The sequence below is a fragment of the Clinocottus analis genome, unplaced genomic scaffold, assembly GCF_023055335.1.
Source record: "Clinocottus analis isolate CAN_PGR_092001 unplaced genomic scaffold, fCliAna1.0.p SCAF_13, whole genome shotgun sequence".
Classification (NCBI taxonomy): Eukaryota; Metazoa; Chordata; class Actinopteri; order Perciformes; family Cottidae; genus Clinocottus; species Clinocottus analis.
This window is the reverse complement of record NW_027175854.1, coordinates 7,038,979-7,183,157: the sequence shown is the minus strand read 5'-3', so window position 1 is coordinate 7,183,157 and position 144,179 is coordinate 7,038,979. Positions and strand designations below refer to the sequence as shown.

At 40.5% G+C, this 144,179-nt stretch overlaps 6 protein-coding genes across 8 annotated transcripts; 2 read left to right on the top strand and 4 right to left on the bottom strand.

Moving 5' to 3' along the window:
- Window positions 1–70,960: 70,960 nt before the first annotated feature.
- Window positions 70,961–93,402, bottom strand: galt (galactose-1-phosphate uridylyltransferase). Its single transcript, XM_068574659.1, has 11 exons — window positions 93,259–93,402; window positions 92,365–92,534; window positions 91,996–92,071; window positions 91,743–91,791; window positions 89,239–89,368; window positions 88,632–88,688; window positions 84,116–84,238; window positions 79,354–79,486; window positions 77,830–77,913; window positions 71,812–71,966; window positions 70,961–71,533 (listed from the first exon to the last, which is right to left on the bottom strand). The coding sequence occupies exons 1-11, from the start codon at window positions 93,293–93,295 to the stop codon at window positions 71,444–71,446; spliced, it is 1,104 nt and encodes a 367-aa protein (XP_068430760.1). The 5' UTR covers window positions 93,296–93,402; the 3' UTR covers window positions 70,961–71,443.
- A 372-nt stretch (window positions 93,403–93,774) lies between these two features.
- Window positions 93,775–95,525, top strand: sigmar1 (sigma non-opioid intracellular receptor 1). The gene is made up of 5 exons (XM_068573344.1): window positions 93,775–94,028; window positions 94,182–94,233; window positions 94,580–94,728; window positions 94,929–95,021; window positions 95,177–95,525. Exons 1-5 carry the CDS (start codon window positions 93,884–93,886, stop codon window positions 95,404–95,406), a joined length of 669 nt encoding a protein of 222 aa, XP_068429445.1. The 5' UTR covers window positions 93,775–93,883; the 3' UTR covers window positions 95,407–95,525.
- A 3,346-nt stretch (window positions 95,526–98,871) lies between these two features.
- Window positions 98,872–106,416, top strand: katnal2 (katanin p60 subunit A-like 2). 2 transcript variants are annotated; one of them, XR_011077363.1, is made up of 17 exons: window positions 98,872–99,030; window positions 99,688–99,758; window positions 100,231–100,397; window positions 100,547–100,583; window positions 100,850–100,952; window positions 101,035–101,133; window positions 101,521–101,559; window positions 101,716–101,793; window positions 102,252–102,350; window positions 103,167–103,230; window positions 103,404–103,522; window positions 103,669–103,760; window positions 104,227–104,337; window positions 104,703–104,865; window positions 105,011–105,113; window positions 105,244–105,446; window positions 106,230–106,416. XR_011077363.1 is itself a non-coding variant. In XM_068574015.1 (16 exons), the coding sequence occupies exons 1-16, from the start codon at window positions 98,980–98,982 to the stop codon at window positions 105,381–105,383; spliced, it is 1,536 nt and encodes a 511-aa protein (XP_068430116.1). In that variant the 5' UTR covers window positions 98,872–98,979; the 3' UTR covers window positions 105,384–105,487. The 2 variants fall into 2 exon arrangements, 1 of the variants encoding a protein (XP_068430116.1); XM_068574015.1 differs by lacking the exon at window positions 106,230–106,416 and having other exon boundaries at window positions 105,244–105,487.
- hdhd2 (haloacid dehalogenase-like hydrolase domain containing 2) lies at window positions 105,490–111,247 on the bottom strand. Of its 2 annotated transcripts, none has more exons than XM_068574017.1 (9): window positions 111,175–111,247; window positions 109,446–109,555; window positions 109,177–109,279; window positions 108,983–109,088; window positions 108,369–108,453; window positions 107,895–108,060; window positions 107,637–107,687; window positions 107,176–107,239; window positions 105,490–106,920 (listed from the first exon to the last, which is right to left on the bottom strand). In XM_068574017.1, the coding sequence occupies exons 2-9, from the start codon at window positions 109,544–109,546 to the stop codon at window positions 106,817–106,819; spliced, it is 780 nt and encodes a 259-aa protein (XP_068430118.1). In that variant the 5' UTR covers window positions 109,547–109,555; window positions 111,175–111,247; the 3' UTR covers window positions 105,490–106,816. The 2 variants fall into 2 exon arrangements, with proteins under 2 accessions (XP_068430118.1, XP_068430117.1); XM_068574016.1 differs by lacking the exon at window positions 111,175–111,247 and adding an exon at window positions 109,690–110,252.
- Window positions 111,248–113,444: 2,197 nt separating this feature from the next.
- ier3ip1 (immediate early response 3 interacting protein 1) lies at window positions 113,445–115,046 on the bottom strand. The gene is made up of 3 exons (XM_068574018.1): window positions 114,925–115,046; window positions 114,499–114,600; window positions 113,445–114,170 (listed from the first exon to the last, which is right to left on the bottom strand). Exons 1-3 carry the CDS (start codon window positions 115,013–115,015, stop codon window positions 114,115–114,117), a joined length of 249 nt encoding a protein of 82 aa, XP_068430119.1. The 5' UTR covers window positions 115,016–115,046; the 3' UTR covers window positions 113,445–114,114.
- Window positions 115,047–115,592: 546 nt separating this feature from the next.
- On the bottom strand, window positions 115,593–127,793 carry skor2 (SKI family transcriptional corepressor 2). Its single transcript, XM_068573316.1, has 9 exons — window positions 127,551–127,793; window positions 123,501–125,494; window positions 122,743–122,806; window positions 121,905–121,982; window positions 119,343–119,408; window positions 119,087–119,185; window positions 118,814–118,881; window positions 117,710–117,773; window positions 115,593–117,218 (listed from the first exon to the last, which is right to left on the bottom strand). The coding sequence occupies exons 2-8, from the start codon at window positions 125,463–125,465 to the stop codon at window positions 117,717–117,719; spliced, it is 2,397 nt and encodes a 798-aa protein (XP_068429417.1). The 5' UTR covers window positions 125,466–125,494; window positions 127,551–127,793; the 3' UTR covers window positions 115,593–117,218; window positions 117,710–117,716.
- Window positions 127,794–144,179: the final 16,386 nt, after the last annotated feature.

Below are 144,179 nucleotides of genomic sequence, written 5' to 3'. Positions count from 1 at the left end.
GAAAATCTGTGATGCTGCATGCGATCCAACGGGACGGCAGATCAGATGCTCGAAGAATTTTGAGGAGGAATTGGAACCGTAACTTTGTAGCAGCGTCGGGAGAAAAGATCATGTTGAGACTATAAATCGTAATGCACAGCATCTCATGACAATAAATGCAGACAAGATCGTAACAACTGAATAACACTAAAAAAGAAAGCATGAATACTGCAGTCAGAGAGCGTTGAGGGGAAAATTAGATCAACAAAAAATCAGGCACAGATTTCAACAGGTTTTTGATTTAATGAAGTGATACCACTTGCCTACATTATTCCACAAGTTGCCGTTTCTGTCTGTGATAAAGCCAGATTGCAAATCATTAAAATTCAACATAAAATTCTATTTTTCATTCAGACACATGGGTGTTTTATACATTTCTAATGCTGCAATAGCCTTCAGCTTTACACTTGAGTCTGAGCCGAATGCAGCGAGCAGACTGAGAGAGCGATGGCTCTGGTGATGAAGTGCCGTGATTGTGAATGCCTGTGGATCAAGACTGCTTTAGATAGTCATTTGGAAGAGTATTAACAAGTCATCATAATCACACAATCCTGTGGAGAAAGCACTATTTGTGCAAATTGTTCATCAGGTTTTTTTGTTGTTGTTTGAATTAAATGTATCTGAAACCAAAAACTGAGACCATTTTTAAAAGTGATGTTTGTCTTAACAGTTGTCTTGCTTGCTTAACTAGTGTATAAGGTATAATCACTCACTAGACAAAGCCTCACTACACTTCTTTACCCACATTAAAACCATGCAGTCCCTAAATCTGATCATCACCCAAACATAAACATGATTCGAACTCGACCTATAGCCCGAGCAGGAATGTTTCCACTGCCTGAAGACACCCTCATTCTCAAGGTCTAAAATGCATCCTCACATCGATGGAAGATTCCACACAGGCAGACACACAAACATGTGAAGACCCGGCTTCTTTAACTCTTCCTGATCCTTGTCAGCTCTGCCAATTACAGCCGGCACATCCTCCATAAGGGCCTGTCAGGAGCTCCAGGAGCCATCGAGAAATGTCACCAGTCAGATTCACTGTGCTCTCACTTTGGGTGAATTTCTGTTACTGTGTTGGCCGGCTTCAGCGGCTGAGTAATCCCAAACCTTGGCCTGGTGGTTACGATGCATACCGCATCCTCTGATCCCAACATATGTGGTTTAAGTCTGGCACGTCATGAGTTCCTGCACTTGTTATTGTTGATTCCAACTGAAGAGACATTGCACATATTGTTTGGAGCCTGTTCACCACTGATTATGACATTGTTGCAATAATAATATGAGATGCAATGGCAAGAGCTTGAAAAGATTTGCACTCCCAAGTGTGGAATGAAAGAAACATCCCTGATCAACTTCAAGAGAAGATCTTTCACTGTTTCCTCATTTTAATTTCCTGCAAGAAATTATAAAGTTTTGTAGAAATAGACAGACTTTTGTTTATCTTTTTTTTTTTTTTTTTTACATATCTCTTTATTCATTTCGATAAAGCAATCGCTTTTGATTCACACAGGTCATGATTATTTATGTCGCCTTGTTGCACGTCTACCCCTGAGTAATAGACTGGACTCAAACTGCTTCTATTTCCATTCACGTTGTTTATGAGGCAGTTAGTCATGAAGCTCAAGCTCGGGGCAAATATGATTGGGTGAAGTGAGTGATAGCGCTTATTCACATACAGGCTGACTGTGAGGGAGCTCTCGTTTGCCGTTGAATCATTGCTCACACGAGACAACTTTTCATATTCCACAGACATAAAGTTCACTCGTGTTAAGGATTGTTACCATTGCTCTAATCCATTTCTTCCAAGAGATTTGGACAGAAAGTGGACGTTGGGTAATGTGAGAAGGAAGTTCATTTCCAATGGAAAACTAGTAAAAAAAAAAAAAAAAAAAGTTTAAAAAAGGAAATGTCATTAAAAACTTTTAAGACTGAGGTTTGCTTGGATTTGAAATAAATAGAGTGCTCCGCCGTTTGAAGTTTGGAGTTTAAATCATTTGTTGACTCCGACTTGTTGTGTGGACTGGTGGTGGAAGAAAATAAAAGCAAATAAAGAATGAAAGAGAGAGAGAGAGCCGAACCAATAAAGAATAATGGCAACGGAGAGTCGATGAATGGGTGAAAGATGGCTGGGAAAATAATTGTACATGAGAGACAGATGAACAATGTCTCTCATAAAAACAAACAGAAGGAGGGAGGACGAGTGAAATTACCTGTATTACCGGTATACATAAGAAGCTCTAAAGTATCATGAGGATATCACGGTTACTGTCGATACCGTTATATGACCACACCAATAATCTTTACTACTCCCGCCTTTATTTTTCTTCCTTTTTTTTAATGTATATTTTCATTTTTCTCATCATCTACTTACCTTCACCTCAGCAGTGGCCAGGGAGCATTTGAGTGCAGTTGATAATTCCAGTACTCAAGTCGTGGCACTGTAAACTGTTTTAAACAGCCTCATTCAGAATGGATGGAGTGGATCTGGTCGATGCTGCCCACGTTGAGGTGAAAAGGAGCTATGAACCTTTCCAGTTCGGACTACGGAGACTCCGTGTTGTTGATTCATAAATGTAGGTGAATCGTTTCACATGATTGTTCGATGGCTTTGTTCCCAAAAAAAAATCCACCTTTTAGCCATGTTGGACGTGCAATGGTTGAGGGAAAATGTTACAAATTAATCACATGAAAATACGCCCCTGTTGCGCCTTTAGAGTATCTGCTTGTGTGTCTTATGTCAGCTAAATCCTCAGTACGCCTCTGCTTAAAATGTATGTGTGTAATGAATGACACCATTTTTTAATTACTCAAATTGATAAAAAAAAAAAAAAAAACACCCACAGAGGGCATGTTTCAGTAGTTTTTTACCTGGCAGCAATTTGACACGTGTCGTGTGTGTGTGTGTGTGTGTGTGTGTATGCGTGCATGCAAGCCACAGCCACTAAAATGCTTTGTGGGTGTCAAAATGTCATATTGGTCTTCCTCTTTCCAGAGACTCTGTCTGCTTCCATTAAAGTAATGCTCTGAAGCACAACATGTGTATTTTGAATAAAGTGCCAATTTATTATCAAACCTACTCTTTTACAGTAAAAATTCCCCTGCTCAGTGGAAGAAAACAACTTGTCAGATACTAGTTAGAATCGTTTTTTCTCTTATTCGTGGGCTTAGATTCACAGAACTTCTAACCAGGAGAGGGATGCAGAGAGCAGTGGAATTTTAACAGGAAACAGGTGATGGAAAGTAAGCTTTCAAATGTTGTCTGTGTTATTAATCATGAGCATTACTTGTAATTCACATGATTGTCAATAAGTTAAATGGAAGATAAGTCACATACCATGACCTATACTGTCAATGTATGCTTAATATGTATAATATGTTTAATACAGAGACATATAAGTACATTACAGAAAATAATGAGTCCTGAGGTTATTCCAACCTAACTTGCAATGTATTAAAATATCCACTCTCAAACAACAATGAAACATATTAACCTCATTATATAATGCTATTTGAGCCCAACAAGTGGATTCAGGATATCATCTTGACAACTGAGGTCTGAAGAACTGATTCTATTTTCACTGAGTAACATCTACTGCACCAAGATGCTGCTCATCCAACAAGCTGTGACGAGTGAAATGTCTCATTTAAATGTATAATTCTGGTATTTCCAACAGGTACCTGAAGGCAGCACATATTAAAATTGTACTTTTTCTTGTGAATTAATTGCATACCAAAGGAATCATTTTGTCCTCATGAGCTCAGTCTGTGAAATGTGAAATGAACATAAAGTCTGAAAGGGATGAAGTCGAACTCAAAAGGTTTGTTTACCTCACAGACACAAACGCCTCAGAGAGGCTGGTGAGGGATGATTCATGGCATCAGTGTTACCGCCAGCCCACAGGTCAGCCAGCTCATTGAGAACACTCGAGATGACCAGTCCGCTCCTGCTGGGGAAACAACCCTGGACAAGAGAAGCATTGTTTTTGACCCACCATAGAACAACCTAGATAAAAGTAGTTTACTCATAAAGATACAGAACTCAATCCTAAAGTTTTTTATACCTGTGAAATGGTTCTGCAAACAATGATGATTGTATATATCCATAACACTTCATGGGAAACTAATTATAACATCTACAACCAGGTGAGCTTTAATTTGATCCCAGCTCGAATACAATGTTTTATTTCACAAAGACAGGAAGTACAATGTTGAACAGAGCAAATATAAGTCTTTCCTCACCAGTCCAGAATCAGAGATAAAAAGAAAGAAAGAAAAAGTGATGGGAAGAGGAACAGGCATTTGTCATATAGAGACGCCAAGTGCTGATATGAGCAGATGTGCAGACTCACAGTCGGAGCAGAGACGAGCTGTGAGGAGCATAGAGGGAACACAGAAGAGATGCAGGCAGAGGAACTGATACGGAGACGAAGAGAAGAGAAACCAGACAGGGGAAAAACTTTAAAGGAATGAGCTTATGACTCTGACTCTTTCTCGGTTGTGTGTGTGTGTGTGTGTGTGTGTGTGTGTAGGTGTGTGTGTGTGTGCGTGAGATGGCGAGGGAGAGACAACGCATAGCATTAAGGTTTGAAGAAGAACGGCGCAGAGAAGTCAGATCCCCCAAGACTTCTGTTCAGGGGAACCGACCTTTACAGGATCAGAGTTGAAGTAAGAGAGAGTGTGTGTGTGTGTGTGTGTGTGTGTGTGTGTGTGTGTGTGTGTGTGTGTGTGTGTGTGTGTGTGTGAGAGAGAGAGAGAGAGAGTTTTACCTATCTTGTGTGGACATAGATCTGTTAACACAGTCATATTCCTTTTAGGAACAAAAGTATCATAACGTGAATCATTGCATTTTAGGATGAAGGTTGTGCCAAGGTTAAGGAACAGGTTAAGACTTGGCTGGTAGTTACTTCGTATGAGGCCAGTACAGTCTCAATGATGGTAAATGCGCAGAGAAAGATTCACAAATGCGCAGAAAGATTCAAAAATGAGCATAAAGATTTACAAATGTGCAAAGAAGGATTCACAAACACATTCAAATGATTTATATTAATGTAAAAAAATCACAAATATATTTCTGCATTTGTATGTATTTATTTTGAATTGCACTGTATTTTATTTATTGTGGATCTTTGTGCGCATTTGTGAATCTTTCTGTGATTTCTGTGATCATGGTTAAATATTGATGACGCAGCATTTGCTTCATCAATCTTGACTTGAAATAATATTGTGAAAACCTCAACCAAAATGATGTTGTGGCCAAAACCTAAGCACATGGAAGTCGGGATCCAAACCCTAGTCTGCAATATTAAAGTCCAGCATGTTGTATCGACCACACAACTGTTGTACACTCCAACAAATTGGTACTTCTTTCACTGGAAAAATATTTGTTACCAGTGAACACACGCCCCGGCAGCAATTATATTTCCTGCTTACTTTTCTTTGTCCTCCAACAAGACCGTCTTTTAGAAACTGTGTTTCACACATCCCCAAACCTGCATGTGGACGGTGAGTCGCCTGCTCACACTGGAAATAAGTCAATAATGTCATTACATGTTCAATAGAAAAATGGACACATGTGTGTACATCACACATATCTATTTAACATCCAGCTGGAGATGCCAGAAGGGAAAGTATAGTAAAGTATAAAAGAACATAATATTTTTGGTACCTATCTGCACGTTGCATTCAACAGAGGTGTCGTGTGTTGAAACAATGCTCCTTGTCTGTTCCTGTTTGTGACATGTTTTCCATTTGTACACTTCAATAAGTCTGAAACAGTTCTGCTTGTGTGTGTGTGTGTGAGTGTGTGTGTGTGTGTGCGCGCGCAACAGATCGAGAGCATGTACCAGCATGTCTCGTCTGCGTGCTGTGTTGTATCATTTAATTCTTGTGTTGACTCTCTTACTGGCCGGAGGCGAGGACAGTAAATTGGCACAGCGCAGTGTTTGGACGAGTCTGAATTGAGGTGAGGCCCCTACGAGAGAAGACTCTCCACTTTCAAACAAAAACTTTCCAAGCTAATTGAATAACACTCCAACCAACGGTCGAGGGACTTACAGGCTGATATTTACACTGAAAAATACATTATTTAGAGGTGTTTGAAGGCAGTCTAGTTGTCACGAAACTCTGCAGTCGTATAATAAAGTGGTTATTTGCCATCGGACATTGCACATACTGAAAGATGAAAACCAGGAGCATAAGCGTTCTTCCCTTATTTCTGTGCGGGCGGTATTTATAACCATCCTCAAGTCAGACCGACTCCAGAGAACTTGTTTGCTCAAATAGCTCACACACTATTTACAAATTACCTGTTTTCCTCTCATTTGCATGGCTTTGGAGTGCATGTGAATACATATTGTGTCTGACTATCGCTTGTGGGGAAGTACCGACCCCCTTGTGTTGTTTCTCTGCCCTCTGCCCTGTGCGTCCTACGAAAGCCTCCAGCACCCCCCTCAGGCAAATAACAACAGAGTCGAGAGGCTTGACAGCAAAAACCAAAGGCTGACAGACATCAGGGCGTGGAAGTTGTTTACTGCCCCTTCTTCTTGAAAAAAATGTAAATAAACTGTAAAAAAAAAATAGCGTAGATTGTGAAGTTGGTCACTCCTGAGATAATTTGATTTGAGCAAAAGAAGATATAGTGAACGTAAAATAAAATTGAGCAGTGAAGGTAAGAGAAGAGTGGAGAAATGAATAAAAATCAAAGAGTTGTGAGACCAACAATCTATCAATCAAAAGACAAAAAGCATCATCCAATAAACTCCAATGTTGCTTGATCTCTTAATTGAGTACCTGTTTGCCTTATCTGGTCACATCGTTTAAAGCCTCTGTCACTTTTCATGAAACTGAGGAAGTGACTATTTTTCACCCTAACAAGAAAAACAGCTTCACTATTGTTTGTTTGCCTGTATTGCTTTCGGAATTGCTTAGACAATTAGGATTAGTGTCTTCAAACCACCCAGAATTGTCCTTGGTAGGTCAACTTGCTCCTCGCTCTTACTCTGTGATTCTCTTATCATCATTCCTGTTGTCCTTTCCCATAATCTAAAATTACACCAAATACATAGATAGTTTAGGCAGGAAACCCCTCATGGCTGGCCGTATTGCATACAGAGTTATTGAACACAGTGTTGTGTCAATTGTATGTCAGTTGGTAAGAGTGAGCTGAATATTTTACCAATAATGACAATAAGTACACACACACACGCACGCACACGCACGCACACATAAAAATAGAGACAAAGCACAAGTGCAGACAGGCAATAGGTTTCAGTGTTTTAACCTTTTATTGTGGGCTGACTTTTTCAAAGCAATTACAAAGACACACACACACACACACACACACACACACACACACACCGACACACACACACGAACACACACACAGTCTGGAGATAATCTATTTCTGACAGATTGTAATGTTGAGGTCAGGTCATGTCTGTGCCTCCTCATCCGCTTGTTAAATCTCACTCTGGAACACATTCAACATTTAAACAACTTCTGATAATTATGCTTTCCCGCTGCAAACGACCAATCCTGACTGACATTATGACAATTCTAAACTCACTTAGTTGCAAACGGAGAGCACATGTAACACTTAATGTGTCATTTGAAAGGTTCATTTGACACAACAGCAATTTAAAAAGAGTTGCTTCCAATGCAAAAAAATAAATAAAAATACAATTGGGATGATACGTTTTGTGGATAAACAGTGTTATTCAAGCATTAAAAGCCAGACAATCTGTTAAAGCACAATTAACTACCATTGGCTGTCAAAGGAGGATATTTAATATGACAACAAACTCACATCTTCAAAATCACAGATTTTCGTTGGCAGAAGGGAATCGCATGCCAGTGGCAGACATGCAGCCGGTCGAGATCTGCAGCTGCACATGAAGAAGGAGAAACACGAATGACTTTGCACATAAAATATGGAAGTATGTATTCACAAGTCGAAAGTTTCTGTTCAGTGAGTTAGGAACTTTCAAAAAAGTAGGAGCTAGCTGAATAGGATTTAACAGCCATGAACCTAATATAAGGATATGTGGTGAAGTAGCTCATTATCATTCATCTCTTGTGTTGTTTCTTGTGCACACTGCTCTACTTGCTTGTGTTCATTTCTGTGTTTTGCACTGTATGCATATCAAGACACCAAAATACTGTTGTGAAATAAAAGATCTTTTTTTTTTTTTGGTATGTGGGTTGTGTTTGCAGACAGTGGTGGCAGAATAATCTTTTCTCCTCTGATCATACGGATAAAATACTTTGAAATCGTTCAGAAATGCCCCGGCCCGCAGCATGCATATTCATATATTCTCAGGGGAACAGAGAGCAGTCGAGAGCGTCATCTTATTATGGCCAAAGGATGACTTGTCCTTACGTGCTCTGAAGGGCTGAAAAGTACTGAATGAGTGAGAGTATAAGAGAGTTGTACATTTTCTTCGGTCAGCTCTGCTTAACCTGGCTGGGGCAGAATTGATTTGGTTTGATTTGACATTTCTTCTCCATCGATCAGACGACTAGACAAAGAACAGCAGGAGTTCACACACAAACCCGTAGCCGACATTTAATACTTGCAGCAGAGAGAGAAAGGTGCAAAGGAAAATATATAACTCAGCGATAAAACAAGACATTAGGGCCCGCTTAATTTTCAACATTGACTATTTCTACCTAAAATACATTGCTGTGCAAAATCCATAAATAGTCACACACCGTAGCCTTACATTATTTATATTAAAGCTGCAACATTGTGCCTTTCATTACATGCATTTCTTTTACTGCACCAAGCCTATAAAAAGAGATTTAGATACTTATCTCACATGCATCCTTCTCAAAAGAAGTACAATCGATAACATGCTTATCCTGCCAAATGCATGCATTTACATACACGCAAGCACACACCCCCCGATGCACAACCCGAGCCCAAGATTGTGTTGTGCTCGATCTTTGTCCTGGTTTCGTCTTTCTACCTCGTGTGTCCCTCCTGTTCTGTGAGCCACCGCTAAGCAGGACAAACATGTGTGAAAACTTAACAAAGTGCTGCGGGCTGCATGCCTTGGCTGTGATTGAATGAATAACGTTGACCGTGTTCACCGCTGTGGTTTCGTGTGTTAGCATGCCAACATTTGATAATTAGCTCTAAACACACAGTGCAGCTGATGGCTGATGGCACTGTCATTAGTCTTGCAGGTGTTTGGTCATGAACCAAGTCCTGGATGAATTAACATTTTTGCCAGATGATGGTACTCGATAAAACACCAAGGGTTTACCGAGGTTAACAATTACTTCTGAAGGCAACTCAGCCAACGCGTTTTGAGATATTTAATTCAGAGCCAAAATGTGAATCCCTTTAAGCTTCAAGAGTAAATTTGTGCGGCTAATTTAACCGCAGACCTGTGGAAGCATGTTTTTGAGGGACCAAGCAAGACTGACTCTAGAAAACCATAACCAATACACCAATTTTCATTCCCACCCCAACTTCATCAGACTTGTCATTTTTAGCCCTCAAAACAAAGTTTTGCCTCGAGAATAGAATGGTACTTTATCTTTTGCCTCAAGATGGGAGGAGACTCCCCACGATGCCCCAATGTGAGTGTGTCCACATAAACACACACTCCAGTAGACACAAACAGACACACAGGGATCGTCCCTGTCAGCAGCTCTGGCCTTCACACTGAGAACTTCATTCCACATTTGAATATGTCGGCTGCATTTTGCCAATCACTGTCAACAGTGATGATATGTGTGGTTATTAGTATGCCACTGAGTGGTTGAGTGTGTGTGTGTGTGTGTGTGTGTGTGTGTGTGTGTGTTGGGGGCCAGATTTGTTTGTTAATAGACCTGTGTGAGCATGTGTGCTTGTTGCGTAATGCTTTGAATCAGATAATTACATATTTTAATTGGTGCGCTTAGCACGTAATTGTTAGAACTCACAAATTACCAATTTTATGTTATGTGATAAACAATAAATGTCAGTCGTAAGGAGGACATTGGACTGTTTTTAATGTGTACCTTACAATAAGATGCAGTGTGAAAAGCAAATTCAAGTTCAATGCCGGTTCACCTCGTTCCAAACTTATGTTCTCCTGACTTTACCTCAGTTCATCGCAATGTGTGTCAGAGCACCGATATTGAGCCACAGCTGTTGGTAAGAGCAAGCTGTTTTTCTGAGTACACATTTGTGTTTGTGTGTTGGCTGTGTTTGTGTGCGTTTGCACATGGATGGTTGAGAGTGCTCATCCCCCTCACTCCAAGCATGATGGCGTTTTAACGATTCTGGCAGATGTTGTTGTTGTTTTTGTTGAGAATGAGAATAGAGAATGAACTCACTTAAGTGTGAGATGGTGATCTGGCAAAATGACCTACCTTTTACCCTTCAAGGGCAAATTTGAACGGTGCGGTAAATCAGCAACGGGCTCCTTGGTGAGAATTATCTCTCTGCTGACAGGGAGAGCGCCGACAGGTCAGGCTATTAATTTATCCGCTGTCCAGAAAGTTTGTTATGAATCATTAAATACGTAACATTTGTATATCAAATGGATTGAATGTATCTTTATTTCCGTTTTTTGAACTGGTGAGGTGTTACATTAAAACAATCTTTCCCGTTCAGCCTCGGGTCAACACTGTTGTCTGTGTCAGCACTTTTACCATTGGTAGCTGCTAGCCACCGGCTCAGGTATCTCCCATGCTGATGACCAAATAGAAGCAATATATATGCCCTGAATTCCAAATTGAATATCTTTAAATCATTCAGTCACATGCTGTTCACCATGACTGCAGAAAACCATTTCAGTTTAGCATCTTGACCTTGGAATTAACCACCAGAGGGAAGTGAACACACTTGTCTACTGTATAATGTAAACTTGCTAACTTGCCTCCAGGAAAACTCGCATTTAAATGTATTACAGGCCAGCCGGGTGAAATGATGAAGCGATAGATGATGAGACAGAAACTGACTGTAAGAGAAAGACACAGATTTGCCAAGGGATTTGGAGGGAAGTAGAGAGGAATGGACTCTAAATGCTGCGACACTATGAAACACAGCAGAAGGGTGGGATGGAGGAATAAAACAGGGAAAGATGGGTTGACTGACAGACTATGCTCCAACTATGACTACCACTTAAAGGTTTTTCCTGGATGTGTTGGCCTTGTGAGACAAACAGTAAATAAAAGATACAACATAAAAAAAAAGCATTTTCATTGTGATATGTGAGATGCTGATTTTTTAACTGAAGGAACGTAATTTATAGACCAAAGCTATCATTATTATTTATGTTGACAAATTGGAAAAAGGGAAATATTAATGACTTGAACAATAATATATTACTCAAGTTCAATGAGTTTCATCTACTCTCAGATAATCAATGTCCTTTTTGAGAGTTATATTGAAGCTGAGTTGCTTTGTTTTGGGTTTATGGATTGGGTCATAGTTTTCATTAACCTGTTGGCAGAATGTCTGATCTATTATTTTAGCTGCTGGATCTCTTCCTCAAGCATCCATCAATCCCCAGACTGTTTAGTCAGTTGCTTACTCCATACTATTCTCTGATTAGCCCATTTGTTTTACTTTAAACAATATTTTGCTCTCATGGAGCCCGTATAAAACGTGAATAGACACAAAATGTGATTCAGTAGAAAGTCGTAGTTGTATTGCCACTGTCAGAAAATGGCATTATTTAATATTGCATCCCACATTGAAGACTTTATACCAAATCTGTCTCAATATTATTCTGTCAACTATACTGCATATTGTGTTTGAAGCTGGTTTATGGGAATCATTTTTACCATAATAGTGAATCAAATGGCTTTCACAATGTTTTATTATTCAGCCAGAGTAGTTTTCTGGGGAAAATCTTTAAGCTCACACTTGAAGTTGCCCAGTATGACCATCTGATCTATTGACAATTGAGGAGCTAAGGCCAGTGTCCTTGTATTGGATGATTCCAATACTAGCCCAGTCTCATTCCCAGGATGTCGAATGTCAAAGTTGTGTCACAGCAGTCGGCATCTGATACCAACGCACACGGCACCCTTTGGCCTCTGAAAAACCCATTGGGCTTTCATTAAACTCCAATAGTGCACATCTCCAGAACTGGTGGCGTAGTATAAAGACTGGTAAGCTTATGGGAGTTGTGGGTGGAGGACGGACTGTCAAATAAAGGACTTGAAGCAGCTCCAATTGATGAGTTTGGAGGTAATACTTACAAGACAGGGTAACTGGCACATTCACTTTACCCATCCAAATTCATCTTTACCTCTGCAAGCCACGTCTGTCCCTCATGCAGCTCACACAAATAAAGACAGTACTTCAAAGCAAACATGAAAAATTGTATTTGAGTTCCGGTGTGGTCTATTCCCTTTCTAAATATTTGTAGTTCTGATCGCTCCATTCCTCCAGCAGTTCTCTATTCCGTGTTGGACAGTAACTGTTCAACCAGTTTGTGTGTACTAGTGTGAGAGAAGCTACAGATTTTCACTGGTATTGTATTGGTAATTGTTTCCCCTGTTGGTGAATGAATGGATTAATGCATCCACCACAACATCCACCTCTGCACCATGACTCCATAGTCAACGTCTTGGTCATACCGACAAGCTTTCAACTAAATCTCTTCACATCTGGCACACTTCACTACAGCTGGCAGGGGATTAGGGTTTGCCGCTGCCTCTGAAAGAAAGTTCCAAATGTGACAACGCAGGTCTCGGTCATATGGCTCACGCCCGTAGTGTTTCTTACGGGGGAATAAAACTGGTCTGCCATAAAATGTTTGTGCACCTTTTTCCAATAGAATTGTAAATTAGATTGTTTTCTTTGTCAGTGTCAGGTCATTACTATTTAGGTGGAATAATGATAGGTACTAGGATTGACTTCATAGTAAAAAACTGCAGTGGGAGAGTTTTTAAAGAACATTTTAAGAGTTCATAAAACACTTTCAACGAGTTTTCCACTGGAGGTAAAAGAACACGTTACTCCCAGTATAATAGTGTTATTTTAGCCTCATCAAGGGGGATTAAGGGACTAGAGCCTGCTGAGATTTCCAAGGAGAGATTATAATGGATGTACTGGTGCACTAACACAGTACAGTCTCTACAGCTTCCACACCACACTCTGTGTGCTTGTGGATGTATGTGTGTTACCACTTCAATTGATCACACACACACACACACACACACACACACACACACACACGCACACATGCACACACAGGACTGGCTGGCATAACAGGATGCAATACCTTCCCAACTGTGTTTGTGCTTTATTTTAGTTCATTATACAGCAGCCAGCTTTTACACAGGGCAGTGGCACTGTGGAGATGGAAGTGGCTGGGTGGTGGAATGAATTCATTTAAAAGGAAAAGCATGTCAGGAATCACCTGGGAAATCATAAATTAGATAAAGCTACCTGCTTATTCCTCCTGGGGGAATTCAGGTAAAACATTACAGACAGTATTAACGGGCTGGATGAAGGGATTGGACACAGCGAAAGAAACATAGCGAGTCAGAGAGACATGTCGGGATGCAGACAGGGTACCCTTCTAAAAACACCACAAATCAAAGCATGAACAAATCTCACAGGCTATTCCTCTGGGATGAAACTCATATACACATTATAGGGAACAATAACAAGCTTGTTGGCAGTGACGAGTGACAGTGAGACAATGAAAACAGAAAGCTGAATCATGGACTAGATGAAGCTATGTTTGATGCAGGTTCTCCCTCATGTATTAGCATACAGGAAATAATGTGGGAAAAGAGGTAGGTGATTTAAAGTGACCTATAGGGCTTTAAAACATCACTGGTTGATTGTCTTTTTTTTTTAAAGAAACCACTAATCACCTCTGTGACCCGCCTGGTTGCTAACGAGAGGAGCAAAGTGAAGCTCCCTTTTCTGTTTTTTCATGCACAGAAAGTCTGGCCAATCCCAAAAATATTTTTGGGGGATGTGTGAGCCAGACATAGAAAGCTTGCTCATGTGCTGCTTCCCTCAGGTAGTCGCTGGTTGTTGGTCTTCGCCCTCAGCTGGGAGGGTTCGAGGATTGGCAAACGGTCCATCCTTTCCTCTGTAAAGCACTGAGGTCTGCAGATGGGTCGGGATGCAGCTGGGTTTTCGTGGCCAGGTGGGGCGATGATGAAAGGATCAGACTACAGATGGCAGACGTCACCCAGAGATCCTTCATAGTCAGACAGCATGGCGGGGGCAGGCAGAGGACAATGGTGATAAGATAAGAATGACTGCTCTATCAAGACGGAATGGGAAACACACTGCAATTCCAGCAAAGACGCGACCTGTAATGTCTCAAATAAGTAAGGAAATGGCTAAAAGACGAGGCGAAGAGGGAAACCAAACCATAGGGGATGGGTCTGTCCTCCTTTAACCCAGGCTGAGCGTCGCAGTATTAGTCAGAAGGTTTGATTATCGACACAGAAGCACACAGGAGATAGAGAATAGGGAACAATTTTGTAAAGACAGTCAATAGTTCATGGGCACAAAATTGGGACATGTTGACTTGGTGATTAAATTCAGCGTCACACAGGTTTAGAATGCATCGATTCAAAGTCTTGAAAGGACTGATCTCTCTTCATGCACTCCCCCTTTGTTTACATATGGATCGGTGCCAGATTAGTTCACAGCTCTTAAAAAGATACACCATCTGCAGTGGGATTATAAGGCCTGGTTTAAAGTGAGCGCCCAGAGAACACATCACAATAATGAGTTTGCACAAGGGCACATATTTCTCTTCAGCTGTGTGTATTCAGGTAAATGATGCACACTAAGATACAGTTTTATAATTTTCCTGAATTTGGAATGAAAGAGTAAAGTTTTATAAATGAGGGAATGTCCTTTAAGGAGATGTTTAGTTACGTTACAGGTGAATAGGGTCAAAACATTAACTCATAGATATCACCATGAAACTTCACCACTTCATCACTGACATTAAGAGGAGGATTTATTGTATTATAAGTTTACATATGCAAATGATGCATTATGTAATGGAAACATTTGAGGTTTTTGTTATTCAAAACATTAACAATTTACTTTTTCTGTTTCATTTTTTTTCAACTCTAGCTTGCACTGGTGTCAGTATTACTTTTTTCTGTTGTAATCTATGATTTATTTCCTTTAGTGACAAATAAAGTTTCATCTTATCTTATTTCATGTCTCAGGCTGTCGGTTCACGTTTCAAAACAAATGTCTTAATACTGAAGAAACTCACACACATACAAAAAAAAATCCCCAATGTCAGACACACACACACACACACACACATTCAGATGCTGTTGATCCTGATGGCAAGCGATGTGGACTTTCTGAGAAGGAAAACATTTGTTTTCCATTTCTCTCTTCAATCACAGCTGAAACCTGAGGAGCCAGAAACTCCAGAAACTCCTCTGTTGAGAAACTGGAGACGTTTTCTGAAGAATTTCTATTCGGAGGTGAGTGACTCATGATATTGATTCCTGTAAATCAGTGGTTCTCAAACTGTGGGGCGTGACCCTCTAGTGGGGTGCGGAGGTAATCTTTTTTTGCCAAATATGAGCTCTTTTTTGCACATGTGTAACTTTATTTTCATTGTTTTAACAAGGTGATTGCACATGTTATTAGTTTTTGTCAGATGCAATCTGGTTTACTTGGGATTTCAATTTTGTTTCATCTAATAATTAAAAAAAGCACGGATGGAGAAGTCTCAAAAAGTTGGACCATTTTGTTCCAATGTTGTTGGGGCGGTGGGGCTGTAAATAAACATTTAGGATGAAATGAAACATGCTCATGTTTTTTGTTTGTCAGTGCTTAAAAAACAGCATTGAGTCACGTGACTTTGGAGACCAGTGTAACGTCATAGCATCCAGAAAAGTCGGACATCAAACATGTGAACAAACATACATGTGCATTTAGTGTATTTTCATGCATTTTCCAAATCATATGCTGTAAGGAAAGGTTGCAAATGTGCTGCTTTGGTGTCATTTTAACAGCTTTGAACACAGAGAAAGACAAAAGAATGCTGCATTCATTGTTCCTATTTTTAAAGATGCAAACACACATTTGTAAAATTGCCTTATTTCCCAAAAATGCATTCACATTCATGCAGAGTCTTCAAATTCTTTTATTAATTGCCTACGGGTAAGGAACACTGTTTTATGGAAATACATGTACAGTTTTTTTTTTCTGCAGACTGGGCTTAAAGTACATTGTGTATAATGAGGAGAAATGAATGACAAATGCATACCATTCATGTTCCTTCTTCAAAATTAGACTTTAATTGCCCATTAGGTGTGACAGCACTTTGTCACACACTCCAAATCTGCTCATTGTGCTAAATGGCTTCTGTGCCAAATGGTTTCACCCCTTAAATGAGAAAACGCAGTGCCCGAATGTGACTCATCAGATCCCTGTCTAAAGCCAGATCTGAACTTCTCCACACATACAGCATGTATGTTCACTCATCCACACACACACACATACATACACACACACACACATGCATCACAGTGACACAATTCAATATAGGGCCTTCGATTAACTATAATATAGGTCCTTTGAAAAATTAAGACTTGATGCTTTGTGAAGGCTCATCACTTAAAGAGTATATAGGAATGCAGGAGAGAAAAGAAGAGAGAAGGAAAGATGGAAATTAAACTGGAGACTAAAGTTAAAGTTGTGAAGCTGTAATTAGCTTGCTTTCTATTGTTTTGTTTTTTGTAAAGAAAATTGCTATGAAAGAAACTTTTCTCCCACATTAAAAGTAGAAAGTACACTTCAGACAGTGGCAACTTTGGTGTCCATCTATGTGACACCCATAATTACATCAAAAGAGCTGCCTCGTGCAACTGTTTTATAAAATGGGACATTGTTCTCTCACATTGCTCCCTCTAGCTCGATCTCTTTATCTCCCTTTTTCTCCTTAATTCACCCCTTCTTGTGTAATGACTGATAATTCTGGATAATTACATCTGTTTTGTACAGTCAGCACACACAGCTGGACACAGACGACAAAGCCATCATTTTGTGCTTTCTGGCTCACTCTCTTGCTCTTCTCATCCTCATCCCATTTCTTCTAAACGGGGTCCGGCGGAGCAACAAATCAAAGTTCTGCTCCTGGCCAGAGAGGCCACTCCACATCCACCTCCCGATAGACCTCTGACTGCAGGTCAAAAGGCGTTAGCGAAGCCGGATCTCATGGCTCATTGCTGACGGAGGCCCTGCTGGAAGAGTCGCTGGTGGACCTGTAGGTCATATATTGTTTTTTTTCTGATTTTGAAGGAAAAAAGACCCTGCAAAAGCATATGACTGGCTATAGCTACAAAGTTATTCTTTATACCCATCGCCTTGCTGATGTTCTTGTTTGCTTATGTAGGTCATAAAGAGGCATCTGTAATTAATTGAGACGGTTCAATGCCCCTTTCTTCTAAGGCAGGGCAGTGTGGGGCACCAAGGGGTAAGAATGTCTCCAACACATGAGCAGGAGGCACATCCACACCCACTTCCTATAGTAACTAAAGGAGAAAGGAAGAGAGAGCGACAGGAGGAAACAGGACAGACAGACAGGCAGGACGGGGATGAGGAGAAAGAGACTCTTATAGAGGAGACTCTGCAGATCAAGCTGAAGCCTTGAATATGTAATGGGTTCATGATGGATGGATGGCCTACAACCACATCAACTTTGTGTTACTTATGCATGTCATTAAGTCACTCCACAGAGAGGAGTCAAACTGTGGAGCAAAGCATAAACACTTATGATGAACGATAGATGGACACTCTGGCAGGTAAATAGGCAGGCAGGGAGACAGACACATAAATATGCTGGCAGACAGAAAAGCGGTCACATAATGAGGCAGATAGGGAAATTAAGTCAGGCCAGTATAGTGCAGAGTTGCACGGATCAACCATTTACAAACAGGCAGAGACTTTATATCATGCATTAAAAAGGTGCAATGTGTAAGAGTCCACCACATGCTCCAAACAAATAGTGGGCAGCATTTCACCTCTGTACTGGGTCCATGCAATCTAAATTCATGGTCATCAAATGTAATACAAAAAAGAGCAAACTGCTAACTAACAGCAGGGCAAGGCTGCAAGGATGCTGAAGCTCAGAGCCCATCTTGTTGTATTTCTGAGGGCGTCAAGTCTGATACTGATGCACAAGGCACCCTTTATGTTCCGTATGCGACCCACCGGGCTTTCAAACTACTACAATGTGAAAGTATGCACTAATCCCCCTTTTTCTCCGACCAAGTACAACTACAAGTACTTACATTTCAATAAGTTCCCATTCCGAGTACCGATATGCGTGCTTAGTAATACCATTACAGTTCTAACAATGACTTGAACTGTATTTTTTATATAGAAAATACTGCTGCCTTTGATACCTTCAGAGCCCAGTAATTACTCTCAACTATAAGAGGACACCGAAACCTGAAACAATCTGTCACTTTTCTGGCCAGGACAGCGTCTGATGTAAACTTGCAGGGAAGTCTACATACAGTAATACGATCAAAAAAAAACAGATGGACAATTAACATACACAGAGAAAGAAAAAGACAGATTAAAGGAATTTAACAGCAGGTGCAGCCCTAGTTGACCTCTGCAAAATCAGTCAGTGTGAATAAAAACAAATAAAATAATGTCTTTTAGTCATCAGTAAGCTGACAGCTGTTTCAGGATTTCATTGCCGTGTGTGGGTGCGTGAGAGAGAACGTATGTCAGAGATTCAGGTCTAGCTTGACATGCTTTATAGGATAAAGCTGGTATTCACTATGCAGCCTGACATCTTACCCCTCAGGCTGAGCAGAATCCAGATATGCATCTCGTTGCACTTCCAAACTGTATTTAAACTATAAGCAATTGCATTTACATTATTTTCCTACAAATCAATGCCCTGTGACATATTGGATATCCTATTCTTATGGTTTTATTGTTTGTTTGTTTTCTTCTGGGGAGCCTGGAATTAACATAATATAAGACAAACTGGGTGATATATACAAAACAGATATACTAGATCTCTTTTATTTAGTCAGCCAACTTTTATTTGATTACAAATATTACTTTTTACACCCTCACAATATCCTGAACACAACATTGAACGAGTGATGACATTTGATACACCATAATACAAACAGGTAGGATGTGTGTGAGGAATGCAGCAAGAGGAAAGGACCACCACACACACACCCTGCGTGGCACATCATTAAACCCCAACTATATAAAGCAAAAGTTGACATTTCTAACTTCTTGGGGAGTCAGAAAAGAAAACACATGACCAAAACATGATGAACGTACGAATGAGTACTTCTGCATAAACAGGAAGTAACTGACACAGAAACATTAAGTAATGACACAGAATGCACATGATTAGCCAAAGAACCATGTGGTTCAACTCTCAACTCAACGCCATCTTGCTGAGCTTATCACCAAAATAGTCATTTCTAGCAATGCTGCAAAATGCAATCAACACTAGCAAGTCAATGTGTTTGAATGCTCTGAGAAAAACAGGCTGTCACGTCTCACTGTTATTTACAGCTGTGTGTCTGTGTGGTATTGTCGTAACTTCTCAGTGTTCCATCATCAGCTTGATGGCGTTTTGGGTTCCCTTTCTCTTAACTACACAAAGAGACGCCTTAAGGCTCATTCTAACGACATTGACGGGTGGGGAGTTTACTTTCTGGTAAAAACTTCCCCTCGTCCTTTTCATTTCTGATGTACCTATAAATCAGTATGTGGAAAGGGAGCTGCAGCGTTGTACTTCACTTGATAACGGAACAGCTTCAGGCGAACAATCGCTGCTCTTCAGCTGGCTTTTGAGAAAATTGCAGCCGCAGTTATCTTTGCAACGACAGGCATCAGCAGTGTTTCAGCCAAATATCTGGTTTGTGCCACTACCTTATAACAAAGAGAGATGGAGGTGAGCGTGGAGCCAGTAACTAGAGAGGAAAGAGAGCTACCGGGAAAAACATAGCACAAATCTATATGACAATAAATTGTCACATTAACCGTGATCGTGCTATGTAACAATAGATGTGTTTTAGGTTGGCACAGCCTTTTAAAAATTCTAAAGCTAATAAATTAGCTCATCGGTATTACTAAGAAGATATTGCTTGTGAAAGTTGTTTGGGGTCTCTTATGGTCTATGTATCCTCTAGTCAATTTCAATTTGGGTCCAAAGATCTCTCCTGCAGCCTTTCATCAATTCTCATACATCTGCCATCCCGTCCTCACGCGTGCTAACTCTAACTAATTTCCTCGCTCGGGGCTGTCAATCACATTATCGGCTGTTTAGATCAGCTGGTCTGCTCTATCCAATTAAACATACTTAACAATGACATTAGCCCTATCATCTACCTTCAGTACGTACACATCGCCCAGTCTTCAGCGCATTGATCTGCTTTATTAACTCATCATTCTATCAGCCTCATCAGCCAACAAAAGTGTTTGGACTCCACGGGGGGATTTATCATGCTGCTGCTCGGAGCAGACGTCCCTCAATTCCAAATATCCCTTAGAGTCCAAGCGCCAAAGGCTCTGTCAAGACTTCATTGTCACATAGCATCAGTTAATAATAAACAATTATCTTTTCTTCATCTGACTTGCCTCTCGATGATTGAACTGTTGCCAGCACATTTTTTTCAGATCTTTTTTCTTCCATGATATTGCTAGAATACTTGATGCTTCCACAGCTCTCTCGTACTGGTGGTAAAAGCACACTGTCTTGTTGTTGAGATTTGGCATTTTGAGGAAATCTGTTACGGAGACAGTTGGGTAAGGTGTAAATAATGTGGTTTTTTTTACGGTGGAGCCACAAACTGGTCATCCTATTATCTTACAATCAACGCTACATTGACAAATTCAGCAGGAGTGCATCGATAAGTCTAATTTATGGAGTCCACTGATTAGCCCGGTGTGTCGACTCCTCAGTTATAGAGACAGTGTAGGATTTAGTACCATCTGAAGAGTGGTTGCAGATTACAACCAACTGACTACCCCTCCACTCACTCCTCCCTTTACGAGACGCTGGCAACACTGTGCTCCTCACCCAGAGGCCAGCCTGACCATTTTAACGCTTCTTTAGGGCCAAAGGAAGTGAGATTGCTGAAGGCGGTACCATGGTTTTGCACGTTATCACATTTGAACAATTAGCTCTAACAAGAAATACAGTGGCCTTCATCTAACGTCTTGCGTATCAAGACTTGTGTTATCTTGTCTGCGTCGGTTGACATTGTTTATGTGTTTCACTTGCTGGTAACGTGCCTTGCTTTGGTGGTTGCAAGTTGTTTTATAGTGTAATTTCCCTTTTGGATGATCTCTGAATTAAAGGGCAATGGCTTCATACAGGCAGAACCGAGCTGGCAAAACGTAGTTTCCCCAGTGACAGCATCTTCAATAAATCAAAATGCAATGCATCCGTCATATTTTGGAAGGGAGATAGACGATGTTAGTGTTAATATTCCTGATGTATGTCCCAGGGGTCAACTGTTTAGATTGGGCCTGCAGTAAGCACTGGGGCCTTCATTTTGCACCATTGACCGGCTGATGTAGCAGCCATTCATCACCAGTAGAGCGCAATGGCATAAGCAGCTAATGAGGGCTTTCGCAAACACTGAACAATGGAGACTTTTAATAAGGAAATACGGATACGGATGGAGAGATGTGGTAGCTGAAGGATTGTGCTGAGGGAGCAGAAGATCACCCAGTCATCTATTTCATGAAACACTTTAGGAAAAATTGTCCCTCAGTTCTGCTTCTACCATTCTGTGTGACTATGTTCAGAGCTGTTTTTAAAAGCATTCACAAGATAAAATATGGATTTATGCAGATGAAGCAATGCATCATATTTTACAGTCATATTCAGCAAGAATATTTGGATATGCATCTTGATTACAGTACAGCCACTTAATATTGCATAGGCTTGCACTCAAACCTTTTGTCTTACACTGAATTCTTCATGCAAAGTAGGCCCCATTTTTTGCTTATTGTCTGATATCCAGCATGTTTTTAATAGTATGTGGTATTTGTACATTCCATGTCTCTGTGCTTTGATCAAATGTATGGGCTTGAGAAGATTGTGTGGCAATGTTCCTATTTTTAATGCACCATGCATGACATTTATCACAGAAGCAAACCAAGCCAAAGCTTTGACGGTGTCCTGTAAAACGTAGGCTCTTTGGAAACGAAATACTTAAGATGCAAACAGTGTTCAAACCGCTCTGCCAGTATATATATTTTTTAGTGCCGAGTGATGAACGGTTTACCGAACTGACAACAAATCTGTTCACTTTTTCTCAATATCCCTGGAAATGAAAGTGCCTGAAATATAAATATAAAATGCTAATGAAAGCAACTCCATATGCCTGTAAATTTATACGGAGTGAAACTGTGAATTAAGGGGATAAAATGTGCTGAGCTTTTAGCCGCTGTTGACAAGTTGGGAGTTGTTTTATGAGCTGATCAACAACCCTTTTGTGCGAGATCCGGAGATGCGTGTTGAAATCCCTTCAGTGCTGTTAATCGTGTTTGTGAAAATGCAGACATCATGTCTCGTGCATACAAAATGATATCACACGTTCAAGACAAAATATGCAAACTATCACAAAACGAGTTTTAGACTACACACTCTTTTTTTTCCCCATCTTATCGCTCTGCTATTTAGAATGCAATACCATCTTGAAGCCAATTTCATGAATTGTGAGTTTATAAAGTGTGTTACCTAAACTGTGGCAGATACGGGAAATTCTATTGGTGTTGAGTGTATTAAACTATATTGTATTTGTATGTAATGCAGTTAATCTTTTGGACACACATGGTCCACCTCCCTCAAGGCCTGATTAGATCTCTGTGGTCATGTTCAAACTGCCCCTGCTGGACATCCATCTCACTTGTCCCTAATTCAGCCTAAGCAGAAGTTAATCCAACCAGAGGAAACACTTGTGACAGAATGCAGCGCCGCTATACATATAACTGCTTATTGATCAGTTACCTCCATTATTAAAGACATGGATCGTGGCTTACTCAGCTGGACCCGTAAATGCCACTTTGCTCATTGTGTTATAACTGCTGAGGTGATCAGCATTTTAATGTTTGATATTCAGACATGTCCCAGTAGGAAAAGCACAGGTGTAAATAATATAATGAATGATGGCCTAATACCATTTAACTGCTTTTGTTTCAGGGTCCTGTCATTGTGTGCAATGTCACACTGGCGTGGCTCGCTGGGGCACTTTAATAGAATGGAGCAAGTTTCAAATAGACTGAAATTTTCTATTTTTTACGTTTCCCCTGGCTCCTTTCCTGCAAGAACAAGATAAAATGTCAATTTGGTAGGCAAAAAAATACTCTCTTTTGACTGGAATTCCTTCGCACCTCAGCGGTTTGTCCCTGGTTGTAGCTTTTGATTTTCAAACTGATAAAACATGATTTAATAACATGTCAAATTACTCAATTTAGTTTTTCTTTTTCACTTTCAGCGGCCTTTATGTGGATGTCAAACCGATACTAAGTTAGAATAATCACAATGTCAAAAAAAGGACATGTTCTTTCACCTAAACCGAAAAAAATCCAACTGTACACCTTTACATTCAAGTTTCTGTCATACACTGAACCAAGACAGGCCTCATTGTTAACTCATTGTAACACACACTGCCTTCAAACTGGACAGAATCAAAAGAAAACTCACTAAAACCATTAGTGTGTTGGACTTTGAACTGTGCCAACAATCAGCAACTCTGCTTTGGTGAAAATGAATCATTAATTCACAGGGTAAGACTTTAAAACATGTTGGCTGTACATGTTGTGAGTGAGGGGGAAAACTTGAATTGCATCGTCAGCAACAAAATTGCCCCAAACTGACGTTCAGTTCAGCGGTATGACTCCATTACTGTTGGCGTTTGCCCTCAGGAGTTCAGGTTGTGGAGGGTCACCGCCAGCCATATCCTCCAGATATGGCCTCGCTCCGGCTGAATATCTGGCACAAAAGCTTAAGCAGTTATTCCTTGTGGGAAGAACAACCACTTTTGTAGATACTCTTCAGAGACACAAATGAGATCGGCAATAACTAGAGGAGCTTTTAAAACTACATCCCAACCTTATAGTTTGAAAATCTGCAAGTTTTCCCCCTGTCCTGATAAGTCCTTACTCCATCACACCCAACACAAATAAAGACAACGATTGATGTGAAGAAAACAACGTGCATGGTTTTATTTCAGCGGATACAAAATGTTACTTCATTACATTGGCGGTCTCTCTCTCTCTCTCTCTCTCTCTCTCTCTCTCTCTCTCTCTCTCTCTCTCTCTCTCTCTCTCTCATATACAAACACAGATGTCATTAAAGGCTGCTGGCGGGGGTTCTAGACAGTCCAAACACATTGTGTGATATTGGAGAGGAGAGGCGAGGCTTACACGTGGCTGACAAGACCTCTCGTTTTTAGGGATGGAGGGGACAGTGGAGAGGAGGAAGAGAAGAGAAAGGCAGGGGTTGAAACGGGGTGACAGGAGGATGACAAACACAGGCACAGCTTCACAGAGAAACTTGGCCCCCTTAGGGAAAGAAGGGAGAGAGAAGAGGGGAGAAAAGTAGGGACAAAAAAAAGAGGAGGATTAAAGGAGGACAAACACACAGCTTCATAGTTGACAAGACCTCCTGCTGTGGCCCCCGGGGGGGAAGAGGAGATGTCTGGTGACTAGAGAACAGAGAAGAGGAGAAGACAGATAGAAATGCACTCGAGTTTGGGGAGACAAAAGCGAACCAAGGAGATGAAAGATGAGGGGGAAAAGGAGGCTGTGGACCACGTACGTTTGGTGTTTTTTTTGTCGCTGCTGGCTTTTTACAAAGTCAATCAATTTTAATGAGCCAAACACGGAAAGAGTAAGAAAAGAGAGTAAATACCACTATCAGGATCAATAAATCTATCACCACAGATACCTTCTGCAACCAGCTCTCGCCACCTGTGTATCAGGTGCACGTCTTCCTGTCTCCATCCCCTGTGCCTCTGCACACAAGAAGCAAATATAAACTGCGGGACTGTGCGTTTGCAGGCTGTAAATCCGTCTCCAAGCCAGTTTTTGCCCTCTGAGTGGGTGTGTTAATGAGAGGTCAGTTACCGACAGATTGAGCGAGAATAGTGTGTTCACCAAATTTACTTAGCTAGTGCCTGGTGAACAAATGAATAAATGAATATGTCAGATAATGAGCTACAGATGGTTTAGAGCGTCGCACACACACACACACACACACACACACACACACACACACACACACACACACACACACACACAGAGGCTAACACACTTTTAACTGGGTTATTTGAGTATAGCGCACACACACACACACACACACACATGCCTATATTAATACAAGCCCCAAATGTGTCACTGTGCTTAATTCACATTCTCAGTGCTCAGAGGAAACGTGAAGCCAATCTAGAACAGCAGGTCATTATTTGAGAAGTTGGATTTAAAGGTGCCGGCAGACGGTTCAGTCTTGGGGCTGTTGACTCCTTATCGCTCCTCTCTTTAAAATGGACAGCAACAGAGATTCGGCTTCAGCCACTAAATTGCTTCAATGTTCAAAAAAAGGCCAGAGCTCGGCATCCTAATCTGTATGTCAATGAAGGTGTTTTTATATTTCATCCTAAATTGCGTTCCTTGCTGCTCTCTGATGGCAACAGAAACTATATTGCTGTGATCAGGACAACCAGGCAGCATAAATGGAAGTAGAACATCTCTCTTGTAAAATAACAAGAGTTTATGGGGTCATAAAATCTGCAAAACTGAACCAAAAAACTAATTTACTTCCCTATGGCCTTAGTTTCATTCTTTAGAAGCGCTTTCCAGACAGAGGAGTCTTATGAGAATCAACAACTGGGACGATGTGAAGCCGACATAATGGTAACTAAAGGTTGGTGAGAGAGAAGAAAAGGAACAATAAAAAGGCTTTGGTATTGTGAAAAGAGGGACACACTTATTAGAAGACTATTGCATACTACATTCCACTAATTGTGTATCAGCACTGTCTGTTTGCATCTTTTTATGAGTGAAAGCAAGACCCATTTACATCACCTGTCCGCGTTAACACTCAGTATGTGCAAATACGCTGCATAAATATTGACATCACCTCGTATCGGGCTACGCCCATATTCATAGAATCTGGAGTCACAATACGTAACTTTTGGTTTCCATTTGATCCCAATTTTTGTGTTTTCCTGACTTAGTCCAAAAAAGAAAACAAGATGTGAGAGTCCGGCATCGTGTACACAGGAAATGTAAACATGTTATGTTATCTTACGTTAACATGTTATGTTATTTTTATTCACATTATCAAATATTTGGCCAGAGAATTTGAGTGAATATTTTCGAACAAACTGTATTTGTCACAAAAAGAGTTGTATACCTGGATAGATAGCAGCGGGAGAAAGAGGGAGTACTGTCTATGTCCATAACAACAAATATGTTTTAATCATCATGATTATGAGTATGATATGATTATGTTTTAATCATACAACAAAAGCACTGGGAATCACTAATCCCATGACGTAAATTATACTGGTGTGATCATCCACAGTAACTGTGTCCAATGATGTTGAACAGTGTGCCAACAGTTTGCAGAGTTATAATCCAACCAAATGCTCCAGCTGCAGACTACACGGATTAGCACCTTCAACTAGAAAGAGGGAAATAAACAGTGAAATCACCTGCTGCTGCGTTTGGTTGGATGAAATGAAATCCTGCCTGCTCTTGGCCCTCCCCGGCATATGGCAGCAAACGACTTGGTTGTGGGCGCATTCACTTTTCTATGTTCTTAACTAACTTTAAAAAAAAACTACAGTTTGCAGACTCGAGGGTATGCATTGGGATGGTGCATTAAACTTTTAAGCACAAGGCAGGTTGTGCAGGCTTAAAATAAAGAAACTAATATACATGTTTATGACTTTTATGCTGTCGTTACGGATGGCCAATAACATATTATTAGATACCAGCAGCATCGTATGTTTGGAACTTTTGACACATTGATTTTGATCCTATTATCTGATTGACTTTAAGCCAGGGATATACATATAAGTAAAGCACACTCAGTTGATCTTCTAATGTGTGTATAGCTGGTAGATGATGAGTGTTTGCAACTGCTGGTTAGAAGAGAATTCTTCATCATGACTAATTTGAGGTAGACGACAACAGCGGGGCGAGAAGGTGTTTGTTATTCTCGTCTTAGACGGATGTTACCGCTCACGGCGGAGGGTGGCGTACGCATCCCTCGGTTGACCTGTTTTATTTATTTAATCCCGACCCGTTTTAGGTTTCAAATGCATAAAAGAAGCACGTACAATGTGTTTATTGCATCAAGGCCTTTTGACTTTGTCAGGAACCTATATTTCAACAAAATAAAAAATGTCTCACTGAATTATAAAACGCTCTGGTTTCAAATGATGACCTTTGTGTTGTTAGGGTCGGTTTCGACCCAGTTATAAATAAAAGATTTGTTTGTTTGGTTATTGTTTTTTTGACCTTGCACATCTATATGTTGTGTTATGACTTGTTCTGCTTTTCCTTTTGTGTTTGTATTCAAGTTCTATTGCTTAAAAAAATACGTTTTAGCCTTTTTTTAATGTAAATATAAATAGGTTAAAATTGACGCCATAGAGTTTAATATAGTTAATACTATTAAAATGAAAAAATAAATACAACAAATGTATTTAAAATATGTGTTCTAGTACCTCTAATTAATAGTGAGATAACAAAACAACCTTTTATTTATTTATATGATTCTCTGGAGGTTTACTTTATCATTTTCTTTAATTGACATGGAGGGTTATCCTGACAAAGAAAAGGCTCAGAGGCCCACACCAAAAATATTAAAACATGAAGAACATCATGAACAAACCATCAAAACATATTTTCATTCAGAAAATGCCAGCAGGGAAGGGTTGCTATGGCAGAGCTCCATGTTGTGTGCAGAGAGAGCCGGGATACGTTTGTGCCCTTGTGCAAGTCAGGACAGGCCGGGAATCTATTGTCAGCCCAGGCCGATAACAGAGCGTGTATTCAATTATGTTCTGCGTACAGCTGACAGGAAAATAGTGTCTTCAGTTTCAAGAGTTAATCAAATCCACATATACATGATAGCATATGATGTGTGTGTGTACATTTGTTTAGTATTTCAAATATTGTTTTCATGCATACACATGTCCTGCTTACAAAGTATGAGTAAGTGTTGATGTCATTTATCATTTTCCGAAACGACGGCATCCCCTCTCCTCCCCCTTTTCTCATTGTAATGACCTCAGCTCCACTTTTTTTCCTCCTTCTTTCTCCAGAGTGTTCCATATTTTTTTTTTGTCCACTTAGCTTTTGCCAAGCACTGACTGACAGAACGTCTCCAGGTCTGAGTGAGCTGTCCCGTGTTGTTTTCGATAACCCATTTCATTTGCTATTTTTAACACTTGCCTTCCACTCCGAGCCAATCAGCAGGCCAGGTCCCTGGGGATTGTCCAGGTGCTCCTGACTGCCGGTCCAGTCCTGGCCCTGTGGCTAAGAACAGAATAATGGATTTGTTGAGGCCGGAGGACAGCGTACGAAATAAGTACCATCCCCCAGGTAAGTGCTGCAGCTAACACTGTGTGCAAGACTTCTCAAATTGTCGTGAGTTTCTATAAATCCTGATCGTTGAGGCCGTGGCTTCCATCATACATCTTAAAACTAGGACAACAGCCCACTGTGAAGCTAAATGTCATATTATTCTCTCGCTCTCTCTCTCTCTGAATAATTTCACAGACAAATGACTGAGCCTCCTTGTGAGTTTGCCCTAGTCCAAAGGATTCCCAGTCCAAGCATAGTTTTAATTCATTACTGTAAAGCCCATCCCGTTAATTGAACCCCAGTCTGTTCAGAGAGGTTGGTCTAATTGTTAGTTTGTCTCAGCCGGAGCCACCGCAGGAAGAGATGGGACCAAAAGACAGCCCCGCTGGGGTCGACAGCTAAGACAAAGCAACAATTAGCAGCAATTAGCAATTAGTCTCTGCTGCTAAAGTGAATTTAACATCTCTTGCCACTTAGCTGTCGGGATTTAGTCCATTGTTTGGATTCTTAGGTGAAAACGGCATTGATCAAAGTAGATTTTAACACAGTGAATTTAGCTTCCATTATATATTTAGCACACAGATAATGTGTGTGAGGGTTGGTTAATACTGATGGTCAGTTGAATAGTGATAGATATCCAGAATACACAATGATTAAAGGAATATACAGAGTACACAAGCTAACACTGGACTGTTAAAACATGCAATACACAGTGTCTGTCCATTTGAAACGAGTGGTCAGTGAACGCAGCATTGGCATCACTCGCCCCCTCTTTTCATTAATTATATCCATCCGTACATGATTTTAGACACTCTCTAGAACTTGTTATATTTCCTTATTACCTGTGAGCAGTAAGCACTTGAGTAGTTTTTGAATTGATGCTTTTAATTTTCTTTTCCTTGGCAAACTAATGCAATAACATCCATAGATTTATGATTGAACCATTTTGTGTTCCACTGGAGAATGATCCCTTAGATAATGAATAACAATCATAAACAGTAAAACTCAAAATGACTAAACTCGTATTCCCGTGTAATTGCACTCATGGGAAGAAAATGGCACTCTTGATGTATTATACTATATATTACACTAAGATAAAGCAGCTAGATGTTAAAGTTTTGTGTCTGTACTTTACTGAAACTATACATAACTATATCTGATCTTGAGAAAAGTGATACAAACGTATCAGTTGTAGATCTTTGCTGTTAAATACTACATAGGGGCTGTCAGCTTCCCTCTCACGGGTGCATTTTATAGCTTCTGGGTCTAAAAAGAAATAATGCAGCACCTTTATCTCTTTTATTTCTGAACCTTCTGCATCATTTTTTAAAAAGTTACAGGAGGTAAGAGTATAACGTTAGTATATTAATACAAATATGTAACTGGAGGTTATCTTGCAATGGGATCACACCAGCCATAGCACCAAAATGGGCCTGAGGCATGAAGTTGAAGGTTGGCGCACTTCTTCTTTTTTTGTCAAGCCAAATAGAGCCATGGGCTTCTCGGGGTGGTGAGTGTGTGTCTGTGATTATCTAAAGTGACTACATTTAGTTTCTGGATAGTTCCAGGAGGAAAAGAAAGACCTGCTTCGGGGTAGTTAGCTAAGGTAAAGAAACTTTAGGAAGAGGATTTGCAGGATTTTCATTGATAGAACAAGAAGGTATTGTAAAAGGCTTTTTAGAACAATGCTTCAAAATGTCAAGTTCGACTCTGCTGTCGGTTTTCTAATACAATCAAAAACAAAGAGAGAGAAAGCAATGTCAAAACACAATTGTGTGTGTATATGTGTGTGTGTATATATATATATATATATATATTGCATATTTTGGTTCCAGAGCAGAGCTGAGTGCTCTGTCTGAGCTAACAACCACCAAGCTGTAGTTTTGACAGATGCCTGGAAGAGGGCCAAGTTTTTGAAAATGGTGAAAGATTGAGTTGTCCTGGCTGCAAATCTTATGCACAAATTGAGCATCATTTGCCATGTTTGCTGATGCACTGAAAGAGATGTTTGAGGAGAACTGATAATTTGTGGTTGCTATGGCATAATGATATATTAGGGAAATAGCTTTTCTCTTTCTGCCTGATCCCTTCTTTGCCTCCTTTTGACTGCCCTGTCCTCTCTTAAAACTTGCATTTCTCTCTCTGCTACTATCTCTTCCTCTCGTCTTTCTTAACGAGAGGAAACATACTTCCTCACTTCCTCCTCCCATTTCTCCCTCCTCCCTCTGTTTGTCTCTCCCTTTGTCCCTCGCACTGTTTTCCCATTTCACATTATCTTCCGCGACTGACAACTCCTCAGAGCAAGAGTGTTATAATTGGACAGAGGAAGTCATCGGATCTGTGAGAGTCCCAAAAAAAAACCTTGGGCTCTAAGTGCTGCGAGTCACAATCGATACAAAAATACCTTTTCCGTCTCGAGCTGTCGTTTACCTTATTGTTCATCTTCCCTATTCTCTCTCAGTCACCCACTTACCTTCCACAGCTTCTAATTAGGCTGCTGACACATTTGTGTTGCATGAGTGTTTGCATTGTATTCACAAGCTTGTCCATTCTCTGTGTAAATGCGCAAGTGTGCAAAGCTACTGGTGTGTGTGTGTGTGTGTGTGTGTGTGTGTGTGTTTCGTTAAAGGAAAGCAGACTGCAGTGATAACAAGCCCGCTAATTAACTGCTCAGCTAACAAATGCGTCGCTAACAAGGCTACGCCATGTTTTGAACAACAGAACTTTCTTCTGACGTTCAGAATATTGGCAAAGATGAAAAGAAGCTCGACAGTGCAAGAAATTCAAAAAGCTAATCACAGTTGAGTCTACGTGATCACTTGCCACGGGTGCAGCACGGAAGCAAATCTGTCCGTGTCTATAATTCAAAGGTTGTGTATTATATGTTAAAATATAACAATGGAGTGTCGGTGATATTTAATTCAATAGAAACCGAGCATTATGAAGTAAGCTATATGTCTGTTCCGCTTGATATTTCAGGCAAGTAGTTTCTGATACCTGATACTGTAATACTGCTATATTACATCAGTAGTTGACTAATAAAAAATGCCTATGGGTAAAATAGAAATCCAATTTAAGTCGAAATTGGCAAAAATATCCTTACTCTTAGTTCTTATAGATGTCAAGCGTAAAGAACGCTGGATCCTTCACTTCATATATAGCAACTTGACAGTGTCTTTTCCTCAGAATGAGAAGTGAGATCCTTTAGAGCCACAGAAAAAGTTTCCTTTTCCAGTCAGAGCAGTACTCCCCAGGTCTAGTGAATATGTTTAAAATGGAAAATCTGTGGAATGCTGATGGTCACTGCATTATAAAAATGGTAGAAAATGAAACAGTAACAGTATTATATTACATTCTTAAGATTCTTACATTTTTACGTAATATATAATATGTTTCTTTAAAATATCTGAGTGAGAAGACCGACATAGAAGCTTTTTGTTTCAGGACAAATGTGTCACCAATTTGAACTGAAGAATCTCAACTATTAGATGTAATGCCATGATGCAATTTTGTGCAGCCATCGTTGTTCCCCAGAAGATGAAGCAAACTAACTTTTGTGTTCCTCTGAATATTCCACCAGCCCCACGAGCAGGTCAACGTTTGCACTTTTCTGTAAGATATTTCCTCGTCTAGTCGAACGATTGGACCATTGGGTTCATTGTAATGCCTGTTGTTAAATGTGTTGGTTTAGTACTGATTAGCAAATGCTCAAAGTCTTAACTAAGAAGGATGAAGAACAACATATACCTGCTTGGTATCAACATGGGGACACGGTGGGCCTATAATTAACTGTTAGCTTAACTTTTACTCTTCACTAAGTGGCTAGCACCATCACCTCACAGCCAGTCAGCCTAAATGTGTGGAGGTTGCACGTTCTCCCCGCGGCTTCCTTCCACAGTCCAAAGATGAGCAGCTTGGGTTTAATGAATACTCTAAAACAAATTGAATGTGAAGGGTTATCTCTATGTGCGAGCCCTGCGATAATCTAGCAATCAAATGCAAATGCATTGAACAAGTCCAATGTGCAGACGTCTTGAACTAAAGGAACTCAGGATTATTTAATATACTGAACTGTACACGTTGTATTCCTATCCATTTTTGTACGTTGAGATGAAACCGTATGAAAAATAATCATACAAATTGATTTTCATTTAAAACAATTATCATAATGGATAACCACATTCTGTCATTAATCATTTAAATGGCCTCGCAATTCATCATTTAAGGTGAGCACATACACACTTAGTGCCTGTCGATGTGATGATGAATGTGAACTAAATAACCACAGGATGCGTGAACCGAACAAGAGTGATAATACAGTATTTGCAGCAACCTGGTTGGTTTGAGGGAAAAAAGTATATTGATAAAAAAAGAATGTTCTCTCGTTTATCACTGTCACTACATTTTATTTAATGGATAATAATAATGGGGAAATTACATTCCTCCACCATGAAAGGATGATGGAATAATGGCATGAATCAGATAAGCCGTTTCCATCCCTTTGTGAAGTGAAAAGGTGAGCTAACGGTTAATTATAGGCCACATGGTCATGCTGCGGAGCGGGAAATCTGTCTCAAGCACACAGGAGTCTGGGGAAATTCAAGTGAAAAAATGTATTAGAAAAGAGCAGAGGCACGACTGGTGGTTACCACAATTCTTATTTATAAACTAATGCAATAGCCAGGGGAGTGGGGTGGTGTGTGTGTGTGTGTGGGGTGGGGGGGGATATGACCTTTCTGTTGTCATATGTTATTTGAATTGGCTTGTTTTATATATATATATTTTCAATATGAATGTATAGTGGATGCAAGCGATATCATCCCTCAGTTTCAGGTATAGCATGATGTCATTGCACCAAGGAACAAAAAGGGGAAGAACTGCCATCTGATCTAAATAAAGCAGCTTAAAAAATATTCAGAAAGAGGTCCTTGAAAAACTGAATAAATGTGAGCTAAATGTGTTTCCAAGAAAAACTCCAAAGGGCTTTTCAGAGCCTTGAACCTCTGTTGCTGTACATCTCCTCTAATCTTTATCTAACCTGCACTTTTAATATCACTATGCCCAGTTTGTACTGGTTCGTGCACCTCCATTTGCGAGATAAAAAATGCCATAAATATTTCTAAGTGTATGTGAAGGTGTATGTGAAGGCGGCCGAACATCCCGTGTAGTAGTGCAGATGTTGAAAGAGTGCAGGAGAGTGAATGGGAGACGGGAAAGATTAGTTTAGTGATCTGAGCCCTCAGCCCGTATCGGTGCGAGGACACGCCGTGCACCGTGCACACGCCGCGGGGCGTCCCAGGAGCGGCCCCCGGAAAGTATCAGAACCGAGATGTGCGCTTGCAAACACGCCGAAATACTGGAAAGGGCACGTCTGCGCACGCAAGTTAACAAAAAACACACACACAAACATGCACACAGGTTGCATCCCACATCGCCTCTTCATCGTAGGAGCTGTCCTGTTTTGACCGGAGCTCATTTACCACAGCCTGAGGCGATCAGCAGCACCACCGCAGCAAACCCCCCCACACTGTGCTGCTTATCTCCCTCCACACTTTTCCTCTTCCTCTCATGCTCTCTCGGCCAGCCTCTCTGTTTACCTCTACGTGTCTGTCTTTTCTCCTTTTTACCAGCCACCTCCCTCATCCAAACACACTTTCCTGTCCTTTACAAGAGAAACCCTGCCATACTCTTCAGCAGTAATGAAATGCATTTGCCTTCCTCTAATTCAATCACAGAATGCTGTGCGCCAAAACGCTTTATGAATACATTACTTTATTGCCAAGGCGGGATGAAAGAGGAAATAGACAGCCATGACAGCCTGTCGCTTTGTGAACGTATACTCGCTCTTTTTCCATCTCCCTCACACATACGCACACCAGTCCAGGTTGAGAGGGTCTTTGAGCTAAATATAATAAGAGTCGAGAAGAGCAGTAGTACTCAAACAACACACATATCTCAAAATTTCCATTCGCACTTCACCTGAACTCGAACATATTTTGCAATTAATGTCTCCTTAAACTGTCAGTGCCCTAGACTTTATCCCACATCCATAATGCATATATAGCACTAAACTGTTTGCATAGCTCTACAAGAGGTTATGGAAATGATACAGACATCAATTAAAATGGGTCATTTGAATACCACTGCGTTTAAATTCAACAAAATTAAAGCAGAATGTGTTGTTCCTGATTTCCTGATTAAAGGTTGATCACAAAGCAATTTCATTCTCAGCATATATATATATATATATATATATATATATATATATATATATATATATATATATATATATATATATATAATAGCAAATGTAATATGCATATTACATCTTGACCATACTTCAAGTGTAAATTAATGGGTTTATAACCTTTCAAATATATTATAAAATGCATCTCATTTCGCAGAATAATTTAACATTCCTTGCAATCATTGGTGCAGACTGCGTTGCTTCCAGCCCATTCAGCCTCAAGGTCGAGGTATACTTGAGATGAACTAGTTTGTATGACATGGCGTTCGACCTTTCTACGAAGGTAGAAGAGTTTATAGCTGTTCCTAATGGCCACACTTGAAGGTGGAATAAAAAAAAGCTGCCATTGTAGAGATTTAATAATAAATCAAATGAAAATAATGGCACAGTCTTTTCTCAATTGAAGTAGAGGGGGCACATAGAGCACTTCGTCAGCCCAAAAGCTTTATTCATCCTAAGCAAGCTTAACAGATTCTACTTCAATATCTTCGATGAGCAAATTAAATTGTTTTAATTTTTTTACTATACTTATTTAACGTTTATACCACAATGTTATAGTATGGCAACTATGTATCTTCATACGGCCACTGATTTGCAGAAGGAAATTTTTATTTTTGTCACTTTTCCAGAACACAACCACTGGAAGAAAGAGTCGCTGTGCAACTCTTTTATTGGCAAATGCTTGTGGTATCCTTGACTATGACATTACTTTGCTGCCATCTCAACCTCTCCTTTCCTTTTTGATTGCAGAGGGTTTGAACTCAGTAATGATGATTGCAGTCATTCTCCCTGCATAATACACCACCTTGTTGCCCCATTTACTCTGTCCTCCATCATACACCTCCATTCTTTGCTGCTGTCATGACTCAATTTCTCCTCTGGCGTGCCTGGCCCTCAGGGATCAATAAAGTTAATCTGATGTTGCCCTACCTTATCGTGCCTTGGATCCCAGCCTCATTAGGACATGCTGGAACGTTTGCCATATGGGGGGCATAATCATTTTAGGCCCATGGCCAAAAAAAACCTGTGTGAGGCTTAGATCTGGTGGCAGGAGTGGCAATTTGTTTCAATGAATCTCAGACTCATGGGGAGTGCATTTCTCATGTGTGTCCCTGACTGAAGGCCCTTTGATATGTCTGGGAGTCTGGGTCTGTGGAAGCCACAGGGCTTTCAGTCCATCTGTCAGACAAGGGTTTGTACGACAAAAGTTTAGTTTGTCTTAGTTGAATAGTTAGTGGTAGCAATTTAGAGGCCACGGGGGTTCACCCTGAGATCAGTCGCACTCTGTCCTGTCTGTATCTTTTGTCATTAACTCTGCCTCGGTGACAATAGCAATCTGACAGGTAACGGCAGCATCACCCGCCGGCCAACTAGTTTAGAATACGTTGGAGCTCGTTGTGCTTGTGAGTAAAATCAGGCAGAATGTGGAGTTCAGTTATCAGGAAGGATTATAAATTCCAGCTCCTAGACAGGTGCAAGGAGTTTAGGAACCTAAGTAAGCATGTCTTTGAAAATACTGACATAGTTGACTCAAAACATTTTCCAATTTATGTAAAATCACTATACTATACATTTTAAAGCTTGAAACAAATATAAATGTCACTTTGGACCATTTCTTTTCCGCCACCATGACTTCTCCTTGTTGCAAGCTTCCAGCCGCGTTGATGCAGAGTTTGACAAATGCGTTTTTGCAACATGGAATCGTCAGTAAAAAAAAAAGTTAATGATAACCCCCTGAAGGCATACAAATTGTCTCATGGACACCTTGGAACTGGTTCCCAAGTGGAACCGGTTCTGGAGTTCCATCCCTAAATCTTACAGAAGAAGTCTCAGACTTTGAGGTCAATCCATGGTTCTTCAAGAGACAAGCTCGCAATGTGCCATAATTCATCAAGGCAGTGTGACTTAAATATAAGGAGCCATATTTCATTTTAATTAGTTTTTTTCACACCGGTGCCCCTAAGATTTGTTAAAGGCCTTCAGTTAAAAAGAAAAAGTATGTGCTCGTGTTTCTTTACAGTATGATCACTGTCTTTCGGCAATTACCATTATACTGTTTGACCTTGTTTCTTTTTGGCTAATCTTTGCCTTCACAGCAATAAGTCAAGGAGGGTAATTAACCTCACACACACACACCCACACACACACACACACACACACACACACGTACAAGTCATCCCATCCGCATGATTGCTGTCTTTTGGGTGCAAATCCTGGGCCGCGCGTCTCTTTTGGGTGCTAATTTCGGGCAGCGCTTCTCCCTGGGTCAGCCAAACCTTGCCCTGCTGTCTTGATGCAGAGTCAAGCGGGCTAATCTCCCCCCTCCAGCCTTCCAAGCAAAGTCAACACTGGCTGCCTCCTTCATTTACCTTGTTAGCTAACTGACAGCGGGCTGAATGGCCTGCAGCATAAAGGCCGTAACGAGCAGAGGGCCTTGTTAGCGCTGTGTGGATGGGGAGAGACAAATGAGCTTGTTAAATCCAGGCTATGCATATTCTTAATTAGCCTTTTGTAGGGTTTGATAGCGCACTCATTCTCTGTGTGTGAGAGAGGAACAGAGATAATGTGTGCATGCAACATTAAAAGCATAAAAAACTCAAATGAATAATACACCCCACAGGTCGGTGTTTGTATTACTGTAGGCAGTCCTGAGGGCACACATGTATTACCTGCAACTTTGATGTGTGCTTTGCATGTGAATTTTTGATTGATACAAACTGAATGCTGCTAGTAATTTACTGGACCATTCAATCATCTATCGGAATGTTTTACTCTTGCTCTATTACATAGTTCACCACACACAATCACAGGCTATAAGCCCACAGTCTGCTCTCTCTGCTGCCTACATTACACAATCAAATATAGAAGTTGAAATCCATTGAAACTATTCAGACCTCTAATAATTTGCAGTATTTTCTCCAAAAAAAAGATCCTTCTTAACCAACACTTACGGCCCACGAGAATTATTGGTATCTAAAGAGACTTACAACAGGGCTAATACATGTTTTAATAATGTGCATCTTAAAATAAAGTACTTCGTTTCAGATAAATGAACTGCACTAAATTGTTCTGCAGCTTGCAGTTCCTTTAGCGTGAGGTGACGTCATCCAAGAAAACCAACGTATATCCTTCTCCTCTTGCAAAAAGAGAAATTGATGTGCATGGACTTTATCTGTGGTTGTTGAAACCACTTGTTTCAGCTTCATTCCCCTCTCTATTAACATCAGTTAAACATGTTATTGCAGGAGTCTGATCATATTGGGCTCTTATTTTTCTGTGCCTTCATTTTGGATGTGGGGGGTATGTTTGTTCAAAAGAATTGTGCTTTGTTTCATAGTGGCTCTTCACATCGCTGCTTTTAATAATCACAAAGGTCTCTGAACATATTGGTTTTAAACTGCCCTTGGGAAGAGTGAACATATACAAGTGGTGTCCGTTCTTTATTAAAGCCTGTGGTCTCTTTTTTTTTCTTTTCTCTTTTTTAAGAACAGCATGTGAACTCCTTTGACTCACGTTCTCTCCGACTGTTGGCTCTCTCTCTCCGTCTCTGCCACCTGTTTGTTTGTCTCACTTGAGTCGAGGGCGATAATTATCGTAATACACACATTTAATTGGTCGAGTAGAATCACGTGCGATAATTTAAAACAAATGTAACTGGTCAGTGTGTTTCCCGGACCTACTTTATCCCTGTATTTTCTCTTTTCTTGTTATTTTTGCTGGGTTTGGATGTTTCTCGGCATTAGCGAAGAGCTTTTATGAGATAGTTTAAACCCCAGCCAAGCCCACTTTATCACTTTAACTTTCTTTAAATCTCTTCTGTCTTGGTCTCTCCCAGAACATCGATCAGGGGGGGAAATGCTTTGTGTACAAACACCAGCAGACAAAATGCTGCAATTTATATTTTTAAACAGCCCTTTGAGTCCACAATACAAGTAGGGAGAGGAGATACACACACACACACACACACACACACACACACACACACACACACACACGCACAGACAATTATAACAATTGACACACATGCAATGCCATATATATCATTATGGAATATGTCACAACAAATCTGACTTGCTGGTAATGCAAAAACAAGTAACATAGCACACACTTGTGCGTGCATAGCTCACAAAGGCAATACTCATTGCTAGTCTAGTCACTTTTCCTTTCCTCCTAAATTGCATTGCTACCTGCCATACATCGAGCGTAACCTTTACCTCCCCATCACAATTATTTCACACCTGAGCTTAAATTCAGTCCCAAAAATAAGTGTTGTGCCAGTTCAGGGCCCGGCTTCCGTTAAATCCACATAGACTGTATCTGTCAGAACAGGTCAATAAGGATGTCCTATTAAAATAACTGGCCCAAAATAGCCCAAAATGTGGGCACACACTGTGCACTTGCCACAATGTTGGGTTTGAGCAATAGCTGCACATAATCATAAGTACGTAAAGCACATTTACTGAGGACCGGTCCTGCGGAGAGGGAAGGACCCCCTCCTCCTGGCGGTTGACAACCTAGACAGTTTATCCTTGAAACACGGATCTTCTCTGGTTTACCGTACTTTGTGGTTGTGACTTTCCCGCTCCGTAATCAGCATTCAAACCTATACCACCAACAATAAGTAAATGCTTTAATGCAGCAAACATTTGATTGCAACTCCCAGAGAGTCTGACATCCACCCACCACAGTCTCATACACTGCTGTGGTTCAGATGAGGGTTCAGAGTTGGTTTCAGTTCAGTTGCATTTGCCATCTGGAGCGCCGGATAACTCCGAAGGGATGGGACTTTTGTTTTGCATCCGCCTCACCTCTTATTGACCTTTCCCATAACTGATGAACTATGCTGCGAGGAGAGTCTGGTGGGTCCAAGAACACCTCATCAGCACATCACGCATCAGGTCTCTCAGATGATCTGAAAAAAACATGGTTACATCATCCTGCCAACTAGTACCAGTGCTGATCTGAATGAAGGGGAATTTGTTTAACAGGGCTTGTGGTAATCACAGTAATGATATCAATGTGATTGGTGAGTTATAGTTTAATTAAACATCCTCTTAAATGTATAGGTATAGCAACAGCTACAAACAGTGTAAATTGATAACACATCAGTTTTACAGGTATGGAGGAAGTAACTATTGTTTTAACATACCAACATATTTTATCATAATATAAATTCCTGCTGCAAAAAACAGACCGAGTGACTCTTAGTGTTGTTGGTAATGCAAATTCAGAATTCAAAACAGCAATACATTTGCCCAAGCTCTCCTGTTGCTGAGTGTAGGATGAACAATGTGATTATTACACAATATGTATCTGTGTCCAAGCCTACGTGCTGTCCTTAGAACTTCTCTGGTCATATTTCTGTTGTAATAAACATATACAGTATATTCAATAATTGATGCTCAGCTAGTTATTGTTTCATTTATCGGAGTAAAAAAGGACCTGAAGTGCAAGTTCCCCACATCAATCACAGTCAAACCACATAGCTAAGCAAATAAATCAGTTTCCAAAGTTCTTTAGAGTTTGACCATTTGTTTTACCCATGTGTACCTTCAGGGCACGTCTATACTGTTAAAGTACAACACACAATCCCGCCACAGCGTACATACTGGTGAGGATTACGGAGCAGACGAAGCCTCAGGCTGACGGACTCGGGGTCGTGCAGAGGGGCAGAACCTCTTTCCAGGGCGATCGGGATTCAGGACTGATGAGCAGAGCAGGTCTGGGACCAGGATGCTGCGCGGCAGCTGTAGTGGACTGGCAGAAAAAAAACGACCAAATGGGCGGAGCACCTCTGAAAGACAATGACGGGGTCAGCGACAGATAGGTAGGACCCCGCTGGAGGAATGCCCGGAGTTTGGGCTTCTCTCAAACTACCTAACCTAGGACCATGGCCCTATGGGAAAATGACACAAGACCAAGTTGAAATTAGTTCAAAATTGAAACACACTCTCTCCAAGTGGCAATGGACATAAGTATTGGTTTGGACTTTTTTTTTTACTCCTGATGTGAAAGATAATAACACAAACTGTACTTCGGTGAAACAAAGTTGAAGAATTGGGCTGAACTTTGTGGTAAGAACATAAGCCTTTGGCTACACAAAGGGGCTCTTTTAAATTAGCCCCAGTGGTAGAGCAATCGCTTTTCTGCGCTGGCAGCTGCAGAACTTGTGGGAGAGAAACCTTTAGCAGGCGGGCTGTAATTGGAGGATAAAGTCCTTGGAGTCAATGCTGGCCAGAAAGACAAAGACTTTCATCGCTATTGGGCAAAAAAAAAAGCAATGTGTTTTGTACACATAATATGCAAACAGATCCCTGCATATGCAATCTATTAACTGTGAATTACTATATCTACAGACTTACCTAATCATTCAAGTTACATCATTTCACTCATGCTATTCTCCTTCCTCCCTGAGGGCATGATTCACTACAAGCAACGTGATCAATAAGTCACCAGAAGTCCATTTATTTCCTTAAAAGGAAAACTTGCAGATTTTCAACCGTATCGTTACCTGTCTGAGTTAGGCTTATAGTGTGAGAAATGGCTGCAGTTCATACTCATGTTATCTGTGTCTCTGGGGCGCAGCTGCAAAATCTGTTGTTCTTCCTCACCCCAGTGACGCACTTGGGACAAGGAATAACTACAGGGTGTTACTCGCAGCTTTGGTACACCAGTGGGGCACAATGGGGCTCAAAAACTTGAAAAACTGCAGATAATATGGATGAGGAATCTTTACAGCGTGGATTTGACAGTGTTCTGGACGACCTGGATGTTCAGCCGTATTCAGCCGGAGAGAGGCCACTCGAGAAATGCAGCTGCGGGGAGGATATGGCCGACGGGGACCCTCCAGAATGTGAGCTGCCGAGAGCCCATCTTCGATTTTTTTTTGTTGTAATAAAAGTCAGCCTGGGCAGTTTTGGTTCGACACAGTCGCCGCGTGATATCTATGCATGGAAGCTTTCCTCCTCACTCGGACAGAAGTGTGCTGGTGAGCTTTTTTTCAGCATTCCGAAGATACAACTAAGACCAGTCGGGCGTTTGGGGTGACTTTTTCAAATGTGTTTCTCTAATGTAATGGTCTGCCTCTAAAGCAGAGAGAATGAACTTCTACATCTGAGCCACTGCTCAGCATGCAGCTAGCACGGCAGAAAACAACGTGAGTGGAGCAGCCGTATTTCTACATCTTAGCTCTGTGTATTGAGGATATGGAGAAGTGTATTTTGCGAGTTGTATTTAGTTTCTGTTCAGTTTGAATTGTATTTGTTTGATGATAAGTTTACAAGAAAAATAAGCCTCAGTTCTGTGTTGAATAAAAACTTGAATTCAGGAGGTGTAGGGATGTATTTTTCGGTTTAGGTGTCAGAATATTTATTTCACATAAGTTTTGTGAGGTTTGGTTATTTGTCAGACGTTGCAAATGTATTTCTCTAGTTTCCTACCTTCCCCATCAGCACTGATTGGACAGCCAGATATAAGGCAGCCCATAACACAAGGTGTTAGTTAGCAGTGAGGGCAAAGTGTCTTTGGATGATCGACATGCTTGTAAGCAGAAAATTATAAATTGCTCAATTGTCTGCAACTTATGGTGAATCAAACTCCCAAATCCTCATGTTTCAATGGTCTACCAGTGTCACTTCATTTTGTGAACAAGACAAAACAAAACTGAAAATGCATTGAATGAAAAGGCTGTAAGCTATTTTGGAGTGAAATTAAATTGATTGAGTTTTTTATTTACTGTGAATGCCTCCAGAGGTCTGTTACCAAATCCAGAAATAGAAATGTATTAATGCCGAGCCAATCCACCAAAATACAAATGCCTGATATTTCATCTACACTTGACCGCTAATTTATTTTTGATCTATTTAATTTTCAGCCCTACTGTTTTTAAAAACCTACTGCATCCGTTCAATTCATTATGTTATTGTTATCCCAAGGACACACAGATAGTGGTATGTATATGCTAGGCCTTGTGATATTGTGGGACATCACCCTCATCTACATGTCCTGTGTCATTTTGGGGAGATGGGGATGAATCACAGTGGACGCAAAGCCAGTAATGGCCTCCCTATGAGAATTATGGACCTTTTGAATTACATGATCTTATAAATCTCTCATATTTTGGAAGGGATAATGCTCGAAAACAAATTGTTCCCTCACCGCCATCTCAAATATGAACAAATGTTTATTTTACTTTGCTAAACAAACACCCAGCTTCTCCTCAGCAACACAATGTCTTATTTGAGATTCAAATCAGTGTCATTTCTTTTGAATGTTTTGTGTGGCGGATGACTCAAACTCGTTGGAAGAAAACTGAAGCACGTGTTTAAAAGCCTCTGCTCTGCTTAAGTGTCCTTGAGCAAGACACAAAGTCCCCACCAGCTGAACTCAGGCTTCTGCAAAGCTGCCTGGTATTGAAGTGACGACTGCATCCATTGTGTTATGCCTTATCAAAAGAATTAATTAAACGTAATACTCCAGGAGTGTGGCCATGACGGTATTAAACACAATGATTTAGAGCGATGAAGAGCCAAAACGTCAAAAAATGAATCAATTAGTTGTTTTTTAAGGTCATCAAACAGTGGTTCACGTGTTTGACTTAAAAGATGGAAATTGAATTTGTAAATAAATAAATAAATATTTTAAAAAAAACGTACTGCAGCATAACATCCAATGTTCAGATCTTTTGAAGTTTAAAGGGTAAAGATACAAATATAAATGTCTGACTGAACTTCAGGTGGATGTAACAAAAAGTGGATGAATTTATAAAAAATAAATGTCCAAATAAACACAGCAAATTAATGCAATAGTAAAGATTACTTGGATTCCAGTTATTTAGTGTGATCATAGCTTTTAAAATCATACATTTAGACTATCATTCACACTGCTTCATACACTTTCAAACACTCACACTCTTCTCAGTGGTAATTCACACTCAGTTTGATTCATAAGCCATACAGTAAATTAATAATAATAATTGATAATGAGACTCCTTTCACTTTCCCATGGTTAATTGATAAAGCAATTAGCCATCTGTTGATGAAGCGGATCTCCACATGCATGCTGACTGGTGTAATCCACACACCCACTGACAAAGATCAGAGGATGCACACTTGCAGCTGTCACTGAAACACAAGGATTATTTCATACTTAAAGTGTGTGTGTGTGTTTGTGTCTGTGTGTGTGTGTGTGTGTGTGTGTGTGTGTGTGTGTGTGTGTGTGTCCGTGCATGTTCATTTACACCTCAAAATGAGGCTTCACCATGTGTTTCATTGTTGACCCAGCAATTCATAAGCATGTGTTAGAGTGTGTGTGTGTGTGTGTGTGTGTGTGTGTGTGTGTGTGTGTTTGTGTGTGTGCGCGTGTGTGTGTGTGTGTGAGTGTGTGTGTGTGTCTCAAGTAGTGCCATCTGTTCTCCCACCTTTAGGGCACGACATGTTTTAATAAAGATGATCTTGAATCGACGGAGCAGTTCTCTCACCTGTGACCAAGCCATCTGACGAACAGTGACAACAAGGACTGTAACTGAATGACGCCCCCTGCATGTGTTGCTGTGCTTCTTAATAGGGCTTTATTAAAGATCAATAGAGATGTCAGAGCAAAAATATGGAGTCTGGTGAGAGGAACAATTTGCATTGTGAGCTGCATTTAACGCTTTCATCAGTAAATATTACTGGTTTTTCTCTCTCATACATAAATAAATACAATACATGATGAACTAAGACAAACTAAACATGTTTCACTTTTATAGTCAGCATTCAAAGTCAGGCTTGTGAGCTGCCTAGTCCATTGCGCTGTCTTCCTAGAAAAGTTGTGCGTCTTTTTGTGGCAGTTTTTGCCTAGCCATATTTCCCCAACCAGTTAGTCTCATTTACTTCCACTTACAACTTGTATTCGCTCTTCCTTTACTCGTTTTCCTCACTCTATTTTATTCTCACTCCCCGCCATCCTCTGCTCTCATCCTCCATCCTTCCTTAATAACGTTTCAATCAATAACTCTCTTGTAAGCTCGCATTCTTTACTTTTGTTTTGTCACTTCCCTTCTTTGCCTCTAGTTTCCTTTTCTTTGTCATTTCCCTTATTCCTTCTCTTATCCAGCACATCCTCAGCTCTTCTCTCTAGGCAGCCAATTAATCTTGCCTCATGCTAATTCCTCATGTGTGCCATTTAGTGGCAGCTCAGCGGGAGGATCCATAAGGATTTAATGTGTTTATTAAAAGTTTGACTGCTGGTCGATGGAGCCTTGTTTTCTCCTCGCGGCCTCCTCTCTGTCTCTGCCAGCAGGACAATGCACGGCATGCGTGCTTGCCTGTGTTTGTCTGTGTGTGCCGATTCCTCAGGGCTGCTGCTTAGTAATGGATTTTCAATATCTGTGACACGTTGGGTGGTTGAAATGAAGCAGACGGTGACGAAGCATTCTAGCAGTTGCTTCTTGTCAGGTGGCTCCCAAACAAAATATTTTCTTAGATTACTGTTTTGTTATTTTGCCATGAAATTGTCATTTGAGTAACCGGAACAATAACTTGTTTATCGCTGTGTGAAAGTGATTTTTTTTTTTTTTTAGATCAACATTTGACAAGGCTGATGGGATTTGGTGTTATTGTGTGATGGTAAAAAAGTAACAGTGGTTGGTATCTGAATGGCAGAAAAGAAGAGAAGCAGTCTTCTACAATGTGTTCATGCAATGTCTTCACGTTTGCGTGTTTCAATTGCTTTGGTGTAAAATAATTTGTACGTGTGTACTGCAGCTATGAGTGCATCAGTTGGTTTTATCATCTCATGTATTGATATGTACAGTAATGTTAATCTGACAGGCCAGTCGGGAGAGGATCAAAAACATCTCTTCTGACAAGGAAGCCTTCTTTCATCCTCTTGCAAAGAAGAAAACTCCTTCTGATATGACTGATGCTATTGCAGCATATGAACTAAACTCTTTGTTCGTCTAAAGCGATGGTGGCTGTCAGTCTGGTCAGAATCCAGCTGATGTGCAAGGTAATAGTAGACTGGTTAAGCCACACCGAATGTCACTGTTTAAACAAATACACAATGCCTCGTATGTCGTCAATAACTGTGTATACATATGTATGCATATGTATTGAGGCATGTACTTTCTATAAACAGCTTTGGTGAAGAACAACATGAGATAATACTTGATTATAACGGAAAAACACATTTAAGTGGAAGACATTTTAACATTCCTATTACCTTTGGGGTCAATTTGACCCCATTCAATGTTTAACGTCTCTAAATAAATGATTGGCATCATGCATTTTGTTTCATAGTTCATGACTTTTCCTGATTTAATGGGGACAAGTGGGTAAACATGAAATTAACATGATGATATGTTTTCAATGTCCTATACACATCTTGAATGCATCGATGTTCTTCGGGGTCAATTCATCTAGGTCGTCAAATAGTGACACTTTCTGACTCCTAATCCTTCCAATGTCTGGGATCATATTTGTAATTACCAAATTAAGTGAGATCATCGAAATCACAGTACAAACTCCGAGTGAAAGTAAAAGAGGATAGATGCTTTAATGTAGCATAGCGGTCATTGATGTGGTTTTTGGGCTTCAACCAATAAAATGTGTTTCCAACCTTAATTGGTTTATCTTGTGTCATGCTTTAATTTCATGCATGCCACTCCGAACAAAATACAAAGACAATGTTTTTCATTTGATGTTCACACTGTTTATATAGGTTTCATGCTGTTGTTTTTTTGTGACTACTTGGACATGTGTTTGCTGTGTAGGTTGTTTTATTGGCATCATAAAACCAAGCATTACCATTGAAATGTGTTACAAATATTCTTTCTCATCATAAGGGGTGAAAAGAGGATGGACACCACATTAGCTTGCGTTGTATGGCAATGTTTCACTGTCATTTTGTCCACCCCCCCGTATATCACTATTCATGGGATGAACTTGTTTACATCATTTGGGAATGACATTTGCATGCATAGAGTATTTTGGCTCTTGGCCCTCGTCCAGTGAAGGTCTTATGTGAGTGAAGCTGTTAACATTCACCTCTGATATCCTGCAACTGAACATTGTCGTTGCCAAGAACAAATCAATTAACTGGATATAACTTCATCGGAACTGTGCATGGTATGATGATATTTGAATGAAATACATACACAAGTTGTTTTTGTGTGAGGTAGGATACTGACAAGACAGTATTTGGATAGCGTGACTCTTTGGTTGCAGCATAGTATAGTTATTATTTTGTGATTTCTCATATGCAAGCCTTAGTACATTTATCATATGCTAGTACATAGTTGATCTGTAAAATATACTTTATCGATTGCGGTTGACAAATGTTTAGATCTTATGACAAAATTGCTTCTATATTTCAGAACTATGGAAATAAACAACTACTTGATGACCAATGATGTCATTTGGTTGGGAGCCATTACTCCCTTGCTGTGCCTTGAAGTTTGTGGTCTTCTATGCTAATTTAATATCAGTGCTGAACCCAAATAAAAACTAGCAGGGAAGAGGAATATAAGTGGATTAATGTGCATTTGTGAATTTTGACTGCATATAATATAACCAATACATCACATCATTGTCATATCAATATTGTGAGAGCGTCATGTGGGCTCATCTGGATTGTTTTTGGTCCCTTTAGTCATGTATTATTAACTTATTTATTCGTTACACTAATGTATGTAATACCATACAATCTTGCAATGATGCTATTGTTTAATTTTTGTTAAAAATAGTCATTTGAATGCTACAGTTGGCTGAAATAAAGCGTCTGGATGCTCACTTCCAGAGTAGCTTGTAGTTCAGCACCATGGATAGCACTGCCACATAAGTATGCATAATTAGCTATTATTAGTCAGAGAGATGTGGAGCTGGATTATCTGGGATAGATTTGCTGCAGGAAATTGATATTGAAATGATGAAGGGTTGACAGTCATATTTCATATTTTTGTGTACTGTGTACTGCCTCGCAAAAAAAACAAAAAACAAAACAGCTTTGATTCTCTCCTTGTGCCTGTCTTTCCCTCTTTTAAAACAGACATTTTGCTAATTCTACTTTCATCTTTGCACACACACACACACACACACACACACACACACAAACACACAAACACACACCTATCCCTCTGTCACAGGGTCTAGTCGAGCGATATCATCTGCCATGAGACAATCTGTCAAATCCAGGACAGGAAGTTGGCAGAGGATAACCACGGCAGATACCAGAGAAGCACGCTGCCAAAAGGAAGAGGGTTAGAGGGCAGACAGACAGGTAGAGAGTCAAGCCAGAGAGAAAGCAAAAGCCAAGGTCAAGTTTGTGAGATACGGGTGTATTGTGATTCTGTCATGTATAGTTGTTCAGAAAGTTCTGAGACTTAAGAAACGTCTTTCAGATGCTTTACAGTCACCGGTGCTAGCTGGCTTGGTTTTTACATTGTTGTAAAACAGATACTATCACCTCAAAAAACATTTTGAAAAGCTAATGGTCTTTAGAGAAGCCACCCTGGTTTGAGACCGCTGGAAAATAAAAATAGATTGTAGCCTATATGTATAATGTGCAGCCCAATAAAAGCATTTTAAACTGTTACTGACATGATGGGGGCACGCTGGCATAATGTGGCCAACCTCCTCTCGTAACCTCTGAAACCTGCTATCAAACTATTTATTGAGATACGCTGCGAATAAGTGCATAAATAATGTAAAGTGTAAATAATAATGTGAATAATTCTGATAAGTAGAGCAGTGAAACTGAACACACACACAAACACACACACACACACACACACACACACACACACACACACACACACACACACACACACACACACACACACACCTACTACATTTACAGGCCACCTGAACACATCTGTGGTAAATGAGCCAGCAAATGGAATACACACACACACACACACACACACACACACACACACACACACACACACACACACACACACACACACACACACACACACACACACACACACACACACACAGTTTATTCAACAACATCATTTACCAAACATCTTTTGCACACACACATACACCTAATATGCCCACCCATACATAATGTACATCTCAATACATATTTATACTCAAAGGAGTATGCAGCTATACGGCTAACCAGACGTATAACCCCGAACTTAACCTAAATGATTCCCTTCTAACCTAAAACAACACTTAACCATGAAACAGAGCTGTTGCACTATACAGCTTGCGTAGTGACCATTTTCACGGCCCGCCACTGACACACACACACACACACACACACACCAAGAAGGCTTCAACCTAACACAATAAAACACCTTTGGAAGGAAGTCTGACAAAAACTCGAGTAGGAGTCATTACAAGTTCCTGACAGAAATTGACCCACTGGCTGTCCACACAAACACACACTCACACAGTACACGCAGAGTGAACAGTCAGCAGAGCCACTCCATTATCCCCGGTCAGTCTTAAACAAGCTCTGAGACCCCGTACAGGCCCCGCAGCTGTCATTTACAGTCATCTAGCAAACGAGCACTCAACACACACAAATGCTTTCGCTTTAAAACACACGCGACGTTTAACTTCCCGACACCAAGTAAACACACACTTTTGCAGTTATCCGCGTTGATGGGCTCATCAATGTTTTAATCTGCGTTGTTCTTAGGACCGTCCTTCCCTCTTGTCACATCGACCGATATAAATCGGTCACACAGGGTGAATAGCTTGTTATTGCTGTAATTACATACAGCGCTTATAATTCTTTTCTCGCCACTCTTCTGCTCTCTGTCAAGTTATCTCACCCCCTCCATTCTTCTCCATCGTGTCTTTTTTCACACTGCTTCCCTCTCTTAATATTTCCCTTGTCTGCTTATTAAAAGTAACTGTGTGCTTGTTTTCCAGGGATCCTGTCGATGGCTGCAATTGCTTGTTTTCCAGGTGCTTTCTCCGGGTTTGTGATTTATTGTCCAGAGCACCACAAGTACAACATCTAATCTAATCCCATCTAATATAAACTCTCAGTCGCTGTGCCTAAGGGACTGTATCCATTATGAGGGGGAGATTTATTTGTTTTTATTTTATGGTATTTTGCTAAGGGGAGGTAGTGTGACTTTTTTTTTAGGTGAGAGTCGAGAAGTTTTACAGTCAAAAAGTTGCCAAGGAGGTGAAAAACACATGTGTCCTTTTATCCATACGCAGAAGACCACAATTCTTGTTTCCTTTCTTTCGTTCCTTCTTTTTTTATTTCTTTATGTCATATAAAGTTTGTTCATCCTTTAATTTGACTTCAGCCTTGTGTTATGCCCACCATTTTGTTAATAGATATTTTAAGATATTTAAAAAGGTTTAAATTAAGCTACACTTAAATTCTTAATACTTAGATTTTTGTCATTACTTAAGGCTGAACGAGTTGTTCCAATCCAGTATTTTGATTATATCATTAGCAATGAGAGTCTATCTGACTAAACTTCCGCAAAGCTTCATATTATCTTAGAAAATAGACACAAAAACAAGTCCTCCTTGTATTACAATTTAAAGGACACTCCTGTAGAGCACACCTTAATTTCATTTATCAACAAAGATTCGGTCCACCCTGGTTAATCCTTTAAACACCTGCCTGTTGCTTAAATGATTTAGTGAAGGTACAATTTCAGACAGTTGTTAACGACAATACTCGCACTCTGTGAGGACATAAATGGGGAACAGTAAATTGACTATCTCCATGTGTAACTTCGACTGTGTGCCATTGATTAACTGTACCCAATCCCCCCTTTCGTCAGTATTCTGGCAGAGGTTGTGGTTAACTGCAGTTATTGGTTGATTAACCTGGACAGGTAGGTGGTAGCGTTTCATTTCGGAGCCGCGCAAACAGCTGCTGTAGAGATTTAAAGGCTTGCAAGGGAAGTAACAGATGAAGAAAACCCCGAACCGCTAAAAAACGCCATTTATCTTGGTGTTCTTGTAATTCAAGAAAACCATAATATGGAGAGTAAGTGGTTTGCAGTCCTGCTTCACAGTCATCACTTGACAATTGCTGGGATGCGAGAGGTTTTTTTTGTTTGTCTGCTAACACATTTTGTAATAGATGAAGGTAAATTGATATGAAAGATCCATATTACACCCGCAGACAAATATATATATATACACACAGCTACTTCACAGAGGGGATTTCTTCTTGTTCCACTAAAAGGCATCTGTTTCTCTGACGTTAACCAGACAGACAAGTTGACCTGTACTCCTATTATTGCTGAGATGTTCAGGCTTACCGCAGAGGTGAAATTTAATTTAAACTTTGTTAAGTGCCCACTTTATTGGAGATGTCGACAGATGGCTGGTATATGATTGGATGCTGTTGTCAAAGAGAGAAGTCAGACCCTTGGATTGCAGTACATGACGAGAGGTTCAGAGCTACTTCAGTGCTTTATTTTCCCATCTTACTCTGCTCTCACTTGTCATGTATCAGTACATTGTGAGAGAATATTGCCAACAAGATTGTAGCGGGTGTCTCTGATCTGTGGACGTCTTCCACTGTGGAGCCGTCTTGTTATCGTATCTGCCCAATAAAACATCACCATAAGGGATCTGAGCGCTGTCGGCTAGCAACATGTGAAAAAGACGTAGCGTGCTGGCTCTGTTTTATACGGTTCACAATGATGCACTGTGAAAGTTTTCTATTCAGTTTTCAGTGATGGATAGCTGCATTTTCGAAACTCGAGCAGGTCACTATAAATGCATTTCACATGGATTTTGTTTTACCCCAGACATCCAAATAGGTATGTTGCTATAGGAAAGCGATCACTACAATTGAAAGTAATCAATGTGAAGAGAAAAATGGGGGGAGTTTTTCGAATCTTTCGCTGTGTTCGAAACTCTGTGAGACAGTTATGGTGCATGCGTGGATGAACGCATTCTTTGAGAACAATGATCTTAGGCTGTCTTGGTGAAGTAATTGTAATAGCTGGTTAGGGAGTGGTGTCAGAAAGGTCGGCAGCCGACCTTTGTTTATCTTACAGTGAACATGATATCATGTTGTCACTTGTAACATTTTAATATCATTTCTACTGTAGCAGTGAGCCAAAGATGTGAAACAAATTATCTATTGTTTGTCCTATTTAATACATGTATGGACAGTATGATACTGTACTCATAGGCCTGAACTCTGGGTCGTGACTGAAAGAACGATGTCACGGCTACAAGCGGCCGAAATGAGTTTCCTCCGAGGCCGCGCTCAGCCTTAGAGAGGAGCTTGGACATCAGGAGGGAACTGTTCCAACATGATGGTCATTCATCATTTATTAGGAAATAAAAAAGGAACCGCTGTTTTAGGATACAATGAATCAATCAACGACAGTAACAATCTCCTGCCCCATCCTTGTTTTGTATCTATTTATTTATTTATACGAAGGAAAGCTCATTCCACAGAGGCGCTTTGAAGCCTTTATAGATTATATTCTCTATTTGAGGGATGATTTAGTTACCATGTTTTGACATCATTTTTTTGTCATTTGCAGGGTTTTTGTGACATACTAATGGCAATAATACTAATGTATTAAAACAGAATGCTGAGGGGAATGCATTAAGACAATTTTTACTTGAAAAAGTCATCACACATCGGCACAAGATGATCAATCAAATTAGCCTGTCAGCAAAGTCAATAGTGTGAGGTGCCACAGTGACATCCACATAAATGTGAAAAATAAAGCAACGCATTGATGAATAGATATTTTTTAGACAAAAGAATAAGGCTACAAGCTGTTGTTTGTCTCTGTCCCTGTGATTCTGACTCTTATTTTATCACAATGTTTGTTGTATTATTTGTAAAACGGACATTTTTAGCTCATCATCTGTTCTGTTTTAAACATAAAGTAAAGCTAAGTAAAACTGTAACTCTTTAACTGGCAACATATGTTTTTATTTGTGCTTGTTAACCTGCTCATTTGACCTTTAAGAGTCCTACATGTACTTATAAAAAGAGGTGGATAATATTTCCACTGTCTTCCGCCTGGACAAACACACCGTGACTACGAGCACTCGACTTGCCGTCGTGACTCACTTTTCCTCCCCAGCTTTTGTGAGGTTGTCTTTGCGACCCCTCTGTGATATTGCTGGCTCCAACAGGGAGCTGTTGGCTTCCTGGCTGACAGATCGGTAGATGCCTGATGGTGCCTGGCTGGTTCAGTGGCTGGTCACCAGCTGCTGGCTGGCCAGGTGGATGCTAACTGGCTGTTGGCTAGCGGTGTCAATAGCTAACAGCTGCTGGCTGTGTGGTCGGTTACCTGCGGCTGCCAGGCTGTGGGAGGAAGACTGGCTGCTGGTTCACTAATTGGCTTGTTCTCACATTGAGCGACTGGATGACTGCATAAAATAAAATTAGAGCTTGTGATGCCGAGAGACAACCAGAAAGTTTCATGGCGGCGTGCATGTTATGACTACCACTTGTTTTTAAACAGGAGACAAACTTCAAGTGAAACCACACATGGCAATTTGAATCTGTGCTTAAATGTATTCATACTAAAGGACCAAGCAGCACAGCCATCCTAATTAAATGCTTACTTAAAGGTTTGCATACGAATACTTGTTTGAGTCAGAATGATAGTAAAAACAGAAATCAGCCCCCTTTATGAGCAATTCTGGCTGCATAGGGATGGAGTTCTGAAGTTTTTCTGCTATTTCAATTTAATGTATTTGCACTCTGTAATTGCCTCACTGTGTGGTGGTTTCCATTGTTTCTATCTGTGTCTCCCATCCTCACTTAAGATTCAACTTTACCCTCATACAAGTGAATCACAAGAGTGTATTATACGCGTACTGGACTAGATATGGAGGAAAACATTGTTAAATCGTTGCTTTATTATGTAATAACATGATGCAATGAGTCCTCGCAGACCACAGTATGTGTTGCAGGGTGTGGTTGCTGTACACATCCTCAAATTGCTCTTCTTTTGTCACTTTTGTCAAACAGTGCTTAGTCAGTGATAGTCTATACAGAATCATACTGGTCAAAGACACATTAAAAAGGTTACTAACTATATATATATATGTATATATATATATATATATATATATATATATATATATATATATATATATATATATATATATATATATATATATATATATATATATATATGTGTCTGTGTAAACTACCGTTATTAGACTTGTGAGGGAGTATGCAGTGTTAAAAACAGATGTATTCGCATGCAACCAGTATTGGCAGGTTAGACAAGCCTACTTTGGTATCTAATCCAAAAGTCAATCGCAAAACAAAGTCATGCAGACGAGTATGCCTCAAGACATAAAAGAACAGCAAAGAGGCTGTCAATAGCAACCCATTCTCACTCCCAAATGCGTCAGTTAATCCGGCACGGTCGGCCTCTTCACCGCCTGACTGCTCATTTGGTGTGTGTATGCGGAAACAGGATTTTGGTCCAGGAGACCTCGGTTTGGGTCGCATGCAAAATGTTAACTTTTTGGCATGTTGGTCAGTTCAATCAGGAGAGACCAGTCAAATAAAGAAAGAATACATTGTTAACAGATGATATGTGATGATAATGGTTTAGAGTCTTTGGTGCTTGGACTCTACAGGGAGGGGCCGTCTGCCCCGATCAGCAACAAGATCAATCCCCCAACCCCGTGGAGTCGAGACCTGGCGATGATGATAGTGATGACGATGGCAATGGTGATGATGATGATGATAGTGCTGATGAGGCTGATAGAATGATGAGTTGATGAAGCTGATTGACAACAAAGACTGGGCGGAGATGGAGAGGTGGATGGGTGCGTGACAGCAACATGAATGAACTGAAGGTAGAGAGACAGTCAGCAGAGACAGGAGCAAGATGATTGGCTAACAATGCAATTGTTTCATTGTGCTTATTGGATAGAGGAGACCAGCTGATATAAACAGCTGGTGTCATGATTGACAGCCCCCAAACACTGACAGCAAGTGAATAATGCGTGAGAAGTGTTTGGAAGATGTATGAGAAATAAATGACGGGCTTGCAAGAGTAAGGTCTTCCGACTGAACCTGTACGCTATAACTCCATTAGTCTCGTTAGTCGTTTGTCACTCACTCGTCACTCAATAGTCATCCGGTAGTCACGAGAGTTGTTTGTCAGTAAAGTTCACGCCAACCTCCCTCTTCTCCGAGCGTTTCCTCCTCACTAAAGGATTTTGATGTTTATTTTGAAAAGACACTGTGCATGGAAACAGCATGAATTGACATGCCGTCACTCAAAACTGTGTTGTATGACCCACTGCTGTTAGCTGAACCAGTGTCCCCCTAAACACAACTCGTTCTGAGTTCAACACACAACAATGACAAGGGCGTTGACAACGAGAAAAGCAAAACAAGAGTTTGATAAGGCAGAGAGATGGGACTTGAGCCAGCTAAACCAGTGCCAGCATCCACAGCAGCTAGAGCAGCGCCCGGCTGAATCTCTGGAAGATGAGGGCCTCAGGCTGCCAGGCGACTAACCTTGTTTCCTGCGACGTGAAAACACTGTGTGACTAAGGATAAACTGCACGCTCAACTCTCTTGTCACTCGTGAAGACCGCCAGCAGTCAGTGATATGAAGCGTGCAGGCCGGGAAACATCTGGTTTCTGACAGCAGCTTATCTAATGCTTTATTTAGATATAGAGGTCTGAAAAATCCAAATGTCAAATCTCGGACTCTCTTTTCTATCGCTGATAAATGAACCAGTGAACCCTGGCCTTCGTCATAATGCGGCATCAGCAGTATTGTAGCAGTGTTTGTAATTGTAATTCATTTGGCAAAATGTCTGAGTCATCAGGGCGGTGAGATGAGAACATAGGAAGGTAAATCCTGAAAGGCTGACTTTGAAGGATAGAGCCACTTAATTAGACCTCAGTGTGGTTCATTACATCCATCAGATCAGCTGAATATCTTAAACAGCCCTTTTGCAGGCAGTGTTACTGAGTCTGCATTGCAGGTTTGCATTGGTTTGATACCAACATGGGTTTGGGTTATTTTGGATTATTTGGTGCAAGACATTGGTATTGTTACCACTGCGTATTAACAAGAAAAAGAAACAAAAATTCAAATTGTGAAAGAACATGAATTTGACGCTTATGGGAAGGTGTAAACTCATCATCCGAGTTAATTTGCATGTCATTTCAATATAGGTTTGTTTCTATTGTTTTCATTTGTTTTTTGTTTGTTGGTGATAAACCTGTGGCCCTGCATCAATACCGTGTTTATTGTGTTACCCCCTGAGGCAAATCTATAGGCCTGGTGTTATCTCTTTGTGTAAAATAAACTAAACGAGCCTGAGTACTCACAATGATAAAGAGTTGTTTCAAATTCTCGGAGCTGTGGCACAACAAACGTGGCACTCTTTCGTTATAGATAGATATCTCTATCTATCTATCTATCTATCTATCTATATATATATATATATATATATATATATATATATATATATATATATATATATATATATATATGTATATATATATATATATATATATATATATATATATATATATATATATATATATTCATGATGCTGTGAAATTGTGTATTAGAGCGCAGTAATCACTATCTTTAGAGGCACTTTGAAGTTGGAGCTATTATTGAATTGGGAGCTAGATGAAGGTAGACAGAATGAGGCCAATGTGAACAAATGGTACTTTATTAAAGTTGCTGCAACAATTTAGACAAGTTGAATGTTTCTAATGCTTCAAGTTTTGTTCACAAGGCAACACTGGAGTGAATGCAGGATCTCGTTCAGCAGCTGTGCGCGCAAACGTGCGCACCAACGTGCACGCGTAAGTCTCGGGAGCCCGCGGCTCTTTGCCCTGCACTAATCACTCATGTCCAGTCACTGGTTTTGTTCTGTCGGTCTCTCTTGTGTTGGTTTCATCCAGCCAGTCTCTTCGTGGTCGACTTTTCTTTCCGCTCTCTTTCTCTTTCCTTGTTTTTGTTTTGTTTTTATCCCTTTTGTTCCTCGGTCTGTGTCTCCTCCTCTCTGAAGCATACATTATAAATAAAGCTTTCGTTTTCTTGACAAAGCATGCTACCATTTTCCTGCCTTCACTCGCTTCCTCTTTTTGCCCTCTCGTCTCTGTAATGTGGAAAGACTGACACATGGAGCGACGACATCGTCATGTCAAGTGACCTCTTCCAGCACACTCAATACGGAGATAATTGAAATGTTATTTTATTAGCAGTGTATTTATTTTCGTGAAAAACATATTTATTTTTTTCATTTAGAATTGTTTGATTATTATTATTGTTGCCCTTTATGTAAATTATATCAATACAAACTGCAGTATTTTTTTATTATTATTTTGGAATACAAATCAAAATAATTTTCCCCAACCTCCTTGTATTCTTTTGTTCAGAATTACAGTCTTTTCTTTTATCATTTCATGCCCATCAGACGTGTTATTAGACATTGCTTGTTTGGTTGCCATGTCTGCACTCTGGTGGAAAAGCTGCTATGACAAAGGCAAATATCTATTTAAAGATTAACTACCGTAAAGTTTAATTACTGCCTTACCCTGAGTATATAATTAAGATGACAGATATGAGTGGAAACAATGCAGAAGGCTTTTATTTGGGGATTGGGCTGTATGAACTCTCATCACTCTCTCTATTGGCATTCATAAAACAAGTAAAATATCATGAAATAATCTTTGTGATAAGAGTATTAATGTCTCATCTATGAGAGGTCTATCTCTGTATGAATGTTGAACGTTGGTGCAAAATGTTCAGTCTGGAAAGAGGCAGCTCTAATTCAATTGTGACAAACTCACACCAGAAACTGACATTTACAGCCTCTGTGGCGGGGAGCAGGAAGATGAACCGCTATCAAAATCAATCGCAGCTTCACTGGAGACATAATGTCATACAGACGGCATTTCCTTTTCATCCGCAGAGATACAAAAAAAATAAATACCAATAAACAACTGTGTCGAAATGTTTTCAGGCGAAGACCTTTCTGCCCCCTAACATTTACTCTCAATCTCTGAAGCGCCTCGGCGATATTGTGTCAGGCTCCCCTTTTTTTTATAACTTTGTCTTCCTTTTTGGGGCTGCTTCGCAGTGTAGATAGTCGTCGCTGGCAACTTTTCCTGCAGGATGTTCTGCTGTTGAATCAGGCTTTTCACTGAAGGCACGTGCATGGGCATCAGCATTAGTGGAACAGTCAATAAAAAATGCCCTTTCAATGATTAAAGTCTTATTAAAGGCTAGATTCCCTGAAGGTTGTATACAGAGCAAAGAGGAAGAGGAAGTGTGGTTTTCTCTTAATTAAAATAACAAATACTGAAAGGGTATTATGGAATGTTTTCCCAATGATGCCACACATTTTCTGTCTGTCTTATCACTCATTTTGCATATTTGTTTTGTTTTAACAGATGAATGCGTATTATTTCAACCTTTAATTCATGTTTTTTTGAGTGACACACATTGAATGCATTAAAATGATCAGTTGCGTTATTTCTGTGAAAAAGTGGGAAACAATTTCCATTTACATGAAAGGAATAATCCACCAACAGTGTTTACCGATTGGTTTTGTTTGTTTGTTTTTATTTTCCCTCCAGGGTGCAAGAGAATAAAAGAGGGGGTTAAACACAAAAAAGTCAGATGAGGAGAACGTTTGCAAAGTGTATTCTTGGTATGATTTTATTCATCACACACAATGAAGACCACATGGTGGGTTGAAACCCATGCGTCATTGGTGATAAATAAATCCGGGAGCAGCTCACAGCGAGTGGATATCCATTATTTATATGAGACAAAAAGCTCAAAGCTTTTTCTCAAACTTTCCACACCAGATAGTGAGAGAGACTTACATTTTGGAAATTAAAATGTAATCATCCCCATGGGGTAAAATTGTGTTTAATCTGCTTGCTTTGGAGAACAGCTACGATAAAACAAATTCTACGAGACCATAAATGGCCCGATAAGAGAGATAACATCCGCTTAACAACAATGGACAACACAGGTTAACAAGTGTTTGTTTAACCACACTATGGGAAACAGGATAAAAGACAGTTTATTGGTGTTTTTTCTTCTTCTATTGCTTTTGAGACCTGCAGGCTGATTCCCGAAGTCCTACAGCGCTCAATCTCTCTTATCTTGATTTGACCAGCACTGAGGTTATCACGAGTAGCCTCCCAGTGTGTGTGTTTCATTCATCTACTGAAGTAGCATTTGTGTCAAATACTTTTTTTTTTAAATCTGATGGTGGCAGTCGACTATATATTGCCTCTTTTCCAAATCGAACCATTTCGCTCCCTCTTCAGTGACAATGTGGCGATTTTGGGGGTATAGTTGCATGTTTATCTTGCGGAAACTAATACACATTATAGCTCTCTATACGGTTGTATGTATTAGAGTTCAGGGATGTTGGGTCTGTACTGAGCTACAGCAGCTAATACTCATCCTCTGAAATCCATCTGCTTGCTAATTCTCTTAGGTAGCTCTGAAACTCCTACGTGGCCTTGTGAGGCTATTGATTGTATCTGTTCCTCTTGTCAATGTATTACAAAAAAACACGATAACACCAACAGCTGCTTAGTAAGCTCTTATACTGATATATTATCATGGGGTTGGAGGAAGAGGAAAAGATAAGAAGGAGGAGATAAAAGAGGGAAACAGTGGGAAATAAACTAGGTTGGTGTTGACGAAAGATGACGATAAAGAAGATACGAGAAAGTGTTAAAGAGGATGATGAATAGAGGTTTGAAGATGGAGAGAGAATGAAGACGGAGGGAGAAGAAGTACATAGGTGCAGGAAGAGGGGGATATGTACTTTGTTGTTTGATCCTTGTAGAAAATATTAAGAAGGATGACATAGTGTAATATAATTATATACAGAATATATGAAATGTAACATTTAAAGTATCCAGTCTGAAAAGTGTAAAACAAATTCAACTTCCATAAAGTTGAGGTACTAATAATAGATAAATCTCTTCTCCTATCCGGAGCTTGCATTTCATCGGTTAAAATGTGTATCATCGTAGCCGGCCAATCAGACCTTTAGTAAGGCAGTTGTCTGCCATCTCCACAGATGGAGTCGCAGCTTCAAGAACTTTGTCAGTGCCCGTCATGTCCTGTCAAAATCTTCACCATGCCTGCTTCAGTGCCTCAGTGCAGAAAATGCAAACCGTGATCCCCAAGATTCCCTGGCAGTAGCCTTGCGATCTTGCAATGCTTCGATAAGAGCAAGCTGTAGCTTGACATTGCTCTGCCGCTGCCTCCGGTAATCCCCGTTGAGATGCTGTCTTTGTCTGCAGATGAAGATCACAACAACATCTCAATGGTAAAACAACCGGTAAATCAGCATCTTCCAGGAGTCCACAAGCAACATCAGGGACTTCCTGCTAGTGATGATCACCACGGCAGAGCAGTGATGGGCTACGAGCTGCATCACCCACATCCACCCAGGCCGGTGAGCGATCCCCGCCATGGCTTTTAACGCCCGGCTGACCCAGCTCAGGTATCTTTCGTCTCGCACCCTCGAGACATCTGGCAGTTGGTCAGAAAGTTAATCAGAAAGTCCTGCTTCATTATAGTATATATATATTTAGCATGAAGTAGGCCCACACCATCGATTTTCCACAATTTAAGTAATGCAACTGCCTATGGTATGTATTTAGTTTTTCTAGAGAGCCCCTCCCCCCTTTGATATCATGAAAATCGTTGTTCTTTGTTCATTTTGGAAACACGTGCCATGCACGTCTCTGAAACCCAACTGTGAAAGTTTTCAGCCTCGTTTCAAGTCTGCTGCTGGTCGGATATAAAATAGATCTGTGAGGCAGAGTGGAGTCATAGTTGTCTTGAAAAACTTTTGACAGAAGAGAATGATAGTTGCAAGAAAGTTCAATGTGACAAAGCTCATTTAGATAGATATTGCACAGACTGGGTTCTCTCTGACTTTTTTTCTCAAGTTACTGTGATAGTGGCAGTGCCATCATGGTGTTTTAATCATATTTTAGTTCCATGTTAGCGCCCCATGTGAAGAGAAAACAATTCTGTTTACTTTCATTATACTAGCACTGCATGGTTGCAGGTGCCAACTGTGAAAAGTTTTAAGTTCATTGGAACTCGGATGCTCATCATGAAAATGGTGCTCCAAGGCAGAGATAACTTGTGGTTGGTCTGGGAATTAAATAAGATGAACAAAGGAAAGTTTGGGTTAAAGTTCACAGCTGTTAAGTTGACACCTCAGATATATGCAAACTTTTTCTCAGAAGTTGGTCCACATGGATATATGGTGCAAAGGCCTGCTTGTTGCAGAGCTACACCTTACTTGGTCTTATTTATCTCTTGACTGAAAAGTCTAACACATGTCGGAGGCCTATTAGTGGAAGCACCTTCTACAACATTACAACATTATTTTAGGTTGGCTTACGCAGTCAAAAACAAATTAGAATTGAAACACATCCATGTCCAGTTCTGCCCACTTTTGAACAAATTCCAAACATTGCTCCAAAACAAAATCTCTGAATCTCCATGTTTTCACTATGGGAATGATTCTCAGCCAATATGCCCCCACCTGCCTCTACCTTGGTGTTATCATACGCCGCCATGACCTCCACTCCACATCCAGCTCTCCATTTCCAAAGAATCCATCGCTAACGCAGCTCACCCAACTTTGGCCATCTGCTTTACTGAAATTAAATCATGGATGCAAACCAACTTCCTCAAACTAAACTGTGATAAATCAGACATGCTCATCATTTGTCCCGAATGCCTAACAAAAGCCACTCACAAATTCTGCCTCATTATTGAAAATGCCCCTCTTTCTTCCTCCTCACACACCTGAAGCCCCTGAGTCATTTTTGACAGCAACCTCTCCTTCCAAACACCCCATCGATTGAATCAACACGGCAAAGAGCATAGCTTGTCTCGTCCCAACATTCTCCTGTGCCGCCGCATCTCTGATCCATGCTTTCGTCACATCCAGAATTGACAACCGCAAACAACATTCTTCATCCTAAATAAACTCCAGTACATCCCAAACTCTGCTGCTCACATTTCTGCTCCTTTGATCACTTCACCCCCCCCCCCCTCCCACCCCAGTTCTCTGTTGTGCGCCTCTGTGTCTGTCCAGTGCTAATCTTGCGTTCCACAGCAGCAAAACTACATCATATGTGGGATACCGTGTTATGGAGCATACTCAAGGTCTTTTTGAGGTTGTGGTGATTCACACTTTCTCAAAACAGCCTTTATCACCTTTATACTGCCTGCTGACTCTGCTACTCTATCCCCACAGCTATCGCAATGGACACACCGTCTGGCGAACAGCTAATAGAACTACCAGTACACACACTGCTGTGCACCGCCGCAGCTCAGCTGCTGCCAAGACTGGTGAATATAATTTAGCTTTCCGTCTCGATTGCATGCCGTGTCTTGTACGATGACTTTGAGTTTATTGCCTGCTTACGATGCCGCTTGTTTTAGAGTTTGAATGAAGTGTGTTTTAGGGCTAAGTGTGTTTTAGGACGCCTTATGTGTCTATGAATGGGGTTAGCAAATTGTGTGTTATTCATACTACTACTACTACTACTGATCATAATAATAATAATAATAATAATAATAATAATAATAATAATAATAATAATAATACAGTGGTTATGAATAACCCACCTGCACGCTCTACGAAATGCACCTCTGTAGTTTTTTTTCTCTCATAATTTTGATTCGTAAAATATTCTGCCTGACACATAATGTAGAAGATTGTACCAAAGTCGTTTATCTTATCAGATGTTGCAAAAGGGAATCACTTTGTCCACTGTCTTGTTACGCGTCGTGGGGTTGTGTGTTCTCTTTCTGCTCTTTCCTGTGTCCCTCCAGGTGCTGCCTTCAAGCTGCATCAAGTGGATTTGCACAGCTGTTGTCAATCACTAATTAGGACCTGGTGGCCAAAAGAAGAGCGATGAAAGCGGCCGTTAGCCGCTCGAGCCGTAGTGTAAGTGGTGCGAAAAGAAGCCTGACCTGACTGCCTTGTTTAAATTAGTTTATTTTGGTGCTTCATTGTAAACATTTAGTTTAACTGTTAATAAATTATGTCTGATTAGACACTACCTTGCTTCTTTTCCCTGGGTTTATTTCGATTGTGGCTCTGCTGAGCTTTTTGGGGAACAAAACACTTCCATTTTGTTGATTTCTAATGCATCAAACTAAATGACAGAAAACACATTTGCTTTCTGTTTTGAACAGACTTTATTTGAATTTGTTAGCCGGAGAAGTCACTAATCTACTATTGCATATTTGTAAAGGAGCAATGGAACACGTCATTTCATAGTTGTCACTATCGTGACAACGTTCCCCCCAACTCTGCAGCGACGGATATTTTTTTAGCACATTTGCTTTTGTCAATCTTAAGTTCCCGCAGAATCGAGGACCGCTTGGCAGCAAACGAAGGAATACACAGAAAAAAATACACTGTACAATGGAAAAACAAGGTGTTTTGGGATCTAGTGGTGAGAAACCCAGAGAGTAGTGACCATTAGACTTTCAGGAACACGACTCCAAATGAATGCGAATGCTTCTCCTTGTTCCCTGGATATAGGCAATTGTTTGCTCACACAATAGCTACAGTCACTTTATGAGGTGGTAGGCACTGTGGATTGAGTTGAAGTGTTTAGTTAAGTGCAAAGGCAGCATTGGGAATCCAGCCAGGGTGCACACATGGAGTAAAAGGGTACTGTGTCACAGCCTACGTCCACAGCATTCTTTTAGAAATAATGTCTATTCAGAACAACATGGGGGTCAAGTGGGGCTGTTTACGTCATCCTTTTAAAAGGAGTGTCCACACTATGAGTTAACCCCAAAGATGTGGGTTTATGTGCTCTAATACTTTGGATTAGTGTGGCTGGATTGGTAATGTTGCAAAGATGTGCGTTTCAAAACAGAAAGTGATATTGAGTGTGGAGCCTCAAGTGTTACTTAGATCATGCCATGGAGGCTGTACTATGATCATTTTTGAGGCTGTATTATGAATTTCTTTGAAGTTGAGGCACTCTTTGTTGTCCTTACAGCAGTTCGCCATGTTCTGTTTCTCCCCGTATCTCCTGCTGTCTCGCCTCTCAAGCTCTCTCTTCCCCCTTTATCATCTAAGGATCTATAGCACTGACAGATTAGTAGGTGAGTGGCTCGCTCACGCCTCTTAATTGGAGTCTACTGAGCTGTTCTGTCTGCATCCATCTCACTCTCTGTGGTCAGACAGGAAAGGAGAGAAAAATGGAGCTTCAAAATTTTCGAAGGAATCCTTTTCACTGATATCAGTTTGACAGCCATTACCTCAGTGAACCGAGAAGGTCAGCATAGCAGAGGTTAAAATGTGGCCAGGATTATTGACATTATTATGCCTGTGTGATAAGCTGGTATTTGGTTCAGCAGCTTGAAAGATGCATGGACAACAGAGGTTAAGCGATTGACTGTGCCTGTTGTGTGTATGTGCTCTTTTCATACATAATTTCATAATTTATTACACAAAGGAATAGTGAAAAGTCTTTGGCGAGTGGAAACCATTGTGAAGTAGTATAATAGAGGGGTGCTGAGGTCAGAGAAGACATAATCCCCCTGGAGCCCAGACGCTGGTGGTGGTGGTGATGATGATGAAGGGAGTTGCTGCAATCTGATGATGAATAAGGAGCACGACTGTGATGCTGACTGGAGGTGACTCGGGTGGAGGAGGGTCACATTTGATTGTGCTACAATGACAACTGATGGCAGCAGAGAGGAGAACATGTTTTAAAGTTTGACAGCAACGAAAGTCACAGGGAGAAATAGAGACTGAGCGCTTATGAATGACAAGGATTGTGAAGAGAATCTTCGTTACTGGACTTCTGCTGTGCTTCATATTCCACAAGTTTATTGTATCTTTTATCAGCAACAAAGAACACTGAGCACCAAATAATATGCACAATCCAATGCGGCATTACCACAAACTACTGCCTCAAGAATCACCATTGAAACGATGCCTCTGCTGATACGTAGTCAACAGAAAATGGAACATAATGAGCTCCATGGTGTTTTGTATTACTGTGAAGTATTCGTCCTCAGATAATTGGTTTGAATGTTGAACTAACTTTTTTTTTAAGTTCACAGCACAACATATTTCTACAACATATTATACTTTCAGATTTCCCAAAGCACATTTGGCATCATTAGCAGCATTGGGAGAACAATTCTCCACCAGAACAGTGCTGGAAAAGATGAGCAACAAGAATTTTGGCAAAGGAGCCAAACTATCGTCGTCCCTTTGCAAGCAAGGAGAGGGCTACACACATGCACAGTCACAAACACACATGCCTTGCTAACTGTGTGGAAGTATAAATATACATCCTGAATACACACACGCTTACTCAGAGTCTCAAAGGAGTGATGAAATAGATGAGGAGAAGATCCACGAGGAGCCTGGAAGACTAGATAAATATTGACCTGAATGAATGAGGTGTGTCACAGTACATAAAAAGGGATATACACTCTCACACTCATGCGCACACACACTGACTCACCAAAATCCATCCCCTGGAAGAACCTCTCGGCCTGGTAACTATACTTCGACATATTCGCTGTTCAGCCGTATATTTTAACAAAACCTGGAATCAATATTAATATTTATGGAGAAACGGAGATCGCTTCACTGGAGGTACTATGAATAATGAAAGAGGGGAATGTGTGATATGTGTCCTTACCCATATGTCATTGCAAGAGCACCTCGATCCATCTTTTTTTATGTGCAAAGAAATTAATAATTAAAGAAATGAAAATACTCTAAAAAATAATTTTCAAAAATTGGCCTAAGGAGAATAGCTGGTGTATGAATACAAAGATGCCATGAACACTAATGGAATTACATTTTTTTCTTCAAATAATCAATGATATTGGCATACCTACAACTGTGATATATTGCTGAACAGAAGACTGCACACTGTGTGTATGAAATAATTGCCATGTTTGGGTTGAAAAAGATGTAATGTTGCTCTTGTCATTATGTAATCATGTTATAACCTTTTCAGGATAAGAAGATAGATGTTGCCACAGAAACTACATAACATTTGCTCACATTTGATTGATCGGCAATGAATAGTATAATTACTGGCAAATGCAGCACGCAGGCTACAACTGAATCAAATACATGTCAGACACTGCTCCCAACATGTTTAGCCTTATGCGTTTGTGCACATGGGTCCTTCAATAAGGAATTCAAATCAGCAGAGAAGTCATATCTGACATGCTGTTAACAGATGATAAAGGGAAATATGTGCTGACTAATGAGATAGACAGTCTACATGGCATTGTCCTGGCATCCTGCACCACCCTAAATCCTCTTTGAGTTATCTTTGATCAGGATATGTCCTTTAACTCCCCCATGAAACAAACTTCAAAGGACAGCCTTTATTTAAATGTTCACGACATTGCAAAAATCAGTCACATCCCGTTTTTCAAACGGTGGAGAGTGATGTATTCATGCATGTGTTACGAGATTACTGCAATTCCTTATTATCATGCTGTTCTAATAAGTCTCTGAAGACTCTTCAGTTGATTGAGAATGCTGCTGCACATGTTCTGACAAATTCATATTACTCTCGTATTCTCTGCACTGGCTCCCTGTAAAATCCTTTACTTCACTTGCAAAGCCTTAATTGGCCAGGTAGCATAATATCTTAAGGAGCTTATAGTACCATATTACCCCACTGGAGAGATGCGCTCCCAGAATGAAGGGCTACTTGTGGTTGCTAGAGTCTCAAAAAGTGGGATGGGAGCCAAAGCCTTCAGCTATCAAGCTTTTCTCCTGTGTAACCAGCTACCAGTTTCCACACTCACCACATTTTAAGAGTAGGTGTAAGACTTTACTTGTTGATAACTCCTAGAGTTAGGGCTGACGCAGGTTTCCCCTGGTCCAGCCCCTCTAGATATACTGCTGGGCGGACATTTGAGGATACACTGAGCTCCTCTCTCCTTTTCTCTCTCTCATCTGTATGCGTTCATGTCCCATTTATGCTAAACGTAGCTTCTTCCCCGGAGTCTTTGTGCTTTATCGTCTTGCAGGATTGTGCAAGTTCAATAGAAAGTGGAAAACCCTGTTTTTTGGTCTAACTTACTTTAAATGTGGTTGTAAGTTACGAAATGAAAAACATGCTTTTTTTTAAGAAGACTTGAAACTAGCGAGAGCATCAACTCGTGCTTACTGAGGTAAGAAATCAAGTGAGAACTTGGGTTATTTTCTCATGCTCCCGTATCTACTGGGGCAAATATGATTGTATAAGTGAGCGCTACATTACAGTCAGCTGGCATCAAGCTCACTAGAACAAAAATCTACATTTTCATGTTTGCTGCTTTGCACTGCGAGCCACTCAAAGCTTTAACATTTATTTTGCTTCCAGTTACGTATTGTTGATGGATGTCAGCATTTAGGTAAGATTTCTTTTTGAGTTGATCTAAAAACAACTGGTCACCTTGGGCTTATCTTAGAAAATATACAGACATATTTCTCAAGGTAATTTTCTCAAGGATGTAGCTATATTGACCACATTATAGCCCCCCTAGGCTACGATACCACACATTAAATACAGTGATGATGAACATTTTCAAATTACAGTAACTGAGCATGAATAATTCTCTCCAAAGTGATGTAAAGGTGCGAAATCAATACTCCAACACAGCAAGGTAGTATTTAAAATATTTAGTGAGCTTATTAAAGTCCAGTAATGCACATTTCTCTCTCGGCTACCACAGCCATCACTGAGCTCATTTTGTTTCTGCAGATTTAACGACACCAACCAACCAGGATGGCAAAATATGATACTATCACACATAAGAAACATCACATGCTTTATAAGCCATAGCTAACAGGCCATGTCAAAAACTACAATCTTAGCCAAACATTCATGCATAGTAAAAAAAAGCTAAATTGTCAAGGCCTTTATTGCCTTAGAGGATTACAGGAATTTAAAAGAAAAATAGCAATTTATATATTCATGTAGAAATACTCTCTCCCAATCATCACTTATAACCCAGCAGAAGTGTGTGTTGGTATCTGTATCTGCAGAGTTTGCCTTCTGCTCATTCCTAATTTGCTGTTTTGGGGACGTTTCTGGGCGTCAGCAGAGAGGCGTCGGACCTCCCACCCTATAACAGCATGCTGGGTGTGCAGGCTGTCAAACGTACTGTATATCTTCATGTGGTCCAGTGTTTCCTCTGCTCCTCCCTCTCCCTCTCTCTCTCTCTCTCTCTCTCTCTCTCTCTCTCTCTCTCTCTCTCTCTCTCCTCAGCTGTGTGTGAGTGCTGCCATCGGTGTGTCTGTTTGACCGAGAGCAGCGCTGAGCCGCACACAGAGCCGACATCGCTGCTCTCTCTCTCTCTCTCTCTCTCTCTCTCTCTCTCGCTCTCGCTCTCGCTCTCGCTCTCTCTCTCGTTGAGCAACAGGTAAATGTAACATATTACACTTTCAACCTCTACAAGGGCAAAGGGAAAACTCCCTAACACCTTAAAACTAGAGTGGTAGAAAGTGGTAGAAATCTTAGAAAAGGCTGCACAAAATAGAGGATCCAGCCTTTGTGGATGGATGCTGTGCAATAGACACTCTTACCATCGTCCTTTACATACACTACCATCGAGCATATCACAGAACCATGTGCAATTTATCACAGACTAAGAGAACATGCTAAGCCAATGATTCAAGCTGAAAACAAACAAACATAATTTGAGGAAAAGTCCCTTGAATGACACCACACTATGATTGAACCCTGTTTTCTACAAAGTATGTTTGTTAAACATTGAACTTAACATTAGTATAAGTTAATGTTGACTTTTTGTTTCACACTAGAAAGGAATAACGGTCTCCTGGGTCAAAGTCCTGTGTTTGTCCTCCCTATGGACTTCAGCACACTGTGATTAGAAAGACATTTGTGAAGCAGCCAAAACAATCGTAATACAGGATGAAACACGATTCTCTCGAGAACACTCATTATAAATATGTACATTTTCCCAAAAGCGTCCCACAAATAAGGGGCAATGATGCTTTCACTCTTTATGTGATGTCGGCTTTCATAGCAGGCCAGTTGTATTGTTGAAGGACTGCATGCGGCGTCTTGTTTACTCCACAGTGAGCCCTGATTGCACTGGCATGCAACTCCAGAAAGATGTTTCTGTGGCACTGGTAATAAAGTTTTCTGTCTGGGGATTGCATTGCGTAGACATTTGAAATGACATTTAGAAATCCAATAATGCATTGGATACTGGGCTATTGTGTGGTTTGCCTTACTTTTTTAGTCGCTCTGCTCTTTAATTGAAAAACACAATACTGTTTTTTTTTTGGTGGAGTTTAGAGGGTAGATGTATTTCAATTTGAAGTTAAAAAAAATAACTTTGCGGCGGTCCATCGCTGCTTCCTTTACCTCTTTGTATTTGGTTGACTGTTATATTGTTTGCAAGCTACTTTGTATTTGCTATTAAGGAAGTCACCTCAAATGCCCCTATCGTCTTTGACGCCTGCTGCTTTGCCCGAGATATTGGTGATGACTACAGTCTGAACATAAAAAAACAGACTTTGGGGTTAAACATTTGAAAAACAGGGCAACGTGGGAAAATGTTCGTTTTTAAGATGGCCGAGTGAACCATGTCATGAATTCCACCTCCTTTTGTTTTGTTCTCGTTCGGATCTTTCGCTGCCTCTCGTTAGCTGCCGGTGTCGGGTCCCGACACTTTCTCAGGCCATGCGATCAACTCCTTCCCCCTCACCTCGTCTTCCCTGTCCATCTGCTCACCTGCAGCTCACCTGCAGCTCACCTGCAGCTCTCATTAGTCCTTCAGTATTTATACTTGTTACCCTTCCACATGGTCCCTGTCTTTCTGCCAAGCTCTCCAGCGCTTCCTCGCCCATGTTATAGTACCGGTTCTAGTCCTGCTCAGCATCCTTGAATCTTGGATTCTCTCCCTGGATTTGTTTACCCGAGAGACGGATCTCCCTGTTTTGACCTTGCCTGAACCGAATCCATGGTACCAGGATATAAATAAAACATTTTGTATCTGTTTGATGATATATATATATATATATATATATATATATATATATATATATATATATATATATATATATGCAAATGTCTGGACCCACTCTTGGGACATACCCATACACTCTGTAGCTGACCCTGACCTCCCTGCGGAAGGTGCAAAGATATTTACAAGCATGCATGCTTTTAGTTCAACTGATTAAAAAGGGGAGATTGCATTTAAAATGATTGATTTTAAAGTAAAGCAGAGTCAGATTCTCATCTCAAATGCGGCGCACTCTGCCTCCACTTTTTAAGCAACATCGCCATCTGCTGTCGTCATGTTGATGGCACACCTCATTTCGCGTGTCAAGAATTGACTTGGCATTTTTATTTGCACGTTTACGATCCCCTGCTGGACACAAATCAACTTGTTTTGACCTATTTTGCTTTCAAAGCGTATTGCTAAAATACTGAATGACGCAAGTATCTCAATCCACATGACTCCTCTCGCTCACTGGGTCTTGGCCCACCCTTACACCCCCCTAGGAATCCTTTAGGTATGTTTATTAGTTAAGGAGTTTTTGATTTCCCTGCATGGATCTTTATAGAAACGGCTCGTTGAGAATCTAATTTTAGAAGTATTTCATTCCAATAATATAATTAGAATGAACCATCCAAGTACACACACACGTATGAGTTTAAAACGACATGTGAAGTCTAAACTGCTCTGTTTTGTACACCACAGCATGGCCTCCCATGTCAGTGTTTTGGACAGATCCATTCTGAGACTGTACGTCTAGATCAGATCATTACTCTTGCATCAAAGGCAGTGTCTCTCTCCGTGGTGCTGAAATATTCAAACTCACGAGATCCCCAAATCACTCCTTTGTGCCGCCCGTTGGCAGCCATAGTGTCAAATGTGTGTATTTATCACATTTGTCAGTGCAGCGGTGTAGTGCTCACACCGGACATTACGCCTTTAGTTTTACATATGCCCCATCTGTAATATCAATGTTTTAAGTATTATCATCATGGTGTTTTCATATCCAATAACAATACTCTTGATCTCCTGTTTTCTGACGACATTGCGTCCGTAAATTCATTCTACATTAAATAAAGCATTAAACTGTCAAACCGTTTGAGGCAGAAAGTGGTGAAACAGTTAATTACCTCAAGACTGATTTATTTTCCATGTAAGAACATTCGCAAGAAACAAAGGCGTTCATTTTGATCACAAACAACTCCTTGTGTTGTTGGAAAGAAAAAGCTGTGTGGTCGAAAGGCTTCCATCAAAACAACAAACACAGTTTGTTTAATTTCGACAGACGGGACAGCGGGGAGAACAAAACAATGTTCTCCCATTGTCTCCTTAAAACATGGATGAGGAGTTTGATTGCAGATTTACTTCCAGGTCCATATGAGTATAGTAATTTGTGTACACATGAAAATACTGACATGTATATTCTGCAAGTAAGAATCAACACGGTGCATGACTTCAGGCACGTTACATGGCATTACATTAAAATGTCATTTTCACAGTAATTCCAAAACAAAAGCATTAAAATCTGTCCTATATTCAAAAAAAGAAATGTTTAAAGCTGTTTCCCCCCTTTTTTTTTTTACTAAACATCACACATTTCACTTTTACTTCACTTTCCTTCTTCTTTCTCTGTTCTTTTTTCCAGGTTCTCTCTGGTTCTGTAGTGTTCTTCTGGGAGGTTCCTTAGCTTCTCAGCAGCCTACAAATACAAAAACACAGCAGTGGCAAGCTTGTATACAGTTTTAGAAGATACATACAGGGACAGAGAGCAAATCTGCTGCAATCCTGGTTGAGCAATATAATTAACCCGCTGTGCAGGGTCAGCTTTTAATGGCCTGGGGTGAAAACAAATCCCCTCGCGTCACATCTCAAACCTCACTATTTGTACTCTTTGCCACCTAAAAATCAGTAGAATGGATGAGTAACTCTGTTCTGCCCAAAAGATGGGTTTGCACATGTGCATTTTACAATATTCACCTGTTCAGGGGTGAGGTCCCTCTGCTCCTGGGCGAGCAGCTCATACCCCACCATGAACTTCTTCACTGTAGCCGACCGCAGCAGAGGAGGGTAGTAGTGCGCATGAAGCTGCCAGTGAGAGTTGTCTTCCGTTAAATGAGGGCCAGTCGGGGCTCCTGAATGAGGAGAGGAGAGACATTAGACTTGAGACACAGAGCCAGCGTTACTCAGCCGTGTCAGAGGCCGTTTTCAGTTTAGTGTATTGGGCAGAATTTCCAATACAACTGTAAAAGCGTGTCGGACATTTTCAAGGACAAAGTCCAGGACTTATTTCCATCGCGGTCTGTGTCAGCCGAACATCATCCGACGCGGGGCTCACGTGACCACAAACCGCACATCCCACTTGCAGACAAACATGCCATATTGTATTTGACTTCCTTTTGATTTCAATGTATAAACATGCCCATGTCCTTCTTTGGAGATGTTATCCAGCAGCCTCTAATTGACCTTTTTTCCTTAAAGGGCTTGTGGGTTCTGCACCTCCGTAATTGCAAGAGGCAGTTTATTCCACTCCGTGGCACCAGCAGAGATGCAAGAAGCTTTTCCCTCCATAATTTCAACTCCATAACGATTCAGGTTTAGCTTCCCGAGCTCTGCTATTGTGTGTGTTCACGCCGAGTCTGCAAAGATTATCCAGCAGACGGGTTGAGGGTTTCACGGTCTTTAAATATTCCATATTTGTGATTGTCTAGTGAAACCGGGGAGACGGGAAAAGACACCGTGCATATTTACCGTCAACTGTTGAACCGTTGTATTAAAGTGTGGGTAACCACAGTGACAAAATGTCTCCCTGATGGAAGTCAAATTTGCGAATGTGCACTCGATATTCAAACGTTCTCGATGTTTCTGCAAAACTGGATAGGTAAACACACGGATGCAAACAGAACGACGGCACAATCAGACGCTGAAGGCTAATTAAGGATGTGCATGGCCGGGACACAACACGCTCATTTATCTCCCCGCCATACACACCCCATGAACGAGCCCCTCCGCTCATTAGCGCCTTTAAGCTGCGGAGCGGACAGCCCCGCTAGCAGGTAGCTAGCAGGACACATTAAAGAAGCAGTGTTGACTCTGTGGGCAACAGAACAATAATTTCACCAGTGCAATAAAGAATAAATAAAGATTTTAAAAGTGATAAAGTACTTTCTGTGAGGAGGAACCGGTGATCCATTCTTTTAGAGATTGTTTTATATCACGGCCACTGAGACTTCCCCGCTCTGATTAGCTGGTGCAGGGTCTACTAAATTCTGGTAACTGGACATTATTACCAGGCACCACTGGCACAGGTGTTCGTATTCTCAATGAAAGCATCCATATTAAACTCTCTGTAATGAAAGCAATGGTTTAGGCTTCAGTGGTTTGGCTAAAGGGCTTGGAGTTGGTGGTGTTTAGTTTGTGTGACCAATACAACATGCGATAATTAGCCAAGTGAGAAATGTTTCTTAATTTCCCCACATATAAGGATTTTAAAAGTTTTTATTTGTCAAACTCAAGGACATGAAGGATAAGATGAGCTTAACGTTGGGTTGAGATCGGATGAAAGCCACAGCGTAACGTTCATCTCTCGTTGCCTCTGTGGAAGCGTTTTTTTCCCCCAAATTTGTCATTTCTTTGTCTAACTTGACAAAACCTGGAGATTAATGCATAAAAAAAATGCATTATCGCACAACTTGATCACTACTGTTTAAGAGGGGCATTACCAAAGTGATTTGCGACATTTAAATACCTTCTTTGTTGCCTGTGATGCTTTCTCATCTGATGGGGGATTAGGAGTAGAATTAGAAATTGCTCTTTTAAAAAAGCCATTCCAGAACAGAATCAGAGACAATGAATCCACAATAACAGCGGCCGTTTCCTTACAATGGCGGCTAATCGCACACCACATAAGCAATGAAGCGAGACAGATTACCCACTTTTAAATATGTTTGGGTGTGTTTGTTCTGCTGAAAAGCACATACAAGTGTTTTAGAATTCATTTAAACTTACAAATATTGCTGGACAAGTTTTAACGGTTACCGATGGCACAAATCACAACATTTTCTTCTTCCTGTATTCAGATTGTTGCAATGTCTCTGTCTCTCTTTCTCTGTGTGTGCACACATCTTTCATCTTGCCAGTATCGTAGTATGGTTTACCTCCCGAAGGAGTAAGCAGGTAGCTTTATCTAATCCATGATTTCCCAGGTGACTCAAACACCATCCAACCACGTCTATCCCCACACTGACACTAATAAGCCCGGCCCGAAATAAAAGCTGGCTGCTCCGAAATGAACCCGAATAACGCGCCAACACAGATGGGGAGACAAGGCAACTCATTATGTAAGCCAGGGCTGTGTGTGTGTGTGTGTGTCTATGAATATGCGTGTGTTTCTAAATTAGATGGTCAGTGTGAGCAGCATTTTTATGTGTGTTTGACTCATTGTGTGTAAGTGCACCAAAGCACATCAGCTATAATCCCAGCAGTCTCTTTTCTCTTAATCCCCCTTGATGAGGTTAAAATAACACTGTTGTTTGGAGAGTTTAAGGTCCCTTTACCAACTTTAAAAAAAAGAACAAAAAAATGACCATATTCCATCATTTGCTAGAATAGAAAATACCAGGAAGTAGGAGCAGATGATGTGTTACATTTCACATTGTCAGAGGATTATGAAACTGCTTTTGGCAGTGCGTTGGTCCGGCTATTTGTTACAACAGTTGTATGTAATAAATTAATGAAGTAAATATTTAAGCTCTTGGATTACAGTTGGTATATTAAACTAAAAGATTCATACCCCACAGGATACTCAACAAGCAACACGATTTACATTTTATCAAGCACTGTGGAACATCTATGCCACATTCTGCTGTTACAACAACATCATGCATCGGTTCAGTGACATTATCCTGATGGAGGTACTATAACGGCCGAATTTGATTGTATTGTTAGTCATTTAAATTGTGTTCCAAAGAGGTACTTGCACTCTTTGGCAGATGTTATCCCCCATTTCTCCTACAGCCTTGTAAAAAAGAAATAATAATTTGCTTTGGCACAGAAAATAACCGACTACCTGCGTATAACCTTCAAGACATTGCTGTAACCCGGCCTTTGACTTTGTAGCCATCTAAAAAAATGAAACACACACAAGATTAAAGCAAAAAACTTAAAGACGAGCTCTGGAGCAGCCTTCACCACAGGCAACTTTAGACCGAGATTTTACTTCAAAGATTTGATGTCTGATAAAATAACATGAAGGAAGCCGGTGAATGACTGGTCCTCTCATGCCCTCTGTCCTTTTCTCCACACTACAGTTTGAGAGCATCGCCTCTCTTTTGAAAATCTTTAATGTGGGCTGCCTCGCAAAAACAAATAACAAAAGCGGCATGTGAGGGACCCAGGTGATCTCTCCACAACATCTGAGACGAGACAATCGATACAAATTGTCACTCTTGAACAAACTTTAAATTTGGATTAGTCTCTTCCTGACTACGGAGCTGTGGACTAAATTAAACAAGATTAACTTCAACCTTGTTGTTACTTCGAATTAGTCATGATGTGCGCACATCACTGGCTTGAGGCTGTTTATGGAAGATGAAAAAAACCCACCATTAGGGAACGTAAGAGAACACGTCTTCACCGCAATGTGATGGGCACTTAGCAAGAAACAGGTATACACCCTCCTTATACAGCATGTGTGCACGTTGTCTTGGTGGTGCATCTAAATCCATGCTGCGGCGTCTATCTTCCCAGACTGGACATCACTCTGAATGAGAGTGCCTCAGTCAGGGAGCAGTGAAGCTTCCGGCTGCAGGGGTTGAACCTGCAACCTTTTGCTTCTACGAGGATCCCTCTGACCGCTCGGCCGTGATGACACGGCTCTCCGTCCCGTCACACATCCCTCATCGCGTCATCGCACTCTGCTGCCCTTTCGGTTCCAGTTTTGAACCCGCTGCAAAGAGTTTGTCTGCCGATGCTCACGTTGGCGTTCTCTCATTTCCCTCACCGTCGCAGTCCAGGAGAATCTCAGCCAATGGCTGAGATTCACAAGAGGCACAGCTGTCTCGGTGGCAACCACCTCTATTTAGTAGAAAGCGTACAGTCTGTGTGTGTGCTTTGTGCAAGCTGCTTCCTCCTCACAGCCAATTAAACACTACAGGTAAACACAAAGTACTCCACTGTTGTGGCGGGAGGTATTTTGAAATAAATGTATTTTGGATTTCACTATCTGAAATACTTGCAAATGTGTTTCGTCATATTCTGTCAGAATGAAAAACGGTAATTGGCTTTCTTATTCACTTATTCGCTCTCCGTCTTGTTACCGGCTCTTTCATTTCCTCTGACTGGGTTGTTTTGCTGTGATGCAAAAGTGACGGTAACCACAGGAGAGTGGGCCCAAGATCCAGACGAGCAAGGGTAAAAAAATGGATAAGCTGCACGCTGAAGATGAGAAACTGTAGCAAACATTGAAAAGGGTAATGTGGTGTGGTGTAGAAAGTATTTTCATATACAATGCATGAAGCAATATCATCTAAAATCAAAAGCTCCTCAAAAATATCCCAAATCCCAAATTTATTTCAGATTAATACAAAGCCAGAGATTTTAAAATGCACACATCCGACGCATTGGTTATTACCTTCTCACTTTTGGTTTGAAATTATTATTCAATGTTCCTCTGGGGAAATTTAATTGTGAGTCATCTCCTGAAAGGAAAATAAAAACACCAGCTGGAAAGCCAGCAGGGAACAACAAATACATCTAACTCGCATTACTCGCATACAAGTGGGAAACTTTTCCCCCCAGAGTCTAATAAATCCAGTAAATATAGAGATAAAAAAAACACTGGTTTGGGCAAATGAACATAAAAAATGCTCTAATCAATATTTCTACATAAGCAATGGATGAAAAGACGATGTGTAATATGTGTAATATTCGTTTAGACAGATTATCTCCATTAACTGCAGTTCCTCCTACATGGCGTTTTAGCCTTTATTTAACTCATTGTTTTTAGTTTTATGGCTCACCACTTTAGTGTTTTGGATCCCAACACTTGATTAGCATGTAGTCCAGCAGCAACAGGGATAAAACATTTAAACAAGCTCTAAAAACCCAGCGTACAATCCCCTCCCAGCATATGGTACCATAACAAGCCGCTATTGAACTGCATTTAGCTGAAGAGGCCGGTATTTCCTCACGAGACCAAAAAATAGCTAAAAGGAAAGTGCATATAGATTAAAATAATCAACTGAAAAGATACACAACCCCAAATGAATGCAGATGTTAAATAAGCCATTATATGCTCATAACAACTAGTTGACCCTGCCGTCGTTAGCTGATGGTAAAAAAAACAAAAACTGAATCACACCACGGGGGCTCCGAATCTACGTGAATTCAGGCTTTTCTTCTTGAGTATATATGTCTTGAGTGTGCATTGAAGTGGTGCAAAGTGTGTGACATCTAAGCTGAGGATTTCTCATTTGTCAATGTATTACTGCAGAGATGATTGAAAACAAGAGTGATCTAATCTGTGAGGAACGCACTCTGCATCCTAATCGACACACGTCTTTCTAATGACATTGGACGAGCTAATCAACATTCCCGTAATATCAATGCCATTTTGGTGGATGATGCGACCTAATGTAAAGTTAGACGCGAGAGGAAAAACACGTGGTACTACTCGCTAAGTCTGTTTAAAATCCCGACTGTGACTCAGCTTCCCATATTTCATGACTTTTGCAGACAATGGAAATGGAGCTCATCCATATATCAAAGTGACAAAGTCAATTTGTTACCGGCTGGCCTGATATGTGAACAGGCTCCAGTTTGTAGCAGTATTTGTGTTCCAATCCATCCACAGATTGTTATGTATTTAGATCAAAATCATCTTTAATCTTTGCCGCCATCTGTGCCGCTCTCCTTCTGCCACTTTACGGAAGCAACTTTAAATAATATCATTGTTATTGAAACTTTTTCTTTTCAACCCCCCCGACTCCTTTGTCTTACCGTGCCAGCCCATGGAGTAGGGGAAAGAGATCTCAAACAGATTGTCATACTTGGTCAGCAGTCGCTTCAAGACGTCAGCCAGACCTGATGAACAGATGGACAGAAAGCAGGAGGACAGTGAGGAGGGCAGGCATCAAATTAGGGATTGAAATGTGTTCCTTAATTGATCACCTGCAACAACTGAAAATGTATCAATTGATTTAATCTAAGTTTATAGATAAAAAAAACAAACATTTTACTCCACAAAATCTTTGCTAACTGACACGTGGCATTTACAGCTCAACCCAAATACATTTTTAATTCTGAATTACAACACCAAATGCATTTCAATTATTTAAATTATCAATGAAATAGACACACTGTTCGAAACAATTCATCGACAGTCTCATTTTTCAATAAATGGCCAAACAAAATTCAGAATTCACTCTATAAAACATAATGTTTCTGCAAAACACTTAGAACAAACTTCAACCCATTCTTTAAGAACTGATCTGTATCATATTCAAGACGGCAAGAAAATCTGTTTATCTAAAATGTCAAAAGCAGTATTGAGGTTTGATGTGAAGCTGTAATTAAACTTCCAACAAGACACCTTTGACGTTAGAAAACAAGCTGAAAATAATCCAAACATGTCCTTGTAATACACATATATTGCTTCTAAAACTTTGACGATATTTGGTTGATCCACTCTTCATTGAACTACTTGTTATTGTTGATTAGTCGATAAAATAATCATCAACGTCCTCGCATCAGTCGCTCGCCTCAACAAATCCACCTGTTGTTTAAAATGTCCTCAGGCCCAGCTGACTGTCCGTCTGGGTTGATTCTCGTGTGAAGCAGCAGTAATGCAGTGAGCCTCAGAGGACGCCTGTCCCACCCATCCGTCTTGTCGTGAGACATTCAGCTTCACTCCGTCACCGCACAGAAGCTAAACGGACTCTCGGCTGTCAACAGAAGTCTTCCAAATGAGCCAGTCGCTGATTCACAGACACAGTGGTGTTTGTCCTTGAGAGGGAATGGGATGTCTCACAAGATCTCCTCGACCTTAAGATAATGACTTCTCAAGCAGCAGCAGCAACAACAACATCTGCTTGAGTCATCTAGACGACAGTCAATAACTCATTTATTTAACAATCAGCAAACGGGATGACGGCCCACAAATACATGCAAACCACCATAATCTACTCGGGAGCAGCTTGTATCCGCATAATGTTAGCTGCGGAGATGTGCTTGAACGCAGAAATCATCCATTCATAACTAGCATTCAATTATTTAAACGTTGGTCCACATCGTAAGAAGGTTTGGATGTAGTTCATTTGAAGTTTTTATATTTTATTGAGATGATTTGAACCGTGAAGGGACATGGGAGATCAACACGCACACGCGCACACACACACACACACACACACACACACACACCCTTGGTCAGGAGCCAAACCTGCAGGTTCCCCTCCGAGTCCCCTTTAATCTTTATTAGCTCAGCGCTCTCTCAGTCACTCACTGTCTGTGTTCCTCTAAACTCACCCTCCCTCTCCTCTGTGGTCAGGTCATTGATCCTGAGGACATGTCTTCGTGGTAACAACAGCGTTTGGTAGGGCCACGTTGCCCAATACGGAACCACCGCCAGCCAATCAGAAGTCTCCACCACCACGCGCTCCTACAGGAGAGGAATTTAAACGTTTTTGAATATGCAGGAAAGTAATATTGCTGGTTTATGGCAAAGGGGGATGGCGATGCAGACTGAAATACCTCAACAACCACTGCATGGATTGCCAAAAACATTTGTACAGACATTCATGGCTCCTCGAGAATGAATTACTTACATGTATTTTCTCAAATACTTCTACTTCAAATAAGTGATGTGAACTTCTGTTTCTGAACTTATTTGGAATTTGTGAAACGTATTGGAGCCAGTGGACCTGGAACATCTGTATACAATGAGCAACTGTAACGAACGTTGGCCAGCTCTTTAAACCGTCTCTTTTAGTGATCAAAGTTCTTAAAGAAACAGTTAAAGCCATCTAAGCAGTCAATTTATAAAACCTAATGTTCCACATGAGAGAGGACAGCTGGTCTGGAACCATCTGCTCCACTTGACCGGCAACGTCTCCTGTTCTTCCTTGAATCTTTCTCTTTTCATGTCTGTTTTTCATTCCTGACAGTCTTCCGGGTAATTACTGTAAACCGATTTCAAATGTTGACGGAACGACCATACTTTACGAACATTCACCCCAATTAGTTATAATGAACACACACACACACATAAACAGAGCCAGTAAGCACACAAACATGTTCAGACCACGTAGGCTTAAGAAGTCACCTCACAACATGTGGTGAGACCAGAATGACACGAATAAAGACAAGGAAAACTGTGTGAAGGTTGACGGAGCACGCTCTTACTTTGCAACAAACTGAGTTCAAAATGGTTATAAAACGGGTCAGGAGCTGTTCGCAGCACGAGCACTTTATTACCATAAACTGTTTAAATGCAGAATGTGTCAGAAGCTGAGATTTAACAAGCTGATGAGTGGGCACAAACACGACCCGACCTTGGTATTACAATTCATCCGAAATAGATTGGTTGTGTGTGTGCATGTGTGTGTGTGTGTATGCCGAAAAGCGGCAGTAGGAACCCTGTGAAAGTCAGCTTCTTACTAATCCCAAAATCACCGTGTACAATGTCTCTCTCTCCGTTGTTTTTAGATTTCCAGTATCCCCATGTTAACCTACATTCACAACACAACTCCCTGTATGTAGTGAAATGGAAAAGTCTGCTGTGTCGAGGCCCCGGAGCAGAAAAAACTATTTGCATCGATCGTAGTGTAGTTCCTGAAGCTGGATTTATTTTGTAGGGGTTTTTTTGGGGCCATTTGGGGGCAGACGAACATCACAACAAGCTGGGAAATGACGTCCTGACAGAAGAGTCCTGACGGTTCTTTAGCTGCTACATGCTCAGCTATGTCCACCGGCTAGCTGATGATTTTGTGTGTTTTCTGTTTAGTGCTGTGCACGTAGCATACTGTGGATTTATTCATTAATTTGCTGAAAAGAGCTTCCTGTTGCTGCTGGTGACAGAGTGGTGAAACTGAACTGTACAGTAAATGTGCCATGACACCAAAAGCAGTGAGCTAAACTTGGCAATTTGCCACGGTTTGTAGCATTGCCAGTTCATTAGAGACATACCCGACGTGTAGCTCCGCCCCTTCACATTCATTTTGTAAATTCACATCCATGTGTTGCCGACACGTTTAGAGTTGACTCCTAATCAATCAAGCTAGCTACGTAGCCGTGGTGCTACATAACGTGTTGATCTTTGATAGACTGTATGACCGTCGTGTCCATAAATTCAGATAATAATATCTGTGCAGTTTATCATTTTCACTGTCAAGATAAATCCCACCTGTATGAATCCGCATATAATCCGCCTGGTACATTGAGTCCAGAGGCTTCCCGTAAATGGACGCAAAACTTTCCCAGACTCAACCTGAGCAGAGGAACGATCAGACGGAATATGAGTCGGGCCAGACGTTTATAGGCTGAACATGTGTTGGGCAGAATGGTGGCTCTGTAAACTAATTAAAATGTAAATAATAAAAAATAATAATTGTTAGATAAAAGCAAAGAGAGAATGTTTGGGCATCCTTGGCAATGCATCTCCTGGAGGTTTGAACAAACTTGTTCAGGCATTAGTGCATAATTAAGCCATCTTTTGGGAATACTGTGGTGTTTACAACTAAGAGTAGTCCATCTGAATCTTAATGAACTTCACTTGCAGTACAGGATTCTGCTTAACGCCTGCTGTAACAACACTTTGACTAAAGCTTCCTTTTCAACGAATATTTTGAAAATGAGGAAAGGACGAAAAAGAGGAAATTCTATTAATGGTATGTTTGTCTTTAAAGTTTTTAGCAATGCCATTATGAACAGCATTTTATAATATTCAAAATATTGACTTAACATAGTAAACTCCCTTATCGCAATGTTACACAGCCTTCTTCCCTTCAATCTCAAACTTCTTCCCACTTTTTCCAGCATATCCGTGCTCTGCTGCCCTTAACAAGATTATAAAGCAGCCGAATTGAGATGGAAAGAATGAAAGAGAACCAGGATGGAGGGGGAGGATTGAAGGAGAGGACGTGGAGTGAAGAGAAAGAGAGATTGAGGAAGTGGAGGACGTCCTGAAACAGACACCTCACCGACCGCAAATCCCAAAGAGGTTTATTCAATTAGCTTCGAAAGTTTTGGTTTCAAAGTCAAGTGTCACCAGGGAACCGAACCTCAATTCAAACTGCTCCAAACCCTGCAGTGTGCCAATTTACGGTCCAAACCTCAGGTCAGGGCGACAGGAGCAAAAGGAGAGAGACGGCGAAAGAGACACCTTCACATGCGCACAAACACACACACACACACAAACACACACACACACACACACACACACACACACACACACACACACACACACACACACATCCACTCTGATTTCATAAAAGGTCAGTCCCCATGAGCAGCTGTCTAGGAGATTCAAGTGTCTACTCTGCTCTTCTCGAAACCTTAATGCTATCTCTTCTCTCTTTTGCTTGCGCGCACACACACACACACACACACACACACACACACACACACACACACACACACACACACACACACACACACACACACACATACATACACACACACACTTTAAGAAAAACAACACACAATCTCTTCCAGAAGAAGAAGAAGAAGAAGGAAAGTAAAAGAAACATTCAAAATGATAATTCATTATTAGAAATATCACAAGTAATATAACAAAGTTCTCAGATCATATGCTTATGCAAAAGTACTATTCCAGAATAATCCTAGTCGGCAGTATGAACAAACACTGAATAATCATAATGCTAAGGAAACCCTCGGATAACACTGAACACACAGCACAATCAACATGGGAAGAGAGGCGATGAATTAACGTCAAATCATCCTCCTAAACCTAAAGAACAAAAAACACGCTCTCTGTTCCACCTTCAACTCAAAGGACGACTTCGAGGTGGAAGTCTAGAAAGGTAAAATGATAAAAGTGCTACACGTTAATCCCATTTGGATAACATGAACCAGGAGCACATTGGGTTGGCTTTACTGACACAAGAGGAACCCTGCTTCAAGAAGAGTTGGACGTGTAGTGCGATAACAAAGCGGCATAAGTGAGCCATCTCTTTCTACGGCTCCGGGTAGCGAAGCGACTGTTAAGTTTAATTCTACTGTTGAGCGTTCCTTCACGGATTCCACCAAAATCTCTGCTCACTAATCAGACATTTACCAACACGCTAAATGCGCTCAGGGTTGCGTTAGACCCTTTCATCTGTGGTTACTGCTGTGATGCTCCACACACACACACACACACACGGGAAATCACTCAAGTACGAAAAGTCGTGATTTTTTTATTTTTTTTTACCGGTTAATCTTTGGGCAGGTTAAAGATGGCTGATGCAGCATTATGCTAATGAGCAGCTCTGTTGTCCAATGACACGTTTTGCTGACTGAAAGACAGGCAGAGTGTGCCGAATGTGGGGGAAAAATAAAGTAAGATTTTAAAAAAAGGGAAGCATGTTGGGGAAAGGTGGAGAGGCAATGAGTCACGGTGAACAAAATATGATGTCACCCTTTGCATAAATCTCATGTTTAGAGTTTTTTTGTTTTTTTTAAAGCATTCCTCTGATGTCTATTAGTCACCATTATCACACAGTCAGCTAAAATTACTTCTGTCACCATTCACAATATTTGTGATGGTCTTCAAAAATTCAAAATTCAGTAAAGTGAACTGTGCCATTCAAAATAAGCACTTAATTTCATCAAAAACTTGCTTTTATGCCATGTATTATTGTTTAATTTAATGTGACTGAGCTCTATATAGTCCGGGACATCAGATTCGATGCATGTCTTTCCATGACACATATATTCAAGAAGATATTTCCCAGACTATTCAAATAAGAATTTTAAAACCAAATGTTTAATACTTCTTTCATATTAGTTTTTCTGCTAACTCATTATGTCAGCTACACTTTATTTTACTCAACAAAGTTTAATTTAGCATTTAAATGAACTGATGAACTACAGACCTCACGCCTCTCATTGGGTGTGTGTTTTCTTTTTGTAAAACTTCAAAATAAATAAATGAAAGAAAAAAACAACAACTGACTTATCTGTACGACTGTACAACAACCAAGGGTCAGCACATAACACGCCTCTGAGGGCAAAATGTTGTTTTCTTGAGACATTATTTGCATGTGTGTTCATATTTGTACCGGTGTACCTTCTTCTCAGCCTCTCGTTTGGCGTATTGCAGCAGCAGCGGTTCTCCGTGTTTCTGATGGTAGGCTCTCTGACAGCGGTCTGACAGAGCCGGCTCATTAGGAAGGAAGCTGCTGGCCCACACCTACAATACAACAGCAGTCAAACAGAAGATGGCGATGAGACAGAACAGAAATCCAAAACCTGCGAGTTATCTATGTCTGTGTACTACCCGCTGATTGGAAAATAAAAAGGTGAAATAAGAAATCTTCACCCCCCCCGTCTGTAATTCCAAATGAACTCATTCATTTTAAATAGAGTAATGCATCAATACTATCCAAAATAATGAATGTTTCACAGGTGCACCGATTTCTTGGTTTTCAAAAGTGAGTTTTTCTCCCATTCAGGCTTTTTAGATTGATGAACCTGTTCTCCCCAGCAGCCACTGGCTTTCATTTATTTCACTACAGTGTGCAAATCAACTTGCAGACACTAAAGCGTAATTGAGATGGGTCCTTTATCAACATGAACAGCAAGGTTCCATGCTCGGGCTCTGGGAACACATTTTCTTAAATCAGCATCTTACTGAGAGCGTTGGATCGTCGTGCACGAACCCACAATGTTCCTCCAGAAATTGGAAGAGCCGCTGGTATTTTAGGACACTTTCTGTATTTTCTGTACTTGTGTCACTGGTCTGAAGCGGGCAGGGGCGATGGGAAAAAGGTGATGTCATGCATTTCTGTGCATGTCTTGCCATAATGCTCTTTTTTGACCCGTGACTTCCACAGTGAACCGTGTCCAGTCACGATCTCTTCCTCTGTAGCCTCACTCCATTTTTTGGGGGGTGGGATTTGTCACACCCCGCCAAAAACCTCATCCTGTTCCTCCCTCTACAGCTGCACCTCAATAATCCCCATTTTTTTCGCACCACCTCAATAATCCCTCTTTCGGACACGTTGGCCTATTCTGACCGCTTGTCCGCTCATTGTCGTTGAACTGGGTGTCATGGCCTCGTTTTGCACTTAGGGCCTCACAACTGTTGCCAAATACCTGAATTGTTACTGTCTGTTTCTAAAGTGAGCCACGGCACCATTTCACGGTAATGCAGTTGAAAGTGTGGATCGATAATACAATGTTCTGATATAGAAATAGTGGCGAGTTATTTTAAGAGTATGTTGTGAATGGGCTAAAGTATGCAAAAACCTTGGCGTGATCATGTATTTCCATTGATACATGTAAAAAGGTAGATTACGGGGGATTTACCGTGCATTGAAAGAATTTTACAAATACTGCCGTGCATAATGTTACGGTGTCAAACAGCTAACCAGCACAATGGCTGAACATCGAGCCCATAGAGACAGAAACACACTCAATGATGAAATTAGCCTCCTGATTTGAAAAAAATAATAATAAAAAGAGTTACAAGTTCAAAGCAGCTGTTTTGATGTTGAGGCTTGCCTCTTATCAGCCACCAACTGGCTCTCTGTGTCAGGCGGTATTCACCCTCAACGAGCTGCTTGCTATTCGCTTTGATTGAACCGGTAAACATCCCGGGAGAAAACCGACAGTCTGATGCTCTGAAACAGATGAGATGCTGCAGGTCATTTCATTTCCGAGGAAAACATTCATCTGCGTTGCGGCACTAAAGTTCATTTTCAATCAACGCTTCGGAGAAAACGCTTCTTGGCTTCTTGAATTAGCTTCATAATGTACTTCAACAGCATTTCAGAAAGCTCTTTATGGAGAACAGTGAGCGTCGTGACAGACATTCAAATTATTTATGTCTGCACTCGATGGTATTTTAATGGCTGTAAAAGCAGCTGAGGAGGGCCAAATGACTCTTACGCATAACTAACTCGCTCTCTGCTGCATGATGAATCGGTACCTGCGATAACAGTCGGCGGGGTTTTGAAAGGATGTATTTTACATATCGGTTTGTTGTAATCAACATCTAAACTAATAGACACAATTACATGCAGGAATGCCAAACTGAATACATATTCTTGCTCTGATGAGTGAGACCGTCACCAAGATATTGATTAATGTATTGCTGCACTGAGTCTTTTGGCCTCTACTTTGGTTCTTTTTCATTATTTGTACATATTGTACGGGGAAGGTATTAATCAACTGCTTTACAGAGGGTATTTCTGGACCCTTTGACCTTCATTTTTATCGAGCTTTTAGGCCTATGAAAGTAGGTTTTTTTTTAATTAAAGTAACATTTGTGTCACCAGGAGTAGATTTTTCCAATTATAATATTCCATCGCACGAATAGAGTAATGATCAGAGGCATTCTGTGCTGCTTTTCGAGACCTGCTTCAGGCTGCATGGCAAATTATTTTCTGATTAAACACTCCTTCACGTTTTTAACCAGAATGCAGTGGAGAAAACACACTGTAATTGGCTTCCTTCATTACAACAGATTGGGAAAAAAAAGAAGAAAAAAAAAATGGATTAACTTCATCGGGGGAAACGAGGTCCTCTTGATGATCAAGGAGCTTTGTCTTTTGATTTTAATTTTGTGGTAATGTATGAGTGTCCTGCTGGCCTTGCCTCTAAATGACTGGATTGTCGTGGGTCCAGATTCATGACAAATACTAAAAGCAAATGCAATACAAAATAATCCGAAAGAAAACTGAGAATTATTCATGTTCGTTAGGTTTTTCTTTTTGTTTTGCCCTTTGGTAAGAACACAATTACAGTAAGGGGAGCAGAAACCAGCCGAGCGTGATGTTTACGCCAATGACTTTTGAATATTGGCTAAAGGCTGCGCCGTGTTTATGATTGCAACCCGAGAATGACAGAGAGAGAGAGAGACGACACGGTTAACGTGTCAACTACATGTGTAAATACTGTACACGTGCATGCCTCGGGACATGTGTGATAGTGTGCACGCCTGCCAACATCAATGCACGTGTGGCTCTATTTGTACACCTGTGTTTTTGTAGAGATGGATCCCTCATCCATCCGGCGGCCGACTGTTGATTCTCAGAGTAATGTGAGCGAAAAGAAAGAAAAAAAAAAAGTGAAGCTAACGGCACGAAAGAAAAGCAAAGCATATAATCTGTTCCCACAAGACAGAAGCCTGAAGATTAAAAGACCGACGATACTTCAGGAGTAAATAGTAACTCCATGACTGTTCGCCTGTGAGAGGAATGATCACCTTGCAGAATTAATACAGTTTTGATCCCTCACGTGAAAAAAGACTATTACTATTCCAGGGGCATACGTTTTTCCTTCCACCACTCCGATGAAAATACATAGAGCTCTGTCCCTCTGAGACCAACGCTATCAGAAGCAACGATGCCTGCAGAACACGATTAACATTTTCTGTTCGTTATTCTTCAAAGTTTTAGATGTACTCTTCTCGCGTTCTGGCCTGCAGGGGTTGCCTGGCTGTACACGCACACATTTACTCTCTTTCCCTCGACTTTGATGTCTTCGGAAAAAGAAAAAAAAAAGTGAATCCGGACAGCAGGAAAAAATGAAACAAAACTGATTCAACTTTTAAATAGAGTCATCAAAGACAGGATCCAGGTTAGAGTTTCTCACTGAAACTCTTTCGTAATTATAATAAAAATATTATAAAATTATTAAAAAATTTAAAAAGCACATCTTTTTAGATTGTAATTGTAATGAAAGTACCAACAAGAGTTTGACCATCTTTATAAAAGAAGTTCTCCCATCACAGTGGAACAGTACTTCATGATGCAGTGTGTAAAAAACATGTTATTATCTGAGGTCACACACTGCCCTCTGCTGGACATGTGTATATTACAGCACAGATTCAGCAGGCCTTTGGCAGAAATGTATTTTATCGGTACTCCATAAACCTGATGATTTGAAATGGTATTTGTCAACCAGAGAGTATGAACCCATCAATAAAAACATCTGCAGGGCTGTTAAGTTACATTGACTCTTTTAAGAGCTCCTCACATCAAGCAACTACAACTGTTTCTTTTCTTCTGTTTCTTACAATAGCTGAACTTCTTTTACACAAAAGCTGCTGCTTTAAGTAGGCAGACATTGAAAGACAAGAAAACACCCACACAGCATCATAGATGTGATTGTGCGTTTAAAAAAGCTATGAGGTGACAACGGCGCACGAGTCATTGGTGATTTGTGAATAACGAGTCAATCAACAGCTTCTATGTTGAGACGCGTCTGGCTCCAAACCAGCGAGCCCTTTTTAACACACACACAAACTTCATTTGCAGTGGTGAATCTGATACGACGGCATCTTTGATGTGCAAATTGGACCGGTGACACACAATCGTGTTGTGCTCAAGAAGAGTTTGAGCTTGTGATAAAACATTTCTTTTCATGTCGATAGCTGCAGCTTCAAAGTGCCCTCATTGAAAGAGGTAGCTGTTGTTTGTGTGAATGCATGCCGGTATCCCTGAACTTCATGTTCTCTCTTCAAGGACAAGTGAGTTACTCATGTCATGTTGTTGAAATCGCTTGTGTAGCTCGTATTAGAGCATACATGCGAGTCTAACCGTTACCCTGTGTGTTTATGCGTCGGTGCATTTTCCTACCTGACAGTGAGGATGCGGATTTGAACAGCCCATCATAGATCCTTTATTCTCAAAGATCTAATAACAGAAAATGAGAGGGAAATTGAATCCAGAGTTTGGTTTAACTTTTTCCAAAACAGCATTAGTTGGGAATCACTAATCGCTTGCTGCGCTACAGAAGTTCAAAGCTGACCTGTAACGCTTAAGCACAAGAGCAATATGAATCAATTGAGTTTCGGATTTTGGATCACTTTAGCAACTATCTCAGACTTTACTTATACAGCTCTGGCTCACTCCGTTTACCTAATACGGTGTCATAACCAGTAAAGTTGGACATCAGTTTCTGACCTCTAAATATAAAAACAAGAACACAGCATCTTTATTGGAAAAAAAAGGAATTACTAGCTATATAAACAACGTCCTTTTCTGTTATCCACATCCTTCTCTCTCTGCTGCCGATGTTTGAATTTGCAAGTAGCCCAGAGGCATCATTAAAGTTTTATCCACTGATCCAAGAAGACAGTGACGAAAGTTTTGCCTGCTCTTACATTGTACAGATGTCCTAGCCCTGAGAGAAACTAAATCAATAATTTGTAAACGTTAATAGGTGTGTATGTGTGTCTCATACCTGAACCCAGGGGTACGTGTTTCCTAGTTCTTCAACAAGCTCCGCCCACTTGTCAATCACCTTGACGACCTCATGTCTTTTCATGAGAGGGAGGGTGACGTCAGACCAGGGATGGAAACACATGACCTTACTGAAAATAGAGTAAAAAAAGTGACAGTACACGTCATTGTTTATAGTGCCCAGTGCTGAGTACTGTGAAAGTACTGTGAAAGTACTGCCCAGAGACCACAGCAGCTACAAATCTTCTTTGACACATTTTACTTTGGACATTCTGGTGAAGCTCTTGTTTGTGGTGTTCTGCGTATCAAATCATGGTTATACTTGGAACATGTGAAGTCTGGCAATTCATTTAGTTTGCTCTGAATTTCAATCACAACCAATATAGCTTTTTTTTTTTTAGATAGATTGTAAATGTTGACTTGAGACTTGACTTGACTTTGAGAAGAGACACAGAGTCAGATTAAAGAGACACAGAGTCAGAATAAAGAGACACAGAGTCAGAATAAAGCCAAAGCATCCTGTCTATACAGTCAGAGCTTGAACTTAGACTGCAGACTGTAAATATCCACTGTGATACATGAACACTGAGCATGTCTTACAAAAATAAAATACAAATTTAACTAACAGAGGGTGATTATATGTTTTATTTATATGTTTAATCCAAATTTTCATATTTGCTTTCAACCTCACCTATGTTCCCAGTGGAAACCAGCTTGACTGTCAGACAGAAAAAAAAATTACATTTTTTATCAACAGACGGGCTCCTCTCAGGGCCCGAGCAGCGAGTGCATGATCAATAATTGAACGATACTTTGGTGTTTATGCTCTGAGCAAAACTGAATGACCGTATTTATGAATTGTTCAGGAGTATCATAGATGCTGCAAGAACTCTGTGCACTGCGTGTGCGTGTGTGTGTGCGTGTGTATGTGTGTGTACTGGACTGAACAGGAGTCTGAACAGCTGTGAGCCAGAAAGGAAACCAGTTTCCTGGTTACCACTGAAGTTGGAATGCCTTTTTTTTTGTGAGCCTTGTTGTATTAGTTCCATCAGTGTGGGTTGACTAATGTCCCAAAGGCTTATACAATTATGTGCTAGAAAACAATTGTAATTAATGGAAACTTCCCAAGAAATTACCAAACCATTTGCAATAGGATTTAGGCTCATTCTGCAGAGGGAGAAGTGAGTAGCGGGTGATGCAATAAGTCATTAGAAGGATGTCTTTCCTCGCCCCGTCTCTCCTTTTGTCTCTTATGACCCAAATCCCATTTTGTGTTCCCTCTAATTGGCTCTCTGAATGTTGCTGAAGGGCAGAACGCACTCGTCCAGCTTCCAAGCTGCCCTCACTTCCACATGGTCACACTGGTCTGTGTGGAATGAGTGTATACGACAAACGAGACACACTTTACCAAACAAACAAACAAACATGTATGCAACCCCTGCATCAGGAAAAGGCCACACAGACACAGACAGACACAGACACAGAGACACACACACACCGCAAGGTTGGAAGAAAAATACCTAGCAAGGTAACAATCAATCAGAAAAAGACAATCAGAGCTGTTTCTCTGCTTACGTGTTTGAAGCTACACTTTCCGATCGATACGAGGGGAATCTATATAAGCCAAATTACACAACACCGTTGCTATCTGTGGATCTATTTATACACTATCGTGTATTCTGCATTCAAGTGATCACCCGCATTAAGTATTAACTCATCTGTTCGGGTTCCCAGACCGCGTATCGACTTCGACAGGAATCAAATCCAACAGTCAATGCTGGTGGATCAGAAAGCTGGTGCAAACTATTTCACGGAATACAACATTCTCAGGAATAAGATGATTTGAGACTCCAGGAAGACCTCTTATTTTCCTCCACTCCAAAAGGGTCTGAGATAAATATCACTGGACTGAAATGTCATCAGAACACTCCGGCATCTAGGTCGTCAAACAGTGGGAGTGAGAAAACATCCCCATCAGGTGGTGCCACGGAGGATTACACACATATAATATATGTATTGAGAGTGAGGATTTGTCCTCTTTTTTTTTTTTTTTGCATAGTTCAAGATGTCCTGAAAACAAGTGACATGCAGTGTGTTGATTAACAAAATTACCTTCTGCTAATAGCTGATTATGCTGATTATAATCACAACAACGTGTGAACGTTGCCTCGGCATGACTGCTCTGATTGCACTCATCAGTTCAGACTTAATTAGTCATAGATCTGAATGTATAATCATTTTGTACAAAAGGAACATTGATTAAGATGCATCCTTGACTAAATTATAGCCACACGCTAATTTAGATTTTAATATTCATCTCATTGTAATGCTGCAGTTTAATGGTAAAGGACCTCGTACGATATGAAAAGATAAATGTTGTTGTTTTCAGGCACAGTTTGAGTTCAACATTAACATTACATCCTCTGCACACAATTCAAAAAGCTACACACAGTAAGACAGCTTTGAAACATTGATTATTCTGGCGACAGGATGCTTTGTTCTTACCAGACACCCCTGGCAGCTTTAGACTGGAACAGTGGATGTTGATCTGAACCTGAAGAACACAGCAAATGGAAGTTGTTTCAACAGGTAATGTTGTATTACACTTTTAACAATTAATTTTCACCCATTAGGCCTAATTGAACAGTTTATTGAAACACCTTGAAAATGACTCCACACTATTTCAACAAGCAGTTTATATATGATGTTGTGCATATACTTGTTGTCATGTTATTACAGCATCAGAAATACTCCTCACCAGGATCTGGTGCGTCTGGCTGAAGAGCGGGGAAGTCATTTTCAAAAAGAAAAGTGGTGTCATAGTCTGGATTGACCTGTAGGGAAGAAGAAAAAAAAAAGTGTTGTCCAAAACAAATGCCATTCATAATTGGCATAAAGGAGTCCAGATATGTATTAATACATGAATATTATTGATACATTGTGCCTTTCGTGAAATGGTTTATTACAGAATCAATAGTGACTGACCGCATCCTCCCCCAGACTGCGGGAGAGCATGGACAATCTATGACATCATCTACATTGTTTCTGAAGGCTGGAGTTGCTGATGTTCTTGTGCGTTACTGAAATGTATTCATCGATTTGAATCGACGTATTGCCCCGTTCTCACCTCTCCATTAGCGCGCGTGTTGCCAGGACAGAGTGGGTTGTGGGGGTCGTGTCTCGGTATGTGTTCCTCAGGAGGTTTCTCTACCTGACCTGCCCAGGGTCTCTTCATGCGGTGGGCCGACACGAGGACCCAGGTGTCACGAAGAGGGTTGTAACGCAGGTGTTGGTGCTCTGAGGGTGACATGAGACACTCAAAAGACAACTTCTTTGACAAATAAAATGACCAGCAGTGTGATGTAATCATGAGCATGTGAATTCAACCTGATCGATAAGTCACTCAGAGCTCATTGTAACCTCTTCATTCTGTGTGTGTGTGTGTGTGTGTGTGTGTGTGTGTGTGTGTGTGTGTGTGTGTGTGTGTGTGTGTGTGTGTCTCTTGTTAAATCCTGCCAATTTATAATTTTCACTATCAACGAATTGCTCATTTATTGGATTAATGTATTCATTCTGTACTTTTATTTTGTCTAAAAATAAACGTGTGTTCACATGATAGCTGTTCAGATTATTATGGATGACTGTCTGCTGCTGGTGCAACTTGCTGCAGGAACTTCAGTCACGAGACCACACAGCTGGCTGTGTGTACTGTAATAAGCAACACTCACCAATGCAGGAAGTCAGGCTCGACGAAATTAGTGGTTTGGCATCAACATGCATTTATTCCTGAGAAGCTATCTGTTTTATGTTACATGGAAATTCAATACGAATAGCAATTCGTACACCAATGGAAATTGTGCGTTAATGTTATGCTTTCGTAAGGCAAAGTAACGTAAAACAACATTTTGAACGGACTTGAAAATAAATGATCTGCACGGACGAAATTAAAAACTCTGCAGGTGTCGATGTCCTGATAAATGGCATTCGTGTTTACCTCTCGTGACTTCACAAAGCTCCCTACCTTTTGGATCAAAGCTGACTTGTGTTGGGCCGCTCATGTCGGTCGGTGCTGTGTGATAACTGGGAACCTCTCCGGGATCTGAATCACTCAGCCATCAACTCCTTCTGAGCTGAAACTGGCAGTTATGTGAACCACCGAACTGTCTCCTATTCACGAAACTCCTACTTCCTGTTTTGTTTTCCTGGTTGAGTAGCGGAAAGAAACATGCTGTTTGGGAAACATGGACATGATATCACAAATCTCTAAAAGTCCCAAAAAATTAAGGGGGGAAATTATTAAATAAAAAAAAATGGAAATAAAATGTTTGCATGCAATACAAACTTTTAAAATGTCTATTCGTTGATGCCTTTTTTAATACAAATATGTAAAATAAAAATACAACTTGCTTAAGGGGGTTTTATAGCATGCTGGCAACCCAGAAGTGTGCCGTTTCCCCCGCGCGACTGGCTCGTCTTCTGATTGGCTGAGCAGCACCTCTCACGTCCACGTGACCAGAAAGAAGTGGGTTTGGACTGCCTCGCTCCTTGTCGTCCCCAGATGGCGTGTCTGGAGCAACCTGTCCATCTCTGTATACACGTGTAGGCAAACCCTGCTGCTGCATATCTCTGTCCGTCTTGTTTCAATCATGTCTGTCGTTAGAACGAGCTTGAAGCTCTTCCTCTTCACCGCACTCACCGTCCTGGCCGTGCTGCTGCTGCGACACTGGATGGCCACCAAGCAGTACGTTTTCAATAAAGAAGACGTCGCCAAATTGGCCAAACAGTACGCAGGTGAGCGAGTTGAGTGACGAGGAGTTTGATGACACAAATCAGAATACCAATCGTGTGTTCACTGAAATGCAGTTAAAAGTATAACTGCATTGGCTGTGAGTTCCCCAAGAAGTCCTCCTCACTGCCTCCATACTGTTAACTGTCGTTATGCAGGGCAGGACCATGAACAGGCCTTCTCCAAAGTGGTGGTGGAGCTCAGGAAGAGGTAAGGGTTAAGAGCTGCTGTGTCATACACATTTCAAGCGCAGAAGAAGTTATCACAATTGCGATTGACCCATATTCAGTCACTGAACTTACATAATTTTAGCATTACACTGTGTGACATGATGTTTCAATAATTAATAAATAAATCAATAAAACTTGGTTACCTGCTCTGCCCTCCATGTAGGACTACATCTAATGCATCTAAGAATGATGTGTTTAATGATCACTCATCTCTCTTCCTTTGGCTGCTTTTTCCAGTAACCTCCCTGGTGTAGATAAGAGTTTTAAGTGTTGTGTTGTGGGTTGAAAGAAAAGAAAAAACGGCAAATAAAGTCTATCCAAACTAGATATCCCGGCCACATCCTGCCAGATGAGGACCTGCAGTGGGTGTTTGTGAACGCCGGTGGTTGGATGGGCTCAATGTGTCTACTCCACGCCTCGCTCACAGAGTACGTGCTGCTCTTTGGTACTGCAGTAGACACAGGAGGACACTCGGGTGAGGAAACAAGAGGACTGAAAGTCTGTCTGTTTGTCATGCAATGGAGAAAAGTTCAAATGGTCAATTAAGTCCAGTTTCAAAAACTTGTTGGTACTTGTCATGTACACTGATCTTTGTTTGTTTCGCCAGTCTGTGTTTTCAACCAGTATAGGAAATAATAGAAGTTTGACTCCCATCTCTGCTCTCATATCGGTCAGGTCGTTACTGGGCCGAGATATCTGACACCATCATATCCGGCACCTTCAGACAGTGGAAGGAGGGGACAACCAAGAGTGAAATATACTACCCCGGTAATGCCAGAACGCACCTTAATCCACGCCTTTTATGTTTTTGTGTTACTGTTTTTTTCCATCTTAAATTAATGCTGCTATACATAACTGAAGAGCAGTAGATGTTTTTATTTGTGCATTTCTCTTCCCTTAATCCCGAATCTCTTTCTCCATAGGTGACACCATCGTACACAGTGTAGGCGAGGCCACGTCGGTCCAGTGGAGCACCGGGACATGGATGGTGGAGTACGGCAGAGGTTTCATCCCGTCCACGCTAGGATTTGCTCTGGCTGACACCTTGTTCAGCACCCAGGACTTCCTCACAATGTTCTACACCGTACAAGTCTATGTCAAGGGTATGCTGCTTGAAGCTGGTACACTTCTTACAGAGGCTGGAGTTTTTTGAGGCACTATCGAAACTTGGACACCTGCACAAGAACAATTCTGTCAAAGGTTCGCCGAGTCATCGCATAATTTTATGCCTGAACACTAACACCTGCGCGGGGGGGGGGGGGGGAATCTGGGCCAGATCAGTCAACATTAAATACTTTTAAATGGGATTGTAGACGATCAAAATTAGCATCAGTAAAGTGACACATTGACGTTTTTGCCCCTCGATTCTTTCAGTCTGTGACATCAAACTGCATCAAAAACAGTGTGATATTTTCCACTTCCATAAAGGCTGTACCACTCAATGAGTCCCTCAACGATACGCAGCATCTTAGTCGACACAGTAAGCATTCGTCTGAGAGCTTCAGCGTCTTCCATAGTCAGTCAGGTTTTAAATGGTGTTTTAAAGAATGGAGCAGTTCGCCAAATCTGATATTCTTATTCTGGGAATAATACTACAATATTTGTACACATGCCTTTGTGCAGCCAATCACTTTTTACAGTAATTATAAATTATTAAATGCCTAAGCAGTGATTAAAAAGAAAAAGGACCAAGGAATCACCTTTACAACAAATATGCAATTCCTAATTTAGATAGTAAAAAATACATATGTAATGCAAAGCCAAAGTAAACTATGTAGTATCTTAGTATATACCCATTTCACATATATGCATTGGATTCGTAAATCAAGTTGAATACATAAAAGAAAACTCAGTCAAGAAGCGTGCTAGAACTTTGTCTCCCATTTTTTTCATTCATAGTCGATCTGTTTATACTATATATTTTTGGAAAATATTGAAATCCTGACAGGATGTGGTGGAGAAAATGAATGATGCGTGTGCAATGTCCCATTTTATGGCTCAATCCATATGAGTCATAGTCAGATTCATGCAAGCTCACAGTGTTTTAATGATTATAGACACTCTCATGGAGTATGTGCTTGACATCAGTCTGCCATTTTCACATCTCTTCTTTCTTCTCACAACCCAACTTTCCTCCCAAAACATTCAGGATTTTCCATTAAGTCCAAGGACATGTTTTTCAAATACACATTGTACACAATATTAAACACCAACGGGTACTTCTTTGGGGATATCTGGGAGCTATTTGCACAGTTCCTATTTGGGTTAGAAAATGGGAGCAATCCCCAACTGCTGCTCTGTAATAAAGACCTCTGCTGTGTTATACTGGAACTATAGGTTTCATGCATTCATTTGATTAGATGGATTTAATTTGTGAAAGGTATCTGAAATATTGCAATGTTCTATGGGCTTACATAAACTTGGCAGAAACATTTTTGAATATGTAACTAACAAACTTGAATGATATTGTGCGACTTGGCCTTAGTGCCCTCAGCCTCTGTTCATTGTCTGATCTTTGCACTAGCCCAATAGGGAAAACGGTATCCACAGGTCTCATCTTCTACAACTCCACATTGTTGTATGATACTGGGGGGAAATTGCAGAAAATCAAATCCTTTTGGAAATATGTATGTACTTCATTTGGAAATTGTGCTGGACAAGCAAATCAACCGCCTCTGCGTTTGCACATTTTCAGATGAAGCAGTCTTATTTTCATACTGATCCCTGAAGCCATCAAGGGCCATATAGGGTTTCAGTGTGAGTAACTACCCAAATTCAAGTTATTTAATTTTATATACAGCAGCAGCAGTAGCAGTGTGGCGAAAACCTTTCTCGCTGTAGCTTAAATGTTGATGAGCGGATGTGCAATTTACTGTGTGAGGTGTTGATAAAAACTGACTGCCAGAGGAAATAAATGTTTTCGAATAAAAATAATTCAAACCTGGTTTATTACTTATTAATACATACACATCATACACATCAAATCAAGATAAATCACAGGTGCCTTTGTGATTCAAACCAAAAAAAACATCTGGGGTAGTTGTTGATGGTCAACACAAGCTGTGTGAAACCACAAAACTGACCTTATGTACTCCAGAGAGATGATAAGAAAAAGAGATGAGGTTGGAGAGGGTTGGTAGATGGAGGGATACGACGTTATTCAATAAGACAGGCCGGCAGAATGACGGATGGACACATCAGTCCTCATCTCCGTCTGTAAATGTCAAGAGGATGCAGACAACCTGATTTGTTGTCCTCATATCCATGAGAGAGGGCGAGGTGATGATGATAGAAGCGTGTGCATTTCTTGTGGGTGTGTGTGTGTGCACTTGTATACGCTTGTGTACGCGCTCCACATGTCATAGCACGCATGCATACTTCTTGTGGCCTGTGACATCATGCTATACATCCACCCTGCCGCTGTATTTCTATTAATCTGTGTATGTGTGCGTTACCATATTATCCGAGGTATAGATTTAACGTCAGCCTAACAGACTGGCCTGACCCTGCTGCCCTCCCTCTCTTAAAGCCTTTTAAAGGAGATGTATTCAGAATCGAAGCTGGGCGAGCGGTGCTGAAATACCAGCATGCCCGGGTAGCGGCTGCACCTTTTGATGGGATGGATGACGGTCTTCTTTGACTAATCACTTGGTGTCAACCAGGCCGATGATGTCCACTCATAGTACATTAGAGCTGTGCAAATAGATATCCTTTACACAGAGTGTGAGTGATGCAAGTAGAAAATATTACAAATGGATGCAAATAATACAAGATTCAGTTACATGAGCAGAACGCCATTCTGTGCATGTGCGTGAACAAACTCGGCTTGCTTGATTGATTACAGCAGGTGTCCTGTTGAGTGAAATATTAGATAAAGGAAACCGATTGAACCACTGGGCCCTCATTAATATGTAGCTTTAATTTACTCACAGCAAAGCTCTGCCCTGCTCTCTAGTGGACATATGCAGAAGAAATTACTTGCACCATCTCAGAGGGAACAACATTTCACCATATAGGCTGAAATCAACTCAACTGATGGCAAAGTTTATGAGTAAAATGATCCAACATTAAATCATGCATCTATTAATGTTAGAGTTCTCTATGTAATATATTGCATGAAAAATCTTTGGGATTTGCTAGAAAAGTACAATACACTGAGCTGTGTTATCGTAATTTATAATTTGTGTTTAAGTGATAATAATCAGTAGATGCATTTTTTTTTTATTTGACGCACAACTTTTTTTCCTCCAAATAAATAAAATTGTATGAGGTAAAAAAAAAAAAAGAAAAAGAAAAAAAAGAAGAAGATTGAGACAACTGCTGGATCTGCAAGCTCTTAGACTTCTCCCTGTTTAGTCTAGTAATGGCGTTTGAAATGATACTCCTTTAAAACAGCTACTTTTGCTTTGCATATCAGGCAAGTAAAATTTCTATTAAACTCCACAAGTGCAATGTCCATCTATCTTAAAACTGTTTGTGTTTATGATCCACTTTCTTCTATATTTTTTTGTTGCTTAGCTCTAACCTGCTCTCTTCTTATGCAAAACTGCCCAGTCATGTGCGGTCACCTTTGACCTTTGACGTTATACCTCTGTGTACGGTAGTCCCTGAGGGACAAACATACGCGCCCCCCACACATACACAAACAGAAGCAGACTTCATGAAAACTACAGAGGGTCATGAAACTGCAGTACAGACACCTTTTCAATAAGCTTTCAGAACCATTATGGAGTTTTCATATCAATCAATAAAAGTCGCCCACCAAGTCCGGGAAGCGGTGAGTGGAATAACGTTTTTATTCAATGTTTTTCTCTTAGGTTTTACTGACAAACCGTTGACAAGATTTCACTCTGAGCTAACATTAAATAGCAATTATACTTGGAATAGGAAGTTTAACGTCAGCTTTGCTTCTGGTCCAGGGCCAGGTCGATGTATTATACACAATGTGTTACAAACAACTGCTCAGCTGTCACAGTTCGCGAACCGAGCCGTGAAGCTAGTTAGATCTTGAGCTAATTAGGCTAGCTAAGTTAGCACGCGTTCAGTGCCACAGTAAATCGGCGTCTGCAGGTTGCCTAGTTACCGAGTCAGGTGGTTGCCATTTTTGGCAATTTGTCGCCCTCTACTGATTCGTTTTTCTCCCCTGTGATTCTGATGCATATGAGCTTTCCGGGTGTACTAAGCATCCGCACTAGAATGTAAAAGCATAACGTAACAAGGAACATATTCCTACTGTCGTAAGTCCAAAGAGTTTGCCGTGAAAAAGACTTCGACTACTAACTAGTTATATGCCACAAATAATCAAAACGCAGACAGTGCTGCACATTGAGTGAACCAACATTTTAAGTATTGCTCTTAACATTAGTGCAAAAGCAGGTGTGTGTTGTGTGTGCAGTTTGAAGTGCTGAGTGTGTCCTGTGTCTCCGTCCAACAGGATGAGCTGAGGACTGAGACGAGGAGGAAGAGTCTCCTCATCCTCATTTACCACCACTTGCTGGGTCAAGGGTCAGCATTAAGTTGTGTGCTCGAACAAGTGTTGTTGATGTGCAGTGGCATGTCAAAACACCCGTTTTTATTTTATGTTATTTTTAAACATTTTTAGCATTTAGGTTGGTCTTCATTGTAACAGAAATATAAAGACCATGTCAATTTATACTTGGTCCATTGTAAAAAAAAAAAAGAAGCACAAAGTGTGTGTGTGTGTGTGTGTGTGTGTGTGTGTGTGTGTGTGTGTGTGTGTGTGTGTGTGTGTGTGTGTGTGTGTGCGCCCGTGCGTGCAGAAAGTGTCTGACTTTATTGGCTATATCGTATGCAATTCATCAACAAAACCTATTCAAACTAAATCATATTGAAATCCTCAGGCTCACAGTACAAGACAGCAGACATAGTTGACCTTGTTTTTCGTTTTTGCATTGTTAGTTTTTGGTCTGTCCAAGGCCCGTGCATATGTGTGAGATCTTGTGTGTCCATTCACCAGCTACGTGTCTGCAGCAATGGCCTTGGACCAGGAGACTAATGGACGTGTGAGAAGGTTCGAGGTCTGTGACAACATCGATCTGGAGATGGTGCTGATGGACTACGAGAGTTATCACTATGTCAAGTTTGAGAGATATCCCAAACTTATCAGAAGAACAGCAGAACCAAGTGCGTGGCCTCCACTAAATCACTGAGCAACACTGAGCTTATGTCTCATGCTCAGTGCACTAAATTTGCTATTAAATTATGTTTAATTGGGATGTGTTCATTACATCTAAATCAATTATAGCCAATGAATGTTTCGTCTTTACATTAAGGTGAAAAAATAAACACGAGAAGTGGTGGAGTAAAGAGGTGAGTCTATCCATCTGTCAGACATTTCTGTTTATATTAAGTTCAGGACTTAATACTTGACTTTATTCACTGTCTATACATGCAAATGATATAAACTAAATGAGCAAACACACTGCAGAAACATCGTTGTAATAGTAGTTTTGAAGAACCCTTTCGACTGATTTTACTGCGGGGAGTAAGGTGTGGTGTGCTTGGTAGAGCCAGTATAGTTTATTTCAACTTCTTCTATTGATAAATGTCTTCCACGTGTCTCTTTTGTCCTGCAGGATTCCCTGTTCAGTTGGGAAGCCTCTTCCCAAAATCAACCAGTCCCCAACCCCACAGCCTGGACTTGGAGCCAAGAGGAATGCTTCATATTCACATACAAATGTACAGTTATGCAGAGCAACCAAAATCTGAATATTAAACTAACAAGATGATTATTCTGACATCCCGGTTACTGGGTTTCCAGGAGAATGTCTCTTCTGTTCCTCCAGAGTCGTCAGAGTTTGGTCTCAACGTTTCTTCCATTAGAAATGGACCAGTTGGTGAGGGAGCCATAAACAGAAAGGTACTGGGGAGTGTTTGTTGTTTTGTTTTTTTTTTACAGATGAAGGAAATAATTATTTTTTTATGAGGACAAATTTTATTTTTTATTCATATCCACATGAAAATAAGTGTCATCCGTGATGATTTTACAGAAATGTGTGTGTTTTAACTTAAAATGTGTAAATGTAAAAATAAACCACCTGATGAGAATAAGAATGAGAAAAGCAGACAATGCCAAGTTTCTTATGAATGAATTCAACACAATTTAGCAGTTGCATTTATGTATTTTTCTTGTTAACTTTATACACATAAACTGATAAACATGAACACACCACTTGAGTTTGTTTTTAACCATATTTTTGTTTGCCTAAGTGAGTAAAAAATCTTGTTTTGCCTTTCTTTGGGCCAGATGACTGACAAAGGAGCTGGCAGTGACTCAGACCACATGGTAGTTATGTCTGTTAAACTTAAAAAAATATCAACTTTTCTTGCCATTGCATGAATTACATTTTTAAAAAAGCCATGATGACAACCAAATCAAACACTAGTAACACTAATAGAACTACACCACAACAAATAACAATGCTTTTATGATTTGTTGCAGGAACGGCTGTTGAAGCCCCTCAGTGGCTTTCCTGGAATGAGCGGTGAGATGAGAGAACTTGCCGCAATCATCAGCAGGGTATTGTCGCGCGCGCGCGCACACACACACACACACACACACACACACACACACACACACACACACACACACACACACACACACACACACACATAGGCACGCTATATTGTAAACACTGAAAAACCAGAAACATTTACTTAAAAAGTGGAGAGGCTGATTTTATCTCAACTTGTGGCGTATACTTATGATTAAGATATGCTTTAAGTAATACCATATATGTCCAATAGAGGGCACTTGAGAGCTTTGTTGTGTATGAATAGATGTGCTGTATTAATGAAGGCCCAGGTTCTATTTATTTCTCTTACCTGATGTTACATTCTACAAGATAACCATTTATACAATCCTAATAGCACCCCGAGTGTGTGTGTGTATGTGTGTGTGTGTGTGTGTAGTTCAACCTGATGTCTTCCCCATGCATCCCTCACTCTGTGTGTTTGTGTGTGTGTTCACCCCCATAGGACATCTATTTGCACAGCCCCAACGTGCGGTGGGAGGACATCATCGGCCTGGAGGACGCGAAGCGATTAGTCAAAGAGGCCGTCGTCTATCCCATTAAGGTGCAGCCGCTGCCCGGGCATGCTGGTATTTCAGCTGCGATCGCCCGTCTTCGATTCTGAATACATCTCCTTTAAAGGGCTTTAAGAGAGGGAGGGCAGCGGGGTCAGGCCAGTCTGTTAGGCTGACGTTAAATCTATACCTGGGATAATATGGTAACGCACACATACACAGATGGATAGATAGGCAGGGAAATCAGGAACAGACACGCATGCCTATAATGGAATGTAGAATGTATAGACACAAACGCATGTATACAATTTTGCCGCTTCATATGGATATTGCAAACACAAATAAAACACATCACACAAACACACACACATACACACACACACGCCTCTATCATCATCACCGAGCCCTCTCTCATGGATGACACCAAATCAGGTTGTCTGCATCCTCTTGACATTTACAGACGGAGATGAGGACTGATGTGTCTGTCCTCTGTTCTGCTGGACTGTTTTATTGAATAACACCGCACCTCCACCTTCCCACAATCCCCAACTTCTATCTCTATTATTATTCATTCCCTGGAGTATAAGGTCAGTCTGGTGATTTGACTCCGACTCTGTTTGCCACCTAAATTCAGACTAATTTGTAGTATGTGGTATTTGCAGCACTGACTCTGCCATACATCAAGATAATCAGTTTTCTTTGCACACAGCTCAGCGTCTTATTGGTCTGCAGCAAATGGAAATTAATGTTTTCTTGCTGGAAGGTTATGTTTGCAGCTGAAACATATTTTCACATCGAATTATGTGATTTTTCTAAAGGGTTTGTCTGTGCTGTAGTTTTCACATTATACTCCTCTCTCATTACAGTACCCCCAGCTGTTTACCGGCATCCTGTCTCCGTGGAAAGGCTTGCTGCTTTACGGCCCCCCAGGTAAGACCTCCAGTGCTCTAAAACCTTCATCAGGTTTGCTGATGAAAGGGATAAAAATGGTTGTTTGTTTTGCTCTTAATCTTTGGAAAATAATAATTTCCTCCAAAAGTCCAACAATTTGTAATTTTTCCCAACATGTTTGTGTTCTGACCATCTTTCTCGCATACACACAGGCACTGGTAAGACGCTGTTGGCCAAGGCCGTGGCTACAGAGTGCAAGACGACCTTCTTCAACATTTCAGCCTCCAGCATCGTCAGCAAGTGGAGAGGAGATTCTGAGAAGCTAGTCAGGGTAGGTTATTCTTCAACGCACACAATATGTCAAATGCAACAAGTAAGAAAAAACAACAGGTTTTCAGCTTGTATTCATCTACTCCTGTATTTTGCTTTTTCATTTTGTTTGGATTTTGAGAATTGTGTGTATCCATGTGTCTGCAGGTTCTGTTTGAGCTGGCTCGGTACCACGCCCCATCCACCATCTTTCTGGATGAGCTGGAGTCAGTGATGAGTCAGAGAGGAACCAACATGGGGTGAGATGGAGTGCAGTAAATGTTTGTTTTTTTCCCAGTTCTGAATGCTGGGAGTTCATTCCTTCGATACAAAAATCACGTGTGTCCATTCACCTGACGATACTTCTCCTGTCAAATTGTCCTTGACTAAAACATTTAATTTTGAGAGGTCAGTTTTTGTTAACCCATTAATGCTTTTTATTTTATTTACCTTTTTTGTATGTTCATAAAAATAGACAAAGAAATGTAGAGTCAAAAATACACTAAAATAGTTCTAAATCATCATGTATATCATCCAAGCAAAAATAATGTAAATGATCACTTTTGTCATAATTATGAAGCTCTTTACTAACTTACGGAAAACAATAGACAGAACACGATACAAACACTGTCATGGGCTGTTCTATAGTTACAATTGACTCATGCCACAACAAACAGCATTTACTAAGCGATGTGGTGGTGACTATAAAGGGATGTGTGTCTTCAGAGGAGAGCATGAGGGAAGTCGCAGGATGAAGACTGAGCTGCTGGTTCAGATGGACGGACTGGCGAGATCAGAGGACCTTGTGTTTGTGCTGGCTGCCTCCAACCTGCCTTGGTAATACATCAACATAAACACACATACATACATAACAATGAGGTACATAACAATGCGGTACATAACGATGAGGTGACAATTCAATGCGTTTTATGTTGCCAGATCATCTACAAATGCATAATGGCAGACACACACGTACAATCTTACTTTGTCTTTTGCTTTCTATCTTTCTCTTGCTAAACTCGGTTATCGTAAGATTGAGATGATTTCCGGAAGTGATAGAATATTTTGCAGTCTTTGTAAACCTAAATGAAAAAAAAAATTAAAAAAAGAAACAGGTTAAATAAAAATTTTATTTGGACGAAACGTGAACTAGTAATAAACTGCCGTCTACAGTTCTCTAACTGTTCCTGCTCTTCTCTCAGGGAACTGGACCACGCCATGCTGAGGAGGTTAGAGAAGAGGATTTTAGTAAGCCTCCCTTCCTCTCCAGCTCGCCAAGCAATGATCTCTCATTGGCTGCCTCCTCTCAGCTCCACAGGATGGGTGGAGCTACGAACTGAGCTGGACTACAAAACTCTGGCGAAGGTGTGTTACAAGAAGAATCCTTGAGAAAAGTTTACGTGTCGAGTGTTTAAATCATTTTGTGTGTGTGCGTGCGTGCCTGCCTGTGTGTGTGTGTGTGTGTGTGTGTGTGTGTGTGTGTGTGTGTGTGTGTGTGTGTGTGTTGCAGGAGATGGAAGGTTACTCTGGTTCTGATATAAGACTGGTGTGCAAGGAGGCCGCAATGAGACCAGTACGCAAGATCTTTGATGCTCTGGAGTCCCATAAGGACGGTAAGACAACACACAAACACACACACACACACACACACACACACACACACACACAACAAGATTGACCCCAACAGCGTCCATGATCCATGAGTCCCTTACACCGTAGCTTGACTTAGATTATCCTTTACAGGAGACACCGACTTGCCTGCCATTCAACTGGAAACTGTGACAACAGTCGACTTCCTGGAAGTCATCACGCACACCAAACCCTCAGCCAGGAACCTGATGGACAGATACGCCGCCTGGGAGAGAGAGTACCAGTCGGTCTGACACGCACACACTTTTTGAGAAACAACTTGAATACTGACACTACCGCAAAAGTGACGGAGAAAGGTTTGTTTTCTGTACAAATAAACCAAGTGTTGTTAGTGGGACAGAGGGTAAGATTGTGCTCTTTATTAGGGCTTTCCTAAAAAACTTAGTTTAAGCTTACATACATGACATAAAGAAAAGTTTCACATAATTGAATGAACTTGATATGTTTCATGATAACTTCTGGTGGAATATTTGACATCAGTTGAGTAAAACTTGTCCCAATCCTCGAAATATTTTGCCTTGAATTAGGAAGAATTTGGAGAATTAACTTGAATTTGTCATGGGTGAAAGAAAAAAAAAAAGACTAAAGTAAAATACCAAAAACAAAACTACAACCTGTAAACTGCAGTTAGGAGCCAGTGCTACTAATTAGTATGCAATCTGTGTATTGACTATGCAGTCGTTCTCAATCTCGTTTCTGTACAATGATCATATACACAATGAAGTAATAAACACTAACAGCTGACTCAATTTGCTATTTAAACATGTATTTATTAATGATATGACAATGTTTGCTTTATATGAACTCGTTATCATTCTGGACTTGAAAGTAGTCCCGCACCCAAATAGACATTTTCATATTAATGTTTCTTTTCAATCGAGACACAGGATTACGGACTACTACTGGTTATTACTGGTTATAATTTTTTAATCAGGTTCAGGGGAATAATTAAGAATGTCTAAAATGAGGGGAATAATTAAAAAACGTTGTTATATAAAAATAATAACTGGCGGCTGGAGTGATTGAGAGACTATAAAAGAAATGAAACGTAGCGTTATTTTACTTTTCGCTCATTGCAGGTTCTTCCGGATGTGTTTCAACAGCTTCTTGGGAACCGTCACATGTCAGGAAGTTGATTTTATTATGTCATTTTCTGAATTTACCTAACAACAGAACAGAAGTCGGAATACCACCAACAAAAACATTGATAATCATAATAAAGGAGTCTGCGGAGACATACATGAGGTGGAAATAAGGGTCTTAAAAAGTTATTTGCAATGTTTGCATATTGATCATTCAGACAACATACAAGTACAAAGATACATCTGTACATACATATAAATGTATACACATATGTATAATATTTGTTATGATAGTTTTGACGTCTTCGTTTCAGGCAGAATATACTATGAGATCTTTAATGACATACTGTAACATTCTTTAAGATGGATGTTATCAATTTTATGTATTTGTATTGACATATACACATTTGTTATAACATACGGTACTATGACATTTCTTTCTTGACTTGTTCTGGTAAACATATATTCATACATCATGACATAATGACAATACATGTTATTGTTGGATGGTTGGTAATTCAATGCTTTACTTTAACACTCTGGACATGAAAAGGAGAGTGTGACACTCTGTCGTTCCTTCTAGCTCATAGCATGTTCTTCAGGATGTGGTCAACAGCTTCTGGGAAACTGTCACATGTCAGGTGGGGAGCAGGGTTGATTTTATTCTCATCTCCATCTCTGTATTTACCTGATGGGAAGAAGTGGAATGTCATCAATAAAACTAAACAATAATAATAATACAAGGTTAATAAAGTTTGATAAATCAATGAAGCAACAATAACAGACCTGAACATGAAGTAAAACGTATTGTAGATGTTTATATTTGTTAAATTAGGTGTGTGTGTCTGTCTTAAGGAAACACATTGTGTTTCTCGCTCTAGATATTACTCTTACTGATAAACTCCATGGGTCAGTCGCTCAATCCAGGATGTTTTTGTCTTACCGGTTCTGACCAGAATTCCCAACATGCCTGCGTTCTGAGCCCCGCCCACATCATCTCTGGCATCCTGTGGTAAAAAAATCAGCAACCACCATGAACCAATGTTTTATAAAGTGTGCATGTTACTTCACTCGTGTTTACAGGCTACTGTGGATATTGTTATACGTTTACAACAGAAACCTCAGCAAGTTTTATTTTATTTGACGTCAGACAAAAAGAAAGATCTTTTTTTTTAAAGGCACATTCATACTTTCATCAAATAGTACGAAATGGAGGTATGTTTAAAAAATGATGTGATATTTCTAAATAAATTCACTCAAGTTTAATTCCCTCCAGCCCACACTCTACGTGCTCTTGTGTATATAAAAGTGCCACTCCAGCCTATACAAGTATCTGCACTAAATGTAAATCAAAATGTACTAATTAATTTGCTGTTAATTAATCAAAATTGACACTATACTTACATCGCCTATCATGACAGCTTCATTGGGGCTACATCCCAAATCAGACAGAGCCTGTCAGGAGGCAAGAACACAAACGAAAATGAGAAGAGAGGCCTCAATAATAGTTAAATACTGTTTTCATAACCATGAAATCAATTTAGACAATACCTGAAAAAACATTTTAGTACATAAATAATTTAGGATGAATGCAAAAAAATATATAAAAAGATAAAAAAAATCTTTTTCTTTGGAACTTGAGTGAAAATATTAGTTTCTAACCTGAGTGAAAAAAGCTTTTTCCGGCTTCCCCACCACAGTAGCTTTACAGTCTGTGGCGTACTCGAGTCCTGTCACAAAGGGCCCGGGACCAAGGGCCAAACCATCCTTCTGTTTGTAGTACCGAGCCTTATGGATGGCAATGAGGGGAGCGCCATCCAGAATCATTCTGGGGAGAAATAACACATGATTAGCAAGGTTCAATGTACTGATACGAATGATAAGCAGGAAATAACTACAAAGTCTAGATGGCATTTTCAGTTACTAGCTTTGGTTCTATCAGTGACAATGCAATTGATGCAATCTGAGGAAGTAAAGCACAGTAAGAGAAATTGAAAAGGAAAGATTTTTTATTTTTTATTTTTTCATGGCGGGGAGAAAAACTAGACCGGAAGTAACCTGCCAGCAAAGCTCTCAATAACTGGAACTCAAATACGCGGTTCACTGAAGCGTGTCTTTTTTGAATAAGTTGACCACCTGAAAGCCTTGTTGAGTGTTTGGTAGTTGAAGTGATCTGGAGCGAGTCCGACCACGACGGCGTTTGGCTCTGAGGTTTCAATACCTGGAAAAGTATATGAACACATATACAGTAGAATTTAGTAAATCAGTAATAATCTCGATTAATTTAGTAAGTGATTTACTACATTCAACCCTCTTGGTAGAGAGGGTTGAGGACGGGAGAGGTCAGGAGGTCAAGGTCAGCTCCAACAGCAGTGGACCACTGTTGGCTGTGCTACAGGTAGAACATATTCACCGTTTGGGTTCAAGTAACATTAACAAGCCCTCTTCAGAAAGGTGGTCAAGATAAATAAGATAAAGAGAAAATTAAAAGGTTTTCGCTTGACAGCAGCAATATGAAGAGTAACTATAATGATGAACCATATTGGCAGCAAAATTCTGGAATTGGAAGAAAACATAATCTAAAAGGAAAACCTCCAACTGAACACACATGTTCTCCCTCCCACTCCCCCACACACACACACACACACACACACACACACACACACACACACACACACACACACACACACACACACACACACACACACACACACACACACACACACACACACACACACACACACACACACCAGTGAAGTCTTCCAGTGCGCTGTCCTCCACCAGCAGCAGCGGCCTGTGTTGCTTCTCCTCTAATAAACTCCTCGCCGCACTCAGCGAGGTGAAGATCTCTGTTTCCTGGAGTCAGGAGCAGACGCATCACTCCACGAATCACCTCGTGTCAATTTCTTTAACGTCGCAGTTAACACGGCTTTGGACGCTTTACCTTGAGGTCAAAGTTCAGACGGTGTAGTCGATCCAGTAAGTTCCTCTTACTTTCCTTTGTCGTGTTGGTCACAAACTTCACTGCTACTGACGCCTGCCGCAACCTGACAGCAACGAAAATGCAAAAGCAAACATCTTGCGATTGAAAGCACATGTTAGACTGATCTGTAATAACAAAATTTACTCATGCAACCTTCCTAGAAGATTGTTTTTTTTTCATGCGGCCTCTAGATCCTTGGTTTCCCCTCCGGTTTGGGAGCTGTTTCCTACCTCTTGAGGGCGTCCTGCGCCCCAGGCACCGCTGTGTCTTCTACATGGAGAGTTCCACTCAGGTCGATGAGCACAGCCTTTAAAGCCCGTCTGCCTGCCATGTTGGCGATCTGCAGAGGTCATGGTGAACTGATTAGAGGTTTCAGAAAATGGTTTGGAGATTGTAGAGATGCTGTCGGTTGTGATGCGTCATGCTCCGGACCCCGATTCCTTCTGACACTCTTAAAAACAAATGTACACTTACGATCCGCAGCTTTTTCCAGATAGTGCTGCACTCTTTATTTAAACCCACTCCTATGAAAATATGAATAATAATAATCCTCCCTGTCATTTGGTTAGTGTAATTTTACTTTCATTTCCTTTGAATGAACGTGAAAACCTGTCGCCGCCAACACACGATGAGAGCTGCTTGGAGTGCAGCCCCCGATCAGGATTGTCTGAACTGCTAAATATGACCAAGGTCCACTGTAAATGGAGCTTTACTCAGTTTAAAAAGGCTTATTCTTTCATAATAATGTATTATTTTAGAGCTCATACATTAATAATCATAATTCACATAGGTAGAGGCAGACTAAGTCAGATTACTGCGTTGTTCAAACCTATATTGGCCAAAATGAGAGGATTATTGACCAGTTTGTCCCCAGAATTGACGGCTTCCTGCCCCGACGACAGATTTTAGGATTGTGTTTTACTACTATTGCACTGTGTGATCCCCCATTATTTAGACATGCTTGGATTTCTGTCATGTAGTTATCAATGCAAGGGTACAATTAATGCTCTTATTACCCAACCGGAACAGCTTAAACACACACACACACACACACACACACACACACACACACACACACACACACACTCAGAAACTCACACACATATGCATGCATGCACACACGCATGCACGCACACGTTGCTCTCAACAGTAACACCGAAGTAGTCGACACAGCCTTTTAAAAAACGTTGAATGAAGGCCTCAAGTGGTCAAATTAAGTTAAATTCAAATTACATTCAAATAACCATTGTTGCAGATATTCTTTTTTACTTTTTACTGCATATTATTTACTCTAGTGAATAATTTGGTAATTTCCATATAATTGAAATGATTTTATATGTATAGTCTCATAGTCTCTTCAACATTATATATATATATATATATATATATATATATATATATATATATATATATATATATATATATACACACACACACACACACACATACTGCTGGTACTACTGTCATCTTTCTTGTTTTGTTGTTGCTTCTATTAGTTGTCTTTCCCTTGTAAAGTTGAGTACAACCTTTTAAATAACTATAAAAAATAAAATGTATTATTATTAATATTAATACTACCAGCAGTAACAGCCACGCTATCTTGCGGAATTGTCTAGTTTTTGTATACAGCTCTTTTGTTTTGTGCTCGTGTGTCGGCTCAGCTCCTCAAACTAGTTACAGAAAAGATGACCATAGCAAACACGTGTCAAACTGTGCTCCTAGCTACGTGACGTTGAGACAATCAGCTGCTGGACCATACTAGACAAACAGTCTTCCTTGTCGACATCCTTGGTAAATGCACATTTAGTCAAAGCTAAAGTGTCACTCATTTAGCTGGGGACGGGCACGTTTTCATGCCCGCATACTGAGCAACACGTCGCAGTTTTTGGTTGCACAAAAGGCACAATAAGTGAATGGAGTTTACGATGTTTTGGAAAGTCAGCAAACTACACAGCTAACCTTTAGCGACTGCAGCTCCTACTTCCTGTTGACGTTTTCTTCTTCGCTGGTGTAAAGCGTGTCACACCCGGAGGTTTCTTTGGAGCTCGCTGCTGCTCTGCAGCGGCTTCTGTCTCTATTCCTGCATCTATTTGTAGTGTTTTGTTTTTATTGATTTAAAAAAATGAAATACATCTATCTTTTTGTATTACTCTCTATTATTATTATTATTATTATTATTATTATTATTATTATTATTATTATTATTATATCCAATGTCAATGGTAAAATCAGATAAGAGGGAAACCCATAACAACTTAATCACTCATTATAAAAAACAAAAAACATATGTGCCCCATCCCGCTAACAACCAACAGATGTATCGTATTAGTGGGTCTTTTAGGGCATTCAGAGAGATTTAATATGAGGGGGAAGTATTATCAGGACGATAAAAAACCTTATCTCTGCCCGATGCCAGACAGCACTGATCAAATCCTCTTTACATACCTCCAGTGAAAAACACTGTTTTCCAATGTTGTTTTTTTATTTTTCAGTTGTGGGTTTTCACAAACATATTTTTCAGCTGATCAACTGTGTAAACATAACACATGAAAACTAATCTCACACTTTGAATGTCTTTGTTCAGACAAAATATCTAAATAAGTACCCTTTTTTAAATCCCTCATCAAAATACTTGCTTTTATGAATTGTTTTCTTTATGATTGCTTTTTTTTTCTTTTTCCTTTACAAACCACTGGTATTGATTAGTTTCTCTCTTTTTGTGCTTTCAAAGGGCCTTTTCATTTTTGGGAACAAACGTGTGACTTTGTTACAGAAAACTAAAATAGACATGCTTCTATCTGTGTCTTCCTTCCACAATGATGTGTTGTGACAGTCCACATACATTTAAAATGCATTGAACATTTTGATTTACCTTTAATTTCAATACTTTCTTTTATGTTAAGTAGAATCTAGAATTGTTCTGATGGACAGACATCAGGGTGTAAAGTATTTTTTATTGTAAGTATAGATTTGTTCCATAATACTCAATTATTTAAAATAGAACAATGTATAACTTTCAAATGTTGAGTTTGTTGTATTTGAATTAAACTCATTAAACTTAAAAAAAAGACAAAAAAAGAGAATTTGTACTTCTTTAAGTCACTTAAAAACTCCACATCCAGACACAAAACACAGTCTAATGATGTATCCTCGTGTAGCCAGAAACTCAGACATCCTGACCTGTGATGTGCAGATACATATTCATGTATGATCGCTTACAGATTTTACTGTGAGCCCACAGCTAAACTCGGACTAATCACAGATCAAAGTGGCTTTACAGAGCAAATCTCCCTGATGAGCATATGCTTCTAATTCCAGCAGATCCCTTTCACTCCCTCTCCCATGTATTTAGATTCACAATTGCAGTACTGTTTATGAAAATATTTGTGGAGTTAAGTGAGGGGTGGAAATCGTGATAATTCACCACATATGGAGATTATTTAGGAAGTGGAGCAGAGATAGATCGACAAGCATCAGGTTGAGAGAAATACATCAATATTTACTCAGAGCAGAGGTTTAGTAAAACAGTATAGTTTTGCTCATGTGGGAGTAAAAGTACTGCTATAAAATGCATTACTATATCAGTAAGAAGGGAGTTATTTGTAATGTATTTTGGCTTAAGTGACTTTTTTTTTTTTTTACATTAAACATAATACTGTCGTTAAATTGATTGATTTCAAGACCACAAACGTCATGTGTACAGTAAATGTGCATCATTGGTTACATGTCTTCAAATCTCGATTAAACACATCCAGCCAAGTGTCTTACAAATGGATAAATAAACAGGAAGCGATAACTGAGGATGAGAATCGGGATTGTGGATTTCCCTCACTGCAACTGATCAGATAATAGTCACCATTTCCTCTTCTCCAGCTAGATGTTTGTTACGTTCTTTAGGCACAGAGAGAACACATTTCATAGCAGCAGTCTCTTTGACAGAATATCAAGCGTCAACAAATCCTAAAACTTGAAGTCTGTCCACTCTTTTAGGTGTTAAAGGTATATACGTCCTAAAGTGAGCAAAGATGTTCAGCTGTTTTTGTTACAAAAGACTAGATATTGGCCATTATGTCCAACTGCATTGTTGTGTGAAGTCAAACTAGAATAATTTTTTATTTTATGAATTCAACCGTTTGAATACAGTCTCTGTAAATGTAGTTTCCCTCTAGTGGCCACAGTGTTATTTTAAAAAAAAAAACACAAAAACTACACACAATAACACTGTGGTGTAAAATACAAATATATTTTATTGCTGTATTTGACAGGGATGGTGCACATTCCTGTAGAGGCGCCAGAGTCAGCCCAGTGGCCATTTTTCAACTGTAGTCCAAATTTTAGCAGTCTTTGTGTAAACCTTCTCCCTAAATTTCTAAATTAGAAAATTGTAAAAAGAAAAAAAAGACAGCTATAACCCTGAATAGCAATACAATAGCACATAATAAATATTTACCTATTATCCATCCCTACTGCTGACAACGCCCCTTTGATTTGTAATACCACGATAAAACACAAAACATATCATCAAAACCTCGTGTGGATGGTGGAACGATCAATACTCTGTTCCATTTTGTCCTTTTGTGACAAGAAGGTTAAGTTAGGTATAGTCATCTTGTTAAGTCTACACCAGACATATTTCAAACCGGTCGGGTTGGTTCTTCTCTTTGGATGAAAACACCTTGCAGGTTGACTTAAGTTTTCCTTTTTCCAAGGAAGCCCTGAACGTTTCCACTCTGCTGGTGACTGGCAAAGGTCTCTGAATGACGGATATGTCTAGGTGTGTGTGTGTGTGTGTGTGTGTGTGTGTGTGTGTGTGTGTGTGTGTGTGTGTGTGTGTGTGTGTTAGACTGTTCCTTGGCACGTGTCTGGTCGCTTCATTTTTGGGGAATTGGTGCAATGCTGTCAGCCAAACAGTAACAGCAGAACAATGCAGGCCGAATTCACTATTATCAATGGCACTGAGAAAAGAAGAAAAGAGAGAAAAAAAACAGTGAGCACATTGCAAAATCCTTAAACGTCTGAATACTGGTGCTGGCTATTATCATACTTAAAAAATGATTAAAAACTTTGGTAAATGTAATTATTATACGAGTAGACATTTCCTCATTTAAACCAATAGTCGTTTGACCGACTGTGAAGAATTGTAAACAGTACATGGTTAAGGAATATGTATCAAACAGTCAGATATCCATTGCAATCAGTGCCTAACACTGAACCAAACATGGCATTCACTCAGCAAATTCTGTAATCGGAGAAGATGTAATCCTCAAGGATTAGTTTGCCGACCTCTCATCACGGTTCGGACCGAGCGGATGAGGGTGAGAATCTGGGCTTTGACTCCTGGATCGTCCCCAAAACCTCCAACTCCCTGGTCCACACCAAAGCCGACTGCAGACGAAGATGAAGGAGATCAGAAGGGAGGAGGAGGAGGAGTAAAAGGAAAGGGGACACGAACACAGAAAGGAGAAAGGAAACAGGAGGGAGCTAAATAAATCATGTTATTGTACTACCGTAACTATAACTCATGACTCGTGAACTCATTACTAATCGAACGAACCGCATTTCCCTCCCTCGAAATCTCATCACGAGTCCATTCACTGCTAATAGTTTTGCCGTTATACAGCTAGCTAGCTGCTGTTAATTACGCGGTACGCGTCGTTATTTCAGGACAACGCGTGGTGGAGATGGTTCACAGGAGGGTACAGCACTTACATTTGCTGAGGAACCGCTCCTCGTGCAGCACAGCGACAGCGTTGAGGCACAGAATCGCGGTCTGGATGAGAGAGTAAAGCGTAAACGCCATGCTGGCAACTTCTTCGTCCCACCACTCCCACAGATGCAGCTGCCGTAAACGGCCAGCGGAGGTCGTGCAGCAGAAGTAAGGACGGATACCAACGTGAACTGTACGCGTTCACTTAAGACTTTAGTGTCAACATTGACTATTAAGCCATAATAAACAAATATAAAACCCCAAAAGTAATTATGTCGTGGTCATGTCTAAGTAGATATATTAATACACATTAATATATCCATATTATTACATGTTCACCTGTCTGTTGCTGCGATGTCTTTCTTTTATTAATTCTATGTGTCTGAACTATAAATATTTTTATTTTACCAATCCATGTGTTTTAATAGCTGTTAGAAGGATGTATGACTATATATTTCTACTCTTAATTTGGGAAGAGGTCCACCCTGTAAACCTGTGACGTATGTGCATGAATGAAGCTAAACAGGATTTCATTTCCTTAAACAGCAAAACCACATGCTGGTTGTTGTATAGACTTTTAATTTACACATAAATAGTAGAGAAACTACAAGAACATATTTAAATACATCTGCATTAACCGTTTATAATGATACCATTTCTCTCAGTAAATGACAGCTTTATCCATTCATTCATTGCATTCTATAAACAAGGTGGGCGAGTTCTCATTTCAATTATATTTGACATACACTTGACTGCATCATCATCATCATCATCACCATTATCATCCTCAACAACATGTTGCTTTCTATTTCTTTTGACAATATATTAAATAATATTTTCACAATCAGGTTCTCAATACTCAAATAAATAAACAAACAAACACATATAGATAGACCGCCTGTGATGTTCAGTATTCTCACTATGACATTGTATACAGTCAGGTGAAATCATTTACAAGTAGATATACAACACTAACAAACTTCAGTCTTTTGCTCCGTGTGGAACCAGAGACGCACTTGGAGAGCAAACAAGTACACAGAATTGGCCTTTACTAGTCAATTCACCATCTGAAGACATCCCACATATTTAGCTGACGGTGGCAATATCACAATCACCTGCGTGGGCGGACGTGAAGCATGTGTGATGAAGATGGGTGTAGGGTAAACGTATGGGTGGGTTTGATCAAAGGATTTTCTGCCTGTAGGAATAAATAGTGAAAAATAACCACTGCAGCAATATATGCTTTGAACATAATCCCAGTTATTTTTTTCTACACTCAGAAATCCCTTCCAAATACTAAAACTATTGAACTGTTTAAAATTAGTTTTTCCCTTTATTGTGATACCACCCTGTTTTCATACTTTAAAACCCAAACCACCAATACTTCATTCATGTTTTCCTTTATTTTGTTCTTCATGGCATATATATTCAAGTTGGGTCGTCTAACAGAGTAAACATGGCCCTCGCATCAAGTCACCGCCAACGCCTACTCTCATGTAAAATGACTTGACGCTGACCACTGATTTGTGTTCATGTGGAAGTTGATGAGGAGCGTCCCTTTGGGATGCCATGATGCTAGTATTTAAAGGTTGGTATGCTCGTTTCTCTTCAGGGTCCCCATTTTGGTGAAACAAAGGCAACAACAATAACAACAGCGACAATCTCGGCGTGAAGTCCGTCCTCATCCACAGTGTGGTGTATGTACAGTTGGGCCAGCAGCAGTCAGTCACAGACAACAACGCCCAGTCTTACTGTCTCTGCGACACTCTCCTCTTGCTCGTCGTCTCTTTAGAGCTCAGAAAAGAGGAGTTTTTATGACTAAGTCTACGACGACCTGCCACGTGCTCTTCAGCGGCCCTAAAAATTCACAAAAGACCAGAAAGGTCGTGGTTGCTTTGGTCCGGGTTGGCTAAAGCTTTGATGAGAAGAGGAGTCATTCTGTTTCCCCATATGTCAACAGTTTTGGCCCATTTCAGTCCAGGGAATAAACTGGACCCAGGGGAAAAGGGAAACTTGTACCACTGGTCAAAACTGCTGTTTGTACAGGACAGAGTTTAAGTGCAGGGCTGTTAACAGGGGTTGTACTGCAGGGGCTGAAAAAACACTGTTGAAGGGAAATGTTTAAAAAGTACTTATGTTTTATGTAATGTCATTTCCCTTTTTGTTATGAGTCTCTCTCCTATATTTCTCTGTCGGTTTTCACGTGAGTGTTTATTTTTTTCTTCTTCTTCTTCTTGGTGAGTTCACGCAAATCCAGACAGCTGCTTGCTCTCACGTGGGAGTTTGTGTGTTCAGGCTGTGAAGACAACAAATGAATGCAAACACAACATGAGTGTGATTTCCTGGTTTATTGTTTTTATAAGACCCAACACATAGTCTGTCACAAAGGGTCCAGAGGACGGGGTTAAGCTCTATTAAGTTGTGACTTACACTGGAGAGATCAGATGGCAGAAGTTTGCTGGACCAGGATAAGTAATTATGAAGCTAAGTTAAACAACATATAATTGAATGTCAACAAATTTAATTATCACCTCACGGCAAAGAAAACTAGTTTAATTTGCAGATAGTGTATGTTTATCCCTGGTACGGCTACAACCCAAATCCAGGCTAAATATGGTTACGGCTTCCAAAAAACTATTTCAGAGGCAATTAATCTTTGCTGAACTTCCTCTAGATGCTTTGCATTTTAAATAATTAAACGCTTTTATCCTCACCTGACATCTACCATGTTGATATTTCTGCATTAAAAAAAAAGCTGCATTGTCAAGTAAATTAAAAAACACTCACCTTTTAGCTATTTGTTTAGATGGGAGCTGATTTTTTCTTTTCTGATGATGTTTGCGTAGGGAATCTGAAAGGAACAAAAAGTAAGAGACACTAATGTTAAAAAAATATTTTTCGATAGAAATATAAATACATATTTGTATATATAGTACAGTAAAAAGAAGCAATTTGCTGTAAACAACATACACTAAAGTTTCCATCACACTAATGATGTAAAATAGAAAAATCTAATATTCTTATTGAGATGTTTAGCTGCGATAATCAATCCAAATTCTCAAACGTGTTGCAGCAACATAAATCTCAAATTTAGCTGGAGTTCATTTGAATGTCTGCGAGAAATGAATGTATCATTACTCTCAGACAGATCCATCTGCTGGTTCTAGACACATTAGTCAATTTAGTTTTTGTTCTTTTCCCGTGCACGTGCACTTGTGTGTACGTGCACGCTCATAATGCTTGAACGCTCGTTCGGTTGCACAAATGCAGTGTGTGTGTGTGTGTGTGTGTTTGACATCATGTGCATACGAGCGTGTGTTGGTGCATGTGTCAGAAAGCAAAGACAAACACTGTCTGTCAGCCTGTCTGCCAGCTGCTCGGGTGATTGATGTGGACGGAAACTCTCAGACGACTGCAGAGGAACTTCTCACCCATGAAAGACAAACTCTGCGACTGCCTTTGTCGTTTGATGGATAAATAAGCAATAGGAGAGCCGTCCACTTCAGTCCGACATTGGTGGCTTTATTTAATCTTCGTTATATTCCTGTTTAAGTCTCATGGCATGGCTTTGTATTTCGTATTCATGCCGACAGTGTATAGTGGTTGTAGTGTTAATTGGTTTGCTATTGTCACATTTCCTCATGCGTTTTTTTAAAAGTTTTTTCCCTCTTCAAATAGTGTAACTATATTTTACTGGAAAGCGCTTTATAATTAGTCTTAATTATATTCCTTGTGAAAATCATTACCGTGATTGTTTTTCGACGCAAGCAGTGAGGCTTTTTTATATTCATGCATCTATAAAAGGGGTTTTTCATTTGTCGTTTAAAGGCGGAACAACGATATTTATTTTCCATCAGTGTTCAGCGCTGATTGTATCATTAGTAATCTTACCATCTGTAACTGTTGAACCATCTCTTCTCTGTAGGCGAGCTCTCGTTTCATCTGGTCTTGGAAATTATCTGAAATTAGAGTAAGTAGTTGAGTAACTGATAAAGTACAGTTATTATAATATAGCTGGTGAAAGATGAAGGAGAAAGCAAGGTAGGAGAGGAGGGGGGAAAGAGAGGAGAAAATGTAAGAAAACTTTCAGAAAGACGGCTAAGCAGAAGGTGCCCTTCCGAGAATGAAAACGAAATGCCAGCAGAGTGAAAAAAAGTGACTTACGGAAGACAGGAAATGGTGAGGTGCCCTTCAGAGCGTGAAACTCTTGCTCCAGTCTCCTCCTGAAGTCGATCTGCTCGAGCAGAACCTTCTGGAGCTCCTCTGAAGGAGCAGGAAGGAGGAGAAATGAAAATATGAGGGAGAAAAAGAAAAGGGGGGCAGTTTGTTAGAAACATAGTGTATAGTCAATCCGTCTGATAAGGAATGGGGATTTCTTTTTTCATCTACAAACTGTGTGATGCAATTGTTATATATTCACCTTTCTCCATGTTCTCAACATCCTTCTTTAGCGGCACAGGAGAAGCAGCACCTTGGCTTCGATCGCCTGAAAACATAGAGAGACATCTTTTTAGATTTTCTTTTGTCCCACATATGCCAATCCTAAAGTCAGACATAGTTACTGTGTATCCATTACATCATGGCACCTCTAGCAGTTGTCGTTCCATCATATTCTTACACAACATCAGACAGTATATTTGATATGCAACACAAATGTGAGTCACATAATCCTAATCTCGTCATGGACTGATTTCCCTTCGGTCCTGGCGGATGATTACTTAGTTTTTTACATTAACAGTAATCTCGATAGCTCATCCTCTGCCTCAGCACTGCAATTCACTCTTTGGCCACTAGATGTCGGTGCAAGTCCGTGGTAACAGTTTGTCGGCACTGTAGCTGGAGGCCTTTACTGCACTCACTCCCTGACAGGTTCAATCTCTTCATGCTGTCAGACCATATTGCTCTCTATTAGGAAAACAAACTAACACACTACTCGTGTTCAGAAATTAGAGTCAATCGATGTTGCAGCCTGTCGAACTGAAGTGGAGGTCTGTGCTGAAAAGTAGACGCTAAAAAGGCCACGCCACCAATTTGCTTAAAATGTTTTGCAAGCTTGCAGGTTGCCGCTCTCTCAAACGTTTATTAAAATGTCAACACTGTCATTTGTGGGCTGGTGAATTGCTTTGACAAATACCACTAGATATGAAAACTGCATGAAGATAGAACAACTATAAATCAATGTAAAACAGTATTATTATAGTCATGTAGTTTCACTACACGTCTGTGTACTTTTTTTTTTTTTTTACTGCTGGAGGCAATCCACTTGTTGCTTTAAAAAAAAAACCTCCACCATCTTCTATCCGCTTTGCTTTTAACAAACATCTTCATTGCATGCTGTTTTTAGAATTTAGCTGTTCTCAAAGTTTCCATTTTGTTCTGCATGTGCAGGTATGTCTTTGCGCTAACGTCTGAATCGTGACAATGAGGCATTGTGCGCCTTAAATGAAGCGATCCAGCAAACTCGACGTGTATATTCTCCTCCAGTCATTTCACATCCCGGCTCCTTAAGCCTCCCCATGCTTCTCTCTCTCATTTAGAGCCGAGAGAGAGCTCTCCTCTCCTCACTCCTCCTCTCCTTTCCTCTCCTCTCTCTGTCTCATTTGACAAGCAAATTTGCAGACAGTGCCCGAGGATAACAACCTCGTTTGACAGTCAATTAACCGTGAATAGTCAAAGCCAAGGCGGTTTGCATTACATAAATGGAAAATTAGATTATTTTTTCTCCCTAGAAACAGAGGGAGAGTTTAAAGACAGTGGAAGTGGGGGGGTCGGCGGGGTTGGTGGGACTCAGAGGAATCAGGCCTTCTAATCACGTAGAGCTTCCCACCGCCCAGGGAGACGTTTGGCAATCAGGGGAAAGGTGGTCTCATTTAATTTGTTTCGTGTAATTTTTCGAAATACATTATACATTATGCGCAGGGATCATTACGGTGTGTGTGTGTAGGGGTTGAGGGAGGGAAGGGGGGGGTAGATATAAATGTTGGCACAGATGTCATAAAGCACTTTTAATGTCTTCCTGACAGATATAAAAAGGCAATAAGCTGTGATCTTTTTCAAACGGGAAAGGTTTTTTTGCGCTGAGGAGGGGTAAAAAAAAAAAAAGGCAATTATGTCGGCAGGGATATGGGTCTAGGATGGAGATTGCCAGCGTGGCTGCTTATCTCTGAGCTGATGTTTTCTTGTTGAACTATAACGGCCCCCCTAAGAGTAACAGCCCCGGCGACAGCGCCGCTTAAGAGAGCAGCCGTGGCAGAGCGGCGGCAGAATCAGCTTTCCACTGCTGTTTCATCTCTGGGTATTTATATGACTCCCTTAACTCACGTCTGAGAGGAGGAAGAGGAGGAGGAAGTGGAGGAGGAGGAGAACTAGGTGGATGAAGCTGAAGACTGAGGAGCTTTCTCTCACTGCTTTAAGTATTCTGAGTCTCATTTATCTCAAGAAACGCTATTGACACTAATGTATATGAAGTCATATGTTTTTAATACGCATTGTTTATTTTATGTATGGCCATTTATACACATACATCTTCATCCATACTGCGTGTACTGAGGGACAAAAGAGATTGATGCCATTATATTAATATTCTTAAACAATGTGTTTATTGATTGATTTACCTCTCAATATTGATACCTTTTTAATGCCGGACTGCAAATATTCTCTATTCCTGCCATCTAGATATGTTATTAAAAAATGTAGTTATAACTTGTTCACAACAATTCAGTCACAAGCTGCCTTTGCAATAATTAATTGTGTACATTTTCATGAAGACGGCAGATTTGCTCTGCGCTGTGAGATTCGAATGAAGTAAAACCAAATGCCGAAATTAAATTAACCTCTCCTAATAATTAGACGTTTGAGAGTACCTAACATGTAATTTAATTGTTTCACTGTATTTTCTTTATTGATTACTTTATTGTTGTGCCATCTGCAGCTGCTCCGCAACCACACACGCAAAAAAAAAACCTCAAGCGAGCATTTGTACCTGAGCTTTCCCTCCAGTAGTCGGGCGCTGACGTTTCACTCTCTGGCACAAAGAAACTATTCTGCTCTTTGTTTTCATCTGAGAGAAAATGAAACAGAGAAAGACAGGAAAAGAGTTTCAGTAAGGCCCATTGGTTGAGCTGGTTATCCGGACACATGGAGATAACTAAGTGTGCGCATGGTGTGTGAGTCCTCTGCTTGTGTACGTGGTGCCGCGTGAGCACACCACCACAAAACACACAAAGACATTTTCTTCGGCGGAAAAAAAAAGGGTCAGCGTGGGAGATGAGAGGAGCAAATGAAACGTCACAGGAATATGAGACTCGCAGGGACACTATAAAACCACTCACTCAGACACTAAATGAAACAAAGACGCTATAATACAACTGACTCAGACTTCTGATGGAACAGATAGTGTGTAACAGTTTGCTGGAATAGATTGGGTAATGCTATTGGATGAAACAGTGTAAAACTCGTTCAAACACTTGATGAAACCAAGACATTGTAAAACAACTGTTGGGTGAAAGACATAACGTCGAGCAACCCATGCGAACAGTAGAGCAAGCAAAGTGTTTTTGTTTCATAATGTGAAAAATAAACTGTGTTTTTGTTTTGCAAATGATTTACAGTGTATGATTCATTTTAACTTTTGAGAGGATATCATTTTAGAGTTTAAAAATAATGAATTGCACAAAACCATGCGAGCAACAGTAAAATGTAAAGCAATCATTTTCTAAGAACTATTTTGTCTTTATCTAGTGTGTAATCGAATAGACTTTTTAACCCGTGCATCAAAAAATATAAAAAGGTTCTGAAACAAAAGATGGAAATGTGCTTACCAGAAACGCTGGAGTTGTCTTTGGTTGCGTACACAGGTAGTCCTTCGTCTCTATTTTTGTGAGCCTGAAAACAACATATAGTTGGTTAGAATACCATGTACATGTGATGCACTTTATAGCTCAATTACAACAGAGCAAAACAAGTCCAATAGACATAGTAATAGCTTTTTTATTTGTAATATTTGATGTGGATATTGTTTATTACCATGTGGGCTTTTATTTGTTATTCTATAAACTAGTGCTTTATTTTCTTAATAAGAGAGTCTAACTCATTACTTGGCAAATCTAATCTCCTCATTTGGCGCTCTGTTTTTTTTTTTAATCAGCGAACGTTATCATTAATTTGTAATGATGCAATTTGGAATATAAACACCATTTTTTAAATTTATTTTTTACCTCAGCTGTATTTGCAGTATGTTACCCAATGAAGGATTTTGCTTTGTTCTGAGTTTAAAAAGCGCCTCATAATTCTACCTCCCTCCTCCTTTCTCCCTCTCAGAGGCCTGGTTAATGTGGGAGTCGACAGGTTAAAGATTAGAGTTGCCCTAACAGGCTGGGGTGACAGAGGGAGAACAAACACACCGTGGCCATTAAACAACCCACACCTGGTCCTATTAGCCAAGATCAGAGTGGGGTGACTGTTTCAATTTCTACAGGGAGAAACCAGCCTATCAATCTGCTTATGCAGATCACATCACTGCCTGACTGCAGCACCATTTAAATAATAATTAGCTAAAGTGGCCTGGGGGGATATTTACGTTTTTGTAAGCTGGGTCCTCTCGGTGAGGTGGGGTGGAGCTGGAGAGAGGCAGGCTAGCAGTCGGGGAGGCAGGCGGGCTCGAGGACTCCTGCTGCGTGGGGTCCGAGGAGGAGGGAGGGGAGGTGCTGGTGTACATGACACCACTGCCTCTCTCCTTCCCCCTCTCCTCTCCGTGACTGTCGCTTAATGCGGGGAGGTACAGGTTGGTTTGAGTCTGTGGGGGCCTGCTTGTGAAGATCCCTTCCTCATCCTCGTCCTCTTGCTTCGACGACTCCACATCCACTTCCCCCTCCTCTTCGCTTTCCACTCCCTCCACCTCTCCTTCTCCTCCGCTATCACTTCCGTAACTACAGCTGCTGCTGGGCGATAGCCGCTGGTGGCGATCTGACCTGGCGAGCACGGCCCCAAAGTCCTCCTCCGTTGTCCCAGTGCCGCTGCTGTGGAGCTTGGCAATGCTCTCGGCATCCTTAATGACAGGTCGGAAGGCCGAGCCGTAGCTTGGCTTCCTGGTTTGGAGGGTCGGGTTGTCAAGGAGTTTGAGCCAGCCCTCCGACGTCACGGGGCGAAGGTCAGGGGCTGCTGTTGTACACTCTGGGTCAAACAGCCCGGATCTGGATGTTGTCGTCCCGCTGCCGGGGGCCATGGTTGCGCTGACACTATTGCCGTTGGCAGCTACAGCTCCGGGCTCGCCGGGGTCGGAGAGATCCAAAAAGGCCTGTCTGAGAGAGGGGTTGTCTGCCAGGGAGGAGAGGGCATTGGGCTGAGGCTGGAGGTAGGTGGGGACAGGGATTCCTCCTGCTGCCCTTGGTGGCCAAAACATGCAGAAAGGAGGATAAAAGGTGTCTTTGCGGCCAGGCCATAAAAGACCTGACAACCCTGTCGCTTTCTGGCCACCTGAAACATCAGTGTCATCTTTTTTCTGCTGGCAGAGGCCGAATGTTGGGAAGGGGTAAGGCGAGGGAAAAAGCGACGTGGGAGGAAACTTCTGCAGCATGCCGAACCCTTTGCTTGGGACGGGGATGACAGGGTAGCTACGTGGGGCTTTACGGGGCGACAGACTGCCTCCATCTAAATCATCGTCCTCCTCGAAGCGGGCTCTTTTCTGAGCGACCAGGTCAGGTCCCATCATGTGAGGCAGTCCCGAACCTGAATGAGTCTTCATATGACCCATGGAGGAACAATGGGACGAAGAGGGGAGCGCTCTCTTTCGGCTGCCTCCATTGAACATCGCCTTGACGTCTTCCCATGCGAAGGCCATCTCATCCGCCGGTTGTTTGTCAGAGAGTTTGAGGTGTCGGCGCCAGGAGTTGAAGTTGGCAGCGTCGGGCTGGGTGTACTTGGCGTCTGGTGTGCGGTGGGAATGGAAAATGAACTTATTTGGGGAGAAGTACATGTTGCACAAAGAGCACTTGATGCATTTAGCCCTGGAGCTGTTGTAACGTGCTGGGATGAAGTTACCACGGCAACCCCAGGCGCACTCGTGCGTCACATCGAAGGCAAAGTTGTCGGGAAGTTTGGGCGGCGCGTTCTCTCCCAGGAATGACTTGCAGAGGCGCTCGGCTTCGCGCTTGGTGATCATGCCACAACGGCGTGACGAGATGGGCATGGCGCCGGCCCGGCGAAGAATCTCCAACTGAACCGGAGTGCACTGGACACAGGTGATGCCCAGGGCCACGCGGCGGTTATGGATCTCATTGTAACTGTAGTTCTTGAGGAGTGTGTTGGAAATCTGTGCCAGGCAAAGTCTCTCGTTGTGATCAATGACCAGCGACACAATGGGAACGCCGTATAGGATGACCTGGCCGACCTGGTTCGGCTTGAGGGGTGAGGAGGACGGAGAAGGGGAGGATAAGGACGAAGAGGAGTGGTGATGGGCAGGTCTGGGTGGTGTCAGGGGTTCCTGCTGGTAGCCTGTTGAGCTCGTCATTATGATGTCATTAGTGCTAAGATGGGTCTTGTCCATACTTGGAGGGAAACTGTTTGTAGAACGACCTGCATAAAAGGAAAGAATGAAAGAAAGACACAAATGTTGATTTTTTTTTTATGTCCTGTATCTCTTATTACAGATAATATGAAAGAGGTAGATAATTACATATTATGTACACATTTCTACCACTTAAGTGTGACCAGAAATGACATGTGTGGAGATTGTAAAACATAAAAGTGCACAATACTGAATATTATTGTAACCAATTGCATTTAATGTAAAATATATCTGTTAACCAATTTATTGACAAATATCTTTTTTTTTTGGGAAGTGCTTAAATATTACTACAATTTATTATAGTACAGATTTGGAATCCAAACTACTCTTACAAAATAATTGTGGCCACAAAAAATTATAAACTAAATTGAGGTACTGCATTAACATTAAGTGGAGGTAGTGTTTGGTTATAGGAGCTTTTTTCTTTTTCAAATGTAGTTATTTTACCTTTAAAAAAATAATTAAAAAAATATATCAAAAAAATATGTATTTTAAATGTACATATTATATTTAATAATGTATTATTTTACAGCTTTCTAGTCACAGCTATGAAGTAATACGTGTGTTTGTGTGTGTGTGTGTGTGTGTTTTCAACAGTTAGCCGTTAAACAAACTGTGAAAGAGGATAAGCGTTCTTCTAACATAACGGTTACAATAAATGTACAATATTATTCACATTTCAACCCAAACATATAGACACAAATTAATGTTTAAATTTGACATATTTAAATATTCTTTATATTTAGAAAAACTCTATAGTTTATCCTTGACCACCAGTGTTATTTAAAAAGGCAAACAAAGCAATGCTATGCAGTTTAGGAGGCTTTTTTTGTGGCAACAAGTATTCTACTGTTTTGTTAAAAAAACAACATCATTCCCTTAAAACAATTGGCTGTGGCACATTTATGTGGCACATTCAGGTGACACAGTTAAATACAAATATTTCAATTTATTAGGATGTATTTTCAGAAGCATTACCACAGAAATGGTAAAAGCTTTAGGTGAACTTCCATGTGCTTGGTTACACGACAATTGTGGAATTATTGAAAACAAATCAGACAGTAGTATTTTGAATATAGAACAAAACTCACAATTATTCACTTCATAGACTTGACACAGACGTTTAGTTTGCCATGTGCTGAAAACGATATATTACTTGGAAATGGGTTTTAGTTTTTTATAAAAATGACATCTTCTGAAATGTATATTGCATACATGTATATGTTACCTACAACTCTAATATATTAAACTACTGTGTCGCATCGCATTAGTACTTTATGAATTTTTTTAAAAAAAGCACATTAACAACTTCAGAAAATAACGAGGGAGAAAATGTAGTGTTCAATCAATTCACGTAATTTACCGTTATTTTACGGTGAAATTGTTTAGAGCGTTGCTTCAATAAATACATCGATAATGCGTGTACATTTGCACATTATATTCAGGAAAACATTACTATAATAGTGACATCCAAAACTGGATCACAAGCTTTTTTTTTGTAAAACAGAAAGTTCCCAGTTGAATTTGAACAATTTATTGCAGCGCGAACTCAGGAGCATGGTGCATTGTGGACCGAAGAGCAAACTGTTTCAGCGGATAAGCAGCAGCACGCACGAGTCAATAAAAAAAACAATTAGGACATTGACATTTTTAACTCAAGAGTTTAGAGTTTTGCTTCAAATCACACAAAATATCAAAGTTATTGAAACGTATACAGTTTCCGTTCAGCCCAAGACACGTTTAAGTTCTCCCATAATAACAGGCCTTTAATCACGCGTGTCAGCTAGCGCTGCAAAAGTGCTGCAAAAGCTTCGTGTTTATCGATGGAACAATATTAAAAGGCACAGGTATCTATCTATTAACAAACGTGCAACGTAAATATTACTGATAGTAATAGTTACTGCAACGGAATGTGAAACATCCAGACACATCTTCTTTTCTAAATCACGTGTAACCTTGCTTTCTGTCCCTCGCACTATTTAGAAAGTACATGTCGCTTACTTTTTTATTTTTTTTACAACATTTTAGCCAACTTTACAGCACAAATGGCGGCGCAGTCCTCACCTCTGACTCCCGAGAATACTCCCAAACCGGCCACCGCTTCACACAAAAAATGAAGAAAAATATCCCCGTCACGAGAGGAATCGATTTATCCTACACAGCTTTAACAAACTCATGTTTTGTATCACACAAACGAGCAGGTTTCACTGAGTTGTATCCGAGAAACGCAAGAAGTCGGCACCGACTGCCGAGTGAGCTGCTCGTGAGATGTGAGTACACTGCAACGCTCGCGCCAGTTTTATTCGCTTTCCAGAGACTCCACGCGCAGTCCTAATCCGCCTCTCTCCCTCCACCCCCCCCCCCCCCCCTCCTCCCTCTCTCTCTCTCTCTCTCTCTCTCTCTCTCTCTCTCTCTCTCTCTCTTTCTCTCTCTCTCTCTCGCTCTCTCTCTCTTACTCTAGCGTTTGATTGGCGTGTATCGCGAGCTCAGCCCACCATCCACAACAGCACGCGCACACCCTCTCACACACACGGTGTTCCTCCTCTCCTCTACGCGCCGTGCTGCTCCGTTCTGCCGAACGGCCAACGAATGACTTCTGACTATAACTCGCCCTCATATGCTGGAGAACCAGTCGAAGTATCAGACGAAAAGATAGACGAACCTCAACTATATACAAGACAGCCTTTACGTTCGCGCGTGCAGGAAATGCCCGCCTCTCCTCCGCGATGCAACTCTTAATATAGTTCCCTATGACAGCACAGGAGACGAACCCAGAAACAACATGAGCCCAACTTGCTCGCTATATTATTGACTTAATGAATGGATGACGTAATGCTTATTAATTGAAAGACAGGTACCGCCATCAGATGGGTGTCTGCAGGTCGACTGCACATGCGTGTTGGTGGTGCATGGTGGTGGGGGCGGGGTCATCGACATTTAATAGTTTAGGAACCCCTCTAAACAACGAAGGAGGGTGACTTTTAATTCACAACCCCTGAGATGCAAATCAATTACCAACAAACTGCGAGCAGCAGACCCACAGAGGAGCTTGGCATCGGGAATGTGGCTTTTAAACACATAAAACATGAGCCTGATCACATAAGAGCAAAAGTAAAGGCTGAGACATGCAGCAGACAGTCTGATCGGTGCAGCTGGTTCTCACATTGAAAGATGAGAAGGCTGACTATCTGTGCATGTTGTTCCCTGGAAATAAGCAGACTGCAGCCAATATCATATGTTGTAATTGGGGGTCAAAGGAGCTCCAAGCTAGCGCCCAGTCCTGTAAAAGGCAGTGACAATTCACCCGAAGATGGCCCTCGAAGTAGGGTGGGAGTCCGGACAGAGGGCCCAGGAATTTATCCCTGCGTCTCTGCTCGGAGCTCTCGAATCAGGCATGCTGCTCAATTACTTCTCCCACTAAAAATATGCAGGCAAATTACAGATACGAAGGGGACGGACCTAAATATGAAGTCTATAACCCAGATATCAGCTGCCTCGTATAGTCATCAGCTGCATGAAGGATGCGAGACAGGATCTCATTTAAGCTCCGCATGGGGATGCAGGGAAGAGTCGTCCCAAATACTGAGTGTCCTCGTTAATTAAAACAACTTAATGAACTTCATGAAGTTATTTTTGGGACACTTTTTTGTGTCTGGGACGGAGAACAAAAAAAAACGTTCTGCCTGCATTAACTGATGTAATGGGATACTTATTCACAAACACATGTATACAATTTATTACTGAACTTTAATGTGAAAGAGAGGGCCAATACATGATGGATGTAAATGTAAGTTTTTTATATGAACAATAACTAAAGATTATTTAATTCACAGAGGTACATTGTTGCCATAACGTGCCGATTTTCCTATTTTGTTTCTTTTCTTTTTACACTTTTGTGAGGGATTGGGAAACACTTTACGTTAGTGCAAACCTCTTTTTAAATGTTTTGTAAATTATTAAAGCTAATGAAACTTAGTACACTGAAACTTTATAAAACCAATATATGAAATGTAAAAGTGTAAATGCATCTGCTAAACTATTCTCAGTCTGGTTACAAGGCTGCTAGATATTGAGACAGGTTGTAATTTATTCTCGCCCATCTTTTTTCCTCTCAATAGCATCTTGATAAACATGACAGGGTCGCTTTAGCTCAGTGTTAAATCTGCGCGCGTGTGGCCTCACGTGTGTGTGCGTGCGTGCGTGTGTGTGTGGGTGCGTGCGTGCGTGCGTGTGTGTGTGTGTGGGTGTGTGCGTGCGTGCGTGCGTGCGTGAGTGTGTGTATGTGCATGCGTGTGCGTAAGCGACACGGCATAGGGCACGAGACCCATCTGCTCCTTTTCAAACCAATTTAGTTTGTCACCGCGCGTGCTTTTGTCTCGCGGACGGACGCCACGGGAACACTGGCTGCTATGGGACAAGAAGGAGGGGGGCACGACCGCGAACCAGGCACGGGCAGAAACGGATGACGTCACAATAGAGAGACGGGTGGAAATAATAGGGTACAAAAAAACAGGTGGATTATCTTTATAAGATCATAACCATGAATTTCTCTTATACGCAAAGATCGGTATCTATAAGTGTTTCTATGATGTACTAGTGTATAAGTTTTTACTCTAGTAACTTTTAAGTATTTTGATGTCCGATGGTGAAGGTTAGCGCGGTTAAACTTCTTTGACATTATAGGCTATAAAACATGTTTTATACATTGATTTATATTGACATTTGTGTGCTGGGAACGGCGCAATGTTGACATAATAAAAACGTGATCTAAGTGTTTCTAATAAAATACCACTGGCAAATTCCCTTTGTTTTTAAACGACAATCATTTTAAACAAAATATGAAGAGCATAATGATGCATACCTTTCTCTTTCCCCGAGAAAGATGTTTGACATGTCATCCAAAGCAGAGCATGTCTAAACCATGTGAAGCAGGAGGAAGGCTTATTGGAGTACAATAGCGCTATTAGCCCCTTCGGAATACATTTCACTTTCTTTTTTTTCATAATGTTTAGCCCGTCGCCCTACTGAGAAATTAATCATGCGTTTAAAAAAAGAATTGCTTGTGTGACCTCGAAGGGTCAAAGCAGAAAGAAAGAGGGAGAGGGAGGGAGAGAGAGAGAGAGAGAAAGAGAGAGAACTCAAAACATAATAAATTAAGAGCTACAACACTAAGTGAGCTTGAGACATTTAACATCAAATCTGTCAATAAATGAAACATGCCCCGGGTGAGTGATTACCATATTGAAATGCATCACCTTCTTTTCTCAAAACGCACTGGAGCCAGCCTGAATCACCACAAAGCACTGATTTCCTTTTTACCATTCAATTATAATACATATATACGTAAGATATATACGTATATAAATCGTAGGAATTTAATCAAATGTTATTGGTCAAATAAAAATCCCAAATCTTTGATTTTTCCAAATGTATTGTCTTTCCGGCCCCAGATTAATTGTTCAAATTAATTCTTTATTTAACAATAGACAATAAAAATAAGTAATCACAAATGCAACCATGTGCCAAACTACACATTACAGCCAATCCTGTAACAACCCACCATTGCATTTATTAATTTATTGTGGATTTAAAGGCAGATGTAGGCTACATATGGTGCATGCCCCAGTTTTAATCCTTACTTAATGCCGCACGTCTTTTGCATGAATTGCAGTCTTCTGTTTATCTGCAGCGAAGATTTACTGTACATTACAATTAACACACATCTCAATAAATAGGAGAATATAATAATGACGATTATTGACGTTGTTTTTTTTAAATTATTTTTTTAAATCGGTCCATTCCCCTTGATGAGGAAAGACAGGATTGTGGATTTTTTTTTTTCAGATATAGGTCGTGCGCGAGTGCGTGTGCGCGTTCCCCTGTGCCAATGTGCATGCGTCAATCTCTCTCTGCTTGTTGGTCTATCCACAGCATTGGTCTTTATCAAATTTACGCATTTATAATAGAATGGTATTGCTTCAGGCAATGATCCGCTCTGTAAAATCAAGACGTCTATATTTCTTTTACATTTTGGTGAATTTTCTTTTTATTTCTAAGTTTATTGTAAACGTTACTAGGACACATGGCACGTGTGATATCCATGTCACCAGTAAGGGTGGGCACGTACAGCCATCCGCTCTAATTAAGCTTTTATTTGTCATGCTTCTATTTTTACAGTGTTCTCTACCGAGAGAGACGCAGCCCGGTGAACGATGCTCAGTTTGTTGGATGTGAGCTCGCCTGAGGCGGTTGTACCAATTAGCGCTGCAGACCCACCACTAAAGATCCCCATATTTCACAGAAGATCTGGAACATTAGTCAGAGCAAAAATATTGGGGAAAAAAAATTATAAACACACACACACACACACATGATGCAATGCTCAGAGAAGCCGAGTGTCTTTATCAAGCATAAATACTCTGTAATTGAATACATAGGCCCCATAGGATTTCGTTAATTTATTATTTTAATCTTTTTTTTATTTGTCTTTATTATAAGAGAAAATCATCTCCCCCACCCTCGATAGTTTTTGATAATAAATCTGACCATAGCGTAATTAATGTTACTAAAGGGAGGCCAAAGATTAAAGCCCTTTTTGTTTTTTAATCCCTCTAATGACTTTAAAAAAAAAAAAACAGACAGCAGATCAGATTTATTTGTTTGTACTTGGTGTGGGTCGTGTGTGTTGCCGTTTTCCTCACTACATGCAAATAGGTGTGTATGTTTTGCATAGTTATGTAAAACACAATCAATCACGAACAATTGGTCCCCTTTCCCCCGCGTCACGTGGTTGTATTCCGCGCGTGATTCCATACAGGACTTATTAAGGATACACCCGTATACATTCAGAGCTGCTGGGAGATGCAACTTTACTTACTGAACGATCCGCTTTCGTAATTAAAGGCTTGCTTGACTTTTAATGACCCCAGAACACAAGCAAACTTGTGCAAGTTATTCTAAGTGGAATGAGTAATGAGACGTTAACAGTGAACACTGAGCTGAAGCCAATTAGCTCCAATAGCAGACAGACTGCTGGGCGCTACAGTGCGCTTTAAAGGCAAGGAGAGTGCCGACAAGGTCGCAGGGGTATGGGCAGTGTGTGTGTGTGTGTGTGTGTGTGTGTGTGTGTGTGTGTGTGTGTGTGTGTGTGTGTGTTTGACATTTCACAATTTCCAGCAGATGAACAACTTAGCATTACAGATACCAGCTTTAAAAGTTGTTCTTGACGTGGCGAACTCGCTCCAGTGCGTAAATGTTGGCTATATTTCATGGTCAAAGTTTCATTAGCATCTCTCCGTAATGGACTTGAGAGCCAAGAGTGTTTTCTTGTGTCCGCGTTCAAGTGCTGGTTGGAAAGCTCTGATTTCAATCCATGCCGGGAAATCTATACTCAAAAGCCTTGAAAGATGTTCACACCATATAGATCAACTGCCGTTTGTGACACTTAGAAAAAAAAGAAATTACAACTACACACACTGTTGGATCTTTTGTCAACCCTTTGTACGCCTAATAATGCTTCACAGCACCATACAACACTAAACACACACAACTCATCTTGTGGATCAAGCTCGGTAAAGAGAGGGGAGAGGGACAGAGAGTCAAGCGACACACTATTACACTATTATCTCTCGTCCAAGAGAACCATTCAGCTCTCCGCGGGGTGTCAACGCGACACTTCTCGGCGGGGAGAAGACTAACCGAGATGATCTCACAGTATCACGGCTTAATTTTCTTTACTGGGGAATATTCGGCGGTAATGTAACTTAAATAGGCCATTGTGGAGCAAACTGCATCGTTTTATATGGGACATAAAATCATGGAAACTCACCAAAAAGGAAGATTGGCACTTAGGCCTGCACAATGCGTTAAAATGGATTCTGAATGAATTACCACAAATGTCGTCCCATAAGGGCTGTACCCAGTATTCCCTCACGCTGTGTGCGTGTGTGTGTGTGTGTGTGTGTGTGTGTGTGTGTGTGTGTGTGTGTGTGTTTTGAGTGTGTGTGCGCATGCATGTTTGTTTTTTTGTGAAAGCCTGTTTTTCAACAAAAACTTCAGTTATTTCACTGTTATTAACCTTGTACACAAACAAGAAGCTCAATCCAAAAATGACGAGTGCACATTTCAAAAGACAAGATTAATGGCACACGAGTTATTGTCTTATTCTTTGTGTACATACTTTACTGGAGCTGACCTGTAAGGGTTTAGTGTGGCACTCAATATTCTGATCAACTTGCAAGATATGTCCACAAAGTATAGATGTTGTAAATGTTCTTTTTAAACTTTTGATCTGGAGTTATTTTATATGGATGCAATGAGTTAAACTCTCACTGCTAGAGCATCTAATGTTATCATCATTCATCTCCATCTTTGTGGCAACGGTTTTCCCCTGCGCACGAAGCAAAGTCCACAAAGCAGATGTTTTTCAGAGTTTGGTGAGGAAGAATTCCACTTGCATGCGCAGAGCAATGACGCATGGGTGTGACGTCCATGTGTCCACACACTTTTGGCCATGCAGCTCACGCGCATGCTGGTTTGCGCGCATTATGCTCGGCGCAATGCATTTTTATGTGTCTCGTCTTTCCTCGTTTCCACGTTTCTGACTCGTCCGTCCATCTGCCCCGAGTAAACAAGAGCTATGTTAATGTGAACGTTAAGGGCTCTATTAGTGCTGCAGACAGGAAGTGGAACAACCGGGGCTTTTTCTATTCGTCTATTATTAATGTGGACTGGAGGTTAATCTACCGCTTAATCACCAGGAAACATAGAGAGTGATGCTGAGGCAGGGTGGAGGGGCGGGTGAATCAAAAGAAAGGGAGAGTTTTAATTTTCCAAAGAAATCAAACAGAGGAAGTGAGAGAGAGAAGAGTGGCATCGACCTAATCAACAAAGATATCAATCAGCATGTGTTTGTCTGCAAAATGTGGACGTGTAAAAACCTCTTTAATTGTCCCTGTGACGATTAGTTAAAACATGAGCTCATCCCATTAGTGCACTGTTGCTCTCCCTTTAAAAAAAACAAAAAAACACGCCCAGGTTCATGCAGCAATGGAGTTCTCCAGTGTTGTAAAAAATCAACACTGGAAACTCTTCCCTTAAAATACACGTCATCTAATTGTCTATCTTTGTATTTTTTTCCCCTGTCTTCACCCTACAACAACTCCACACATTTAAAACAGCGTCTGGTTATTTAACCATGAACCATCCCATAACTGTCCCATTGTTCATTTGTTGTTGTATGCAACGGTAATCCCAAATGGCTCCTCTGTCTTGTGAGAGAAAATATTACTTGAATATCTGCAAAGAGTTTAAGAGGTTGATTCTGGAGGTCTGTGTCCACTGTGAGTCAATTATGTGTGTGTGTCTGTCACATGTATTCCAGCAACAGCATCTTTTTTCTTCTTCTCACTTTGTCATAGAATACATGCTTCAGTCCCATTATGCATCTGGTGTGTGTAGGTCTTTGTGTGTGGCTGTGTGTGAGTGTGTGTGTGTGTGTGTACCTGGTGTTTGTGTCCTCAGTGTCACATCAGTGTGAACCTCTGCACATAAAACAAGCTTTAATTGTGTAATCCTGTGATCCGGCTTGTAATCCCTTCAAACATACAGTGCAATATCAGAGACCTCTGCCAGATTATAGAGTTAATCTCTCTGTATTGTTTGTATGTTGTTAAAAAAACATAACCAAAGAAAAATCTAATTCAGTGGTCAACAACAGTCACTTGTTAAGTTCAGTTAACATCTGTAGGTTGTGTATTAGGGTTTTGAAATTGAGTCTATTTAGTTTGCCCATTCTGTTTCTGACATGAAAAAAATAAAAACAAAAATGTTTCTGTTGTGAGAAAATAACTTAAAGTAAGCTTATGCTCACTCCATGTCATTATGCAACTATGTATAAAAAAGGAAAAATAGGAAATCTGACAACAAACCCGTTGATGAGCAGTTTTTCTGTGAAGAACCGGCGCACACGTTTCCCTGGCAATTCATGTTCAATCACAAAAAGGGTGCACTTTTATTTTCCAATTATTAGATTTTTAATTATTTGATATTTGTGTTAAATGCAGTTCTGCTCAAGGGCTCGCCATTATAGATAGAGGCTGACTTTTAAAGAGGGGCCACCGGGCAAAATGGTAAACAACAGAATTAAATGGTAATAATTATTGTTCCAGAAAATAATTATTGTTCAGCTGCCTATCTGCTCTGGTGTTTAAATAACAACACATATTAGCAGTCTTGTCTTTTTTTGTTGGGTGTGCGTGTGTGTGTGTGTGTGTGTGTGTGTGTGTGCGTGTGTGTGTGTGTGTGTGTGTGTGGATGAGGTGGCTTAAGTTGAATCATGCAGGCACACACAGGGAAACACAATAACACACACACGCGCACATGCACATACGCACACGCACACACACACAAACACACACACACACACACAGCTGGAGACTAAAACAGAGCAGGTTTTGAAAATATGCAAATAACATATACAGCACATTATTAGGTTATTACGTTAGCCAAATATGTATTTTCTTTACAACCAAAGAGGAATCACTAAAACTTAATAGGTCATGTAGGTTTTGATGACTTTCAGTTACTAATGGATTTGTTTTCCATGTTTGTACGGCATTATAGTACATACACATATTGGAACAACTTAACAGTTCAGGGAAATGCAAAGGTTTGATAATGGGAATATTTTGAGGATGTTGGAAAAATTGCCCTCAATAAAATGTCTTTTCACGTTACCCCGTGTTTTCCACTGAAGTATCATGACTTTTCACAAACATGGTTCATTAACACAACAACCTTTGCTCTTCTAAACAGGATCCTTTGCAGCACATATGGGGAGATCTGTATTGTTTTTGATCCACTAATCTTCCACATTAAAACTCAGCGTCAAAACAGCTTTTATCACTATTATTGTTAGTATTATTCTGCCTGATCTCTTGCTGAATTACTGCTGATCCACTGACGTGAAATGCCCGTCGACAACAGTGTGTGAACTGAAGGATTAACAACAGGGCCGCTACATGTGACACTGATCTGACTGCGCTAATGAGGGAGACTGTATTGTTTTTGACATGAGATCCAAACAAGCTTGGATCTCATGTCAAAATGTAAAACACACACACACACAACACATAAGTACACACACAAAAACACGGCGTCTTTTTAATACATACACAAACAGTAGACGCTACAAGATGTTTTTCATATCTGTTTTTGGCGGATTAACATTTCCATCTACATCAAAGTAATCTATTTTTCACAACATAACGACAGATGTTTTGCAAAAAAGGAGAGCATAGAAATGTTTTAATACAACACTGGACACCTACTGTGATTCATTCATGTATAGTACATTATCCTTAATTATTATGATACTTATTTTTGAGTTTGATTACAGTCGGGAGTGATAATCATAGCAGTTAAATAGCTTGTACTGAAAACCTTTAGAATGGATCTGGTTGTGAACTTGTTGCATATTGGTATTGTTGATCTTGTCAACTGACTATATGGTTGCCAGACTAAAATTGACTGGCAACAACCATAAAATCACACTGACGCCTAATGTCAAGTTAACCTAAATATCAGCCCACATCAGTAGAGGCTGAAATATATCCACATCTGGGATGGTTTGATGTGAAATGTTATGCTCACATTCCTACCTAGCAGATGTGACTTTGGTGATACTCAGTTTTCTCTCTCTCTCAAAGTTTCCAGTTGTTCCATGAAATAGCTTGACATCATTCGATCTAGATTGGCAAAGACATTCATGGTGCTTTGGCAATGTTTCCTAATGACATAGGTAATCCTTGGCGTTTCTTCTTGCACAACCAGCAGCTTGCTGCTTTTGGTTCAGAGTCGTAATGTCTCAACATTTTCCCCTCAGATGCCCGAAGCATCATGGCATGGCTCTATGTAGTGCCATTTAGGACATATACCAAAGGCTCCTGGAGGTTAAATGCTACCGACTTTGATGATCTCCCAGATTTAGCACCATTATCTTAGAACTTTTATTGTCCAATATGTTTGGTAGTTTACAATACCTGCCATACTTATGAAATTCCCATCAGCCTCAGTTGAACTTTGTGTAGCTAATGGGCTAAACTAACATGGTGAAACTGGTAAATACTCAACATCAGAATCTCAGTATTGTTAGCTGACAGCATTGTTGCAGCCTCTTGGAAATGCTGGAGTCGCTGTAGAGACGTGTGCCTCAGTAGTAGTATTTCACCACGGCATTTAGCAAAGCCCCCTTCAGAAGTTGGCTGGGAAATGGCGAATCCCTCTCTTTTCTCAATTGAAGTTCAGTAGGGGTGAGGAGAGATCTATAAACAACTTGAATTCAATTAATCATATCCTCCTCTTTTGATTTGAAACCACAGCCAGGATGAACCACAGCCCTGATGTGCTGGTGTTCAAACCATTCATAGTACAGGACAACTTCCTCATTACCAGCTCCAACTCACAACACAGAGAGAAATAAACTGCGGCGCAGTCATTTTTGTGTCAGTTGTCCTGAAATGGCTCTGCTGCCCTGCATTTCACTCTGAAACGTGGATTAAAAATCATTGCTGAGAGCATAAATATGTTTGTGTCTTTGGAGTGTGTATTTGGTTTTTCTCAAATCCCCACAGCATATTTCACTTACAAGAGCTCTGTGCGCTAAGTAAGAATCACAGAGTGTAAAATTGACAGATGGGGCTATTTGGGTTTCCTTAAGTGCTCAGGGACATTGAACACTTTGGGTGGGTCTCTTGTCATCAGTCGTGATTTACTTATTTTAAAAGAGTGTTATCAACCCTTTGCCCTCCCCTCGCCACCCTCACTCACCCGCTCCGCCTTTCTGTGATGAAATTAAGAGCAACATGTTGACTTCTAAATCTAAACATTAAAAACATATGCACCCATTAGCTTAGTCCCCAGATGTTGCGGCGGTAATCCCAAGCTTGCTGCAATTCTGATTGGCCCAGAAGTTTTAATCACGACAGCATTAGAAACCATGAAAGTGTTTTTTTTTTGCTGGTAACAAGAGGTGTCATGCAAATACAGACGTAAAAACAAACATGAAGGTTAACATAAAAAAGGGGTTACAGGTTGACAGGTTACACAGTATACACTTTGTAACCAAACGTGTACGGATTGCGACGTATGTTTTGTCTTGGGCAGTTTTCTGATTGGTTCTAATGTGTTCTCTGTCATGTTCTTGCTCATTTCAAACAAATTATTGTTCAACCTAAATCACCCATCTCTGCCCCAACATTGTAAATCTGTTTCCAAATTGTGTTGAAGAGCAGAACTCTTAAAGGTAATGTTTTTCATTGGCTGCGCTCTGCTGAAACTGATCAGAGCCTGCGAAGACATCTCTATGCATCGTGATACAGGACAATTTGAGGGTATCTCTGAGTCAAGCACTGGCGAAATTTCCTCTTCGATAGAAGCGTTTCATTAATTGGTGTTAACTGTGCCATTTCATTTAATGTTATTTTGCGGTGTTCCTCAAGGTTCTGTCCTGGGTCCTATTCTGTTTAACCTGCACATGTTTATCCCATAGCGTATACTAAATCCCTTTAAAGGTGCCTCATGATGGTGTTCCTTTATACATCTAGTTTGAGCCTGTGTCTTAAACTGACATTGACATGACTACCCACAGTTTTATTTCATCCCATCTAGACTATGGTAACTGATCACTTACCATATAATTACATCCCTCAATTGCTTACAAGTGGTGACAAAAGTACATAACTTTTGATCAAGTCCTCTAAACGTCTCAAACATTGTTGCTTGACCTCCTTAAGGTTCTTGAGGCACATCATAGCAGCCAAGTTACAAAATATGGCGAAGAGCCTTTGCAGAATGGAGGAGGCCATTATAGCACCCTATGGTTATATGTTTGTTAACATGGCACACTCAAACACAAGTACACTCAAACACGAGCACAGGAGAGAAATGCAAGGTCATGTGGTGCAAAAAAACGAAAGGCGATTTAAAATGGTTATTTTTTCAGACACAGTTTTAAGATGATCCTCTGAGTGTCTGATCTCTAAATGAACGCTAACGTTTAAATCCCTTCCCTCTCTGTCGTCGTTTTCGAGTCGCTCTCTGATCCCGACCCGCTGTTAAACCTCTGAGATGTATTTGAAACACAGAGGCCACACAGAAGATATTTAAGCAGGAGTAGATCTTTAAATGTGCTGGTCTTCTTCGTCATTTGCTTGACATATGCTCACAGATTTGAAACAGCGAATGCAAAGCGGCAGACAAATACAGAAAATTGTAATACCCGTCTCCGGTATGTTCTTATACAAGATAATTTTCTGTATAAGCACTCTACTACTTTAATAGCACAGCAGGTTGTTTAGAAAAATCAGGCCCATTGATAAAAGAACCAAGAAGGCTATAACCTTGTATTTCTGAAGGATTATGTTTAGTCTCATCCTTGCATGTAAGCTACAGTGGAAGCATAATAAACCTCTGAGTTTTATTTGAAACACAAAGGGCATACTTTCAATTTAAGAGCCTTAAAAAGGATGTTGATAGATTCTTTTATTCTAGTAATGTTCTGGATAAGAACCTGGACAAAAAAAAGATGTGGCCTGGTTAAGCAGACGTCAGTACAAGAGATCCAATAACAGCCTTTACGGGAAATAAAACAGACACACATCTAAAGGCAAACATGCAGACACATCTGTTCGTATGTTACTGGCGTTATCACTGACGTTTAATTGGAACCTGTTTCTTCCAAACAAACCACTTTCAGACAAAACAGCACTTTTTGAGAAAGCAACATGGCTGAAAAGCCTTTTCACAGCCTCGCACACTTCAGCTCTGAAACGCAAATGAAGATGACAATGTGTATCATGTAAAGTAAATGTGTGTAAATCAAAAGTAAGACAAGGATGTGCTTATAATGAAACATACCTAATGGACACAAACCTTTAGGTGTGCTGTCAGACTGCCAGGCTGTGCATCCTACATTACAGAGATGTGGGATTAGCTACATATAGATGTTGTCTCTTTAGCTGATGCAGATCATACTTTTACAAGCCTCTGAGATGTATTTGAAACAGAAAGTTCATGGACGGCCGCAGGCAACACATGTCTAGAGGTTTATTTCCCATTTACACACACGTTTGTGTACATATTGTACACCACAGACAGTGTACGGTATGTGTGGCTTGTAAATGTAGACTGACATGTAATATTATCACACATCTTTTGAAATCTTGAATCGAGTAAATGTGTTGTTCGCTCCATTAATCGAAACCTTATTAATTAAATGACAGAGATTTCATTCCTGATTATTTTTTAGTTGATTAATATATCAATCTAAGAGTGAAATATTGCCTCATTAATAAGTATGGGTGTGTTTCCCTAAATGCTTTGCCCCCAATTACAAACCCCAGATCATAAACATAAACACACACACACACACACACACACACACACACACACACACACACACACACACACACACACACACACACACACACACACACACACACGCAGAGCTCATCTATTCACATACTGAGTAAATATGTCATGACCTTATCAAATTCTATTAGCAGAGAAAATATCATATTAGGTTATATCCATGCAGTGTTGGGCAGCAACACATTATTTAGTAATGCATTACAGTAACGTGATTACTTTTCCAGTTACAAGTAGAGTTCTGTATCATCCCAAAGTTGTTTGTTGTGTTTTCTCAGCTGGTGTGCTAATGTTAGCGACAGGTATGCCTACAGTCAGGAGTCACCAAGACAGGAGTCAAAAAGTTAAAAATTAAGAAGTACTACGTCTTTTCCTAACCACTTTTGCTTGATCTTGATCGAAAACGTCATGTTGTCAAAGAAAGATGTGAAGAACAATTCATAAGGACTATGGAGAACCAACCCCAGAGGTTTGTGAATCCGACAGCACTTCCACTATGCACTAATGCATGTCATTGTTTAAAAGAAATAACTCACAGATATGAGAACAGTGACCAACTTGATTCTGTCCAATTCAATCAATGATTCCTGTCAACAACAGCATCACACCACCTGAGAAGGATTTCCAATTCATCCATAATGTACAATCAAACAGCAGCAGCAGCAAACCAACACACACACACACACACACACACACACACACACACACACACACACACACAGACAAGCAAGCACAGAAGCAAACATGTGTGTGTTGCATGACATATGTGTGTGTTGCATGACATATGGATGTTGTCGTCACTGGATCTCACAGTAAACACAGCTTATCAGTGAGAAAGAAAATGTGCTACATGGGCCCTTAAATTCCTGCTGAACATTTAAAAGGATCATGTGTAGTTTCTTTACACTTTAATTGTTGGAGTTTTAAGGTTTTGAAGAAAAGACAAGCGGGAGATGAAGTCACATGGTGTGTTACAGTCGTGCTGTTCATTTAGGTCAAATAGGCATCGAGTCACTTAGCTGCAGTGCTGGTTGATCTGTGATCGCAGCTTATTTACAGCAGATATCAAATCACTCTCTTTCTGTCTCTGCACATTAAGACTTCCTGGTATTTACAGCAGCTTTAACATATAGCGTGGCATATGCATATTGATGTATAATAGGATCAGAGGTCTGGTCAGCGGCAGAATGCCATGCAAAGGGTAAGGGTTATGGTTAAGTATTCCTTTAACCTTCTGGAAAAAAAAAATATTCTAAATATATACATTTTTTTTGTTCCTCCACTAACTCTATGAAATAAAATATAAGAAATCATAAAAGGTTATTGCATAATAAGTATGGAAAACAGACAGCTGGAGTATTGAAGTAGTGTACTATTTACAAACACACGCAATCATACTCAAATGTATACATTTATATGCATGTGCACAGCTTATAAATGTAAGTTAACTCTGCAAATGTAACTAGAAAGTGATGAGAATTATTGGCCCCAGATGTTTCCATTATAGTTTTATTGCTGTGGGACATAGGTTTTTAGGATTAGGATTAAATGCTCTACAGCTTGACAGGACAAACAATTCATTATTTGTCCTTTCAAATTATATGATTTCTTAAAATGTTGTTTAAAGTAGTATTACAGTTTAACAGCTACAACAAAATGGATCACTGGATTTCTGTCTCAGAAAGTACAAGAATAGTTAAATTGTTCTGGTTTTAATATTTCAGCACCATGGACAGAGACAAAGCAAAGTGTATTGAGAGCGAGGTATTTGTGAGACATCAAACAGGAATGACATTGTCCATGTCAATGCAACCACCAACTGTTGATTATGCAATTTTCAAAATTTCTTTGTGAACATTTTGTGATGCAGCTCCGATAAAACATTGTGAAAATACTAATATCAAACTGATCAAATGACTCCCCAGTTAGGCTGATCCACAAAGGTCCTGATGCATCTCATTGTATTAACCATCAAGTTAGACACGATTTAAGCAGATGTCTCAATATAGCACCATTGCTCCTTTCCCCCTGAAGCTTGGTGAAATATTATACTTCACAAAACGTAAACATGTTATCTGATCTTTGAGGAGGTGCTCTATATTTTAAGGCAATGTGAGGGATCCTAATTTTTACTGGTGAAACCAAATATCCAGTCAAAATATGCAATTCAATACTCAACTGCAACTGAAGGTTATATGTCCTTGGAGATCACAAACAAGAATTGGTGACAAGTGGCAACCTTAGCAACACCCACCCACAACACACAGGAGTTATTTACAAGTTTTCACTGCCGTTCTTTCTCAATCTGGCCCACTACCTACTCTGGAACTTAGGGACGTCAGTCCCTAACTGCTTCTTCTCACCGTAACTCTTGCTCTTTCCAGGGAGGAACCACTCCACCTGCCAACAATCATTTGTAAAGCAAGCGCTCCGAGGCCATGCCACCCAGTTGGCAGTGCAGCAGACTCCAACACCGAACATCTTAAGTGTGGGACATTTTAATTTGGATGAAGTTGATTTTTTCTGAAGTCCCTGCTCCATACAGGTAATCATTCAGGCGGGTCAATTATCTGGGACCCATTGCATTGGGAGATTAAAACAGGAGATGTTGCCTCTGACGACAGTGTTCAGGTATCGCCAGGTTACACAAACTCCTCCACCACAAAAGAGTACAGTAAATAGTGTTTCACAACAGACACCATTGACTCTTGTACAATAATAAAGTGTGAGAGAGGATAAAATGCCGAAGATTGGATTAATATACTTTAAATGGTAATGCAACATAAGGAGTAAATTCATCCTCTGTCGATGGGATGTAATGGCATTACCATATACAACAAGTTATGCCATCGATGGGGAGGGGATGGAGGTGGTGGCAGAAAGAGGCCCATGACCCAGTTTAGATCTCATTGCAACAAGATTATAACTGGTGTCACACAAAAAAAGATGTTTTTCTAATGCATTTCTGGCCTTGTGAATTTTTGCTAATCCATGCCGCTCAATGATATAAAAAAGAAAACACTTAAAATTATACTTATTTTACTGCAACCTTTCAACAAAAAAAAACCCTGCAAAAACAATTCAGGGATGTTTTAGTCTGTAGTCTCTCACTCCTTCCATCTGTGTCACTGGGCGTTCCTCTTGAACCCTCGGAGAGGACATGACTGATGTGTGACATCGCTTCTGTTCCTCCTCTTTTCCTCCCTCTCCCCCCTCCTCAATCTTTCCTCTGTCACGTCACACAGCGCGTCCTGCGGGATCCGGGAA

What these genes read in the sequence shown, in the direction of transcription:
- sigmar1 (XM_068573344.1), top strand. Translation starts at nt 93,884, where the DNA reads ATGTCTGTCGTTAGAACGAGCTTGAAGCTCTTCCTCTTCACCGCACTC. An exon ending in ATTGGCCAAACAGTACGCAG is followed by an intron (nt 94,029 to 94,181) that starts GTGAGCGAGTTG and finishes GTCGTTATGCAG; the next exon opens with GGCAGGACCATGAACAGGCC. An exon ending in GTGGTGGAGCTCAGGAAGAG is followed by an intron (nt 94,234 to 94,579) that starts GTAAGGGTTAAG and finishes TATCCAAACTAG; the next exon opens with ATATCCCGGCCACATCCTGC.
- galt (XM_068574659.1), bottom strand. Translation starts at nt 93,295, where the DNA reads ATGAGCGGCCCAACACAAGTCAGCTTTGATCCAAAAG. An exon ending in ACACGCGCGCTAATGGAGAG is followed by an intron (nt 92,072 to 92,364) that starts GTGAGAACGGGG and finishes TCTTCCCTACAG; the next exon opens with GTCAATCCAGACTATGACAC. An exon ending in GACCACAGAGGAGAGGGAGG is followed by an intron (nt 77,914 to 79,353) that starts GTGAGTTTAGAG and finishes TCTGTTCATCAG; the next exon opens with GTCTGGCTGACGTCTTGAAG.
- ier3ip1 (XM_068574018.1), bottom strand. Translation starts at nt 115,015, where the DNA reads ATGGCGTTTACGCTTTACTCTCTCATCCAGACCGCGATTCTGTGCCTC. An exon ending in GGAGCGGTTCCTCAGCAAAT is followed by an intron (nt 114,601 to 114,924) that starts GTAAGTGCTGTA and finishes CTTCGTCTGCAG; the next exon opens with TCGGCTTTGGTGTGGACCAG. An exon ending in GGTCCGAACCGTGATGAGAG is followed by an intron (nt 114,171 to 114,498) that starts GTCGGCAAACTA and finishes TTCTTTTCTCAG; the next exon opens with TGCCATTGATAATAGTGAAT.
- hdhd2 (XM_068574016.1), bottom strand. Translation starts at nt 109,776, where the DNA reads ATGACAGGGAGGATTATTATTATTCATATTTTCATAGGAGTGGGTTTA. An exon ending in GTCTGAACTTTGACCTCAAG is followed by an intron (nt 109,089 to 109,176) that starts GTAAAGCGTCCA and finishes TCCTGACTCCAG; the next exon opens with GAAACAGAGATCTTCACCTC. An exon ending in ACACTCAACAAGGCTTTCAG is followed by an intron (nt 108,061 to 108,368) that starts GTGGTCAACTTA and finishes ATTTCTCCCCAG; the next exon opens with AATGATTCTGGATGGCGCTC.
- skor2 (XM_068573316.1), bottom strand. Translation starts at nt 125,465, where the DNA reads ATGGACAAGACCCATCTTAGCACTAATGACATCATAATGACGAGCTCA. An exon ending in CTCACCATTTCCTGTCTTCC is followed by an intron (nt 118,882 to 119,086) that starts GTAAGTCACTTT and finishes CTCTAATTTCAG; the next exon opens with ATAATTTCCAAGACCAGATG. An exon ending in TGGTTCAACAGTTACAGATG is followed by an intron (nt 117,774 to 118,813) that starts GTAAGATTACTA and finishes TGTTCCTTTCAG; the next exon opens with ATTCCCTACGCAAACATCAT.
- katnal2 (XM_068574015.1), top strand. Translation starts at nt 98,980, where the DNA reads ATGGAGTTTTCATATCAATCAATAAAAGTCGCCCACCAAGTCCGGGAA. An exon ending in CAGAAGAACAGCAGAACCAA is followed by an intron (nt 100,398 to 100,546) that starts GTGCGTGGCCTC and finishes CTTTACATTAAG; the next exon opens with GTGAAAAAATAAACACGAGA. An exon ending in GCAGTGACTCAGACCACATG is followed by an intron (nt 101,560 to 101,715) that starts GTAGTTATGTCT and finishes GATTTGTTGCAG; the next exon opens with GAACGGCTGTTGAAGCCCCT.